At 50.1% G+C, this 142,168-nt stretch overlaps 1 long non-coding RNA gene across 1 annotated transcript, besides 14 other annotated features; it reads left to right on the forward strand.

Moving 5' to 3' along the window:
• Nucleotides 11,274–11,801: an enhancer, noted in NCBI's record as "H3K4me1 hESC enhancer chr22:49232881-49233408 (GRCh37/hg19 assembly coordinates)". NCBI's record gives its function as "activates a minimal SCP1, AML or CMV promoter by ChIP-STARR-seq in naive H9 embryonic stem cells {active_cell/tissue: H9 hESC(naive)}" and the evidence as "EXISTENCE:reporter gene assay evidence [ECO:0000049][PMID:30033119]".
• Nucleotides 30,592–31,091: an enhancer, noted in NCBI's record as "H3K4me1 hESC enhancer chr22:49252199-49252698 (GRCh37/hg19 assembly coordinates)". NCBI's record gives its function as "activates a minimal SCP1, AML or CMV promoter by ChIP-STARR-seq in naive H9 embryonic stem cells {active_cell/tissue: H9 hESC(naive)}" and the evidence as "EXISTENCE:reporter gene assay evidence [ECO:0000049][PMID:30033119]".
• Nucleotides 40,975–72,591, forward strand: LINC01310 (long intergenic non-protein coding RNA 1310). The gene is made up of 7 exons (NR_038944.1): nucleotides 40,975–41,052; nucleotides 59,258–59,317; nucleotides 61,218–61,417; nucleotides 66,871–67,337; nucleotides 68,609–68,820; nucleotides 68,940–70,348; nucleotides 71,003–72,591. It is a non-coding gene; the product is annotated as a long intergenic non-protein coding RNA 1310 (long non-coding RNA).
• Nucleotides 42,996–43,497: an enhancer, noted in NCBI's record as "H3K4me1 hESC enhancer chr22:49264603-49265104 (GRCh37/hg19 assembly coordinates)". NCBI's record gives its function as "activates a minimal SCP1, AML or CMV promoter by ChIP-STARR-seq in naive H9 embryonic stem cells {active_cell/tissue: H9 hESC(naive)}" and the evidence as "EXISTENCE:reporter gene assay evidence [ECO:0000049][PMID:30033119]".
• Nucleotides 43,498–43,997: an enhancer, noted in NCBI's record as "H3K4me1 hESC enhancer chr22:49265105-49265604 (GRCh37/hg19 assembly coordinates)". NCBI's record gives its function as "activates a minimal SCP1, AML or CMV promoter by ChIP-STARR-seq in naive H9 embryonic stem cells {active_cell/tissue: H9 hESC(naive)}" and the evidence as "EXISTENCE:reporter gene assay evidence [ECO:0000049][PMID:30033119]".
• Nucleotides 46,188–46,688: an enhancer, noted in NCBI's record as "H3K4me1 hESC enhancer chr22:49267795-49268295 (GRCh37/hg19 assembly coordinates)". NCBI's record gives its function as "activates a minimal SCP1, AML or CMV promoter by ChIP-STARR-seq in naive H9 embryonic stem cells {active_cell/tissue: H9 hESC(naive)}" and the evidence as "EXISTENCE:reporter gene assay evidence [ECO:0000049][PMID:30033119]".
• Nucleotides 56,871–57,040: an enhancer, noted in NCBI's record as "experimental_63550 CRE fragment used in MPRA reporter constructs". NCBI's record gives its function as "activates a minimal promoter by MPRAs in K562 erythroleukemia cells, with activity observed for both the introgressed and non-introgressed 22:49278563 or rs28604929 variant alleles {active_cell/tissue: K562}" and the evidence as "EXISTENCE:reporter gene assay evidence [ECO:0000049][PMID:34662402]".
• Nucleotide 56,956: a transcriptional cis regulatory region, noted in NCBI's record as "Neanderthal adaptively introgressed variant 22:49278563 (GRCh37/hg19 assembly coordinates) or rs28604929 in the experimental_63550 CRE". NCBI's record gives its function as "modulates activity of the experimental_63550 enhancer by MPRAs in K562 erythroleukemia cells {active_cell/tissue: K562}" and the evidence as "EXISTENCE:reporter gene assay evidence [ECO:0000049][PMID:34662402]".
• Nucleotides 76,661–77,161: an enhancer, noted in NCBI's record as "H3K4me1 hESC enhancer chr22:49298268-49298768 (GRCh37/hg19 assembly coordinates)". NCBI's record gives its function as "activates a minimal SCP1, AML or CMV promoter by ChIP-STARR-seq in naive H9 embryonic stem cells {active_cell/tissue: H9 hESC(naive)}" and the evidence as "EXISTENCE:reporter gene assay evidence [ECO:0000049][PMID:30033119]".
• Nucleotides 93,540–94,060: an enhancer, noted in NCBI's record as "H3K4me1 hESC enhancer chr22:49315147-49315667 (GRCh37/hg19 assembly coordinates)". NCBI's record gives its function as "activates a minimal SCP1, AML or CMV promoter by ChIP-STARR-seq in naive H9 embryonic stem cells {active_cell/tissue: H9 hESC(naive)}" and the evidence as "EXISTENCE:reporter gene assay evidence [ECO:0000049][PMID:30033119]".
• Nucleotides 114,954–115,123: an enhancer, noted in NCBI's record as "experimental_63573 CRE fragment used in MPRA reporter constructs". NCBI's record gives its function as "activates a minimal promoter by MPRAs in K562 erythroleukemia cells, with activity observed for the introgressed 22:49336646 variant allele {active_cell/tissue: K562}" and the evidence as "EXISTENCE:reporter gene assay evidence [ECO:0000049][PMID:34662402]".
• Nucleotides 116,228–116,428: a silencer, noted in NCBI's record as "peak4515 fragment used in MPRA reporter construct". NCBI's record gives its function as "represses an SCP1 promoter by STARR-seq MPRAs in K562 erythroleukemia cells {active_cell/tissue: K562}" and the evidence as "EXISTENCE:reporter gene assay evidence [ECO:0000049][PMID:32103011]".
• Nucleotides 119,982–120,276: an enhancer, noted in NCBI's record as "tiled region #10948; HepG2 Activating DNase matched - State 8:EnhW". NCBI's record gives its function as "activates a minimal TATA promoter and a strong SV40 promoter by Sharpr-MPRA in HepG2 cells {active_cell/tissue: HepG2}" and the evidence as "EXISTENCE:reporter gene assay evidence [ECO:0000049][PMID:27701403]".
• Nucleotides 119,982–120,276: a silencer, noted in NCBI's record as "tiled region #10948; K562 Repressive non-DNase unmatched - State 23:Low". NCBI's record gives its function as "represses a minimal TATA promoter and a strong SV40 promoter by Sharpr-MPRA in K562 cells {active_cell/tissue: K562}" and the evidence as "EXISTENCE:reporter gene assay evidence [ECO:0000049][PMID:27701403]".
• Nucleotides 134,162–135,007: an enhancer, noted in NCBI's record as "H3K27ac-H3K4me1 hESC enhancer chr22:49355769-49356614 (GRCh37/hg19 assembly coordinates)". NCBI's record gives its function as "activates a minimal SCP1, AML or CMV promoter by ChIP-STARR-seq in primed H9 embryonic stem cells {active_cell/tissue: H9 hESC(primed)}" and the evidence as "EXISTENCE:reporter gene assay evidence [ECO:0000049][PMID:30033119]".

Below are 142,168 nucleotides of genomic sequence, written 5' to 3' on the forward strand. Positions count from 1 at the left end.
TCCTCCCAGTTTCTGTGCAGAAAATTCAGAGACCGATGCAGAAAATGGGCACTAGACAGCAGCCAGGAGGACAGCACTTTGAGAAGCGCTGGATTCCAGGCATGTCTGGAAGTTTGGTCAAGTGGGCAGCTTTTCCGTAGGCTGGCGACAGGTCGCAGGAGAGAGGGAACTCCATGGTGCCGCCACACTGGGTCCAGCTGCTGGGCATGCAAAGGCGCCTGACGTGAGATGGGAAAGCTGGCCAGGGCAGCACCAGCGGGAAGATCACGCGCAGGTGAGTTGAGATCCAGCTGCCTTTAGGTGTCCAGGTGGAGCTGATGGGGTTGAATCCCCCAGCCTCTCCCGGCTCTGGTGGTCTTTCGGCCGTTGCTTTTGCTTTTGGATTCCAGGGCCCTCATGATTCATCAGAGATGTTTCCACCTAACCGAGCTGTGCAACATCAGGTCTGCAGAGCTCAGCCCCCACCAGGCTAAGGCCAGAGTCCTGTGACCTAGGCCTGTCCCTGCCATGCCCTTGCTGTCCCTCCGGGCTCCCTGCGTCCTCCCCGTCTCCTCTGCTTGCTCCTCCCCCCGGGGGACGCCAGGCTTCGCTGTCGGGGCTCTCCTCTCCAAGCTCTGGCGCTGATGACCCCACACTCCTGCCTCCAGACCTGACCTTCCCGGAAGTCCCAGGAGCCTCCCACCAACAGCTCGTGCTGTCCTTCCCTTCTCTCCATCACAGGCCTCCTTCCATGCTGAGGTCCTGACTCACTGTCCTAGGCCCCTTGTCTCCCTGGCCCTTGCAGAAGGTGCTCTCTGTCCCCATAGCCTATGCAGTGTGCGCTCTCCAGGACAAGGGCAGCGGCTCCTCCCAGGAGGCCGCCTGGCTCCTGAGCGACCGAGACCAACCAGGGCCTGGGTCTGGCTGCGCCATGACTGTCCCATTGATCAGGTGCCCCTGCAGGCAGCAGCTCTGCCCACCTGGCTTCCCAGCACCTGGCACAGCCAGTGTTCAGCGAGCTTTTGTTGCAGGAAGGACAGAGTCTGGGTTTGGAACTGCAGAACCTGCCATCAGGCTGACCCACATCCTGAGATGGGAGGTTGGACCCGAAAGCTGGGTCCCAGGCTGGCTGGGACACCTGTTCCTCACCCACTAAGGAGGAGCCCCGGCTAGGTGCAGTGGCTCACACCTATAATCCCAGCACTTTGAGAGGCCGAGGTGAGCAGATTGCCTGAGCTCAGGAGTTCAAGACCAGCTTGGGCAACACAGTGAAACCCCGTCTGTACTAAAATACAAAAAATTAGCCAGGCGTGGTGGTGCCCGCCTGTAATCCCAGCTACTCGGGAGGCCGAGGCAGGAGAGTTGCTTGAACCCGGGAGGCAGAGGTTGCAGTGAGCTGAGATTGCGCCACAGCACTCCAGCCTGGACGACAGAGTGAGACTCTGTCTCAAAAAAAAAAAAAAGGAAGCCCAGCTCTAGGACCACCAAGACCCCTTGAACTCAAAATTCTATGTGCTTAGGAGTCTGTTAGTGAATCACGGCGTAATTCATGATTATTTTAAAGCTGACCGCCCTTGCAATCCCTGGGTTTCCGGCTTCTCCGCCTGCACCTGCGGTTTCTACCCAGCGAGAACCAGGCTGGCTCTGAGCCCAAACTCCCAGTGATTAATGGATAAACAATCATATTCCCTAGAATTGGGTCTTGAAGTTAAACAAAGGGATGGGGATGGGGTCGCTGGGGAAAGGTTTGTGCAGGCAGGTTTATTAACCCCTTGATGACCTCAGAAATTTCTTCTTCTGAATGGCTGCCCCTGCGAGCCTGCAGGCCATGGAAACTGGCAGTGTTTATGGAGACGGTGGAGGCAGGGGATCCTGAGAAGGAACAAAGGGTCTCTGGCCCGCTTGCCTTCGCCGCGGTGATTTCACTCGTTCTTTTTTGGTGGTTGGAAGAACATTGACTGTTGTTTTTCGGAGTCTGAGTGAATTATTTACTGCGGAGTGAAAAACTGCCCTCTGAGTGCCTCTAAGAACACGAAGGAATTAGAAGGGTAGATTTGTTTTCCTTAATAGCTGTCTTTGTTTTTCCTGGAGGTGTCCTGGGAGAGCCAGATCTTGGCACCATGCAGCTTCAGGTGGAGGCGGGTGTGGGGTTTGCCTTCTCCTTCACCTGCTCTCTGCTCCGTCAAAAGCCCCCGCCCGTGGGAGGTGGCTTAACCTGTGCGGCCTTGCTCAGCCCGAGGGGTTGTCTGACCCTGCACTGACCTCAGGCCTCCCTTCTGGGGACCTCAGCCCTCGTCCCATCAGCCCACCACCCGTCACGGCCTGTCACCGCCGGTCTTGGCTGCTTTCCTCTTCCCTCTGGACTCGCCAGCAGACATCGGAGTTGGGAGGAGGTCCCTGGCAGGCGGGGTGGCGGCTCCTTCTGTCCTTTGCAGCCTCTCCCTGCCCCTGCACTGGCTGTGGCCTGGCCCTGACACTCAGACACCCCTGGGGTTGGGGTCTCTGCCCTGGGGAGAGCACTGGGGACTCGGCTCCAAGAGGGAACGGGTCTCACCAGCTGAGTTCAGCCAAGGGGGGCACCTCATAGAAGGGTATGAGGTGAGCTGTTGGCTGGAGTCCAAGCCCCGTTGCATCCCAGCCTCCATGAAGTGAGGATCCCCAGGACATAGGTGGCCTGGATAAGGTGCCTGGCACCCCATTGGGCACACAGGGTAAGGAATGAGAGCTTTGGGAGTTGAGGACAGAATCCTGAGGTCAGGGGGCATTGCCAGAGGATGATGTCATCATCTCAAATGAAAGGCCCTGGAGGGAAGTGGTCCCCACTGGAACCCACCTGGAAACCTAATGCCCTCCTCTGTGGGTGATTGCGGCTCCGAGCATGCATTCTGGAAGGGTCAGGGTGCCCATGGCCCAGCCAGGCCTCGGGGATCCATACCAGGCCCCAGACAGGTTTCCTTATATACTCACCTCATCCCCAGGCCCCAGGCCCCTCAGAGCAATGCGCCATACTTCTGAAATGCAACCTGCTTGTCTTCAGCTGGACTCTGTGGGGGTGCGTGAAAGCACCAGGTTACCTGGTGGAACTGAAGAGTGGCCCAGCCCCAGGCCCCGGGTGGGGAGGCAGCTGTGGGGATGGGGCCCACTCTGGGCTCTTGTGGTGTCTGTGATGGTGCCCATGTGGAGTGATGGGGCCTCATGCCACACTGTATCAGGACCCCACGCTGGAGGCATGAGGGAGGTCAGAGTTGGGATGTCAGGGATGAAGGTCACTCAGTCCCAAGACATCCTTGCTTTAAAAGTCACCACTGGACTTGCCAAACTCAGTGACTCATTCATCAAATTATGAAACCCTGGCTTTATGGAGGGTACTGAGTTGGGTGCTAAAAATACAGACATGAATAAAATACAGTCTCACACACTGGGGATGTGAATTCCAGTGTCTCATACAGTAGACAGACCCAGAAACAAGCAGTTGAAGACCATGGGATGAATGTTTGAACTGGGAAGCAATGATAGGCATTATGGAAGGACTCACTGCCGTTGAACACAGAACATGCTTTGTTTATTCACACTCTTGGCTTCTCAGTTCTTTGTTGTCATTATGGCATCCAGTAGGTGCTCAGCAGCTGTGTCTCCTTCAGATGATAGAACTCCATGTGGGTGATTCACTCCCCCGTCCACACCCTCCTCTCCAGGGACTATCCTGGTAATGGAACCTCTGCTGGGAGGAAGCGTGGCCAGCCGTGGGCTCGAAGGGATCATGGGAAGCTTCCATTCATGGCAATGGAATTAGATATACTATCCATCAAAAACACTTAGAAAAGATGAAGACATTAAATATTTTGTAAAATGCACAGCTTACCTCCAAGTGAAGTAAAAGAAATCCCCAAGAACCAAATGAAGAGGAACCTGGAAGCAGAAGTTCTGGGGCTTCCATGGGAGCTGGGATGGCTTGAGAGCTGCCTGCCAGTCTCAGTCACCAAGGGGCCTGGTTTTCAAATACTTCAAGGAAACAGGAGGAAAGGGTTAGTGCATGGCATGGTGGGGTAGGGGGTTAGTGTGTGGCATGGTTGGGGTAGGGGGTTAGTGCATGGCATGGTGGGGTAGGGGGTTATTGTGTGGCATGGTTGAGGTAGGGGGTTAGTGTGTGGCATGGTGGGGTAGGGGGTTAGTGTGTGGCATGGTTGGGGTAGGTGTCCCTTTATACAGACTCCTGCATAAATAAATAAGGTGTGTTGTCAGGGGGCCCCCACCCCTGGGAGTGTCTGAGTGTCGAGGCCATGGCCAAAGCCAGTGCAAGGGCCAGAAGAGGCTTCAAGGGACAGATGGAGCTGTCACCTCCGCTTGCCCGGGGGCCTGTTCCCAACTCTGAAGTCAGCAGGCAAGTCCAGAGGGAACAGGAAAGAAGCCAAGATGGGTGATGGGCTGATGGGATGAGGGCTGAGGTCCTGGGAAGGGAGGCCCGAGGGCAGTACAGGGTCAGACAACACCTTGGGCTGAGCAAGGCGGTCAAGTTAAGCCACCTACCGGGGGCCATCCCAATGGAGGAGAAGACAAACTCGGCACCCACCTCTGCCTTAAGCTGCATGGAGCCGAGATCTGTCTCTCCCAGGACACCTCCAGGTGCCCCTCAAAGGGGCATTGCATGAGTGAGAGACTCAAAGGGAAAAACATCACCCAAGGGCAGAGGGAAATGATGGCCACAGGCACGTACCATCATCTTCTGAGCTTTAAATGCACACTACTTGCAGATTTTGTGAAACCAAAATGACAAGGAATTAGGTTAAAGTGCTTCAGATTCTTAAGGCTCTGGGCCACCCCACAGAAACAAAGACAAGAGCCCCCAGCAGGACAGAGCCTCATCCCAGGGCCGGTGGATTCTCACAGCCCAATCCCCGCTGAACATGAGCTCACAATCTCAAATCACAAAACTCACAAGGACACATGCCATCCTGAGCACCAGGAGGAAGAACAGACAGCAGAAGCTGACCACCAAGACGCTGAACACATGAAGTGTGAAAGGCTGAATATAAAATGTTTTCAATATTTAGTAAAATAAAAGAGGATATGGAAACATAACCACATATCAATAAAAAATTTTTTTAAAATCCCACAAGAATGTCTGAAAAATAAAGACATGAAATCTTAAGAAGTGGAAAAATAATCATACATTTTTTTTTTCTTTTTGGAACAGAATCTCAGTGTCACCTAGGCTGGAGTGTATTGGCCCAATCTTGACTCACTGCAGCCTCCGCCTTTTGGGCTCAAACAATCCTCCCACCTCAGCTTCCCAGTTAGCTGACACTACAGGTGCACACCACTACACCTGTCTAACTTTTTGTGTTTTTTGTAGAGAGGGTGTCTTGCTATGTTGTCCAGGCTTGTCTCAAGCTCCTGGGCTCAAGTGATCCTCCTGCTTCAGCCTCCCAAAGTGCTGGGATTACAAGTTCAAGCCACCTTACCTGGCCCTATTTATTTCTAAAGAAAGAGAATTGTCAAAAATGGAAGCTAGAGCAGAGTAAATTTCCTGGTAGAAGCAGGAGAAAACATGAAGAACAAATCCAACAGTGCACCACAGTTCAATTGTAGTTTCAGAACAAGAGATGGGAGAAGATTGGGCACAGGCAATGGCCATGAGATAAGTGCTAGAAATGTTCTAAAATTGGTGAAAGACACAAATCCTCATATTCAGAAAGTGTTATAAGTACCAGGGTATAAGAGCTCCATACTGAGATACATAATAGAAAACCAATCTGAAGGACACCAAAGTCAAACAAAAGAACTTTAAAAGTAGCCAGAGAAAAAAGACATATTGCCTGCAAAGGAAGGCCAAGTATTTTGATTACAGAATCCTTAGCAGAAGAATAGACAACAGAACCACAGCTCCGAAGGACTGAAGAAAGAAATTGGTCACCTCATGATTTTATAGCTAGTAATCAAAATATAAGGAAGAATACAAATATTTTCAGTCAAAAGCAGCACATTTATTATTAAAATTTCTGGTAAATGATTTTCTGAAGCAGAGATTAACAAACTTTTTCTATAAAAAACGGAGTAAACACCTTTAGGCTTTGCAGGCCACATACAGTCTTTGTCACCAATGACTTGTTGTTATTGATACACCCTTTTAAAAATGAAAAAGCTGAACAACAGAGATGTAAAATTCATTTTTTGCCCAGAGACCATAAAAAATAATGCTGTAGCCTGGGCGCAGTGGCTCATGCCTGTAATCCCAGCACTTTGGGAGGCTGAGGCAGGTGGATCACTTGAGGTCAGGAGTTCGAGATCAGCCTGGCCAACATGTTGAAACCCTTTCTCTATTGTCTACGAAAAATACTAAAATTAGCTGGGCATGATGGCAGCTACTTGGGAGTCCCAGCTACTTGGGAGGCTGAGACAGGAGAATAACTTGAACCCAGGAGGCGGAGGTTGCAGTGAGCTGAGATCGCACCACTGTATTCCAGCCTGGGTGATGGAGCAATGCTCCATCTTAAAAAACAAAAACAACAACAAAAAAAACAACCACACTGCAAATCGGATTTGGCCCATGGGCTGAAGTTTTTTGACCTCTGTCAGAAACAGTGATCTTCAAATAAACAAACAAAAAAATGCAAAATAGTGTTGATTTGCAGGAAGAAAGATAATCGCCAAGGACTGGATAACAACTACTTTTGCAAATTCAGGTGAGTTTCCATTCAACAAAACTCAGTGTCACAAAAACTATTAAAATCTGAAATCACATTAGCAACAATTTATATTTAGTAATTTAATCATAAATCAATTTTAATTTTTAAATCATAGTCATCTAGAAGGATATAATAATGATTCGATAATAAATAAAATCATGATTATTGATCCCTAATGTGTTTTTTGGTATGATCTGGCCATGGACTGTCATGTGACAAAACACCTGAGCACTTGGTGGTTTCAGACACCCACAGTCATTTTGTGATTTCCCGTAGGTGACAGGGCTCAGCTGTGCGGTTGTTACACAGGCTGTGACTCAGATGGGGATGGGGCTGATGTCACCTTGGAGGCTTCCTCATCACACATCTGATGATGGATGTTGGTCACTGGGGCTGTCAGCCACACCCCTCCCTGTGGCTTTCTCTGTGACCTGGGCTTCTGCACAGTGAAGTCACTGGATTCTAGTAACAAGTGCCTCAAAAACAAATGACCCCTACAAACACATACATCGCAGTTACTTTGTGTGGGTTTTTTTGTTTTTGCTTTCTCAATTTTACTGAAAATTTTGTAAATTCAATTGCAGTAAAATACACATAGCCTAAGATTTACCATGTCAGCCATTATGTAAAAGTGTCTAGTTTGGTAGTGTTTGGTATATTCACACTGTTGTGCAATGAATCATAAGGAATGCTTCAGCTTTCCAGAGAGAAACTCTGTTCCCATGAAACCCCCGACCCCCAGCCTCTAACACCCGCCATTCACCATTCCACTTACTGTTTCTATGAATTTGACTACTCCACAGACCTCATGTAAGTGGAGTCATGCAGTATTTGTCCTTCTGTGCCCGGCTTACGTTCTTTAGCATAACATCTGTGTTCATCTGTGTTTAGCATAACATCTGTGTTCATCCGTGTTCAGCATGTGCCAGAATTTCCTTCCTCTTGAAGACTGAATGATATTCCGTCCTATATACAGACCATATTTTGCTTATCCATTCATCTGCCCAGGGACAGTTGGGTGGTTTCTGTGTTTTAGTCATTGTGAATAATGTGCTCTGAACATGGTGTGTAAGTGTCTCTTCAAGACCCTGCATTTAATCCTTTGCAGGATATACACAAAACTGGGATCCCCAGATCATAGGGTAATTGCATGTTCATTTTTTTGAAGAACGTGCCATACTGTTTTCCACACAGCTGTGCTCTTTCACACTCCCGCCAGCAATGCACAAGACTTTTAATTTCTCCACATTCTCAGTAATACTTTTTCTTTCTGTTTATCTTTTTTTAAATATGAGCCATTCAAAAGAATGTGAGATGGAATCTCGCTGTGGTATGTATCACTTTTTGTGTCCTAGCCTTGGAAATCGCGTAGCATCACCTCTGCTGAGGCCACAGCCCTGCCAGGATCCCATCCCAGGGCAGGGAGTGCAGGCTCCATCTGTCAAGGGAATGTCACCATCTCATTGAAGAATCGCACATCGGTGGGGCACTGTGCTCAGCACACACAGTGTGTTCCCTGGCAGAGAACTCATTACAATTTCAACAAACTGATGTATATCTAATTTAGGAGTTCCCTTCACACTCATCTCATTTATATGAACATTTTCTCAGGTTTTTAGATGAAAAAATACAAACTAAAATTAATAACATTTAAGCTGAATGCCATCTCGTTCTAGCAATGACTTGAATGTGAGGAGAAGCCCCATTCATCATATCAGAGGATGCAGTTAAAAAATAACTTCTTATGTTTACAAATTATTTGTCAACATGTACAACACATTCATGTGATTTTAATCTAGTGTTGCTAATAATAATTGTAATAATAACCCAAACTAGAAGAATTGGTTTTAGTATTTAAAGATCAATGGCACCTGGAAATTAACAAAATCAATTTATAGACATATATGTATATTTCTGAATATTGTTATAGGGATTATAATAGGACTATCAATAACAACTTTGAAACATAAAATCTATTAGGGTACAATTTTGTGGAGGACTGGCATAGAAATATGAGTGTAAGGTAATAAAAAGGGCTTTAGTTTCAGTTTCAACCATAAAACAGGAACTTACTCAGTTCTTTAAAACATAGATGACACCTGGTATTGATGGCTGTATATTTAGATTCCATGGCAAATATATCAGAACATCTGCAAAGCTATGTCCGTCCTCCCCAAAGGCCATATCTGCACAGCGGTAAACACTGCCCGGAGAGGAAACTCACACACAGCTCCACGGAGGAGGCATCAACTGCTTCCTCTACCTTTAAGGAGGGCAGTTTCTCAAGCTCTATAAGAAGCCTTTAAATGGGTGTGACGTGACCTAGAAATTTCATTTCTAGGATTTTGTCCTAAAAAATATATAAAGATATATGCAAAGAATTAGCTATAAATATGTCCATCTCTGCCTTATTTGAAATAGTAAAAACTTGCAAGCAAACAACATTTCAAACACTTGACCATCCTTTAAATATATGAAGGGGCTCTCGATAACATAAATCCACTGTAGTCATTGAGGGTCATTTCTGCAATAATGGACACAAGATTGTCAATTAAAAAAAGGGATAATTTCTTCAACGTGGTAATGGTGACAGAAAAGTCACATTTAGAATGGGGAGCGAGGCTAGGTGCAGTGGCTCATGCCTGTAATCCCAGCACTCTGGGAGGCCGTGGCAGGTGCATCACCTGAGGTCAGGAGTTCAAGGCCAACCTGGTCAACATGGTGAAACACTGTCTTTACTAAAAAAATATAAAAATTAGCCAGGCATGGTGGAGGGTGCCTATAGTCCCAGCTACTCAGGAGGCCGAGGCAGGACAATCGCTTGAACCCGGGAGGTGGATGTTGCAGTGAGCCAAGATCGCGCCACTGCACTCCAGCCTGGGCGACAGAGCGAGACTACATCTGAAAGAAAAAATTAAAAATTAAAAATTAGAATGGAGAGAGATGGTGCATTTGCAGGAGAGCCATGTGGTGGAGAATTATGCAGCCACAAAGAGGAATGAAGCCTGACCCAGCTGTGATGTGGTTGAACCTCAAGACACGGTGCGGAGGGGAAGAGGCCAGTACCAAAGGTAGCAAGCTGTGTTGCCCCATTCATACGAAAGATCCAGAACAGATCGATCCACAGGTAGGCACAGATCGGCGGCTGCCTATGCATGGGGTGTTGGCGCTGGATGGAAATGTTTCAGAAACAGAGATAGACGCCAAGGTCATGTGCCGAGAGCTGCTAAACGCTGCACTTTAACATGATTTATTTTAGGTTTGCCTGCAGCACCTGTAATCTGTCTCCTCGTGGATGGTGAGACCCCCGGTGTCGCCCCTGTGAGCTCTGGGAGCTGTGCGGGACCCTGCCCACTAGATGGAGGTTTGCCTGACTGTTAATTGACTTGCTCATGGTCAGCCCCCAGGTCAGGGCCAGGCCAGCACCACCACCCATCCGGCTCCTTCCAGGACTCGCTGGGCGGGCTCTGGCTTAGTTCTCCTACTTGCATTGGTCAAAGCCCCTAGGAGACAGTCGGCCTCTTGCCAGCCCATCCTCTGCCCAGCACAGCGTGTTCTCAAGGTTGGAGCAGGCTGCAGGTGCCACGCCGAGGCATCCCAACGGGGATTCCAGGCTCCTCCAGCCTGCCTGTTGTCCTGATCGCTCCCTGCAGCCGCTGCTGCCTGCCAGCGTGGGGGGACCTGTGGGGCAAGAGTGGGGGGCCCTGCTTATGAAGCCCGATCCCATCCAGCGTCAGCCGCGTTCTCGGTGCCCGTGACGGTCTGAAGCTGACGCCTGATTCTGCTTTCTGTCTTGGAGTGCACAGTGGCATTCACGGTCGTCGCCACAGCCATCAGGTCTGTGGAGCCACGCGCAGGTGCGCGCTCCTGGGAGTGGGCTCCAAACCTCAGGTGGGAGAGCAGAGGCTGCAGGGCAGGTAATGTGCTCCCCTCTGTGACTGGGGCAGAAGCCTGCACACCCACCCTGCCTGCGGGCACTGAGCACTCACCCAGACCCGTGGCCGTGCTCTCCACGTTTGTCATCGAGGCCCAGCTCCCCCTGCCTGTCTAGTCTCAAACCAGAGCCCTAGCCTGGTCCCAGATCGTGGGGTGCTGCCCTGGGGTCCCCCATCAACACAGGGTGATGACACCAGTGCCAAGCACCCCTGAGCAATCTCCCCCGAGCAATCTGCTCTATTGCTCTTTCAATGAATGACTCAGAGCCCTGTTCCAGATGCCCAGGCACCTGCCAGCTTCATTGCTGGAGTGAAAGGAGGGGTGATGGGGCTGCCATAAAAGATGACACTGGGACCATGTTAAGGTCACCTCCCGTTTCTTCTTCAGGTCTCCATGACTGAACTCACAGGGCCGCCCTAGGACCACTGCAGCCGGGAGTGCAGAGTGTGGGGGTGGGAGGTGCCTCTGCTTTGAGGTCTGGGGCGGCAGGTGGGAAGGGCGGGGGAAGGCGCCGTTTTGTCGGAGTCTCCTGCTGGGTTGGGGGTCGGTAATTCCTGGGGTTTTGGGAGGAAATCCTGTTTCTGGAGGAAAATGGCAGCTCCTGTGGGGGAAGCTTGTCTGAGCCTTGGGGCAGCCTGGGACACACGTGTGCGTGCACATATGTACATGCATGTGCACACAGGCACACACTGGCATGCACATGTCCCCACACATGTGGACACACATGCACACTCACAAGTGTCCTCACACGCATCCACATGCACACACGTCATAGCACACATGTACATATATGTCCTCACACACATGCACACACGTGTCCTCTCACACACACACTCACATGTGTCCTTACACGCACCTGCACGCACACACATGTCCTCTCACACATGCACACACGTGTCCTCTCACAAATGCACTCACACGTCCTTACACACACGCACATGCATGCACACACGTGTCCTCACACAAGTACACACGTGTCCTCACACATGCACACACACGTGTCCTCACACATTCACACACGTGTCCTCTCACACACTCACTCACGTGTCCTTACTCACATGTGTCCTCACATACATGCCTACACATACAGAAGTGTCCTCAGACACATGCACACACGTGTCCTCAGACACTCACATGTGTCCTCACACACATGCACACACGTGTCCACACACATGCACACACGTCCTCATGCACACACATGCACACTCCCACGTGTCCTCACACACATGCACACGTGTCCTCCCATGCACACACGTGCGCACACACAGGCTACGAGGTGGGGCTGTCCCCAGGGCTGTGCCTTTTCTTGGCCATCCTGTCCCACCGCGTCCTGGCCACACTCCCAGCAAGGACTTACCTGACTCAGCTGTTTCTGGACTTCCTACCTGTGCCTCCGTCCTGTCTGCCATGACTGTACTCCAGGATCACAGCTGATTAGTCATGGATTACTAATATCTGCTAGAGCTAGCCACTCCCTCCTTCCCCTCATTTCTCCTATTTTTGAATCATTTTTCCATTTGAAGTTAAAATCCCTTGACTAATCCCAGAGAAAGCAACACATTAGTATTTTGATGGCGATTGCATTCAATTTGCAAATTAACTTGGAAGAATAGACATCACTGTCATACTAACTTTTCCTGACCATGTGAATTTCCATTTTTGTTTTTTTCATGAATGTTGTGAAGTTGTCCTCACACAGGTCTCGCCCATTTCTTGTTAAATTTATTCATAGGTATTTTATCTCTTTTGTTGCTGTCGTAAACGGGGCCTTGGCTTCCATTGTGTCTTCTAGCTGGTGGTTGTGCATTATCGCATTTTGTCTCGTAGCCTGCGTTCCTCTGCGTATGCCTCATTCGGGCTTCAAGATTGGATTCCTTTAAAAGACAAAGACTGTAGCTTCTTTCTCTTCAAATCCTCCTAGTGTCTGGCTGAAAGTCTTGCCCTTAGTATGGGAAAATGGCTTTTGGAAGTGGATTAGGAAATGAGAGCACGGATCTCGGACAACGGGCTCAGATCTGCAGGCTCAGTTTCATAATCCGTCAGCTAAGGTTGCAGCACCTGTACCCACAGCACATATGCTGCTCGCAGATTCGGATACACGTGTGGGTGTGCGCTGTGTGGACGGCGGTGGGGTCCATGTACCTCAGGGGCGGTGCTGCCCCTGGAAATCTCGGGGCTGGCAGGGACTGTCACTACGAGCTGAGACCCAGGTGTAGACTGGTTCCCAGGTGTGGTCAGAGTCAGCATCCACCAGACTGGAGCGCCCTGGGGTGAAGGCAAGTCCCCAAAGTCAATGTGATGCCCACGTGCACGTTCTGCCTCTGGAGACAGAAGAGTCTGAGAGGTGGGAGGGGGCCTTGCCAGACCCCTGCCTGGGTCCCTGGCTAACTATGAGGGTTTTGCTTTGGGGAGTGGCTGAGACTCACACACCTCTGAGCTGGGAGAAGGAGGTGGGAATGAGAAAAGGGAAAGAGGGGGCCGGAAGGAGGCGCAAAACGTCCCTGATGCAGCGCCGTCCCAGGATGCCTGCAGCACAGGCACGGGGCTCTTGCAGGCTCCTGCGTCCCCAGGGTGGAGCATATGCAGCCTCCGTCACCTAAGACAGCAAACACCACGAGAGTGGCAGCCTCACAGTCACCTTGTGTCATCTCCTAGCACAGCAGGTGCACTCCTGGTCTCTGGGCAGCCTGAGAGGCAGGTCTTGCTGGGTTTACACTAGAGATGAGGAGACAGGAGAGAAACAAAGGAGTTACCCCATGGTCAGGCTCTGGTGGAGGTGTGTTCCTCCTGGTACTTCCCCTCACGCACCTGCATGACCCCCAGCAGCATCTGTGGCAAGCAGGCCCTGTGCTTGTCCCTGCCAGGCCCCTTCCCCACAGTGTTGGCCCCTCCCGGGCCCTCCGCTGGCCTCAGCTGCCAGCTGCCCCTGAGAATGAGCTCCCTGAGGGCAGGGCTTGGCTCCCTGTACCGTGTACTCCCTTCACCCTAACTGTGGAGGGCACAGAGCAGGCGCTGGGCACATGTGCATTCAGTGAATGAGTGGATGGATGGAAGGGGCTGCCTACCTCCCTGGCTTCTCTTCTCGGACAGGTTGCAAGGACTTGGGCCATAGCACTGGTCCGCATCCAAGATGTGAGGTCCCACTCAACACTGTCTGTCCATCTCTCCCCCTGCCAGTCCCCGCCCTCGGCCACCAAGCTCAGCCACCAAGCTCAGCCACTAAGCTCAGCCCTGCCATTTCTGAAGGGGGTGCTCAGAGCCAGAGCTGTGAGGGGCAGCTGTCCACTCCGTGGGGGCACATGGGAGCTACCTTGTCCAGGGCTTTGTGCTGGAAGATCTGAGCAGAGCTGGGAGAGTAGGCTGGACACGTGAAGAACAGGTCAAGGGTGGCCTTAGGCACTGGGGGAGCTTCGTTGTTCTCTGTCACCAGCATAATCTCTCTGAGGGCTCCCACCTTCCACATAGCGGGGGGCGATTTTAGTCATTCATTGCTGGTATTGCAGTACTTCCTTCCAAGCTATCTCTCTTGGGCGATGCAACTTCTTTTGCATAAATTCCTGGACTTTTAGTTTTTTTTCCCTAATTCCCTGCTCCTCACATGGTGGAGGCCAGGTGCCTGGGGATAACCCACGATGACTGCCCTGTGCAGATGCTGGGGTCTTAGGGTCTCAGGGCCTCAGCCATCACCAGCCTTGGCCTTGGATCAGCTCCAGCAGATGGGCCTCGGCAGGCAGGACCCCTCCTTTTGGCTGTTTGGCAGTGCTCGCATCTGGGGACCGTCACTAACCTGCCCCCACCCATGCTGCTGCCCTGAGTGCCCACCCCCAATCCCAGGTTCTCCAAGGGTTCCCCATGGCCCCTGGTTAGGTTTCCCACAGGGTTCCCCACGGCCCCTCCCATGTACTAGAGGGTGTCTGGGCATCCTGGCCATGCCTGGGCAGAAAGCATTGGCAGTACCCCTCCCACATCTACATCTAGAAACTTCTCCGCTGAAGCAGAGCTGCCCCTCCCACCCATGCACAGAGGACGCAGGACGCCCCTGAGACATGGCAGCCAGGGGCATCCCAGGACCTGAGACGTGGAGCTTCTCATACCCTCTCAGGGGTCTTCCCAGAGCCCATACCCCCACATGGGGCCCAAGAGCTGGGAGAAGAGAGAGTCTGGCCTCCACTCCTCATCTACCTTGGCGCCCTCCTCCCTCTACACCCCACTGGGTAGCATTTCCTCTTTTTCCCCTTCACCATCTAGAAGGGGTTTCCCTGTGAAATAACCTTGGCCTCTGGGCTTCAGCCAGGGACCGGGCCTAGGTGCTGACCGGGCAGTCAGGGACCCGCGGAATCGGCCCATCTCCCTGGAAGAAACAGAGCAGGCTCTGAGCAGGGAAATGGGGCCTGGCTCCCCCAGGCTGGACTGTGTTGAGTGAATGAAGAAATGCAGCCGTGTGGGTGAGTGAGTGAGTCAGTGAGTGAGTGAGTGGCAAGGGGACAAAGCCAGGTCTAGGGGAGTGACACATTTGTCCTCCGGCCCCCAAGACTGAATCTCCATGTGCTCCTCCCGGAGCCCAGTGCTCCCTGCAGAGCTGCAGGGCCTGTGAGTGGAGATGGATGGGACAGATCCCTCCTGCCCTGGCCTCCCCGTGGTCTCCTAGACCCATGAGCCTCGCCTCCCTTTGGCACTTGTATTAGTCCCTTTCATACTGCTATAAAGAACCGCCCAAGACTGAATAATTTATAAAGGAAAGAGGTTTAATGAACCCACAGTTCAGCAAGGCTGGGGAGGCCTCAGGAAACTTCCAATCATGGTGGAAGGCGAGGGGGAAGCAAGCACCTTCTTCACAAGGATGCAGGAAGGAGAAGTGCTAAGTGAAGGGGGAAGAGCCCCTTACGAAACCATCAGATCTCATGAGAACTCACTCACTATCATGAGAACAGCATGGGGGAAACCGTCCCTAGGATTCAGTTCCCTCCACCTGGTCTCTCCCTTGACACGTGGAGATTACGGGGATTGCAGTTCAATATGAGATTTGGGTGAGATAGGAAACCAACCATATCAGAGACTTGGCTGCCCAAGTCTCTGGCTAAAGTCACGGGAACTCCTTGGGCTTCAGGGGTGCATGGATGGGAGGACGACTCCTGCTTTCAGTGAACTCATCTGAGGAAGCGGCTGGCCAGCAGGATCTAGAGTTGCTTGGACAGGAGTGGGAGAGGAAGGGGTATTTTTAAATATGAGGGATGCGTTGAAGGACCACAAACCCACACTCCAGGAACACCAGGGCCCCTCAACTTCCTTCTTAGCAATGCTCGAATTCCAGCCAGGCTGTTCCAAGTCCCAGGACCCCCTGAGTGGCCTCTATCCCTCCCGCTGTATCCTGGGGGCTCTGGTCTTCAGCTTCTTGGGCTGTGCTAGGGGAGGATCTGCAGATGGAGCTGGGGGATGGTTCCAGGGAGGAAAGGGGATCCTCTGGCCTTCCACAGTGAGGGTTTGTCTTATTCCTCAAAGCTCCCTCAAAGGATGGTTCAAGTCACTTGCCTGGCAGACAAGAGGGATTCAGTCCCAGGTGGGGGATAGGGTGTGGCTTTTCCATCTCTCTCTCTCCATGCTGTTCCTGCGCCCGTCTCCACGTGAGACCCCACATCACATTCTCACTCCCGCCACCACACACAGAAGGGGCTGTGTTGCTGGAGCACCTCCCCTAACTTGTACCTGCATCAGAGCTGCCCTGCGGGGGCTGGCATGGGGTGCTCCACGCTGCAGGATGGCACCTTTCATTCCACAGACCTCGCTCCTGGTTCCAGCTCCATCCACTCCTCTGAACAGAACCCAAGCTTCCGCTAATGGTGCCTGTTTAGTGCTTACCAGAGGATTATGCTAAAATACGTTTTTTTTTTCTTAAATAGAAGTAGATAATCTCCAAACCCGTGTTTTCTTGCCTTTCCCTGTCTTGTCTTTGCACAGGAGGGTCTTGAGGAAAATGCCCTGGTGCGGGCTGCGCCCTCTGCTGTCACCTGCGGGCATGGGGGTGGCTTCCAACGGGCTTGGGAGCTGGGCCCAGGTGGCACCGTGTGGGCCTGAGCCACGCGTCCTCCATCCCCGCCAGGCTTTGAAAGCGTGCGCCCCACTGCGTGTGGAGGGCCCCACAGGTTGCCCAATGTAAGCCGCTCTTAATACTTGACAGACAGGACACCTGTAGCTGGGAATGACACAGAAAGTTAGTATTTGCAGGAAGGATAGAAAGGTGGAAATGCTCACGTTGTGGTTTTCCTGTCCGCGCTGCCGTTTCCCCACCTGGCCAGAAGGAAGCTGAGGTTCAGGTGCATCTGGCCGCCACGCCCCCATCTCCCACAGGGGCCCGACACCTGCAGTCCCCAACTGCCCCACCTCTCTGCTCTCAAACACCCCAGCCCAAGGCAAAAGGCCCGTCGCCCCTTCGTTCCACGGGCACGTGCTCCCCCACCTCCCTGGAAGCTCCCGGGCCCTGGCTTCCCAGCCTCGCGTTTCCCTTTTCTTACTCTGATCTCCGTGTGTGACAAGCATGTTCGGCTCTCAGAGTGTCTTGAGTCTCACCTGCAGCCTCAAATGCTGTGGACAGCAAGAGCGCCGGCTACTGAGGTCCACCCCCATTCCAGCTTCCATTTTGCCTTCCTGCAGTCCTGGAATCCTTTATTGGATGCCAACTGTATGCACTTCCATTAAAGAGAAAGTGTGAGCCCACTGGCTGGCTGCATGGTGGGGATTCCTGGACAGTGACGTGGTCCTGCCTTTGAGGAGCCGGAGGAAGGAGGGATAGGCAGGCTGCTGGGGCATTCTAACACAGGAGGTGGGGCTGAGATAAAAGCGAGCCCCAGCCAGGGGATAGGAGATCCTGGAGGCTTCCCCAGAGGGTGGCTCAGGGGCTGAATCCCAGGAGATGAGAGGTATGGGGTTTGGGGGGCAGGGTGTGGGGTGGGGGTTTGGGGTGCAGGATGTGGAGTGCAGGATGTGGAGTGTGGGGTGCAGAATGTGGGGGGCAGGGTGTGCGGTGTGAGGTGTGGGATGTGGGGTGTGAGGTTTGGGGTGCAGAATGTGGGATTTGGGGTTTTGGGTACAGAATGTGGGGTGCAGGGTGTGGGGTGTGGAATGTGGGGTGTGGTGTTGGGGGTACAGAACGTGGGGTTTGGGTTTTGGGTACAGAATGTCGGGGGCAGGGTGTGGGGTGTGGAGTGCGGGATGTGGGGCATGGCGTTTGGGGTACAGAATGTGGGATTTGGGTTTTGGGTACAGAATGCAGGGTGTGGGGTGCAGGGTGTGGGATGTGGGTGTGGAGCGGGTACAGCAGCGGGTCCTCCTGTGGGCTGGTGGCCTTGAGGCCAGGTAGGAGGAAGTGGCCGACACCTGGAGCAGGCACTGCCTCGGCTCCTTCACCATCCAGGCCTGAGCCCTCGGGGCAGCTGCTGGCAGGGGGCACCTTTGTGCAGGGACAGGAATGTGTGCCATGGAGCCGCCTGGGGCCTCACATTGAGGACACACAGCCTCTTCTGAGGGCAGAGGCCCAGCCCACAGCCCTGCACCCCACAGTGCCTCAACACACCCCACCTCCAGGTGAACTGGGCGTGTCAGACAGGACGCACTTGTCAGCGGGTTTGAGTAAAAGTGACATTCCTGAGGAGAATATTTTTAACAGATTATTCATTTGCTGAAAACCAGCAGCTGATAAATATTGAATTGCACTTCTTCACAAATACACCAATTATCTCCCCAAAAGCAGGAATTAGTGCTGCATAGCGTTGCATTAATAAATGTCATTCAGCTAATTGAATTTCTTGATTGACTAAAATATTCCCTGTTCTGAAATTCAGTCAGACAACAGGGAGGTTTCCATGGCGACAGCTCTTCCCGGGTGGCGAGGTGGGGAGCAGTCACCCTCCCTCCTGCCGGGAGAACCCCGAGAGGTTCGAGGGTTCCCCTCCAGTGAGCAGGGTGAAGGCAGGGCAGCCCCGCTGGTGGGTGCTTCATCGGGGTGGACGTTAGCGCTGGGGAGCCCGGACCCCTTGGACACCTGGCCTCACTGTCCTCAGTCTATTGCTTCTGCCTCTTCTCCTTAGAGATATGGAGCGGCCTTCCCCATCCCGTCTTCCTATCCCATCGCCCAGTGTGGAGACCTCCAGGGCTCCCGCGTGCTAGGAGGAGGAGCTCGCACCCTAGGCCTCCATGCCCCTGGCCCTGCTGTCCTGCGGCCTGGGTTCCCTGACCCACCCTTGTCGTTGGAAAGTCCCACTCACTCTTCATACTTGGGGCCTCCAACTCGCCAAAGGCTGAGGGGGGCTGCTGAGGCAGGAGTCACTTCCTTCCCCAGCACCCAGCGCCAAAAACCTTCCTCCCTCCAGCCTCTCTCTTCCTTTCCTCCTTCCCCTCTCCCTCCCTCTCTGTCCTCCTTCTGTCCACAAGTATTTGGGAACCCACTGTACCACGATGTCCTCTTACACACTGGCCACCCACCCACACATGGCTGGGGCTCCGTCTTCTCCTGGCATCCAGCACCTGCCCTTGCATGTGGAATAGGGTGTTAAAACCTGTCCTGCCTGGGGACCACTCTTCTGGATCCTGCACTTGGCAATCTGTCCCTGTCCTATTTTCTGGGATCTCATTTCTCCAGTTTTCCCTCTTCTCTGTCTTCAAACGTTTCCATCTCCTGGTCCACTCTGCCAAGCTGCTAAATGGGTTCACGTGTCCTCCACCTTAAAACCAATCACAAAAGCAAACAGGAGCCTTCTTACTTCTACATCTCTGACCTGCCAGGCCCTCTCTCATCCTTCCTAGCCAACCCCTGTGGGAAAGCCGTCTTCCTGTCCAATGCCCTCTCCATCGGCCACCAGACCACCCAGCCTCAGCCCTAGACCACCCAAGCTGGAATCTGTTCTTGCCAAGGCCACTGCAAGACTCTTCTGATCCTCCAGTGACCGCTACTGAGTCTGGTCTTCAGGCCGAGGAACAGCTGCTTCTCTTCCTGCCTCCCTCGGTGCCCTCGTCGTAGGCAGTGCCTCCTTGTCCAATCTTCCCCACCCCAAGTAGAGAGGCCCTGCGAGGGGCCGGGGTCGGGCCATTAGCTGCTTTTACCCACTAGAAACTGCAGGGCAAAGGCAGACGGAAGTGAGGAGGTCAGAATATCTGTTTGCCACGTGAGACCGTGTGCTCCGTTCCTGAGAATCACGCCCATGTTCACTCTCGGCCGTGTCCAGCCGTCCCTGGAACAGACCGATTTGGCCGCATTCGCGTGTCAGGGGTTTTTGAGCACCTGGGGCGTTCAGTGCTGGGGGTCAGAGACACTGCCTCCCTCCCTCCTGCGAGGACAGACACAGAGGCCCCAGCGTCGGGGACGGGTTGGCAGCCTGCCCCATCCCCATGCTCCTGGGGCTGCGCGCCCACCCTGCCAACAGCCTTTGCAGCCTGGAGTCCGATCCAGGTGAGGAGAATCGTGCAGCGTTGTCATCTGTTTTTATGAAGGGCTGGAGAAGTGCCATGAGCCATTAGCTCCAGGCAGGTGGGGCAGCCACAGGTGAGCTCAATCCTACACTCTGCACACAGGAGGTTCCAAGCACATGCTGATGATTTCCCTGGGGATCCGAACAGGCTGCTCTTCCCCCCTGGCTCTCATAAAACGGGAACTGTCCGTACAATGTTCACAAAGTGCTGAGAGATTTGACCCCGACACTGGAGCCACTAGGCCTTGTCTAGACCACGGCGGGTCCCAGTCCTTGGGAAGGAGGGGGTATGGTGCTCTCCTCTCTGGCCCAGTGCTGGGAAGGAAAGTGAGGGACTGGGACCACACAAGTCCCTCCCTGCACTTTGTGGGGATTTTGAAGCCCCCAAATGTAACAGTGGATCCATCACTCTCTCCCTGGAGTTCTACAGTTTTTGTCTCACAGAATTGGATGCTCTGTTATTGGATGCATCCATGTTATAGTTTGTCATGTCTTCCTCGGTCATTGACTTGTTATGTCTTCCTCGGTCATTGACTTGTTATGTCTTCCTTGGTCATTGACTTGTTATGTCTTCCTGGGTCATTGACCCTTTATCACTAAGTCATGGCCCTCTCCCTCCCTGATGGTGTTCCAGATGATGGTCTTCTGCAGTCTGTCTGAGATAATGTCAGCTGCTCCTGCTTTCTTTCGATTAGTGCTAGCGCGATATGTCTTCACCTCTCTACTTTTCACCTGTGTGTGCCTTTATTTATTTATTTATTTTTGAGATGGAGTCTCACACTGTCACCCAGGCTGGAGTGCAATGGGATGATCTTGGCTTACTGCGACCTCCACCTCCCGGGTTCAATTGATTCTCCTGCTTCCACCTCCCTAGTAGCTGGGACTACAGGCGCATGCCACCACATCTGGCTAACTTTGTTTCTTTTTTTTGTTTGTTTTTTGTTTGTTTTATTTTATTTTTTTTTTGTACTTTTAGTAGAGACTGGGTTTCGCCATGTTGGCCAGGCTGGTCTTGAACTCCTGACCTCAAGTGATCCACTTGGCCTCCCAAAGTGCTGGGATTACAGGTGTGAGCCACCACGCCCGGCCTGTGTGCCTTTATTTTTAAAGTGGGTTCTTGTAGACGCCATGAGCAGCAGCTCCACTTGATCTAAGGTTTTGTTTCCACACTTTCGGGTATTGATGGTTTCACTTATCCGAGGCCAACCATGGTCCAAAAATATTAAATGGAACATTTCAGAAATAAAAACTCATAAATTGAAATGGCGTGCCATTCTGCATAGCACGATGGGATTTTGTACCATCCCACTCCGTCCTGCCCAGGACGTGACTTACCCCTCTGTCCTGGGTTTCCAGTCTCTGCACACTACCCGCCCACTAGTACCTGAGTAGCCATCTCAGCTATCAGATACATAAAAAAAAAAAAAAAAAAAAAAACCACATAATAAGTAAGTCCTCCCTTATTGTAAAATAGAAATTTGTAAAGTCTATGACAATCACACAAATGCATGACGATAAAGATTATAATAGGAAGCGCTCAGCAAGCTGCCTTACCTGTGACGGTTTGTGAGCAACCATGAAGCTCATAAACCTATCAGGTGATAGCTTCTTGGAAACTGTGACTTTAACCCAAACAAAGCAAAGCAAAACCAATTTTATGGCTTGATTTTAAAAAGAGCTAAGTTCCAGTGGTGTATTTCTGGTCACAAAACATCATTAAACTTCTAAATGAAGATCCAGAATACTTCTGGTATTAAACATTAAAATAAATTTAAGCCATATATAGATTTAAGAAAGATTAATGAAAACAAGCAAGATGACTATCTACCTAATTGTTGGGGAGTTGGTGAGTGGCGGTGGTCACGTGCTGGTGGGTTAAACCAAAGAACAAATGTTTGCAAAGGGAAAATTGTAAGAAGCACCTCCTGCCCCCGCACAGCTCAGAAACCAGCACAGAGATGGTGGCTCGCCGAGCGCTTTCCTACCACATCCTTTACTGTCACACATTTGTGTAATTATCGTAGACTTTACAAATTTTTATTTTACAATAATTTGTATTAATTCATTCATTCATTCCTTCATTTTCCAGCATGCTTATTCCAGCTGAGAGCACAGGCAGGAACCAGCCCTGAACAGGACGCCCTCCTCACCAGGCGACCCCCACACACCCTCACTCACTCACACCGGGACCGTGTAGACGCACCAACTCATTGAATGTGCACACCTGTGGGAGGCACACCTGTGGGAGGTGGGAGAAAGCCGGAGCACCTGGAAAAAACCCTCGCAGACAAGAGGAGAACATGCGAGTTCCACACACACACAGAGGAGATGACAGGGAATCAATGTTCTTTTTCTCATCAACATTATAACGAGACAGCGTTGGACAAAATGATGTTGTTTGAGGATCTGCTGTGCATGACATGCTGGAAAAGGCATAACTATGGGGCCAGTACGGAAATCAATAGTTACTAAGGGCTGGTGAGGAGGGAGGGATGAAGAGGGGCAGCTCGGAGGGTCTGGGGGCCCTGGATGAGGCTGCAGTGCTGGATTCAGTCCACGCACCTTGTCAAAGCCCACATCACCGCGACAGTGAGCCCTACTGTGACACTCAGGCAGAGAGTGAGCCCTACTGTGAGCCAGGTGCGTTGGGCCATAATGATGCGTGGATGTTTGCTCATCAGTTCTACCAAATACACCTTCTCATGGGACGTGTCGATAATGGGGGAGTCTATGCATTTGCGGGGCCAGGGGCTGCATGGAATATCTCTGTACCTTTGCTCAGTTTTGCTGTTCTGAACCTAAAACTGTTCTAAAAGGTAGACTTGGCCAGGCACGGTGGCTCATGCCTGTAATTCCAGCACTTTGGGAGGCTGAGATGGGCCAATCACCTGAGGTCAGGAGTTCGAGACCGGCCTGGCCAACACGGTGAAACCCTGTCTCTACTAAAAATACAAAAATTAGCTGGGCATGGTGGTGGGTGCCTGTGATCTCAGCTACTCAGGAGGTGGAGGCAGGAGAATTGCTGGAACCCGGAAGGCGGCGGAGGTTGCAGTGAGCTGAGATCGTGCCATTGCACTCCAGCCTGGGCAACAACAGCGAGACTCCATCTCAAAAAAAAAAAAAAAAAAAAAAAAGGTAGACTTAAAATAAGATAGACTTAAAATAAACAAACAGACAAACACACCAGGGAGCTGACCAGCTAATCCAGTCCATGAGCCTCTAATGAACTCACGGGGGCTGGAGGCAGCGGGGAAGGCCTCTGCATGCTGACTCCGCCCTTGGATGCCACTGCTCACGGCCATCTCTGGGAGGTGGCAGGTCCCTCGCAGGAGCAGGCCTGTGCAGGCATTTCTGTATTTTTTTCCAGGGAGTTTTGTTTCAAGGCTGACATTAGCAGGCTGTGGTATATGCACTGATTCCATTGGTGGCAGACCTGAGTGACCGGTGGGCTCCACTCCCTTCCAGAAATGCATGCCCTTGGCAGAGCTGCTGGCCTCCCTCAGTCCCTGGGAAGTGCTGGCTGTGAAACCTGGGCCTCCAGGCTGTCCGGGGCTGGGCTGAGCAGCTGTCCCCATGAGGCAGATTGATGAGTCTGGATTTTGTGCCCAGAGCAACAGTGCAATGAGGTGACATGCAGTTGCTTTCAGTGAGAATGTGTCTAGGACCTCAGAGTGGTTACGATGACACTCGCGTCTAAAAGTCCTGAGGAGTGTGCAGAGAGAGGGAGCTGGGAGGGCAGATGGGTGTGTGCGAGAGGAGTGGGGACCGGAGAGCGGAGAGTGCTCAGTGGGGTGGGGACAGAGTGAAAGGGAGATGGGGAGAGAGAGGGAGAAAGTTGGGAGAGAGGAAGAAAGGGCAGAGAGAGAAAGAAAGGGACAGAGGGAGACAGAGATGGAGAAAGCAGGTGGAGAGGGAGAAAGGGCAGAGGGAAATGGATACAGGGAGAGAGGGAGAGAGCCAGAGAAAAAGAGGTGGGGACAGAAAGGGAGAAAGGGGAGAGAAGGAGAGAGAGAAATAGAGAGATAAAGGGAGAGAGGAAGACAGTGGGGAGGGAGAGAGAGGATAGAGAAGAGGAAACAGTGGCCTTGGGGTGAGCCTGAGGAGGGACACTGGCTCCTGGTCAGTAGCAGGAGCAGCTGTGGGTGGCAGTGCCATTACTGGGACAGGGAAGATGGATGAAGGGAAAATCAGAGGTGGGAGATGAGAGGAGCTGTAGCCACGGCGACAGCACCTTCAGAGCAGACAGTCCTGCCAGCTGCCTGGGCTCTGGGGAGGGTGTGGACTCCACAGGCACCTCTGGGAGTCAGGGGCATGAGTGGTGCTTAAAGCCACAGGGAAGCTCAAAGCCACTCAGGGAGTCGTGGGCAGGGAAAGGCGCCTCAGAGAGCCCAGCTGTGTGCAAAGGAGGGAGGTGAGGAGGAGCCGCAGAGGAGACTGGCCAGGAGCACCCGAGGAGGAGGGAGGGGAGGAAGGCGGTGGGGAGGAGGGAGGTGAGGAGGAGGGAGGTGAAGAGGAGGGAGGTGAGGAGGAGGGAGGTGAGGAGGAGGGAGGTGAGGAGGAGGGAGGTGAGGAGGAGCTGCAGAGGAGACTCGCGGGGAGCACCCGAGGAGCCAGGGGGCGGGGGCCATCGCAGGCACCATAGGGCCTCCCCTGTCCAGGCAGACCTGCCACACAGGAGCTGTCCCCACAGGGGATCCTCATCTGCCTCCAGAGCTCCACCCTGGGCGAGAGGCACCTGAGAGGCCCACCTGGGAGGGAAGGGGCAGGGGGTCCCAGAGCCCCCTTGGGGTTTCTACATCCATCCCGTTCTTTCTTCTCTTTAGATGGAAAAGGGAGGAGAGAGGGTGTTCTGGGCTCTGTGCACCAGGTGACTGATTGGTCGTTTTTCCTGCTTTCTCTCTAGTCACCCTCCAAACCTCCCAAGAGGGCACCGCCAGGAATCCCCAGCTGCAGACAGAGGGCTGGCGGCTCCCTGGGCTCCAGAGATCTTCGCACATCCCTGCTCTGCCAGGGCTCCCACCTTGCAGACAGGAGAAGGTGGCTGAGGCCCAGCCAGAGCCCCCCACAGCCTCGCAGCGGATAGCTAAAGAGGAAGCCTGGCTCAGCTACGCCTGGAGTCCGCCAAGAAGGGACAGCGCTCAATGGTAGAATGACACATGGGTGCTCTAACAGATTCCCGTTTTGTGAAGATGGACAAGCTCTAAGCAGGAGGACTTACAGGAGGTCAGCGGCTGGTGGCCCTGGCAGGGCTATCATGGACCTGTTCCATGAAGAAAGAGACACAGATCTCTCTGTGGAAAGGTGCAGGCTCTGCTGCAGGAGGAAAATGGCAACAAGAAGCCCAGTTGGTGAGTTGATGGGACTCCGTGCAGCCATCTCGCGTGGCCACCGTGAAGTATGGACCAGCCCAGGTGAGTGTTTAATTGATGGGACTCTGTGCAGCCATCTCGCGTGGCCACCGTGAAGTATGGACCAGCCCAGGTGAGTGTTTAGTTGATGGGACTCTGTGCAGCCATCTCGCGTGGCCACCGTGAAGTATGGACCAGCCCAGGTGAGTGTTTAATTGATGGGACTCTGTGCAGCCATCTCGCGTGGCCACCGTGAAGTATGGACAAGCCCAGGGGAGGGTTTAGTTGATGGGACTCCATGCAGCTCTCATGCGTGGCCACCGTGAAGTATGGACCAGCCCAGGTGAGTGTTTAGTTGATGGGACTCTGTGCAGCCATCTCGCGTAGCCACCGTGAAGTATGGACCAGCCCAGGGGAGGGTTTCAGGTCCGGAGATCTCAGTTGAGAGCATCACTGCTCCAGAAAATGACCACAGTGTCATTCTGAGCTCACCGAGGTATCTGTGGACACCAGGCCCCATGGGCGTGCTAGAAAATGGGTTCTGGAGCCCAGGTGGACACCGTTTCCATCTCAGATCTTTGGTCCTCAGCACCTGTCTGCTCCGACGTGGAGGTATCAGCTCCCTGCATCTTACTGAGACACAGGAGCCAGAAGGGTCCCGAGGTTGTCATCATGGTGCTCTCCCCAAGTGCCTCCCAGCTTTGTGTGAGATTGTGGGGGCACATGGCTTCAGGAGGTGGGAAATGGAACAGACACCTGCAGAGTCTGACGGGGCGCTGAGCTCCTTCCCTGCTCTGCTGAGACAGGCTCGGGCCTCATCTGTTATTGGCCAAGGGAAGCAAGGAACCAGGGCAGGTGTGAGGTGTGCACCAGAGGCACCCCTTGAGTTAGGGACGAAAGTCTGGCAGGGCCTGGAGCTACTGCGTGTTTAATCTCGGTGCATGGGTGTCTGCAGGAGCAGAGGGCCCGTCCCAGCGCCGGATCTGTGGTCTGTCCCTGGCTTTCTCCTGGGCATCCTGGAGACGCACAGCTCCCGGCTGTGGCTGTGGTCTTCTCCCTCTGTCCTTGGGTCCCTCCGCAGCTGCAGACTGGGTTAACCTTGAGAATGGACAGTGGTGGCCTGGCCGCTGAGTGACAGCCAGGAAAGAGCAAATATTGACTCCTCACCTCAGGAAAGGGGCTGACGTTCCTTCCGCAGGCGCACACTGACCTTGCTTCCACGGGAATCGATAGAAACCTCTCGAGTCGATAAATCTTAATGTTCCTTTCAACAGAAATCCATGCACCTCACTATTGTTACTTTTCTGGAATGGCGGGCAGGAGCAGGCCTGGGCCTGCGCCAGTGATCAGAGGGTGGTTTAGCCTCAAAGCTTCATCAGACCCTCCTGACTGAGACGACTAAAGACCCGTCCCCTCAGAGGGTGCTGATAGCCCCCCTGCAACTATTCACAGCCCACTGGGCCCACCCCTAACCCACCTCCTGCCTACAGGAACAGCATGGGGAGAGAGAGATGGAAAAGCCACACCCTGTCCCCTGCCTGGGGCAGAATCCCTCTTGTCTGCCAGGCAGGTGACTTGACGCATCCTTTGAGGGAGCTTTGAGGAATAGGACAAACCCTCACTGTGGAAGGCCAGAGGGTCCCCTCTCCTCCCTGGAACGATCCCCCAGCTCCATCTGCAGATCCTCCCCTAGCACAGCCCAGAAGCTGAGAACTGGAGCCCCCAGGATACAGTGGGAGGGATAGGGGTCCTGGGGCTCAAGAGGTCCTGGGACTCAGAACAGGCTGGCAGGAATTCAAGCATCTCTAAGAAGGAAGTTGAGGAGGCCTGGCGTTCCTGGAATGTGGGTTTGTGGTCCTTAAACGCATCCTTCATATTTAAAAATACCCCTTCCTCTCCCACCCCTGTCCGAGCAGCTCTAGATCCTGCTGGCCAGCCACTTCCTCAGATGAGTTCACTGAAAGCAGGAGTCGTCCTCCCATCCATGCACCTCTGAAGCCCAAGGACTTTCAGTGACTTTAGCCAGAGACTTGGGCAGCCACAACTCCTCTAGTGCTGATATGGTTAGGTTTCCTATCTCACCCAAATCTCATATTGAACTGCAATCCCCGTAATCTCTACGTGTCAAGGGAGAGACCAGGTGGAGGGAACTGAATCCTAGGGACGGTTTCCCCCATGCTCTTCTCATGATAGTGAGGGAGTTCTCATGAGATCTGATGGTTTCGTAAGGGGCTCTTCCCCCTTCACTTAGCACTTCTCCTTCCTGCATCCTTGTGAAGAAGGTGCTTGCTTCCCCTTCGCCTTCCACCATGATTGTAAGTTTCCTGAGGCCTCCCCAGCCTTGCTGAACTGTGGATCCATTAAACCTCTTTCCTTTATAAATTATTCAGTCTTGGGCGGTTCTTTATAGCAGTATGAAAGGGACTAATACAAGGGCCAAAGGGAGGCAAGGCTCATTGGTTTGGGTCTCATCACGCCCCCGTGTTCTCACCCCTGCTGTGTGAGCACGGAGGAGTCTGTCTTCCAGCTTGAGCTGGGCCTGCTGGGGATGGGCATGGGGCCCACATAACCCAGGACCTGGATCTGCTCTGAAAGAAAGGGGACAGGTTGCTCAGAGTGACTCTGCCCAGCTGTTAACTAGCCAGTACAGACATATGACACAGCCCAGTAGCGGGGAACATGGACAGCTGCCCATCGGGACCATAGCCCAGTCACCCCACTGTGCTGGCCTCTCCTCCTCTGATAGCACACGGCCCCTCTGGGCAACAAGAAGACAGAGGTGGCTCAAGCCTGGCCAGCTGGACCCCTTCCTAGAGAGTGAGGCTCCCTGGCCTCTCCCTGGCCAGAGACTGGAAAGCATGAATATGGTCTCATGGAGAAAAGCAGGTGCAGTGGAGAAAAGTGAATCCCCGAACAGAGACACAGACATGAGAGTGCATGGAGGGAGGGACACAGAGGCTGAGCTGAGCTGGCAGGGCTGTGTGGGCTGGCAGTCCCCTTTTTACTCCAACAGAATCATGGACTGCTTTGGGTCTCCCTCACTACCAAAGTGGGGGTAGGATTTTGCCACTTGGGGGTGGGGAGGGTGGTGGAGAGCAGGAGACTGGGGCTGCCCTCTGCCATGGCAGGTTCAGCCACAGCACCTGCAGGAGCAGAGGCAAGAGGAGCTTGAGGTGAGGAGCCACCAAGGAGCAGAAGGGATCAGGGAGCACTTGGCACATCCCTCTATCACTTCCAAGAACTGGTTCTGCTGCCCTGGTCACCAGGAGCCCCTCTTGCCACAGCAAAGGTTGCAAGAGCCATCTCAGGACCAAACGTGTTTGTGCATACCTTTGAGCCTGTGCATGTTAGGTTTCTAAATTGTGCCTTTCCACTCACATTGCTTAATCTGGGAGCTGAAGGATGGATAGGCATCAGGTGAAGAGGAAGGGAAATGCATTCAAGAGGGAGGAACCACCAAGAACCCAGGGACCACCAGCAATGGCAGCAAAGGGGGAGCAGCAGGAGGTGAGATGAGTCAGAAAGGAAGCATCAGCTCATTCAAAGCTTTGAGGCTTTGCATGGAGGGTGAGCTTGGTTGGTTGTGAGTCAGAGCCTGAGAAGTGGTCTGTGGGGGAGTGAAATGAGAAGCAGGTCTTCATGAAAGACCACTCTGGTGAGTGGGAAACTTGGAGATCAAATGTGGAAGGGGGAACAATGTGGGAGTGGACTTGGCTGGGGCAAAGGCCCCATATTCTGCTCCCTACAAGATCCTCCGGGGGAAAGATGCCATAGTTCTCTGCACAAAGGAGAACCAGCTATCCATCCATCCATCCATCCATCTACTCATCCATCTACACATCCATTCACTCATCCATCCATCCATCCACTTATCCGCCCATCCATCCATCCACCCACCCACCCATCCATCCATCCATCTACCCACTCATCCTCTACTCAGCTATTCATCCATCCATGCATTCACCCATCATCCATCCATGCATTCACCCATCCATTCATCCATCTATCCATTATTCATCCACCCATCCATCCATCCATCATCTACCCACCCAACAACCCACCAGTCTACCTATCCATTCATCCATCAACCCATCCTTCCATCCATCCCCTCATCTGTCCATGTACTCAATCATCCATCTGTCCATCCATCCATCCATCCATCCATCCATCCATTTATCCATCCATCCATCATTCATCTACCCATCCATCCAAGCATCCACTTATCCACTCATTTCTTCCTTCCTTCCTCAACTCTGTTCTATGCCACACTCTGGAACCGGTGTTTCAGAGGCTATAGATGCTGCAGGTATCAAAGAAGAAAGGGTCTTGCCCTCTGGGACCTTTATTCTGTTGGAGAAACAAAATAATAAATAAGTAAGCACATTAAAAAACAACAACACTTCCCTATGTGGTTGTTGTATGAAGCTGAAAATGGAGTGGCCTGAGGCCTATTGGCTGGAGGGCCTTGCAGGGTCCACTGTGGGCTGAGGGTGTGAGACACCATGAGAGGTGATGGGCAGGGACCCAGCCTCACAGACATGGCCATGAGCCACCCCATTCACATGTCTCATGACGAGGGCAGGGTTTCCGTGGGATTGGGAGCCTGTCCGCTTTATTTGTAAGAGAAGTCAGGCATGCCCATTCCTCTTCTGTGGCTGGAGTCAGCAGGGACAGTCTGAGGACTTGGGCCATGAGCTGCCACTGCCTGGAAAGGCTTGAGTAGATGAGGGCTTCCTGGCCCATGGCAGATGGGTGGGGATGTCCTATAGACAGGTGATGGCTGGCCCCAGAAGAGCAAAGCTGCTGTCCAACCGAGGGGACTGCTCACAGGGAGCCACCCTGGACCAGGCCTCAGTCACTGTGTGCCGGAACCCTCTCTCCTTGATATTTCATCCAGGGGGCCTTCGTGGGGCCTTTGTGAGCCCCTCGGCGTTCTGACACAGTGCTGAGATTAATGCCATAAACTGGTGACAAGGAGAAGAGAACAGGGCCTGGACTTCACTGCAAAGGGCCCTGTGCCCTAGCGTGTGTGTCTATGTGCAGGGAGTGCATGCATATATTACAAGACACTGCCACACCCCCACCCTGTGTTACCTGTCCATCTGGCACACAGGCACAAGGGCTGAGTGACCCCACAGCTTCCTCTTTAGCTGCTGCCCAGGTGGGAAGAGGCCCGCGCCAGCTGGGACCCTGAGAAGGATGTGGCTCTTCTGGTCTAGCAGGGCAGAACCTCCCCTCTATGGAGCCCTGCTTGCAGCAGACGGACAGTGGCCTCGTGCAGCAGGGACAGCTTGGCCTTGCACACCACGCCTGTGGGAGTGCACACTTACGGGCGCTTGCTGCTCAAGTGGGAAATTCAAGCTGGAGGGTGACGCAGGTGGCCCAGCAGGAGCCCTGGTAGGGAGCCCACCCCACCATAGTCTTGACAGGAGCAGGCGTTTGTCTGGGGGACTCCGGTTGGAGAGATGGCCTCAGGCCCTGGACAGGGCTGCCTGTCCCCTGAGTGCATGAGGAAGAATTTAATATTGGCTGGGACACAAATGATGGCCCCAGTGATTAGGATGCCATCCATCTCAATATAGCAACCATTATATCAGTGATTACCATCATCGTTATAAGTTCATGATTTATGGAGTTTGTGATGATTATTTTTGTAATGTTAAGTTAGAAGAATTTTTGGCAATAGATCAATTTGAAAGAAACTGAAATACAGTTTTTAAGTGAGGAGCTTGGCTGAATTAAACAACAAAGTGTGTGTGAGCGTTTTTGCGAGTATGTGTGTGCCTGGGCATGTCCCTCGTCCTGAGCCTGACCAAGAACCAGCTCCATGAAAGTGGACTTAGAGGCTTAGGGTAGGGCTGGGGTGTCATTTGACTCCCAAACTCTTGGAGAGAATTGACTAACATCAGATTGAGGTTCAGATATTGGGTCCCAAAAATGTCCCCAAGGACTGTGAGGTCCTGGCACTGCCCCACAGGAAATTATGGGCACAGGACAGAACTCTGCTCCTAGGGCTATGGCTGCCTCTAGACCAGGAGCTCTACAGGAGGGACAGTGACAAGGTCCCATGAATGTGGTTTGCAAGATGGCCTCAGGCCTGCTGTGTGAGTGTGTCTGAGAACAGCAGTGACTGAGCATTCCGTCCTTCCTGCCTCTTCCTACAGTGGTGAGTTTTCCTCTCTCCTCCCTCTGGCCAGGCTTTCCATGCCCGCGCTGCCTTCCGCCTCCGCTGCCTGGCCTTTGACACCCAGTGGCCATGTTGGGCTGTCCTCCTCCTCTCTAGCTGTGCCTTCTGTCCTGTGGGCTCATCCTCTGTCTGGCCACAGGGTGATGGGTCTGCTCAAGGACAAGGTGCCCTCTTTCTTTATGCCACCCCCATGCCCCATCTGCGTGGTGCCATTTGTACCTGTGGCCTTTTGGGACCCGTGTAGATAGCTCCGACCTTCCCACCCTGGCTCCTACCCATCCCTGAGCTCCATACTCAGCTCCGACCTTCCCACCCCAGCAACTACCCATCCCTGAGCTCCATGCTCAGCTCCGACCTTCCCACCCCGGCTCCTACCCATCCCTGAGCTCCATGCTCAGCTCCGAGCTTCCCGCCCCAGCTGCTACCCATCCCTGAGCTCCATACTCAGCTCCGACCTTCCCACCCCGGCTCCTACCCATCCCTGAGCTCCATGTTCAGCTCCAAGCTTCCCACCCCAGCTGCTACCCATCCCTGAGCTCCATACTCAGCTCCGACCTTCCCACCCCGGCTCCTACCCATCCCTGAGCTCCACGCTCAGCTCCGAGCTTCCCACCCCAGCTGCTACCCATCCCTGAGCTCCACGCTCAGCTCCGACCTTCCCACCCCGGCTCCTACCCATCCCTGAGCTCCATGCTCAGCTCCGACCTTCCCACCCCGGCTCCTACCCATCCCTGAGCTCCATGCTCAGCTCCGACCTTCCCACCCCGGCTCCTACCCATCCCTGAGCTCCATGCTCTCTCTCTGTCCATCCACCTGTCACAGCACCCGGCCCTGGCTCCACCTCACCCAGCTCAGACCCTCTGCTCTATCTGGGAACGGCACCACCACCATCCTGCAGATGATGCCAGAAACCCCAGGCCATCCCTGGCCCTTCCCAAATCCTTCCCCTCTCCAAAGTCAGTCTAGCACCAAGGTTGACCAGTTCCGTGCCCGGGGCCATCTTTCTGAAGATTGAGTCACCTGCCACCAGCACCTTGCTCTGTCCACTCCAGCCCCCGGGTCCGCATCCAACAGGACTCTGAGGAAACCCGTCCTGAACCACCAATGTTTTCACATCCCCTCTTTGTTCACACAGCCTTCAGCTTTTAAAGTCACCTTGTCACAGAAGCCTTTTCTGGTGTCTCAGATGAGGTCAGGCAGGGGTCATGCAGGTGATAGCTAGGGGTCAAATGCTCAGGTAGGGAGCCTCATACAACCGAGTTTCTCTCCTGAACAAAGCATGCTACAGTTGCAATTTCACACTTGTTCTTATGTATTTGAATAATTCCAGTTTATCCCACCATAGTGTATACTCCGTGAGGTTGGAGATTACATAAGTTTTCAAACATTGCTGTTTTCTCATTGCTTAACATACGGCCTGCCCATAAGTGTCTCTCCATCTATCTGTCCCTCCCATCCTCCATCATCCATCCAACCATCCTTCCCTCCCACCCTCCATCATTCATCCATCTGTCCTTCCTACCCTCCATCATCCATTCATCCATTCATCCCTCCTGCCCTCCATCATCTATCCATCCATCCCTCCCACTTTTCATCAGCCATCCATCCATCTCTCCCACCATCCATCCATCCATCCATCCATCTTTCCTTCCTACCCCCAATCATCCATTCATCCATCCATCTGTACCTCCCGCCCTCTATCATCTATCCGTCCATCCATCCCTCCCACCTTTCATCATCCATTCATCAATCCATCTGTCTCTCCCACCATCCATCCATCCATCCATCCATCCATCCATCCCTCCCTCCCTCCCATCCTCCATCCATCCATCCCTCCCACCTTTCATCATCCATCTATCTGTCTCTCCCAGCATCCATCCATCCAATGTCCCTCCCACCCTCCATCATCCATCCATCCATTCATCCATCCACCCCTTCTACCCTCCATCCATCCACCTGTCCCTCCCACCCTCCATCCATTCATCTATCCATCCATTCACCCGTCCATATACTCACCTGTTGTCCCCTCCCCCATCCATCCACGAATTCACCTATCCTTGCAAAAGTTATTGAGTGCTGCATGCCCTGTATGGTTGTTCTCATAGATTAACTGGGTTGATACTCCCAATAAACTTATGGGGAAGTAATGACTCTTGTTATTAAACACATGTTATAGAAAAAAAACCCCTGAGGCTTATGAAAGGTAAGAACTTGATCAACAAGTGAACATCAGAGCCCCAAATCTGGATGAATCAGCTCCATGCCCACATCTCTACCCATGAAGCCCTCTCTGCACAGAGACACCGGCACCGACTCTTCCACCATCTCCAAATGAAGGTCTATGTTCCCCAAGCCTGTCCTGACAAGAAGCTGTACAGAGGATTCTCTGCAGATGAGAATCTCCATCCTGGCTCTTATCTTAGACCCAGTGGAGGAGCCTGGCTATACAGTGGCATCACTGTCATATTAGAAATGCACGGGCATCATAACCCTCCTGGTATTATCTGAGTGACTTTCTGTGTCTTAGCTGGTGTCTCTGAGCCTTGGTTGCTTGTGGTTGGAATGGGGGCTGGAAGCCTGTACATCCTGTGCAAGGAGGGCCTGGGAGACAGCCTGTGAATGGTGGCTCTAGTGTCCTCTTTGTCTCCTGAAGATCATAGCTTCAGGTGTGGTGCTTGGGGCAAGCCACTGTCCCCTCCATCCTTCAGGGAGTTTAGTGGAATGGAAGCAGATGGATAAACTGGGGGTGGGGGAGTGGGTACTCAAACCTGCCCAGGCAAGGGGGTGGATGGAGAGATGGTGCAAACTCCGTGCATGGAAAACACGTGATCATGATGGGGAAGGGGCAGGACGCCTTCGTAGACTTGGGTAGCATGAGGACAGGATTCTGTACTCTCTTCTCACCTACCCCTGCCGGGTGTTTAAAGACTATTGTGTCATTTATTCCTCCCAAGTGTTCTGCCTGGAAGGTGCTCTGCAGATGAGTAAATTGACCAAGGACACAGCCAGTAATTGCTGGAGTCAGTATCCTGAACCCCAGCCTCCCCACCCTCTGGGCAGCTTCTCCACCCTCTGGGCAGCTTCTCCACACTCTGGGCAGCCTCTCCAACCTCCGGGCAGTCTTTTCACCACATCACACTGCACTGCACAGTGGGATGAACACAATTCCTGGCAACAAAAAAGGGAAAACTTAAATACATTGGCATGGAAGTGCCAGGCACTTACAACTTAATTTTAGGGCTGGAGTGGGAGAAGTGGTTGTTGCTGATTTAAAGGACCTGGATGTCTGGCTAAAGAATTTGAACTTCAGCTTGAAGGCAAGGGGAAGCAGGGAGTGTCTTAGCGGCGGGACGGTGAGCAAAGCTCCTCTGGGGAAGGCGCTCGGATGATGGGACGGAGAGGGGCAGCTGGAGGGAGACGCAGCAGCATTCTGCACCTTCACCTCACTCAGTTCTCACAAAGATTTAGGCATGGATATGAGAGTTTCAAACTGTTTCAAAAATGAAACAGTGAAGTGTTGGGTGTAATTTAAATAGATGTGTATTTTTTAATGTATTAAAAAATCTAGCAACTCCACAAGATAAAAGAGGGCACACAAAGTCATCATATGAACTCGGAAAATCATTGCCGCTCCTGAAAAGAAACACATTCAGATTCCCCAAGGGCTTTTCCATCTTGCTCCACCGAGTGGAAGGGGTTCCAGGAAAAGAAGGAGCATCAGCTCCAGGAAAAGAAGGATATCCTTGGGAAGTATATCCCAAGACTTCCCCACATGTGGAGAGACGTGACCTGGAAGTGAATGGTCAACCAGAGGAAAAGTTAAGACAAAAAATTATTATGAAGAAAAACCCTGGCCCACCACTGTAGGATTGCTGCAGAGGAAGAAGGGATATTGAGGACCTACCCTGTGCCAAGCTTCCAGGCTGAATTAAAGGAAGGCCGGGGCCGGGCGTGGTGGCTCACGCCTGTAATCCCAGCACTTTTGGGAGGCAGAGGCGGGTGGATCATTTGAGATCAGGAGTTCAAGACCAGTCTAGCCAACGTGGTGAAACCCTGTCTCTATTAAAAATACAAAAATTAGCCGGGCGTGGTGGCGGGCACCTGTAATCCCAGCTACTCGGGAGGCTGAAGCAGGAGAATTGCTTGAACCCAGGAGGCAGAGATTGCAGTGAGCTGAGATCACACCACTGCACTCCAGCCTGGGCAACAGAGTGAGACCCTGTCTCAAATAATAATAAAAATAATAATAAATAAAAATAAAGGAAGGTCTGGTTAAAAAGACAGAATAAGTGGTGATTAGGTGGAGGAGTCAGACCTGAATAGGTCACTTAGAAATCTCTTAGCAGGAGTCAGTGCCTAGGTCCCTCACGGAAGCATCTATGACCGCGGAGGCCACCTCTCCATGTGCCACTGCGTTACTGATGTTGAACAAAATGAACATCAAGAGCCACAAACCCACAGGGACTCCCTGCCCTGCCACAGCCCAGAGGGCAGAGAAAATGGGTTTTGGATGACGGAGAGCCCAGGAAAGCCATTCCAGCCTGCATCAGAGCAAACAGGATGGCCAGAGAGACCAGCGCTTGCAGGAAGATCACATGGAGAGAGAAAGGGTCTTGCGGTGGAGCCAACGCTGGCACAGAAGGAAATGGAGGAGAGAGAGAAGGAAAGGGACAGCGGCAAAAAAGAAAGAAAAACAAGTGAACGTTAAACAACAAACTGAAGAAAACATCCCCTATAACAATTGTCAGTGAATTCGTCAAAGGCTTAATTAGAACAGCGAAGTGATGAACAAAGGTCTGGTAAAAATGCCAACTGCATCCATCATGTGCACTAATACACATTTAAATGCCAACTGCATCCATCGTGTGCACTAATACACACCTAAATGCCAACTGCATGCATCGTGTGCACTAATACACACCTAAATGCCAACTGCATGCATCGTGTGCACTAATACACACCTAAATGCCAACTGCATGCATCGTGTGCACTAATACACACCTAAATGCCAACTGCATCCATCGTGTGCACTAATACACACCTAAATGCCAACTGCATCCATCGTGTGCACTAATACACACCTGAATGCCAACTGCATCCATCGTGTGCACTAATACACAACTGAATGCCAACTGCATGGATCGTGTGCACTAATACACACCTGAATGCCAACTGCATCCATCGTGTGCACTAATACACACCTGAATGCCAACTGCATGGATCGTGTGCACTAATACACACCTGAATGCCAACTGCATGCATCGTGTGCACTAATACACACCTAAATGCCAACTGCATCCATCGTGTGCACTAATACACACCTAAATGCCAACTGCATCCATCGTGTGCACTAATACACACCTGAATGCCAACTGCATCCATCATGTGCACTAATACACAACTGAATGCCAACTGCATCCATCGTGTGCACTAATACACACCTGAATGCCAACTGCATGGATCGTGTGCACTAATACACACCTGAATGCCAACTGCATGGATCGTGTGCACTAATACACACCTAAATGCCAACTGCATCCATCGTGTGCACTAATACACACCTAAATGCCAACTGCATCCATCGTGTGCACTAATACACACCTAAATGCCAACTGCATCCATCGTGTGCACTAATACACACCTAAATGCCAACTGCATCCATCGTGTGCACTAATACACACCTAAATGCCAACTGCATGCATCGGGTGCACTGACTAGTACACACCTAAATGTAGAATGAAGATGAAACAACCTTGGCAATGACAGACCTTAAAAAACAGTACAAATAAAAATAATATAACTAACATAATCCGAAAGAAGCACTGACGTGTGAGAGGAAGGGAAAACCGGCTGGTTTCTTCCTCATTCACAGCAAATTCAGTGAATAGACAGCAAATAAAATGTGAACACATGGCCAGGCATGGTGGCTCATGCCTGGAATACGAGCACATTGGGAGGCCGAGGTGGGTAGATCATGTGAGGTCAGGAGTTCGAGACCAGCCTGGCCAACATGGTGAAACCCGTCTCTACTAAAAATACAAAAATTAGGCAGGTGTGGTGGTGTGCACCTGTAATCCCAGCTACTTGGGAGGCTGAGGCAGCAGAATCGCTTGAACCTGGGAGGCAAAGGTTGCAGTGAGCCGAGATTGTGCCACTGCACTCCAGCCTGGGCAACAGAGTGAGACTGTCTCAAAATAAAACAAAAATAAAAATAAAAATAAAAATAAAATAAAATAAAACAAAATAAGAACACAGGCACACTCACACTCACTCATACACCCTCATTATCAAACTCTCAATGTTTCTATTTTTTTCTCTTAAAAAGATCTTTAGAAATGAACATTTCCATGGTAAAGAAATGAAGATCGACCATTCCCTTTGTTTTACTTTATTTTTCATATTAAATATAATTTAAAATAAATCATCTAATTAAAAGCATGAGTAGAAGGACTTCCCACCCTCCCTGCTGTTCCTCCCACTGACCTCCCACCTGGCTGGTGGAGGCCGTCTGGGGTTGTTTCCTTGTATGAAGGCAAGTTCCTGTTGGGGGATGAGATTGGGGTGATAATGTTGCTTTCTGTACTAAAAAAAAATTTCCTAATGCACATGTGTAATTTTCACAAAAAAATAAAATAATTGAAATTACTAAAGAGAACAAGCAGACGGGTTTTCACCATGGCCTGGGCATGAATACCTCTCTTGACCTTGTTCTAAGGCACATGGGGACTGCTGGGTGGAGCATGGATCTGGATAGCAGGCTGAGGTGGAGCCTCCCAGCAATCGGCTTCCAGGAGGGAATGGTGTGCAGGCCAGCACCGCCTCCTCTCCATGGACCACTCAAGGCTGAGGCTCCAGAGCAGATGCCTGTGCTATTCCTGACTATTCCTGAAGAGATTGGCACCTGCGGGGCCTGAGTGTTTCCCTGCACAGAGGAGAGCAGGGACTTTGGCGACCCTGGACGCAGCTGGGGACACTGGGCTCGGTTGAGTGCTGTATGAGAGGCCAGTCCTGGTCACAGTAGAATCTGGGGCACATGAAGCTGGGGATTAAGGCAAAGACAGCACATCCAGCCTGGCCACATTGTGGTTTCTATATAAGTTCCTGATGGGCAGGCCTGTCTCTGATGGGCCAGCAGCTGCCCCCATGCCCCGGCACCCACGCCAGTCATCCAAGGTCTCAGAAGGAAACATCTGAGACACTCCTCCAGCTTTGGAATCATGAACTCAGCTCTTCCTGAAAGTATCGTGTGTGTGTGTGTGTGTGTGTGTGTGTGTGTGTGTACCCATGTACGTGTGCATGCGTGTGTGTGCCTGTGTGTTTAGTGCTTGGGGGGTGTGTGTTTGTGGCTTATTGAAACTATGAATTTTACTGAATCAGTAGAGCCGATCATTCTTTCTGCACAAACCTGGTCCCACCTCGGTCATGCCTCTGTCTGACATCTATCAGTCAATTTATCCATCAATGGTAGAATAAAGTCAATTATCAAAGCTGGCAGTGCGGCCGGCTGCTTTCTTGAAAGTAACAATCAGTCGGGGAGCATGTCTTGCTAATTCCATCCTGAATCTGCCTTCTTCCCTCTTGGGACAGGTGCCTGCGTCCGCACCCCTTTCCTCTGCCAATGGGGAGACCACAGGCTTCCCTCCCTGCTTGCGTGGGCTGGACCCCTCCCCACCTCGGCATGGCTTGTATCAGGGGCAGGAAGGTAGCCAGGAGCATCACGCATGTGAAGCAGTAACTATTTTAGTACATCCAAGGGAGGGAGCTGCTTCCTGCTTTACACACAGGTCCAACAACATGAAGACGGGAATCTCAAGAAAAACAAAGTTATAAATCACAAATCAAGATCATAAAATAAAATCAGTATTGAAATAATGGCAGTAAATGGGTGCTTTTGATGTGGTCTGCGTTGTAAGACACAGGGAGAAAATGCCTCTGTAAAACTCTAATAAATCGCTTTGTTTAATCACTAGAATATAAATGGAATTTAAAGGGTCATCTGAGAGTCATCCTTTAAAATAACACATTAGCTTTTCTTCTATGACAGTTTGGGGGAAAGATGCCATTATTTAGAGCTTGTGTACTTCATTTATTTTTAAATTAATAGTTTTTTAGTTTTCTATCTTCAAAAATTTCCTTAAAGCATTCATCTACTTTCTCTATTTCCTTTTCCCTAATTTCAGAGAAGAGTTTGTGTCTTTATTTTCCTGTCGTGGATGCAGAGAGCTCCTGCGGGTGTTTACAAAAGGTCCCTTGGTGTCATTCTGCTTCTTGGCCCTCCATCACTCATGGAATCACAGCTGATGCCTGGGCTCACAGTTCTCCGAGAAATCACTGGTGCCAGGGAAAAGTGTTCTCTGATTGATATAGCACACTTGCTATGTTTCACAGTTCAGCCCAAGCTCTAGCTGCTATTTCTTAAGCAAATGTGTGCTGTCTTCGTGGAGGTGGCAGTGGAGAAAGGAAAATATCAGCTCTCAGTGATATCACTAACAACACCCAGGGCAACAATTACGCTGGCACGTCCTTTACTCTGGGACCTGCCTGGCCCTGAGGCCGTGTGGGCTTTGCTGGTCGGGTCCTCCCAGCCCTAAGAGGGGCAGGTCTCAGGATCCCATTTTGCAGACCGGGAAGTGGGGTCACCAGACAAGGACTGCACACTGTCCCACAACAAGGAGTTGTTGGATCCCAGTCCCAAACCCAACGTGTGTGACTTCAGAACTGGTGCTCTGAGGAGCTTCTCAGTCACCATCACTGTGCACTCCCTTAGCAGGGATGGATGTGGAAACTCACTCCTGAATTGGACAACTATTGCTGTTTTCCGTGGAGCTGCCAGAGGGATCATTGTAGAGCAACGGTCACCAGAGCACCACTCAGCTGTAAACACTCACTGCAACGAAGCTAAACCCAGACGACAGATCTGGCATGGCCTGGCCTCCGCTGCTCCCCAGCCTGGAGGACTCTGGCCATGCCTCGGGGACATTTCTAGGCTGGAGCATAGACGAGCCAGTGCACGGACCTCCAGTTCTGAGTCCTGCCCTAACACCTGGGAGGAACGTGTGAGTTGTTGATGAGCCGCGATCTGTAGCCATGCTGGAGGAGTTGGCATGAATGGGAAATCCACCTTTCTTGCAAACTCCGACATGCCACTGAGAATTCAGAGTGATAAGCTTAGCCTAAAGCTGCCTCCTCACATAAGTTCAGCCTAAATGGCATGAACCCAGGAGGCGGAGCTTGCAGTGAGCCAAGATCACGCCACTGCACTCCAGCCTGGGTGACAGAGCGAGACTCTTTCTGAAAAAAAAAAAAAAAGTCTTTCTGTACACAGTGAACTGTACCAAACTGGACGTGTAAATAGTCTGTAACCTACTCTTGTGCCAGTCATCGAGTTTTCCCTGATCAAGTAAGACAGACCCTAAGCTGGAGCCAAGTGGCTGCTTCTGGACTGCGCTCTGTCTTCCGTAAGTCACCCTACTTTTTCTGTTCATAAATCTTCTTTGGTCCCACGGCAGTGCCGGAATCTCCCTGAATCTCTTCTGGTTCGGGAGGCTGACTGATTCCCGAACCATTCTTTGCTCAGTTAAACTCTGTTAGATTTAATTTGTGTAAAGTTTTTCTTTTAACGAGAGTTAGCTTCTTCCTCCTCCCTGGCCTCGCCTGTCCTTGCTGATGCGGAAACAGGTTCCAAGAGAGGTGCCTGAGCGCGGTCAGGAAACCTCCAGACGTGGCAGAGCCACGGTGACAAGGAGATCCTGTCTCAGGCTGGGGATGTGGGACCCAGGTGTGCAGGCAAAAGAGCTGGGGAAACTGAGGCCTGCAACGGCACAGGGGGAAGCACGAGCACTGTGATCAAAGGCTCAACCCTGCGGTCCATTCCCTGCCCACTGTGGGGCCCAGAGCTGTGAGCTTGGATGCCGGTGTCATGAAGTTAAAGCACAAAGCTTCTGAGTCCCCGTCTGGAGGACAGCTGCCCCGGCATGCTGCCCAGCTGGCTCTGACAGTGTGAGGATAGACTCTCACTGACCCTGCGCTTGAGCTGGACAAGCCTGTGACTCCCTTCCAGCAACAGAATGTGGCCCCCATGCTGCGTAGTACAGAATCTTCCAGGCCTCTGTCCTGGCACCCCTGCTGCCTGAAGCACCTTCCCCGAGGAAGAAGCCACCGGTTTGGAGCGGAAGAGGCCAGCCAAGGGGCCGGGGCCTGGGAACGGTGGGTGGCTGTGCTGAAAACCATCTGAATCAATTCAAGTTGAACTTGAACTGCATTTTATTCCACTGACATCAGAATTGGATCTCCTCTGGGGTTGTGGGAAGGATTCAATATTTAGAGACATTAATTACTTCAGCACCACATTCTGCCTACTGTACGGTACACATGGGGGACAGGACTCAAATTAAACTGGTCCCTGCTCCTGGGGAAGCCACATTCAAAGAGGAGACAATTGTGAATGAAGCTGCCTGGAACATAATGGGGCCGTCTGCAGGGGAAGGCAGGACTAGCTCAACCCTAGGTAATTAAAGGTCTCTGTGAGATGGGTCTTGAGGGTTGAGTAGGAGCTTAAAAAGCAGTTTGAAGGGATGAGTCTTTCCAGGAAGCAGGAATGACCTGTGCGACCCTGAGGGGGTGCAAAGGACAGAGTGTGCTGGAGAAGGGAAGGAGTGCTTTGTCCTTCGTCCTGCCTGGTGGGGCAGGGCCTCCGGGGTACAGACCCCACCACTCGCGTGCACCAGGGGTGACAGCCAGCTCCATGCAGATGGCCTCCAAAGCGGTCGCTCCTGGGCTTAGCTTCCCTGAAATTAGAAGCAGACGCCTGTGCACGTGTATTATCAGCTTTCGAACATTGAAGGAAACAGCTCTTTTGCAATAACTGGATTCATCATGATACAGATTTTCCCTGTGACCTCTTTATTACTTTTACGCACCACCTTGTATTAAAAAAAAAAAAAAGAAAAAGTCTCAGCCTTCTACTCCCTGCAGCCTGGTTGACTCAGATTTCTTTCACTGTTTCTCCTGTACAAACAGGCAAGGGAATGAACCTCCCCTGCCACGGTTTCCAAGCATATTAAAATATGGTCACCCCTGCAGAACTCCTAATGTTCTTGTTTAATGTGTCAGAAAAGCAAATGGAATTTTATTTTGCTTTGGCACCAGTGGAGAAGAATAATCGTGTCCTCATCAGGAGGGCTGGAAGCAGTGTCCATTTGCAAGTCCTGCAGATGGGGGGTCAGGGAGGCTTTGCCTGAGGCTAAAATGCCCTCAGAATCCTCTGCCAGTTCCTGGCCCGGAGGCCTGGTGTTAGTTAGCTCTACAGCTACAGAGAGAAATCCTGGAAGATGGCTTCAGGCCCGCAGCTTCCCAGGAAAGGAGGTCAGATGACATCTCCAAAGTGGTCCTTCCTGGAAGGTTTCAGAGATGATCAACCCCTAAGCAGGGCCCGTGCCTGGTGACTCTCGGGTCCAGGGATGGCTGGCATATTCCTGGCACCGTCCCTGGGTGGGAGCAAGGGCACCATTTGGTTTTGCCTGGAAATTGGACCTTGGCTCCTTGTTCCAAACCGAATGTGGCTGAGGAGCACTCAAATAGTTTCAGGAAACACCCTTCAAATTCAGTTTGCTGGGTTCAGCAAGTCAAAATACAGGAGGATTAGTTACATTTGAATTATAGATAAACAAGGCACTTATTTTTAGTCTAAGCATGTCCTAGGCAATATTGGGGCTAAACTTATAACAAAATTTATTTGTTGTTGACCTGAAATTCATATGGGACTTAGGTACTGAAATTTACCTGGCAATCTACCTCCAGTGCAGCTGACGTTACAAAGGGACTCTGGGTCGTGGAGCTGCCCGGCGTCCTGGCTGTGGGATGGGTACAGGCCTGTAGGCATGCAATGCACGGGCCCACAAAGGGCCCATGGCAGTGCCCAGGTGATCAGGACCAGACGAGACTGTGGGGCCAAAGGGAGGCTGTCACACCTGCGGGGCCCTGGGGAGGGAGCTGTCAGAATTGGGAGGTGGCTTGGATACGGTTGGGGAGCTGGTTGTCCTGGAAAACCGGTGGGTTGGGACATTATTTCCCAGGTTAGGAGGGAGCGGGGAAGGGAACGGGCTTTGCCAAGACATTCTTTTGTCTAATTATTTGGACTGGCACAGCATTTGGGCCCGATAGCACTCAGTATATCTGTGCGCAAATACCTGGCTTGACTGCCCTGTGTCCACCTTCCACCCTGGCCCCCAGGGCTCCAGGCTGACAGTCAGACCTGACCACTTTACCTTCATGCTCAAAAGCCTGTGCTGCCTGCTCCTAATAAACTTGAAACTGGCTTGTCTTCTAAGCTGGGCCTTTGGTGGCCATGATAATTTGGCCTCCTGACAGTAGCTGCTCCAGCATCATTTTTTCCTTCCTTTTTAGAGAGCCATGATCTTACTCAGGATGGCCACACACTCATCTAGAAGAGGCCATCTCCAGGCCTATTCTGCAGTCAGATCAGTCCAGACCACTAGGTTCTGGCCAAGGCGAGGTCAGCAGAAGTATTGCGGTATTCTGGGAGGGCCCCTTCTTCCAGGATAGCACACGTGATGGTTGGTGCACACGCAGCCATCTTGGACCCTGAGGCAAATTCAGTAAGGATCCAAGCATAGTAAGAGAAGGGGCCTGAGCCCTGGAGGATTCCATTCCCCTTCTCTCTGCCCTGTCCACCCCCCGATTTGTGCAGGAGAGAGAAGTGATCTTTCACATTGGTTAGGCCATTGTTCCTTCTTTTTTTTTCTTTCCTAACTTTTCATTCTCCTCTTTTACTATTTCTTGCCTGTTACTCCTTGAAAAGGCACTGCACCATCTTGCTTTGGTCCTCCCCCTGCCTCCTGCCAGGGAGACTTCTCTCTTTTATTTTTTCTCCACCTTACAAGCATCTGCTCAGTCCCCACCCTCAGCTCTCCCATCATCCTCCCGGGTAGATTCCGCAGTGCGCTCCATCCTGCTTCCCCCAGGCAGCCTTGGTGTGGTCTGTGTGCCCCTGGGGTGGGTGCCTGTCCTCCTCTGCTAAGCTCCCAGGGAACATGAACTACGTCTCCTGCCTGATTTCGCCATCATTCTTGATCCCTCTAAAACACAGCGTTTGCCAGACTCTCATGCTGTCAAATGCTCTTTTGCCCTACGCCCTGCTCATCTCATGGGCCTGAAGCTCTACGGAGGGGCAGACGGTTTAACTTGTCATGGAAATCAAGGCTGCGCTGTGAAGGCACACCTGGCTGTTGCTGAGGATGCAAAAGAGAACCGAACACACCCTGGGCCCCCCTGTGGGGGCCGGGGGAGAAACGTCAGGGCCAAGGGCTGTGCCAGGGGCTGGGACTCTAGGCTGAGGCACCTGAGGCAGGCCCTGAAGGTCGGCTCCTCCTCGCCTGAGCAGCTGGAGCCACCAAGCGGCACATTTTCCTTCAGGGGAAATTTGCCAATGTGTTTTGAATGACCGTCCAAAATGTGCGCCCAGAAGCCAGTTGACATAATGAAAACGCTCTTTTGTTGGAAGTCATTTTTCCATGCAGGTATGCATATAAAATCGAATGTGTACTTGAGATGGAAAAACAGATGGTTTAACTGTCTCTAATATTGTAGAGGGGTCACCTATTACCATCATTTCAGCCAAAATTTCCATCATAATGGCGTGCCCCCGGAATCAGGGGGCCGTGGCACCTCCACATCGCCCGTGTGTCTGCATGATCTTCCTCCAGCAGCAGCGGGAGCACACACCCTGTGCCGGGGGCTTCCTGCTGGTGTGGATTAAACGGCTCTCAAGGGTCCATGCACTGGTGTTGTTTTGTCAAGATGTGGCTTTTATTTTTAAAGATGCAGTCTCACCCTGGGTTCTTAGTGTGAGGGGGCGAGCTGGTGCCCTCCCGGGGCCGAGCCAGTCTGCAGCCCCCAGCTGTCTCTCTAGGGACCTGAGATCCATCTGGGGGTGTCCTATTCTGAGCAGCGTGCGAGCTTCTCCCTGGCAGCACATCCTCTGGCTCTGCAGCTGGGAGCAGGGCTCCAGGGAAGCACGAGGTGCTCAGAAGGGAGGGCCAGGTTGAACACTGGAGTCTGAGGAGTGATGGAGGTGGTGAACTGATGCCCGCCCCGCTGTTCATTTTCTTATTTGGCACACATTTACCAAAACTCTAAGAGGTGGCCATCCCCCTGCCTCCCCATCTGGGCATCCACCCCAACACCCCAGGAAGCAGCTCTGGTCTGGTTCCCCGCTGGGTCTCTACACACCCCCAGCCAGCCTCCCCACTGCGAGTCCTGTCCCTCTTGGGCTCCTGTGAGGCCGAGTCCTCCTGTCCCCCACCCACCACCCTGCTGCCCCTCCCAGCTTCCTCCCTGGATGCTACTGGGAAGGCCAGAGTTCACCCTCCTCTGCCTCTCTGGCCCTACGTGGCTTCCTCACCCCTGTATGTGCACATGCACCTGCTCCCTGGGGGCCTCAGGCTCTTCCTGGTCTGAAGAGCCCTGGAGGTCCCCACAGCAGAAACATAACACACAACAAAGGCTCCAAAGCCACAGCTTCAGCCTCTATAGAGCTCAGGACCTGATAAAGTCCAGGAGGCTAGGCTGGTCCGGCCCCTCCCCTGGCTCCGAGAAGCAGCCGCGGGGCTTCTGTGGTCTCGTCCCTGGCTTTGCCCAGGTCCACCTTGTTCGTCTCACTGAGGAACATGGCTGTTCTTGTAGGGCACTGGGGAAATTAACATGAGCCTCCAGGCATCTGAGACAGTGTGTGCCACCACGGCCATGGGGCACAAGTCAGGCCCCTGTCCCTCCTGCCTCCCCATGACAGGGACACCTGGAGCTCAGTCCCAGGTGCTCTGAGATCTGGAACCTAATGCTCCACCCCCATCACTTCCTCCCTCCTGCCTTCCATGGCAGGGATACCCAGAGCTCAGTCCTGGGTGCTCTGAGATCTGGAACCTGATGCTCCATCCCCATCCCCCCCATCGCTTCCTCCTCCAGCAACGCAGGGTAAACATTCCCTGAGCCCCTTCACTGATGGAGCCCTAGAGACCCTCCCCGCAAAGGGCTCACATCCAGAGCAGGGCAAAAGCCAGGTTCATCCAGCGGGGAGGAAGGGGGAAGGGAAACACCAGGTGGGCAGTAGACAGAGCAGCCTCCAGCCCAGCGGGTTTAGCATGTGCTTCCTACCCAAATATACACGTGATAATTTACTTATTTCTTGTTTGTCTTGCTTGTCTTCTGCTAGAATATTAGCTCAATGAAGGTAGGGATTTCCTTCCTTCCTTCCTTCCTTCCTTCCTTCCTTCCTTCCTTCCTTCCTTCCTTCCTTCCTTCCTTCTATTACATTCCAAGCATCTTGTACAGTGCCTGGCATATGATGTGTTTTCAAGACTTAAGCAAATGAATGAATCGACACACGTGTTGGTCAGTTGCCAAAGGCTTCTTCTCTCTCCGCTGAATCAGGCATCCCACTATCAGTGCGCAGGACCTGCTTCCAAATGTGTGCCTTTTCCGTGAGATTTCCAGACTCATGCTCAGGAACCTCTGGGTGTCCTGCAAAGTGAGGCTGCTACAGCAGGGGCTGACGGCCGGGACACCTTCCCTGGGGCGGCTGCTGGCCATCCTGTCTGATGGGCCAGATGTCTCCACCTGCTTGGATTCAGAAATCCCCCCGACTCCAAAACGAACCTTTAAGTGTGGCGCAACTTTCGGAATGAGCAAGCGTCAAACCCAGCAGCTGCCTCTTCTTGGGGACCACGGCCCGGTGGCTGAGGAGCTGCAAGTGCTGTCCCTGAGACTCTGTCATGCCTGAGGCTGCCCTTGCTCCCACGGACTGCATGGGAATTATCATCGCTGCCACATGTCACAGAAATTTTTCTGTGAAATGCAAATCGCATTAATTTCCCCATTCCCTAATCCAGAACATTGAATTTTATGCTAATAATGCCAGCAGAATCTCATATGAAAACCAGAGAGGAATCACTGGGTCCTTCCCTTCCCCAGGGACTGTCTCAGCTTTGGAAATGTCACATGCACAAAGAGAGGGGCTGTTCCCCAAACAGGCCATTATCACAGCTACATAGTGAAGGGAGTGCTTTTCCTTTTAAAATCATTGTATTGAGACATGATATCAATACAATAAATGCAATTCTTTTCAGTACAGTGTAATGAGTATTGACTATTTTATACCTATGCAACCATCAACCTCCAATTTGTTCTTTTTCAAAATTATTCTCATTATTCTAGATCCTTTGCGTTGTCCTATAAATGTTAGAATCACTTACATATTTCTATTTAGAAAAAAAAATCCTGCTGGGATTTGTATTGGGATGGCATTGATTGTATAAGTCTTGTCGGGCAGAATTGTTGTGCTAAAAATATTGTTTCTTCTACTTCACGAATTTCCTCTATCATTCCATTTATTTAGGGCTTTCGTTTCATATTTTTCTTAGTAGTATTTTATGATTCTAAGTATACAGATCTTACACTATTTCAAAAAATTATCCCTAAGTATTTCATGCTTTTTTCATGCTACTGTAAATATTGATAATTAAATTTCCCATTGGTTCATTGTTAGTATTTAGAAATACAGTTACCTTTGTGGTCTTGCTGAGATCATTCAGATTCCGTAGGATATTCTGCTCATGTCACCTTCACATAAAAATGTTATTCCTTCTTCAATCTGCATTTTCAGGTTTGTTTCTGTCAGTGAATAATGAATATTGTCAGATGCCTGTGTCGAATTTATTGACTTTCTTCTATATTCTGTTAATATAGGGTGTTACATTGATCAATTTTCTAAATCCACCTGACATTCCTGGGAATGAATATACACACGTGCACACACAGATATACACAGACATGTATATATATATATATATATATATATATATATATATATATATATATGTATAGGCATGTGTCTATGTCTTTGTATACATATGTATCTAGATTCAATTTGCTAATAATTTATAAACATTGGCATCTATATTCATGATATTTTTAAAAGTTAACGTTGTGTGATTTTCCCCTCATCATAATCGTGGTGATGCTGGACACATAGAATAAGATGGAAGGTTTTTCTTTTCTGTTTTCTGGAAGAGCTCACTTGGGACTGGTGCTGTTTCTTCCTTAGTGTTTGACAGAATCCATCACTGAATGCATCCAGGTCTGGAGTTTTCTTTGAGGAGAGACTATAAATTATGCATTTAATGACTATTCAGATTTGGTACTCCTTTCTTCAATATTGATAATTTGTGCCTTTCAAGGATGATTTTCATTTTGTCTATGTTGTCCAATTTATTGCATAAATTTACTCATGTTTCTTTTCATCCTTTGAATTTATACTGTGCCTGTAATGAGTCCCTTCCTTCATTCACGATATTGGTATTTATGTCTTATCTCGTTTCTCTCACTTTCTCCTTTTTTTTTTTTTTTTAGAGGCAGGGTCTCACTGTGTCGCCCAGGCTAGAGAGCAGTGGCGACCATAGCTTACTGTAGCCTTGAACTGCCGGGCTGAAGCCATCTTCTCGCCTCAGCCTCCCGAGTAGCTGGGGCCACAGGCAGGCACCATGTCTTTCCTGAACAAACTGAAAGCAACCCTTCTCAGATTTATCAGAGAGTTTAGGACACAAGGTAAGACACTGCCTCCACAGCTGCAGAGAAATGCATGTGGGTCTAGAGAATTACACCTTCCCAGGAACAGACGCCCAGGAGCAGAGGCTGGCAGCCAGACTCAGGACTGGTAGAAGCACCGCGGAGGCTCAGTGTGGACAGGCCTGAATGTCAAACACTCGGGAGGGGACCCCAGTCTTAGGAGGTCCCACACTGCCCGGACCTCACAGTGAATATCAGAGAAAACTCCCCTCTGCTTCTAGCAGGGGTGGGAAAAGCTCTGGAGCTCTGCTCTTAATAGGGGCTGCTCTCAAGAGAAAAAGTGTTACCAGATCTTAACCTCCTGGGGTTTTATCAGTGCCTAATGACCCAGGGAGGAGACACACCCAACTCCAGCCCCTCTAGCTTTCCTGTCTTGTTTAAGGGAGAGGAAATCAAAACAAAGCTGAGCAGCACTTGTGAAGGTCACAGTCCAGGGGACACAGGCTCCCTAAAAACTGAGACTAATCAGGGACCAGAGGATACCCCTTCCACACCTCAGCACCTTATTTAAGAAGGGGAGACCCAGGGACAGTAGGGAAGACCAAAGCAAGAGCCTCAGAGGAGCTTTGAACCTCCAATACCTATAGCTAATTCTCAGCCAGAGAAACTTCAAACTGACAAGAAAGGCTTCTTTGTCTCAATTTCTTTTACCCACTACAATATGTTTACCTCTCAGCAAAAAATGTAGAGCCGGGCGCAGTGGCTCATGCCTGTAATCCTAGCACTTTGGGAGGCCCAGGCAGGTGGATCACCTGAGGCCAGGAGTTCGAGACCAGCCTGACCAACATGGTGAAACCCCGTCTCTACTAAAAATACAAAAAAATTAGCCACGCGTGGTGGTTCAGGCTTGTAATCCCAGGTACTTGTGAGGCTGAAGCAGGAGAATTGCTTGAACCCCAGAGGTGGAGGTTGCAGTGAGCCAAGATAGCACCACTGCACTGCAGCCTGGGTGACAGAGCGACACTCCATCTCAAAGAAAAAAAAATGTTGCAAGGCATATCACAAAACAAAAACATAATTTGAATAGAAAGAGCCAGCATGAATACCAGACTCAGATATGGCAGAATTTTTGGGATTATCAAACCAGAAGTAAAAAATAATTATAATTACTTTATTAAGGGCTATAATGAAAAAAATGGACAACATGCAAGGACAGATGAATAATGTCAGCAGAGAAATGGAAATTCTAAGAAAGAGTCCGGAGGAAAGGCTGGAAATAAAAAACACTGTAACAAAAAGGAAGAATGCCTTCAATGGGCTCATCTGTAGACTGGACGAGGCTGAGAAAGAGTCAGTAGGCTTGGAGACGTCAATAGAAACTTCCAAAACCGATGAAAAAAGAAAAGAACCAGAATATCCAAGAGCTCTGAGACAATTACAAAAGGGGTAACATACTCATCATGGGAAAAGAAAAGGACAATATAAAGAGAAAAGAACACAGTACATATTTGAAGGGATCATAGCTCATAATTTTCCAAAATTAATGATAGACACCAAACCACAGATCCAGGAAATTCAGAGCATCCAACAGGATAAACACCAAAAAATCTACACCTAGGCATATCATGTTCAGACTGCAGAGAATCAAACACAAAGGGACAATGTTGAAAGAACCAGCTTTTGGTTCTATTGATCTTTTCCATTGTTTGAGGTTTTTCAATTTTATTGATTTCTATTCTTATCTTTAATATGCCCTACCTTTTAATTTTAAGTTTCATTTGCTTGATTTTTCTTTTCTTGTTGTGTAATATTAGATCATTAATTTCAAAACACTTTTCATTTTTCATGTGAACCTATAAAACTACAAATTTCATTCTATGCACTGCTTAACTAAAGGCCACTAAATTTTCATTCAGTTTATAATGTTTTATAATTTTTCATGTGATATCCTCTTTGACCCATGGGGTATTTAGAAAAGTAATTTAAAAATTCAAAATATTTAGGGATTTTCCAGACGGGCTTTACTACTTGGTTTATAATTTAATTCCACTTTAGTCAGAGAACATGCTATCTATGCTTTTAGTCCTTTTAAATGTACTGGAACTTAATACATATTAATTTCCTGTCTGGTTCAGATTTTACAACAGTGCAATTTTCCAAATCTGCAACCTGTCTTTAATTTGGGTTAGAGTGTTTTTCACTTTCTCTGTCTCTCCTCTCCTCCCCTTCCTCCTTCCTCTCTCCCTCTCCCTCTCTGGTAGAATATAATGAGTTTTAACACACGCACAGAATCCTACAACCACTGTCACAGAAGGTAGAGAGTCCTTATACCCGCCGCAGAGCTCCCCCATGCTGCCCTCTGTATTGAAACCCCACCACATCCTAACCTCTAGTAATCGTTGAACTTTTCTCCACCAATATAAGTTTGATTCTCAAGAATGTCAGCTTTCGAGAGGCTTATTTTTCCCTTAGCATAATGCCTTAGAGATGCATCCAACTGGTGCACATCAATAGCTTATTTCCCTTTATGACTAAATGAATCCCACCGTATGGATACCTATTATTCTATGCATGCTACCGTTGTAGGACAGGTGCGACGTTTCCAGTTAATGAACAGAATAGATAGAGCTGCTACAAACATCCATATGCAGTTTTGGGTGTAAACACAAGTTTTCATTTCTTTGGGGTAAACACCTACAAATAAAATTCCTGTCATCTGGTAAGTGTGTTTAACTTCATTAAAAACAGCCAATTTTAGAGTGTCTGTATACTTCTTATGTCTGCTAGCCATGACACAAGAGATGTTCAGCTGCTCACCTTTCTCACTAGTACACACTGTTGCCTGTATATGTATATATTCTCCATTCTAGCAGGTGTGCAGTGATCTCTCCTTGTGGTTTTGATTCCTATTTCCTTAATGCCTAATGATGTTGAGCACCCTTTCATCCACTTCTTTGGTAATTTATTTGGTGAAGTGTCTGCTCCAATTATCTTCCCATTTTTAAAATGAGTTTGTTTTTTTTTTACTGATGAATCATGAGAGTTTTACATATGTGCGTATTTCATCAGGTATGTGATTTGTAAATATTTTCTAGCATTCAATAACATTATCAGGTTCTTTCTCAGTGTAAAGCAAACTTAAAGCCTTAATTTATCTTTGTTTAAACGGAATGTGCTTATGGTTTTGTCAGTATTCTTTCCCTAATCAAGGGCCATACATATTCTTCCTATATTTCTTCTAAAATACTACAGCCTGGCTGGGTGCGGTGGCTCACGCCTGTAATCCCAGCACTTTGGGAGGACGAGGTGGGAGGATCACTTAAGGTCAGGAGTTCGAGACCAGCCTGGCCAACATGGTGAAACCCCGTCTCTACTAAAAGTACAAAAGCAGGCCATGGTGGTGCATGTCTGTAATCTCAGCTACTCGGGAGGCTGAGGCAGGAGAATCACTTGAACCCGGGAGGCAGAGGTTGCAGTGAACCGAGATCGTGCCACTGCACTCCAGCCTGGACACAGAGTGAGACTCCATCTCAAATAAATAAATAAATAAATAAATAAATAAATAAATAAATAAATAAATAATATTTACTGCCTTACATTACAGCTATGAGTCATTTTAAGGTAATTTTTATATAAGCTGTGAGGTTTAGGTTGAGTTGCATTTTTCTTTTAGCATATGGATGTTCAATTTAATGAAAATACTATCTTTTTTCCATTGAATTGCCTTTGTAACATGTCAAAAATCATTTGGCCATATTTGTGTGCCTTATTTTGAACTCTTTGTTCTCTTTTATTGACTTAGGTGTTTATCCCTTTACCCATGTCACACTATCTTGACTACTATAGCTTTACAGTCAGTTTTTTGAGACAGAGTCTCGCTCTGTCACCCAGGCTGGAGTGCAGTGGCGTGATCTCGGCTCACTGTAACCTCCGCCTCCTGGGTTCCAGTGATTCTCCTGCCTCAGCCTCCTGAGCAGCTGGGACTACAGGCATTCTTAAAATCAGGAGGTGTAAGTTCTCCAGCTTTGTTTTCTTTCTCGAAATTGTTTTAATTGTTTTAGCCCCTTAGACTTTCCATATACATTTTATGATCCCCTTGTCTGTATCTACAGAAATTTTTGCCAGGATTTTGACAGAAATTATCTAATTAAAGCCCTTCTGAGAGATACAAGGAGGTAACATTTTCAAACTTTTCCTTGTTTTAAGCTTGTCATTTTCAGTTTAAGTATTTTATCTAGATTTTCCAATTCATTAATACTGAACTGTCTGAGGAAACATCCTTTTGTCTCATCTGTGTCTTCTTTGATCACTTTCAGTCTTAAGAATTTCATTGCCATTGTCTCTCTTTCTTGTCTTGACTAAGTTTACTATTTTGCAAGCATTTTCAGACAGTCATCTCTTTTTTGTCATTAATTATCCTGAATTTTACTGCTTAGAAGATTTACAAGACCTTGTTTTTTTCTCGTAAATATATTTTGAACTCATAAATTCCTCATAGTGCTTTACTATGTCTCACCAATGAATATATTTTCATTTTCATTCTACTCTAAGGTATTCATAAGTTTTATGATTTTTCCCAAGGCATATTGAGTTGTCTGTTATTTAGGTTCCTATGAGATTTTTTTTAACAATACTCCTCAGTGAATAGCTCCTAATTTTATTATACATTGGCCTGGAAGATAATCAGTATGATGTTGATTCTTTGGAATTGGGAGAATACTTCTGTAATTTTGCTCATGGTTAATTTCTGAGCACATGTTGTTCGCAGTATGTTTACACAGAACGTGCATTTTCTGATTGTTGGTGTAAGATAATCTATCTTCTACTGTGAGCTCTTTAATTAGGTTATCTAAATTTGCTGATTTTTTCCTACTTGTTCTGTCAATTACTTGTAGCGAAGTGTTAAAATCTTCTGCAGTGTTGCTCGCGTATTCCTACTCTGCAGGTGGCTCGCTGGCTGTTGATGTATTTTGAGGCTGTGTTGTTCTGCTCCTACGTGCTCGTGGTCATTACGTCTCCTCCATCACCTGCTCCCTTGACCAATACATAACTGGCTTCTGTATCCTTCCAGTTTTGCCCTTGAACTCCAGTGTGTCTCACATAATGGTTCATCTTGGCTCTCATATATATATATATATATATATATATATATATATATATATATATACACACACATACACACACACACACATATATACACACACACATATACACATACATATACATATATACATACGTATGTGTATATATACATACGTGCATATATGTGTATACATACGTACGTATATGTGTGTATACATACGTACATATATACACATATATACATATATATGCATATATGTGTGTGTGTATATGCACATATATATATTTTTGCTGGTGTATCATTTTCATCACTCTATTTGTATTTTTTCACATTGAAAACATTTCAGAAAGTGAGAAGTTACAACAGTGCAATGCATAACCCCATGCCCTGTGCCGGATCCGCCATGGCTGCAATGTCATCCTGCCCGTTTTATCTCTGTTGTAACGGCAGTGGTTGTTGTTGATGCGCCATTGGAAGGTAACTTTCAGAATCGTGACTTCCTGCCTCAAACGCATCATCCGTATCTTCTAAGAGCATTCACATACCTCGAGTCTCTTACTAAAATCTCTCACTGACACAACCCTACAGTGCCGTGTGGAGTCCATACCCACATTTCACTCCCTCTTCAAATAATGTCCTTGTTAGCAACTATGATTGTTCTTAGTCAATGGCTCAGGATTCCAGCAGGATCATGCATTGCATTTAGTTGTCACGTGTTCATCTCCCTTATTCTGGGATAATTTCTCATCCTTCTTTCACAACATTGATAATCTTGAGGATCACAGCCTGACTGTTCTGTAGAATGTGCTTTCACTTGTCTTTCTGGAATGTTTCCTCGTGCTCCTCTTTTTGGCGGGAAAACCCATGAAGTGAAGCAGAGTCCTCCTGATGGACAATTTGAGGACTGCCCTGCTGTTGGTGCTGTGGCTGCCATGGCGCGGTGAGGGTGCTGACCACGAGGGCTTCTCCACCGTGGATTCTCCACCTTCTCCCTCACAATCAGTAAATCACCTTTGGGGCCGTCTTTTGGGCTGCATACTCATCTTTTTTTTTGAGACGCGATCTCAGCTCACTGCAAGCTCCACCTCCCGGGTTCACGCCATTCTCCTGCCTCAGCCTCCCGAGTAGCTGGGACTACAGGCGCCCCCCACCATGCCCGGCTAATTTTTTTCTATTTTTTTTTAGTAGAGACGGGGTTTCACCGTGTTAGCCAGGATGGTCTCGATCTCCTGACCTCGTGATCCGCCCGCCTTGGCCTCCCAAAGTGCTGGGATTACAGGCTTGAGCCACCGGGCCCGGCCTGCGCCCTCCTTTTTTAGACCAGAGCTCCGGCCAGGGAATTCGTCCTGAATCCATCATGTCCTGGTGGCTGTGGGTGGTGGCGTTCCTCCGACTCCCAGACCACCCCCGCCGGGATCTGCTGGGAAACGCCCAGAGCCCCACTCCTGCTCGTCCGCTCATCCTGGGCCTCGCCTCTTTTTAGGGTGAGTGTGGCCTCCTGGGGCCGCCTGTGGCTCCGTGTGCCCTTCCGACCAGGCTGCGTGTCTCATGTGCCGCTGCCCAGGCCCAGCTCCTCCTCCTGCCTCACGCACCACACAACCCACATGCAGACACACACACCACACAACCTGGGCACGACCCATAGGCACCACACACATGCACACATATCCACATCACACACCACCACATACACAACACACAACCCATGTGCAAGCACAACCACCACACACACCACATATGAAGGACACACACCACACAAGCTACACACCACACACAAATACACACACCACACACGAGGACACACACCACACACTACACACACACACACCACACACCACACATGCAGGACACACACCGCACACACTACACACCACATACAAATACACACACCACATGCACAGGACACACACCACACACACACACCACACATGCAGGACACACCACACATCCACACACAACCCACATGCACCACACACCACACACACAGGACACACACCAAACACATGCACACATACCCAGATCACACACCACCACGTACACAACACACAACCAATGTGAAAACGTACACACCACACACACAGGACACACACCACACACACTACACACCACACGGAAACACACACCACACACGCAGGATATGCACCACACAACCCACGTGCAGACACACTCCACCCACCACACACGTAGGACACACACCACACAACCCATGCACAAACACACACCACATGCACACACGGTAAACCACGCAATACACCACACACACACCACACGTGGACACACAACACACATACACACAACACATACACATGTGCGCATACCCTAAACCACTCTACCACACACACACGACACGCACCACACAACCCATGTACAAACACATATACACCACACACACCACACAAACACCACACACACATGCACACACACACCACACACACACAACCTACACATATACACATCACACACAGCAGACACCCCACACATATCACACACGTACACAAACCCCAAACCACACACCACTGCACAGACACCACACATACCCCATACCCACAAACACAGGATACACAGCACACACATCACACACAGGTACACATCACCACATGCAGGACACATGACACACATCACACCCTATACTAACACCGTGCACTGCAGACCCAGCCTGGGGGAGGCAGGATGGTGGCCCCGTCATGTCCCAGGGAAGCCGAGCCAGCCATGTCCTCAGCCCCTCCTGGGGCTGACCTGGTAGGCCTCAGCTCTGCCCTGCACCCGGGGTCTCCTCCTTAGCGGGAGGCAGCAGGACTGGAAATACCCCCACTGTTTATCTTCCCTCACACAGCTGGGAGAGCACACAACATCCGTGACTCTGCCCAGCCTGAACGCCCGGCCCACTCCCAGCCCACCGGGGGCAGCCCTGCCCCTCATCCATCCATCCCTTCTGAGCAGGCGGGGGTCTGAGGGACATGCCCGAGGAGAAGGGGCCCTGAGCCTGCCGTCCCCACTCCCGTCCCGGCCAAGCCTGTCCCTGAGGATAGTCAGGCAGGAGGAGATGCTGCCGTGACCCACTGCCCAGCATCAGACCTGGGACACTTAGAGCTGCCTTCCTTGGTTCAAACGTTTCATTTGGAAAGAACTCGGTCTTTAATTATGTCAGATTAAAGGTGCACGCTTTGGAGATTTATGGAGTCATTAGGGATGCTGTAGAAACCATTCTCGGAGCTAAGCCCACACTGGCGTTTTCCACATGGAAATTTATATACAAATAGCCGAGGGCTTCGTTAAACAGCTCAGCTTGAAAATTTAACGGGTGGTCTTCTGTGCTGCTGGCGCTCGGCTGGCGGTGGGAGACAGGAGCCCAACGCTTGCCCGGCTCCAGGCCTCCCAACTTGGCCAGTGTCCACCATGGAGCCTCTCTCTGCTTGGACCCGTGTTCATCCTTCCATGCCTTCATGGATTCCCAGCATCTTGGAGCCCAGGGATTGGGTGAGACTCACCTGCTTCTTCAGGGATGCTTCAAGAGCAAGTCCCAGGGCCTGGGAAGGAGAGGGAGTAGGGGACCCAGGAAGGAGAGGAAGTGGCCATTCTTATCCCATTTCACCCACATCACCGGGCGACATTAGCTCCCAGGAACGTGAGTACACTGAGCTCCTAGCAGGGTGTCTGTGCTCACAGCTCAGCCCCTGGGCCAGTGCTGGTCTAAGCCCAGCTCCGTCACTGGGCAGTGGACAAATCATGGACCAGCTTTGCCTCAGTGCCTTGTTTGCACGTGACAACACACTTAGTCAGCTGGCCAGACCGCAATGCAGGTTCAGTGAGGCAATGGTTGGCATGGGCTTGGGGAGCCCACTGAGGCAGGAGAATAGGGTCTGGAGGCAGGGAACCTAAGGCCGATTCACGCTGACTTCCTAGAACTGAATCAAAAGAAAACCCCCACCTCTCCATGCCCAAGTAACAAACGGGTCAGAGGCTACCCCTTTACAATGCCCCCCCTTTCCACGGCATGGCAGATGAAAAATGGAAAGCACCTCTGACTGGCTGCCTCCCACAACCAATCAGACTAGTTGCAGGCCAAGTTCTCATTTACATAGGGTGTAACCAAGTAACCAATGATAAACCTCTAGAGGGTATTTAAACTCTAGAAAATTCTGTAACCAGAGCTCTAGAGCCGCTTACTCAAGCCTGCTCCCACTCTGTGGAGTATGCTTTCATTTCAATCAATCTATGCTTTTGTTACTTTGTTCCTTATTGCTTTGCCTGTGCATTTTGTCCAATTCTTTGTTCAAAATGCCAAGAACCTGGATGACTCCTAGTTGAAACCCTCCACTGGTAACACGCTGAGTGATGGGTCCATTGTCCCTGGACGGCACGTGTGTCAGGCAGGGCAAAGTGAGGGCTGCACGCAGGCCAGTGTCTGACCAGGACCCAAGCTGGGCCCCCAGTCTCTGCTTCCGTCACAGGGATGGGAATGCATGCGGGAGGGTGTAGTGGAGGTAGGTGCCCGCGTGGAGGTTAGAGGACGTGTGTGGGCAACGCCGGGATGGGATTGGGGTGTTCTGAATTCCTGGGGTGGGGGAAGCCAAGGGATAGGAGACCCAGGGCTTTCTGCAAATGGCTTTTGAAAATACACGTTTTTAGGAATGCTAAATTCTGAAGGTGTCTAGCCAAAGTAAACAAGCACATAGGAAAATTTTAAAAATGCATAAATAAAAACTCACTGTCCTTTAGTGACAATTACTTTACTTCCAAGGGCTTTGATATAAAACCAGCACCAGTGAGGGGCCCCGGCGATGGCGCCTGTGGGAAGAATGGGGTTGAGCCGATCCACCCCGGCCTGGCCTGGCCCAGTCTCCCCACAGGCGAAGCAGTGGTGATGACCCAGCTCCTCCTCCCCTGTGAGTTGGGACCTGGAGCCAGGGCCCCGGTCCCCTGCGCCAGTGGGTCTGGGCTTTCCTCTGAGGCACCACAGTTCCCTGGAGCCTTGGCCGACAAAGCACCTCCCTCCCAAGGTGAGAAACTGCAAGACCCCGAGCCACCGAGAGGGAGACCTAACAGGAGCCCCGAGAAGGGTTTGTCCAGCGCGTGCGGGAAACTCGCCTTTGGATGCAGCTCCCTGCAGACCTGTCCTCACTGGAGTCTGGGGAAACGTGAAAAAAATACCCTCAAATCTCTGCAATCACCTGCCTCTTCCCCGCCCCCCACTAGAGCAATCAATACCTCTCCAGGTTTCTGGGGGGAGTGGGCCCTGAGGGGACGGGATTCTCTCCCCAAACGTCTCCCAACAGACAATTCCCGGTGCCTGCCTCCCTCCTCCCGTCCTCCCACACTCTCCAATGCCCCGCGCCTGCCTCCCTCCTCCCCTCGTCCGGCACTCTCCAACGCCCCGTGCCTGCCTCCCTCCTCCCCTCGTCCCGCCCTCTCCTTTAGTTGCCCCCAGGAGCACTGACTGAGCACCTAGTGGGTGCCCGACACCACGGCTGGGCCTGACCCTGGGGCAACAGGGAGGTGGCCAGGTCCTGCCCAGGGGGACAAGGCCGGGAGTCCCAGCCCCTGGGTCCCAGCCCAGGAGGAAGCTCTGTCCACTATGGCCGCCCTGTGGTGGGGGCCTCTCTCTGCCAGGACAGCAGGTGGGGGTGAGAAGGGAAGGCTGACCTTGGGTCCTGGGCAGGCCTAGGGTCTTGTGAGCATGTCCCTGGTAAAGGGAAGTTCAGGCTGTGGAGCATGGTGCCTACATCAGATTCTGGGGGTTGGCAGCCCAGGACCTGCTGCTCCCTGGAGCTCCACCCACCTGGGGCTCCACCCACCTGACTTGGTGGCACCTTGGAACTGGGCCCTGAGCCCAAGTCAGCCTTGTGTCCGCATCTGCCGTGTCACCTCTGTTCCTGCCCCTCACCCCTCCCTCCTGGTCTTCTGAGCCAGCACCATCTCCAAATAGCCTATTCCTTCCTGCAAATCACACACACATGCGGGCCACACATACCTGCTGCCCTGGAGATGGGGAAGTAGGAGAGATGAATAGAGGCCCATACATTGTACAGAAGGAGGGGCAGGTGCAGATAAAAGCAGCAGACCCAGCGGCAGCTGAGGTGCATGGAGCACGGTCGGGGCCAGCATTGGGCTGAGCACCTGACGGGCCTCATCTCGTGAATCCTCGAGGCAGCGCCACAGCAGAGGAGTTAGTGGCACCTGGGCCGAGCAGAGCAGGAGACTGAGGGTCAGAGTGGAGGCTAAGCTGCCCTGGAACTCCTCAATCTGCCTGCCCCCTAGTATGAAGCCCCCTCCCTGCCCCTACAATTCCTGAACTCCTTTTTTATTGACCAGCATTCCCCAGTGAGCAAAAGGACCTGATATTTATTCACACAATAATGTGGTTAACAAGTGTTTATGGAGCATCTATTATGCGGCTGTTCTGGGCACGAAGGAAGTTATGATGCTCAGAAAATCCAGCCCTTGCTCTCCTGGAGCCTGACTTCAAATTGAGGTCAGGGGAAGACAGATGAGAAACAAATATTAAACGTATGAAGCACACATATGACGCAGCAAGTGAGGAAATGCGGGGCAGGGACATGAAGATTCAGGGGGCAGGGAGGGCAGGGGCGAGGCGAGCTCTACTTACAGGGGGTCGGGAGAAGCCTCAGTCGCCAGGAGCTAGTGCAGCAGGAGCCGGAACAAGGAGCTGGAGTCCCGCAGGCGGGCACTGGGGAAGAGCGTCCCGGGCAGGACACCTGTTCAGCTAGTGGCCACTTCCCAGGTGCTGGGGACACCGAGGTCCAGAGGCGTGCATCCTGTAGCAGGCTAGGTCCCATTCGGGTGACCTCCTCCACACCAGGCTGTGGCCTTCCAACATCAAGGGATCTGTCTCGATCACCGTGAAGCCCTGGAAGAACAGCTGGTCGGGGGTTGGGGAGCTCAGCCCACCTGCCAACCTGCCCACCTATCTATCTGCCCACCTGTTTGTTTCACAAGCAGGCCCCCTGCGTCGCTGGCACCTGCCTGGCACAGAGCCCTTGCTGTCTGTTTGATGAGGATCACTTGTCCTGCAGCCAGAGACAGTGGGGTTTGGGTCCAGCCCTGCCACCTCCTGGCAACCTAATTTGTGAGAGCCGTTGAGGGGGAGAATGTGGAGATTCCTGCGGGATGCTCCCGGCCATGTCTACAGGAAGTGCTTAGTAAGTGTCAATCACTGTATCTCCTCATCCCTCCGCAATCCAGCTTATGGGGCTGAGTCACACTCTGCCTCAGTAAACCATCTTCTTTCTAAGTTCCAACAGGTCAGGGAGGCTGTCTCACAATTCTACGCAGTCTTCAGCACAAAATCTGTCTGTCATGTGTTTTCCATTCCCCATTATTCATCCATCCATCCCCATCTATCCATCCATTCATCCACCATCCATGCATCCACCCACATATGTACTCATCTATCCATCATCTATCCACCTTCTAACCACCCACCTATTCACCAACAAATCCACCCACTCATCCACCATCCATCCATCCACCCACCCATTCATCCATCCATCCCCACCCATCTATCCATTCAACCACCATCCAGGCATCCACCCGCCCACATATGTACTCATCTATCCATCATCTTACCACCCACCTATTCACCAACCAATCCATCCACTAATCCAACATCCACCCACCCATCCACCATCCATCCATTCATCCACACACCATCTATCTATTCACTCATCCATCCATCCATCCACTCATCTACCACCCATCCATCCACCCACCCATTCATCCATTATTAATCCATCCATCCCCACCCATCTATCCATGTATCCACCATCCATTAATCTACTCACATATGTACACATCTATCCGTCATCTATCCATAATCTAACCACCCACCTACTCACCAACCAATCCATCCACCCATCCATCCACTTATCCACCATCCATTATCCATCCATCCATCATTCATCCATCCATCCCCATCCATCCATTCATCCACCATCCATTCATCCACCCACATACGTACTCATCTATCCATCATCTATCCACCATCTAACCATCCACCTACTCACCAACCAATCTATCCATCCACCCACTCATCCACCATCCATCCATTATCCATCCATCCCCCATCCATCCATCCACACACCACATATCTATTCACTCATCCATTCATCCACCATCCATCCCTCCATCCATCCACTCACCCACCCATTCCTCCATTCATGATCCATTGATCTACCCATTTCTCCACCCATCTATCCATCCATCCATCTATCCATCCATCCATCCAAACATTTATCTAAAATTTCATTATCCCTTCTGCCAACTCACCACTTACTTTTTAAACACTTCCTGAGCTGAGGAGATGCTTGACTCTCTGGGTATCCTCCGTGTTCAACAGATAAACTCACTCCGTGTGCAGGGCCTTTGCTTCCATCTTTCAGGCATGAATTCTAATGAAGATGTGAGTCTTCAGTGTCTCTGGTATGACCTTGCCAGACCTCTAGTTAGGATGGTGGTTCTCAGCAGTGGCTGTTCATGAAGCCACTTGGAAGTCATTGGAAGAATGCTGGAACCCAGGCCCCTACGTGACATTTGGATTTCACTGGTTTGGCATGTGGCCTCGACGTTAGAGTTTCTTGAATCCCTCAGGTGATTATCTTGTGGAGTCAGGGCAGAAGCCCTTACTGGATCAGGGATGCCGTCCTGATTGCAGCTGTGGAAACAAAGGCAGCAAGGCTTGGTCTCTGCCTCCTGAATCCCAGAGTCTGTGGGGTGACACAGCACTCAAAAGGTTTCACTTCTTATTCCCAGGCTGCTTGGATTTAAGGTCTGTGTTTGTGTTTGAGAGAGGTGGGTCACTATTTGCTGGGTGAATGTGAGATGAGTGTATTTTCTCCCTGGAGGTGCCCTGCCTAGCTCCCTGGGGTGTGTTGTCCGTGATACAATTAATGGTGTTGTCAATGCCGTAGAAAAGATCGGCGTCGGCCCCACGGGAGCCGGAAAGCTCATCCTGCCACTGAAGTCAGGAGAACCACAACTCCTGGGCCAGGGCTGCTGCCCGGAAAGGTGACCGGAGTCTGCTGCCAAATTGCCAGCCTGGAGGCCTCATTTCCATGCCATAATCCCATAAGCAAATAGCGTGATTGTATTAGTTGAGGGTAATTTTTCACACTTCACAGTAGCTGCTCAGTTTGCCTCCCGATTCTGCTGACTCTACTAGGAATTTGCACAATAAAATAATGGAAAAACTACAATAACCAGTGAAGCCAAACCAAAAATCTCATTCAATCAAACTCTCAGAGCAGAGAGCACTCACCGGCCGCGGTCAACCCTCTCCCCTCCAGTGCCCCCGTCTGCAGGTTTCCTCCCTCATCCAGGCCTGGCAGGGCAACAGTTCAGCTTGCTCTGCGGGCATCTAGGGCACCGCGCTGGGTTTACCTTGCCTTCCTCCTATTTTACTTGATTTCACCGGATTTTCATACCACACACGTTTCTGAGCCACAAAGCCAGGTCCATGCATGGAGTGGGCTCCTGGTGTAGAACAGAGGTGGAGGCCTGGAAGAGACACCTCCTAGAGGCAGGACAAGGTCCTCAGTCCCGGGGCTGGAAATGCTCCCTGGCAGGCATGGCCAACTGGGGGCTTGGGAGTAGGAGAGAAGGCACCGTGGTCTTTGCAGGCTTCTCTCGGGCAAGGGGCAATTTGAGCTGGCAGGAGAGAGAAAGGGGTGAGTGTACTTCTTGCAAACTGAAGGCTGGGGATAGCTCTGCTTGTCAACGCTGACACCTGTTAACTGCAGTGAGCTGGGGCTGCTGGCCCCAGAAGATCTGTCCACGTCCTAACCCCTGAACCTGTGGGTTTGGATTCATTTGGAAAAAGGGCTTTTGCAGATGTGGTTAAGTTAATGATTTCAAGATGAGAAGGTCACCCTGATGGGCCCAGGTGGGCCCCCAAGTCCAATGCCAGGTCTCCTCTTCAGGGAATGGAAAGGGAGATTCGGGACTCAGACACATGGAGGGGACGGAGCCTGGGACTGGAGCCGTGAGGCCGCAGGAATGTGGGAGCCACCAGAGGCTGGAAGGAGCCTAGAGCCTCAGGAGGCAGCACAAAGGCTGGAAGGAGCCTAGAGCCTCAGGAGATGGCACAGGCCCGAAGACACTTTGAGTTTGGATTTCTGGCCCCAGACTGTGAGAGGATGAACACAACTTGCTTTATGCCCCCAAGCTCGTGGTGGCTCCTTCCAGCAGCCCCTGGGGCCTCGCACACGGGGCTCTCTCTCTAGCAGACCTCGCGTCCCATCTCACCCTTTCACAGGCCCTGTGAGCTCAGCCCCAGCCTGTTCCCATGCCCCAGAGCTAAGCAGTGGAGACTTAGAACTGTCCGAGCCAAGCCACACGCTCAGGAAGGGAGTGAGTCGGAGTTGCCTTTCTACAGAATTTTCCTCGTCGAGCTGGCAGGCCGGGTGGGGGCTGTTTTTGTGGACGGGGGTCTGAGAGATTTGCCCAGTGTCGCAGGGCGTCCCAGGCTCTCTCCTTACCTGCAGTCAGCAGGATGGACAAGCAGGGGCTCCACACGAGGCCAGGGGCTGCGAGGTGGCCACGGCAGGCAGAGCATGAGAAGGAGGCAGAAGAGGAGGAGGAGGCCTTGGGGCTCCAGCCTGGGGCAGCAGCTGTGGAGGAGGCAGGCAGGGGAGGGAAGATGGAGGTGGGGCAGCATTCCCAGCCTCTGTTGTCTCTCACGTGGGGGGTGTCTTGGCCTCCTGATGGGATGGTGGGTCACTGGCGGACAGGAGAGGGGTACAGGCTGTGGGCCAGTCACATTCACATTCAAGTTCTTTACCAGGGCAGAACCAGATGGAGGAACAAGGGGCTGCTGACCGTGTGGGGGTCTCAATGAGCATTTTACATGTGTGTCCAACATTTACCCACTGGGTACTAGGAACAACCACTAACCTAATAACAAACGTAGACTTTTTCACTTTTTGTTCAAAGTTGGGGATTTTAAAAAATGTCCACAGCCAAGCGTGCCACCCTGCCCACCGCTCCGCTCCTCTGTGATGTCACCCTATTTCCACGGCCCCCAGCGTGGGTATCATCAGCCCCTCTCTGATGGAGATGTCTATGAGCCTCTGTGGAAACTTGCTTGTATCTAAATGCTGTGTCTTCTTGCCTAGTTTTCCTATCAGCAAATCGTCTCTCACTTTGGTGTAAATTAACTGTCCTCCTTCAGTTTTCTTTTCTGGTTTTCTAGACCAAGCAGCATCTTAGGAGACACATTAATGGTTTTATATTGAAGTAGAGTAGGTCACTTTCTCCCAGTAGAATCATGAGGCCCTACAAAGCTCCCCAAATATCCATGTTTTCCCCACCATCCCCAGTTTCCAGGGAGGGGCACATGGCTGATTTTCCTGAGTGAAAGGTGAGCGAAGCAGTGTGGGGCCCAAGATCACTGTGACCCGGTGCCTCACTCCCTCCTTCTTCCATTCCCGAGCTGGGCTGGAAGTTAAGGGCTGAGATGGGGGAGCTGCAAACGGAAGAGGGTGGGTTCCCCCATCACCACCCAGAGGAACCTGTGCCAGAGAGGCATGTGGCTGCCCTTGGGGCTGGAGTGTTGGTGGTGCCAGTCCCATTTCTTGGGATCTCTGAGGAAGAAGAGCAGTGGGACAAGTGGTTTTGCATTTCCACCTCTGGGTGCTGTCCACATCATACTTATTGTAAAAGGTCAGAGTGGAAGCCTGGGGCAGTTCCCAGCTTGTCTCTGATCAGTCACTGCTCTTATGATGTAGGGCACCATTTAACACAGGGTAACAAAGCCTCCGTTTATCAGTCCAAAGGCAGGGAGTGCTTGGCTGGCAGGGTGACTCTGCTACCTCATTAAATGGCTTCAAACTCTGAGCTCAGGATAGCTGCTCTAGCTCCTGCCATCACATCTGCATCCCAGCTAGCTGGAAGGAAGAATGGGCCAAAGAGAGTGCATGCCCGTTACTTTGAAGAACATTTCCCAGAAATGGGGCCCATTCCTTGTGCCTAGGTCCCATGGGACAGACCTAATCACACAGCCACACCACGCTGCAAGAAAGTCCAGAAAAGCTTGCCTCTATCTGGGCAGAGCCATGTGCTCAGTTGCACTCGAGGGTATCTCAGAGTTTAAGAGGAAGTGAGTGACTGGAGGTTGGCAGAGAGCTGGCAGCCAAGCCTGGGCTTCTCCTCCTGGTGGGTCTGAGGCCAGCTGGCATGAGGTCTGGTCGAGAACTGCCATCCTGACCCAGAAGGCAGGAGGTGAGGCTGAAGACTTGGTGGAATTTACTGGAAAGAGGTGTTTCCAGAGTTCACTGGTCTGTGTTTTTCTCAACATGGGCACTGCTTCCTTCAGCACAGCAGGTAACCTGCTGGGAGGAACTGGAGCCAGGAGCAGCTTGGTCACTTTCTGGTCGTCCATGTCACACTTGTCACGGATAAAGTCTGCAGGTTTCAAAGTGTGTGGTTCCCCTCACTGTATCCCAGGAGAGCTACATGCTGGGGGTGGAGGTCTGCAGCAAACCTCCAACCACACAGACGCTGGTTGCGAGTGTTCTGACCACAGCACGGGCAAGCAGGGGTCACTCGGAACTCATTTTGCTAGATGGTGTTGGATAATTCCTGTTCCCTTTTTTCCCAGCTGTTCAATGGCATGCTTTGTTTTGGATAGAATCGGACTCCCTCCCCAGCAGAGAGCGGGAGGCAGGCATTGTGATCCCTGTGCACTACAGTAGCTGGTGTTCTAAAGATGCCCTGCGTGGCATGGCCTCATATTCTGGAGCCAAACAGACTTCTGGGGGGATGGTGTCTCCGTTTCCCCAACCCCAGGGGCCCAGCTGGGAGGAGACAGCAGGCAAGGGTGTCCCCTGCTGATCTTTCCACAAGACCTGCACTCAGTCCCCACATCAATGGGCACTGCCCACCCAGACAGCACCTACTCCTGTGGGCAGCACCCAGAACCGGTGCTCACGATGGGGAAGTCAGGACTTTGGAGAAGCGGGAAACTGGAGCCCGAGGGCAGGGTGCTCAGGAGAGACCCATCCAGACAGCAATGCTCAAGGCCAAGTGAGACCAACGACCTGGAATCCAGGGAGAAAACAGTGCCAGGTACTGACCACACATGGGACGAGGGTGCTGACCAGAGGGATGAGGGCACTGACCACAAACAGGGACGAGGAAACTGACCACACACAGGGTGAGGGTGCTGACCACACACAGGACGAGGGCACTGAGCATGTACACAGGATCAGGTATCATAGGAGGGAGTGAAGAACTCCCAGCAAAATCCAGGAAGGAGCACGGCAGAGAGACCTGGGTGTGGACGGAGAGACCCGGGTGTGGACAGAGCACTGCAGAGAGACCCAGGTGTGGACAGAGAGACCCGGGTGTGGACAGAGAGACCCGGGTGTGGACAGAGACCTGGGTGTGGACATGTTCTTCTGTCATGGGGAGGAAGAGAAGGGAGAGCAAGAAGGCAGAGGAGAGGAAACAGGAGGGAGCGAGGGAGGGCGAGAGGGAGAACACCCCTCTGTAGTAAGAGATGCATCTCGGGCAAGCTGCGTCCTTCCTCTGCTGGAGGCCCCCATTGCTCTACTGTGCTGGGTGGTGTCGGCAGGGTGGCAGATAGAGGGGTCTCCTGGGCCAGCCCATGTGTCCCAGGAGTGAGGTCCACTCCCGCTGGGCCAGCCCATGTGTCCCAGGAGTGAGGTCCACCCCCGCTGGGCCAGCCCATGTGTCCCAGGAGTGAGGTCCACCCCCGCTGGGCCAGCCCATGTGTCCCAGGAGTGAGGTCCACTCCTGCTGGCGACATGAGCAGTGCTTTCTCTAGAGGGTATGGGGAGGCAGAGGAAGCCCCTGCTCTTCCAAGCAGCAAGGAAGGGTGATAGCCTGCACCCTTCAGGCCTTCACCATGGCTGCACTCTCTTCTGAGTGTAAGAAGCTTCTACTGTAACAGACCCTGGCAAGCAGGAGCTGCGATGGGGCAGCCCAGACCCAAGGCACAGGGAGCTGAGCCCGGGGCAGGCCAGGGCTGGGACCCTGCAGGGGCCGATGTAGGGCTGTAGTCATTACAGGTGCTCGGTGGCCTCCCTACGAGGGCAGAGCCCATCCTCAGGAACGGTCACCACCGGCCTGGCCTCCGCTTCTTCCCTGGGCAGTGTCTCCCTCACACCATCTCTGAGCCTCAGCCCTGTCTGTTCAGTGAGGGGCTGAACCGCTGCTCCCAGAGGCCCCTCTGCCTGGGCAGCGTCCGGCCTCAGGCCCTGACTGCAGGACGTTTGCAGGACGATGCCTCCTGCCTCCCTCCGGGGACAATCTCTCACATCCTCCCTGTTCCTTTCCATGTGGCCTCTGGCCGCCTCGCATCTGAACTGCTGAAGTCCTGTTTCTCTGGGCCTCATCCTCTCCTCCATCAAAATGAGGAACCGTGGACTGCAGGAGCATTGAGGAAGCCACGTGGAGTCCCCGCTCTGTGTTGAGCCCCGTAGGGTGCCCTTCCTGTGGGCGGCCATTCTGGGCGTGGCGCCCCCTGTCTGAAATCAGCAGCACACCAGCTCCCTGTGCTCCGTGTGACAAGCTGCCAGGGACAAAGGTAGCACCCGGACAAGCACCCAGGCTTTTCTTCCTCATTCTAAACCCCATTGGAGCCGCAATCTCCAGGTATAATAGCAGCTTGTTAACAAATCCTGTTTGTGTTGCATTTGCTGACAGAGAGACTCCCCTGGGACCACAGCAGTAGGCACGGCATTCCTGTGACAGAAATCAATGCCACAGATCGAGGGATGGAGCCACCGGCTCCCCAGGCTGAGTCCCCTTCCGGTAACACGGCCACACTCCTTCCTCCCTCCAAGAAGATCCCAGGGAGGGCGATCCCGCCTGGATGCGTTCCTCACTCCCTTTCAGGTGGCCCCAGACGCTGGGCATTGGGAGGTGGCCACATGGGGACATGGACATGAAGGCTGGGTAAGTGTGGGGACCAGGCGAGCTGGCTGCTGGACACCCACCCACCCTGTGAGCTGCACCAGACCCTACTCTCTGTGCTCTGGACCCCAGGAAGCAGTCAGGATTGGGGGGGTCCCACTCACAGGCCCCGGCGCCTTCCACCTGGGCAGCTGCCATGTGCACCCTCAGGCTTCAGACTCCTGGCCACGGGGGCGGTGGTGTGGACCCCAGGCCGTGTGTGCAGATGCAGCAAGGTGACATCAGCCATACATTCACTGCGTCACTCCTCACCCAGCTCCTTCTCAGAGCCTCACTCGGAACAGCACATCTCCCATCTCAGCTGCCCTGGCCACTTCTGTGTAGGAGGCAGGAGGGATACTCCCACCACCCCGACCCTTACAGATAACAGGCTCAGAAAGGCACCTGACCCCACAGCCCTTCAGTTGGGTTTGAACCTGGGTTGCTTGGTTTCAAAGCACAGGGGTTTGTCCTGCCCAGTCACACCCCTCAAAGTGTGGATGTGGGAAACACCGCTGAGGAGCCTGGACATCCAGGAGGGCTCAGGAGACCCTTCCTGACTGCACCCCGGACAGGCCCACGACAGGCAGATGGGACACAGGTCAGGATGTGGCAGGCACACGGCCTGGCTTCTAGACACTTCTCAGACCTGGGAGAGGAGAGAGGGACAGGTGGTGTGGGCGTGCTGGAGGCGGGAAGGGGATAAGAGTGTTGGTTATCACGGGCAATGTGGACACACGGCCAGGACAGGGGTCCACAGTATTTCAGGAACCTCCCACAAGACGAAACTTCTAGACAGACTTCCCTCCCTGTGAGATACCTTAGGCTGTAGTGGAGAGGTCGCTGAAAGAATCGATATTTCTAGAAATTAGCTTTGGGATCAGTTTGCGAAGCTGCATCTATGCTGACAAGTGAATGAAGCCCGTGGGCAGGGAATACACTGAGGCCTTAGGCCTGCAGAAGAGCACAGGTGCACCTGCGCCACATGGGCCAGAATCAACCCAGGTGAATTCCAGCCCATGCCATTGATGCCAACCATGGACGAGGAATCCAGCTGGGGCTGAAGTTCCGCTACGCTGTCAGTTCCACTGGGGATGTGTGTTGCTCCTTCAGCCTCTGCCAGACACACAGGCCCGGTTCCAGCACCCGGGTGTTTGAGGGTGAGTGTGTGGGAGTGAGGCTCAGGAGGAACTGTGGGATCCAAAGTCAGTGAAAACGGTGAGGGTGAGGGAGGAGGGAGGATGGTGGAGGGCAGGGGTGAGTGAAGGGCAGAAAGGGGCGATGGGGTGAAGGGCAGAGAGGGGTGATGGGGTGAAGGGCAGTGGGCAATGGGGTGGAGGGCAGAGTGGGGATGGGGCGGAGGGCAGGGGGTGATGGGTCGAGGACAGAGGGGGGATGGGGTCGAGGGCGGGGGGGATGGGGTGGAGAGCAGAGGGCATGAGGCAGTGGGCAGGGGGTGGAGGGCATGTGGGGACAGGGCAGGGGTGGGAGGTGATGGGGTGGAGGGCAAGGGGGGACATGGCAGGAGCAGAGGGGGTCGGGGCAGAGCGAGGGGGAATGGGACACCATTATTGGAGACAGTGGCAGATATAAGCACTGGAGAAAAGCAGGTAAAGGATGTGCGGGGCAGGGGATTGGAGGGGACGCTTGAGCAGACACTGAAATAATCCGTTATGGGAAGCGTTATGGGAGAATGGGAGCCAGGAACTGAAATTGCAGGGGGTGAGCGTGGTGGGAACTCTGAGGGGCGAAGGGTGAGGCCGGCATCCTGGTGTTCTCACACAGGGCAACCTCTCATTTCATTTCCGTTGTAGCCAGTGTGTGAGTCAGCCAGGGAGCCTCAGCCTTTCCCACTGGCTTCAAAAAGATGTGGAGGCTGATGGGGAGGAGGAAGGTTCCCCAGAGCAGGAGGCCATCTGATGTAATGAACATGCCTTCCTAAGACGCTGCCTGGGCCGCAGCCAAGTGTGGTCGCTCTCTGAGCAATCGATGCTGCCACAAAAGGTCCTGGCAGCAGCGGCACGACCCCTGCACCCCGCCTGCTGCATCCAGGACAGCGCCGGCCTCCCACGGCGGCTCCCGGGAGAAGAGGAGACGCCACTTTGGCTGCTGTCCCGGGGAGAGGGGGGACAGTCCTTCGACTTCATGCAGGGGCTTGTCAACCCCAAAGCTTCCTCCGCCGCCATCTGGGTCTGACGCTCTCCGCTGGAAGGTGTTCAGGAGCTGGCACCCCACGTCCACCAGCGCTGGCTTCAAATCAAACAATAAACAGCATTTAAAAAAAATTAGTCCCACAGGTGAAGCCAGAGTCCCCTGCAGATGCCTGTTCCTTCACACTCCGCGCCTTCCACTGCCTTCCAGTGGTTGCACTCTCAGGCCTGTGGACGCACCTCGGCCAGAGCAAACCTGTAGCCTCTTCCCCAGCACGAAAGGCAGAAGGTGAAAATCACCAGGTCCCTGTACCATCAGGAAGGACCTGAACAGCCTCTGTCACCGTGTATAACAAGTCTCACTGACTCCTTCTCCGGAGCAGGGCTCCCGGGTCTGAGGCAAGGCTTCAGGATGCTTTCCCGGCTCAGCCGTGGCCCTCCATTACCTGCCCTGCCCGGCTTCTGCCCCACAGGGCTGCCTGGGGTCCTGGCCACTTTGGGTGAGGAGAGGATGGCTCCAGCCTCCTGACCTTGGAGGCTCCACAGACAGAAGACGCCGCCCCGGGACATGAGGGCCCTGCCTGGCTTTGACCCTCCTCTGATAACAGGGGACAGCCGATGCCCTGCTGGGCCCACGGGGAACAGAAGCCAGTCTGGGCTGGGCCATCCCCTGCAAGTGGTCCACTCCCCCCACCGGCTGATGGTGGAGTCTAGGCTGGCCTGGTGACATGTGGGCCTCCAGAGGTGACAGAAGGGATATTCAAACTTCCAAGGCCCCAGAGGCCTCCACCCCTGCCCAAGCACAGTTCAAACCTTCAAGCTCTTGGGGGTACTTTTGTGATGGCTGGGTTGGGGCTGGTGCTTCATCTTCTCTTCCAGTCAGTGGAGTGAAACAGCAGGTCCATCTTGCATGTCTGTGTCTGCAGACGGATGGTCCAGGGCCATCCCTACACCCTCCTGTGCTGGGCCCGCAGGGAAGCCAGTTCTACCAGCAGTCTGCAGGTAACAGGGTCCCAGGCCAGGCGCTCCCCTTGACCCCCTGTGGGTTTGTTCCTGCCACCCGCTCTGCCCCTCCCTGGGTGCCCCCCACCCCCAGATCTCCTGCAAGATGGACGTCAGGGTCCTGGGAGAAAACAGTTCTGTGCTGGGGCCGCTTTGACTCCCAAGGACCCCGTGTCCAGAAGAACGGCAGCTTGTAACCCCATCCCTGTAATGAGAATGAAAATTAATTCAATTTGTATCATTTCCTATAATGCACCATCCTCGGCCTGAGATGGAAATTGTGAGATGTTATTTTCTACTGGAGGCGCGTGGTTTTTTACAGGCAGTGTTAGAATTTTAATCCTTCATGTTCTGAAAAGCATTAGAATCAGTTAGCCTTCCACAGTGCACCGTCTCCCCTCGCGATGAAGCCTGTTCCTTCTGAGGGGCTCCCGTTGGAGGACAGCAAAGGGCCCCACAGTGGAAGGGGTCTTGGCTCTCAGAGCAGCACCAGGTGGCCCAGACAGGACCCAGACATCGTCAACGCCTGCACCTCCAGGGGCCAGGCGCCATGTGTGAATGGCCAAGCTCTCAGAAACAGGGATCATCGGATGAGAGTCCCCCCGGGTGCCTAGGGAGCTTCCGGGGTCTCTCCTACTCTGGTAGGCTCTGGGTACAGGGTCCACGATGGCACACAGCTCCAGAGGCTGCACAGCCCTGTGCTGCCCCGAAGCTGGGCTCCTCTGGTTGGGGCTCCCCTGGTTGGGGCTCCCCTGATCTGGGACATGAATTTCTCTCCCAAGTCCTTGCCACTGCCTGGGGACATCCACCCTCCACCTGTGCGGAATCATCAACACACCCAAGCACAGCCTGGCCGCCTTCTCGTCCTGTGGCCCCGCCTACAGCCACCTTGTGAAAGGGGCCCTCAGTGTTGAGCGTGCCCAGAGTGCTTTCCGGGGATGGACCTCACCTCATTGCCTCCCGAAGGAACCCTGTAGCAGCAGCTGGACCACCCTCCGTGCTTGACAAACAAGGAACCTGGGGCTTAGAGAAGCTGGATGACCTGCCCAGGGCCACTGACATCCTGGGTGGGCACCTGCTCCCGGCCACTGTCTGTGGGCTCCTGGGTTATGGGGGGCACCAGTGCTGGAGTTTTACTTTCTGGGAAACGTTCCCATCTTGATACATGGAGATGGTGCAGTGTGGCACTGGGGGACACAGACAGTGACTCTGCACTGGAAGCTTGAATCTTGTCCCCTGTTCCATGCTTGTGTCTCTGTGGGTGAGTGGCTTTATCTTCCCGTGCCTCTGTTTCCCTAACTGTAAAAGAAAAATAATTTCCTCCCTACCCTACAGGGTCATCAGGGTGTCCAGCATTAAATCACCCAGTGGTAGCTCCCGGCATGAGTGAGTGGTGTGTGACGAGGCTGTGGCTGCAGCCTTGAACCTCAGGATAACCCTGTACTCCTCGTACGCTAAGGGGAAACTGAGGTACATGCCCACTTGCTCACGGTCACGGGGCAGAGGCCGACGAACCCATGGCACCTCTCAGGCCCCGGATCTGCGCTGGCTCCCGTCCACTGCCTTGCTGTGGGCATGAGGAATGGAAACGCTTCCAGAGCAGGGCCTGCCTCTCGGGGTCTCCTCCCGGCCAGGTGCCCTGCCCAGGAGTGGCGGCTCCATCCGTCCAGTGTCTTCCACCTGGACATGCACCCCGTCCTGGCCACCTGAGCGATTGTTATTCTGCACACGGAACACCCAGAGGCCTTCTCGAGTGGAGCCGTATTAATAAGTGTGCACAAGGGCCTACCGGGTATGGAAATTCACAGTGAAGTTAATGATGTCATTAATATTGTGCCCGGCTCCGCAGAGGCCTAAGTGGACCACCCATTCCTCGGTGGCCATTTTTCAAGCTGCAATCTCGTGCTGTTCCTGGAAGAGCTGAGTGCCCTGCCACTAACTAGTCCTCCACAGAAGACCTTTACGCCGATAATGCTCTCCTTTCCCGATGAACTCGCCTCTGCTTCCCCGAAAAGTGCTCCTCCATGCTGGCACGAAGCAAGCGTCCAGTTAATAAAGTGCGTCGTAGGGAGACGCGTTCCTCCACCAGTTCTCTCTGCTGGCCCCGCCGAGCCCTCTCTGTGCTATCGAGAGAACCACCCGGCTGCTGCCCACACCGGGGAGGGCACTGGCCCCAGACCAGAGGGGCGTCACCTGCCCTGGAGGACAGCACACTTGCCACCTGTTTTCCTAATTCAGTGGCATAAGTCAAATACTTGCTACCATACAAGCTGAAGGTGTCTGCTGTGGCGAACCCACATCACACAAGGTGTGACCTGAGGCAAACCAGTGGGGATGTTTACTCTTCTGGGTGAAACTGGGCCTGTATTCGAGGCCACCTTCCACTAAGTAGCAGCTGTGGGACCTTGGAGGAGGCACTGCTTTTCCTGATGCAGTTTCTGTCAATGTCTGTGGGGATATTGATACCCACGCCACAGGCCACACAGACCCCATGGGCACCCATGCTACACACCAGGTAGACACAGTGGGGTGGTTGTCTCTACTCACAGGCTCCATTTTAAAAACCAAAAGCAGAACTAACAAACAGAAAAACCCACACAGCCTCCGTGAATTATTTAGTAATGATTAACTTCAATTTTTGTCTACTGAGGAGATGTACCTAGCTCCGAGCCGCACCCTCTGCAGAGTCCGACAAACCTGGTGCAGCAGCGCTGAGCTGATGGAATTCCCCCAAAACACCCAGCCCTGAGCCGATAGAATCCCCCCAAAACACCCAGCCCTGAGCTGATAGAATCCCCCCAAAACACCCAGCTCCGAGCCGACAGAATCCCCCCAAAACACCCAGCCCTGAGCCGATAGAATCCCCCCAAAACACCCAGCCCTGAGCTGATAGAATCCCCCCAAAACACCCAGCTCTGAGCCGACAGAATCCCCCCAAAACACCCAGCCCTGAGCTGACGGAATTCCATGCAAACCACCCAGCGCTGGAGCTGATAGAATCCCCCCAAAACACCCAGCCCTGAGCTGATAGAATCCCCCCAAAACACCCAGCCCTGAGCTGATAGAATCCCCCCAAAACACCCAGCCCTGAGCAATAGAATCCCATGCAAACCGCCCAGCGCTGGTGCCTGTGCCCTCTGCTCGTGGCCAAAGCTTCGGTTTCCAAGTGCTCTTGTAGGTTGTGGGAGGAGACTGTGGAGACCCACGGCCTACTTTCCTGGGCTCCCCAGGATCCCCAATCTCCAGATAAAAAACCACTGATCCAGGTCTCCTTTCCCTCAGGAAGAAGGAGGACCCAGAGGACATTCCTCACCCATTATCCCAGGTGGGGATTCCGTCTGGTAGCCTTGGTGGGCACTGCCCCGGTGCCTTGGGTTGGGGGTGATACGGCTCAGGGCTGCAGGCCAGGCCCTGGAAGCAGGGAGGAGGCTTGGTGGGAGCGTTTAGGAGCGCTGTTATCTCACGTGCTCGGCAGACCTTTGGAGGATGAGAGGCTGTCCCACCGTTGGGGGGAAGGCACTTCGTGGGTGGTCCTTTTCAGTGCGTGGCTCTCCGTGTGGCACCACTCTGCAGACCCTCCAGAAAGCACCTGCCCAGCGGGAGGCTCCGCAGAAGGTGCCTCTGCTGTGAGGAGGCCAGAAACTCCCAGCACCGCGGTAGGGACGTCGTTGAATTGAACCTTTCTAGATGAGGCTGGTCCCTCAGCAAAAAGATCCCATTTCAGCACAATAGGTTTCCTTTTCCCATTTGGAAGCCTGAGATCAGAGGACTTGTGACAGAATAATTCCTGTGATGGAAAGTAGCATCTTCCTGACAGTGGGTCTGCCGGCACGGACGGGGCCCCCAGGACCGGGACTTCTGAAAAGTGAAGGCGGCCGGACAATACGGGCAGTGGCCACAGTGCAAGGACACTGTGCTGCGTGCTTTCAAGACGCTGTGAAGGCCAGTGCGAGAGAGGCCTTGAGCCACGGTGCCGGCGATGGGCGTGGACCCAGGGTGCACCCAGGCAGCAGGCCTGACCCGCAGCTCCGTGTCACACCTGGAAACGCCGTGAAGGGGCCAGAGGAGCCTGCCCGTGGCCCAAGCCCATGTGGATGGAGTGCAGAATACACGGGAGGAAGAGGCCCAGCTCCTGTTTGGGCTTGGTGGGCGGAGGTGCCCTGGGACTGCCAGGAGGAGGTCTCAGGGCTGGTTGGGGAACGTTGCTGGGGAGTGGCAGGCTGTGTGGACAGGAACATTGCTGGGGAGTGGCAGGGGAGCCTTTTGACTGATCCCACTGATGGGCCATGAGGAGCAGGACCTGTGTCACTTTCTGGCTGGAGTATACAAGGCAAGAGCGGATTTTGTGTGTCCTGCTGTGGAGAGCTGGGGTGAATGCCAGGGTCTCGGGAGGGGAGGAGGTGGAAATGGAGGGAAACTGAGAGCCCACAAGGGCTTGGGCCACAGACAGCCTCCTCTGGCCCCTTCACGGCGTTTCCAGGTGTGACACGGAGCTGCGGGTCAGGCCTGCTGCCTGGGTGCACCCTGGGTCCATGCCCATCGCTGGCACCGTGGCTCAGGGCCTCTCTCGCACTGCACTTCACTGCGTCTTGAAAGCACGCAGCACAGTGTCCGTGCACTGTGGCCACTGCCCGTATTGTCCGGCCGCCTTCACTTTTCAGAAGTCCCGGTCCTGGGGGCCCCGTCCGTGCCGGCAGACCCACTGTCAGGAAGATGCTACTTTCCATCACAGGAATTATTCTGTCACAAGTCCTCTGATCTCAGGCTTCCAAATGGGAAAAGGAAACCTACTGTGCTGAAATGGGACCTTTTTGCTGAGGGACCAGCCTCATCTAGAAAGGTTCAATTCAACGACGTCCCTACCGCGGTGCTGGGAGTTTCTGGCCTCCTCACAGCAGAGGCACCTTCTGCGGAGCCTCCCGCTGGGCAGGTGCTTTCTGGAGGGTCTGCAGAGTGGCGCCACACGGAGAGCCACGCACTGAAAAGGACCACCCACGAAGTGCCTTCCCCCCAACGATGGGACAGCCTCTCATCCTCCAAAAGTCTGCCGAGCACGTGAGATAACAGCGCTCCTAAACGCTCCCACCAAGCCTCCTCCCTGCTTCCGGGGCCTGGCCTGCAGCCCTGAGCCGTGTCACCCCCAAATTTCTGTGGTGCTGAAATCCTAACCTCCAGTGTAAACGGGATTAGCGCCCTCAGCAAAGGGACTCCAGAAAGAACTCTTGCTCATTTTCACAATGCAACAACCAAAGGTGAAATCAGCTGTGTGCAACCAAAAGAGGACTTTCACCTGAACCCACGCGCTGGCTTTGATGGCTGAAAATCATCTGCGTGCAACCAAAAGAGGACTTTCACCTGAACCCACGTGCTGGTTGTGATGATCACTTTTGTGTGTCAACCTGGCTTAGCCACGGGGTGCCCAGACAGCTGGTAAGACATTATTTCTGGGTGTATCTGTGAGGCTGTTTCTGGAAACGATTAGCAGTTAAATCCATAGACTGGGTGAAGACCCACCTTCCCCCGTGTAGGCAGGTACCCTCCAAGGCTCTGAGGGCCCCAGTAGAACACAAAGGTAGAGGCAGGGAGAATCCTCCTCTCTGTCTTCTGCTCAGCATTGGCGCTCCTGGCCCACGCCTTTTCTGATTCTCCAACTTGCAGAGGTCAGACTCTGCATAATTGTGTGAGCCAATTCCTTATGATAAATCTCCTTCTATACATCTCTATACACGCCCCACTGGCCCTGGTTCTCTGAAGAACTGTGATACGCTGGCACCCTGATCTTGGACTTCTGAGGCTCCAGAACGGTAAGAAATAAATGTTTATCACTTAAGTTCCCCAGCCCGGGATATGTTGTTATAATCGCCCGAACCGACTGAGACAGGCATGAATCCCACGCGTGGGGGACCCACCCTCACGACCTGTCACCTCCCAAAGGCCCAGCTCCCTATACCATGTCCTCGGTGGGTAGGGTTTCAACATTTAAATGTGGGGGACACTCAGTCCATAACAGACCCAGCTCCCTATTCCATGCCTTGGTGGATAGGGTTTCAACATGTGAATTTGGGGGACGCACTCAGTCCATAATAGAAGCAGAGAGGTAGCCTCCTCAGGCTTCGACACCCATCCCCTGGGTACAACCGAGGGACCCTGGGGGAAGACGTTACCTTGTGTTTGTTGTTTTAAATACATTTTGCTTTTGTAATATAAAGTGAGTATAGAAAATACTATATATATTTAAGTCTATGGAACAGTTTATGAATACATTGTACTGCTAGAAATGCAGGTCACATTCCGTTACTAATAAACAAGATGATTCTGCTGACCTCCTGCCTTTAGTCGTGGGAGGCCAAGGCCGCATCCATCCCTGCAGGTCATGAAGCCTTCCACTGCATTTTCGCCGTTCTCTGATCTGGGGTTTTTCAGCCTATAGAACTGCCTCTCCCAGACAAGAGTGAAGATGGCGAAGGGGTGTTTTAGTTTGTTTTTCTCTCTCTGCTCTCTGTTGCCTCACTCCCATCATGATGGAAAACTCGTAAGTGAATCATAAGTGAATACCACCCACCCTGTGAGACAAAGCCCCTCCCGTGGCCCCGCACACCCCCTTTAGCTCCAGGTTCTCTGTCCCCACTCACAGCGGCGCTCCAAGCCCCACTGTCTTCACTGTCTTTGCTTTCTTTCCTTACATTCCGTGTTTTAAATAAACTTTTGATTTGGGACAATTTAGTGGGAAAAGCTGCACACAGAGTCCCCGCATCCTCCTCACCCTCTCAGTTCCTCTGATGTGGGCACCTCCCATGGTGTGGCACGTGAGACCTGCACCCCTCTCACCCTCTCCGTTCCCCTGATGTGGGCACCTCCCATGGCATGGCACATGAGACCCGCATCCCTCTCACCCTCTCCGTTCCCCTGATGTGGGCACCTCCCATGGCATGGCACATGAGACCCGCATCCCTCTCACCCTCTCGGTTCCCCTGATGTGGGCATCTCCCATGGTGTGGCACATGAGACCCGCATCCCTCTCACCCTCTCGGTTCCCCTGATGTGGGCATCTCCCATGGTGTGGCACATGAGACCTGCATCCCTCCCACTTTCTCGGTTCCCCTGATGTGGGCACCTCCCATGGCGTGGCACCTGGTGGGGCACAGGAGAAGCCCACCCTGGTGCATGCCCGCCGTGCACTCGCTCCAGCTGGGTCTGGCCAGGGTATCTGGCCGGTAGCCAAGAGAGGTGGGTGATGAGGGTGAATCCAGGCAGTGCCAGGCCCTGTCTAAGCAGCCCCACTCTGCCCCTTGAGTAGGTGGTCCTGGCCAGGAGACACTGCAGGGTGGACACTGTCCCCACCCCGTTCAGGTGTCCCTCCCACTCCTGGTCCCAGTCATCCACACAAACCTGATGCTGACTTGTGTCTCCTCCCTCGGGGGCCCCCAAGGATGAGTGTCCCATGGTGTCCACGCCTGTGAGGACCACAGCCAGGCATCCTGACGTGAGCCTGGGAGAAGCATCACTCTTATTTCTTTTGGATGACAAAAGGCGTTGCTTGCACCTTTTCCCCCGCAGTGGTCTTTCCTCAAACAGTGGTCTCCTGGCCAGCCTGCTCCTGGCCTCCTGGGCGGGTCTGCAACAGGCAGGACCACACGCTGGTGGGCTCCTGTGGCTGGAACCAGCCTCCTCTCTCCGAGGCAGCCACTGGTGGATGCGCAGGGTCCTGGGCCCAGTATCTCTTTCCCATCACCCCATTAAGGTGTTCTAAAGACAATCATGCCTCCTCTGCTGACCCTGAGGCCCTGCAGAATAAGCAAAGAGCCGCCCCCAGAGCTGCTGCCCATCCCTGAGACTGGCAATTTCCATGGGTGAGGGGGAAGCTGATGGGGACAATGATGTCAAAGAAAATAGAAAATAGCATTTCTGGGGAGTCATCCACCTGCAGGGGAAGGGCCCACGCTTCTCCCATCCCTTGTCACTTGCCTGACGTGCCCTCCCAACTCCAGTTGACTTCTGGCTGATAGGAATATATTGCCATTAAAAGTAACGGCACAACCCAGCAAAGCTAGGGTGGTCCTGCTGGCTCCTCCGATTAGCAGGAAATAAGGTTGGGAGAAGGACACAAGTTCATATGGAAATGAAATCAAACCCAGCACCACGTGGCGGCAGAGGGATCTCTTTCTTAACCCCGTCCCCGGCGCTGTTTCAATATTACATTTTTTCCTTGGGTTCTGGAAAATGAAACACCTTCTGCCCATTATGCTCTGAAATCGAGCACATTTGGGGACAGCAGGCTGCGGGGATGAGAGCAGGCATGGCAGCTGTGCGGTGTTGCTTCCCCCAGCCTTCCCCGCAAGGCCAGTGCCCCTAATTTTCAGTGCAGGAGGAAGCAGAGCCTATCTTCACATTTACCTTCCCTCTGAAAGTGCGTTTGTGTCAGTGCCCTGATTACAGGGCCTCTGATGTGTGAGGACACTGGGTTCGGAGGTGTCCCTGGGCCTGGGGGGACATGAGCGCATAAAGCCGTCGGTGGGATGCTGACTGTGTGGGAGGTGCTCGCATGAACATAGATTATCTCTAAACCTCACAGGAGGCTTAGACATCATCTATGCTTCCAGAAGCTCCAGTTGACAGAGGCCGGAGTGTGGGAGTTCGCAACATGCATAATCACATCAGCCAGTTCTCAGGATAAATACTCTGTTTTCTCTGTGTCTATTTATCTCTTTATCTACCTCCCCATACCTCTATCTCTATGTCGCTGTCTCTTTCTATCCTTATTCCTGTCCTTTTCTCTAGCTCCATCATTGTCTCCCTCCCATTCCTATCCTTACCTCCATCTCTATCCCTAACCCTATTCCTAGTGCTATCCCTGTCTGTCTAATGCCCACTTCCCTGGCCTGGGTGATGGCGCAGGTGGTATCCACCGTGGTGACAGCAGCTACACCTAAGCCAAGAGGTGTAGGCAGAGTCACTGCCCTGTTTTTAAGGGTTGGTAGGAATCGAGTTTTAGCATTAATGCATAATTTTTCAGTTAGTTGTATTAGTTACGTAACTGAGGGCTCGTTTCTCATAGTGACGAGCACAGTTCTTAAAAGTCCAATCCAGTGAGTTTTGACACAACTGAACCTCAGTAGCACACGTCACAACCAAAATCAGGAAGATGTCACCTCCCTGAAAGCTTCCTTGTGCCACCTCCTGCGGTACCCATTGCCCTGCTGCCCATCTCCATTGACTGGCCTCGCCTGTCCAGAAACTTTATAGAAATGGAACAGGGTTAGGGTGTGTGCTTGATTTCAGTAGCTGCTTTTACTCGGTGTAATGCTTCTGAGACGCCTCTGTGTGATCAGGTCTAAGTGGCTGGATTTGTATTGCTGAGTGATATTCCCGTGGATGAAGAGTCCACAGTTTGTTTATAAAACAAAGTCACCTGTTGAGTGTTTAAATTGTTTCCAGTCTGAGACTCTTATGAAAAAGCTGCTATGAATATTTTTATGCCGATGTTTCTGTGAACCTGCTTTCATTTTATCCAAATACATACCTAGGTGTAGGGTCCAGCCCTACGGGGCTTAGTGGGTGTTCTCCCCGTGTGCGGAGACGAGAGACTGTAATAAAGACACAAGACAAAGAGATAAAGAGAAAACAGCTGGGCCCCGGGGGACCACTACCATCAAGACGCGGAGACTGGTAGTGGCCCCAAAGGGCTGGGCGCGTTGATATTTATTGCATACAAGACAAGGGGGCAGGGTAAGAAGGGTGAATCTTCTGAGTGATTGACAAGGTGAAGCAAGTCACGTGATTACAGGATAGGGGGCCCTTCCTTTTTAGGTAGCCGAAGCAGAGAGAGAAGGCAGCATACGTCAGCGTTTTCTTCTATGCACTTATAAGAAAGATCAAAGACTTTAAGACTTTCACTATTTCTTCTACTGCTATCTACTACGAACTTCAAAGAGGAACCAGGAGTACGGGAGGAGCATGAAAGTGGACAAGGAGCGTGACCATTGAAGCACCACGGGGAGGGGGTTAGGCCTCCGGATGACTGCGGGCAGGCCTGGATAATATCCAGCCTTCCACAAGAAGCTGGTGGAGCAGAGTGTTCCCTGACTCCTTCAAAGAAAGGAGACTGCCTTTCGCAGTCTGCTAAGTAAAGGGTGGCTTCCCAGGCACTGAGTTACTGCTTGACCAAGGAGCCCTCAAGCGGCCCTTATGCGGGCGTGACAGAAGGCTCACCTCTTGCCTTCTAGGTCACTTCTCACAATGTCCCTTCAGCACCTGACCCTATACCCGCCGGTTATTCCTAGGTTATATTAGTGATGCAACAAAGAGTAATATTAAAAGCTAATGATTAATAATGTTTATAATGATTGATAATTCTTCATGGTCATCTCTATATCTAATTTGTATTATGACTATTCTTATTCTAATTATTTTCTTTATTATACTGAAACAGTTTGTGCCTCAGTCTCTTGCCTTGGCACCTAGGTAATCCTCCGCCCACACCTAGGAGTAGAATTTGAGAATCATGAAGTAGAGACGTGTGTTACACTGTGAGAAACAACAAAACATCTTCCAAAGTGATTGCGCCAGGAACCACGCAGGGGTGCCTGTTCCAGCTCCTCGGTAATTTTGCCCACGCTGCACGCTGCCAGTCTTTTCAATTTCAACCATCCTAGTGGGAAACACCTGGCATGTGTGTGTCCCCCCGTGATTAATGACGCCAGCAACTTGGCATGTGCCTTTTGGCTATTTGTGTATTTTCTTTTGTGAAGTGTTTCTATACATTTTTGTCAATTTGTTTGGACTGTTTTCTTCTTCTGGAATTGTAGGAGCTATTTTTTTCCTATCTATTTTGGATCTGTGTCCTTTGTCAGATATGTGCACTGTGAATATTTTCTTCCCATGTCTTGCTTTTTCATTTTCTTAGAGGTGTCTTTTGTCGAGCAGATGCTTTAATTATGATAAAGACCAATTTTATCAGTTTTCTGTGGTTAGGCTTTCTGCGTCTCATCTAAGAAACATATGCCTATCTCAAGATGATGAATTATTCTTCTATGTTCTCTTCTAGAAGTTTAATGGTTTTGCTGCTTATGCATAAGTCTGTGATGAATCTTGAATTACTTTTTGTGTATAGTGTGAGGCAGGCATAAGATATTTCTAATGATAACTCACCTGCTCCAGCACCATCTCCCTTCCCCACTGAATTTCACCAGGATCTTTGTTTCACATCTATTGACCAAGAAGTTCTGTATCCATTTCTGGACATCTTATTCTGCCCGTTGGCTTTTCTTTCTGCACACTGACACTGCGCTGTCTCGATTCCTGGTGATTTATAGTAAGCCTGGACTAAGGTACTGAAGTCCTGCAACTTCTGTCTTTCTTTGAAAGTTTGCTTTGGCTGTTCTAAGTCATTTCCATTTTTTTATGAATCTGCTTGTAAATTCCTCCAAAGAGATTCTGCTTGGACTTCTGTTGAGATTGATTTTAAGCTATAAATCTATTTGGGGGGAACTAACATCTTATAAACATCGAGTCTTCCAATATGAACATGATGTATTTTCCTTTTATTTGTGTCTTCTTTCACTGTTAATAATGTTGTCATTTTGATTGTAGAGGTCTTGCATATCTCTCTTTAAATGTATTCTGAAGCATGTTACGTTTTCAAATGTAAATAATATTTTTAAATTTTCATTTATTCTTTTTCCTAATGTATAGAAGTACGATTGAATGTGTTTATAAATGTAACTCGTAAGGCTGCTAAATTTGCTTACAGTTGTGATTGTGTTGATTGATTTTTAAGTTCTTAGTTATGACGTATTATTCTTATAAATATTGGAATATCTAATTTGCTAGTATTTTTGTTAAGCATTTTCTAATCTATGTTCATTAGGGATGCTGCTCCAACTTCATTTCCTTATAATATCTTCACCAGGTTTAGGTACCAGGATTGTGCTGGCCTTATAGATTAAGTGTGTAATCTTAAATCTATGAGGAAGTGTGTAATTGTTCATTCTTTGAAAAGATTTCTTTTTTCTTTTTTCTTTTTTTTTTTAGAGGAAGTCTCACTCTGTCGCCCAGGCTGGAGTCCAGTGGCACGATCTTGGCTCACTCCAGCCTCCGCCTTCCGGGTTCAAGCGATTCTCCTGCCTCGGCCTCCTGAGTAGCTGGGATTGCAGGGATGTGCCACCATGCCTGGCTAATTTTTGTATTTTTTTTTAGTAGAGATGGGGTTTCACCATGTTGGTCAGGCCGGTCTTCAACTCCTGACCTCGTGATCCGCCCGTCTCAGCCTCCCAAATTGCTGGGATTATGATTGGTATTTTTTTCCTTAAATCTGTGACCAAATTCCCAAAAAAGTATAACTTTCTGAAATCTTTCATTGTGGTTGAAGTCTCCCCCCGCTACCCAGGTTCTGAAATCTTTCATTGTGATTGAAGTCTCCCCCTTCACCCGCCCCAGATTCTGAAATCTTCCATTGTGGTTGAAGTTTCCCCCCAGATTCTGAAATCTTTCACTGTGGTTGAAGTCTCTCCCTGAGATTCTGAAATCTTTCATTGTGGTTGAAGTCTCCCCCTGAGATTCTGAAATCTTTCATTGTGTTTGAAGTCTCCCCCTGAGATTCTGAAATCTTTCATTGTGGTTGAAGTCTCCCCCCAGATTCTGAAATCTTTCATTGTGGTTGAAGTCTCCCCTCCCGACCCAGATTCTGAAATCTTTCATTGTGGTTGAAGTCTCCCCCCCCCACACCCAGGTTCTGAAATTTTTCATTGTGGTTGAAGTCTCCCCCCAGATTCTGAAATCTTTCACTGTGATTGAAGTCTCCCCATGAGATTCTGAAATCTTTCATTGTGGTTGAAGTCTCCCCCTGAGATTCTGAAATCTTTCATTGTGGTTGAAGTCTCCCCCTGAGATTCTGAAATCTTTCATTGTGGTTGAAGTCTCCCCCCACCACACCGAGGTTCTGAAATCTTTCATTGTGGTTGAAGACTCCCCCCGCTACCCAGGTTCTGAAATCTTTCATTGTGGTTGAAGTCTCCCACCCAAGATTCTGAAATCTTTCATTCTGGTTGAAGTCTCCCCCCGCTACCCAGGTTCTGAAATCTTTCAAGGTGGTTGAAGTCTCCCCGCCCACACCCAGGTTCTGAAATCTTTCATTGTGGTTGAAGTCTCCCCCTGAGATTCTGAAATCTTTCATTGTGGTTGAAGTCTCCCCACTCCCCCGCCCAGATTCTGAAATCTTTCATTGTGGTTGAAGTCTCCCATGCAAGATTCTGAAATCTTTCATTGTGGTTGAAGTCTCCCCCCCCACACCCAGGTTCTGAAATTTTTCATTGTGGTTGAAGTCTCCCCCCAGATTCTGAAATCTTTCACTGTGATTGAAGTCTCCCCCTGAGATTCTGAAATCTTTCATTGTGGTTGAAGTCTCCCCCTGAGATTCTGAAATCTTTCATTGTGGTTGAAGTCTCCCCCTGAGATTCTGAAATCTTTCATTGTGGTTGAAGTCTCCCCCCACCACACCGAGGTTCTGAAATCTTTCATTGTGGTTGAAGACTCCCCCCGCTACCCAGGTTCTGAAATCTTTCATTGTGGTTGAAGTCTCCCACCCAAGATTCTGAAATCTTTCATTCTGGTTGAAGTCTCCCCCCGCTACCCAGGTTCTGAAATCTTTCATGGTGGTTGAAGTCTCCCCGCCCACACCCAGGTTCTGAAATCTTTCATTGTGGTTGAAGTTTCCCCCTGAGATTCTGAAATCTTTCATTGTGGTTGAAGTCTCCCCACTCCCCCGCCCAGATTCTGAAATCTTTCATTGTGGTTGAAGTCTCCCATGCAAGATTCTGAAATCTTTCATTGTGGTTGAAGTCTCCCCCCGCTACCCAGGTTCTGAAATCTTTCATTGTGGTTGAAGTCTCCCCCCAGATTCTGAAATCTTTCATTGTGGCTGAAGTCTCCCCCTCAAGATTCTGAAATCTTTCTTTGTGATTGAAGTCTCCCCCCAGATTCTGAAATCTTTCATTGTGGTTGAAGTCTCCCCCTGAGATTCTGAAATCTTTCATTGTGGTTGAAGTCTCCCCCCGCCACCCAGGTTCTGAAATCTTTCATTGTGGTTGAAGTCTCCCCCCAGATTCGGAAATCTTTCATTGTGGTTGAAGTCTCCCCCTGAGATTCTGAAGTCTTTCATTGTGATTGAAGTCTCCCCCCCTCACACCCAGGTTCTGAAATCTTTCATTGTGATTAAAGTCTCCCCCCGCTACCCAGGTTCTGAAATCTTTCATTGTGGTTGAAGTCTCCCCCTGAGATTCTGAAATCTTTCACTGTGGTTGAAGTCTCCCCCCCCCACACCCAGGTTCTGAAATCTTTCATTGTCTTTGAAGTCTCCCCCTGCTACCCAGGTTCTGAAATCTTTCATTCTGGTTGAAGTCTCCCCCCATATTCTGAAATCTTTCATTGAGGTTGAAGTCTCCCCCCAGATTCTGAAATCTTTCACTGTGGTTGAAGTCTCCCCCCTCCCCCGCCCTTGATTCTGAAATGTTTCATTGTGGTTGAAGTCTCCCCCCTCCCCCCAGATTCTGAAATCTTTAATTGTGGTTGAAGTCTCCCCCCAGATTCTGAAATCTTTCACTGTGGTTGAAGTCTCCCCCTGAGATTCTGAAATCTTTCATTGTGGTTGAAATCTCCCCCCCCCGCCACACCGAGGTTCTGAAATCTTTCTTTGTGGTTGAAGTCTCCCCCCGCTACCCAGGTTCTCAAATCTTTCATTGTGGTTGAAGTCTCCCCACCCAGATTCTGAAATCTTTCATTGTGGTTGAAGTCTCCCCACCCAGATTCTGAAATCTTTCACTGTGGTTGAAGTCTCCCCCCTCCCCCGCCCCAGATTCTGAAATCTTTCATTGTGGTTGAAGTCTCCCCCCAGGTTCTGAAATCTTTCACTGTGGTTGAAGTCTCCCCCGAGATTCTGAAATCTTTCATTGTGGTTGAAGTCTTCCCCCCAGATTTTTCATTTCTTCTTTTGTGAATTTTGCTAAGTTAGGCTTTTTATGTATTTTTCCACTTTAGCTAAGTTGTGAGATTATTGATATGAAGTTGTTTCTATTATTTGTTATCCTTTTAATGTATGGCTGAGTCCCTTTGTTCCTGATAATTTGTTTTTTCTTTGTTTGTTATCTATTGATCTAGTTAGAAGTTTATCACATGTAATAATCTTTTCAAATAATCACCTTCTGAATATTTATATTCTTCTATTTTCTCTTTTATCTATTTCTCCTGAAATCTTTATTCTTTTCTTTTTAATTCAGTAATTCATTTGTTCATTAGTAAACAATGCTTTTGCACATCTAGGTCCACGTTGACAGTAGTCAAATGTGGGGATGTTTTACAGAATATATAATCGCAGCCTTTACATTCTGCTATTGCAAAGATTGACCTTATTGGGTCCAGCAATATTCCCCAACCATTGGGCTAAAAACTGATTAGCTTACCTACTAGTTACCTACCAGATTATTTTTGATGCCTTTGATAGGAGTTCTGTATGCAGTTTTAATACATTTTGCTTTATTTTTATTTTCATTTTTATTTTCATTTTTTTCTACTTCCCCTGGTTTAATTCGCTTTACCACATAACTCCTTAAGGCAGAATTATATATGACTGAAATCATGAATCTCTTATTTTTTAAACTTAAAATATAAATCTATAAATTTCCTTCTAAGCTACTGTTATCTGTATCTTCTACAATTTTATATGTCTGGTATTCATTATCATTTTTTTTTCCTAATAATCCTTGTGGTTCCCCTCTCTAACCCATGAATTACATAGAAGTGAGTTATTTAATTTTCAAATATATGAGTGTTTTATGTAACAATTTTTTTATTGATTTCTATTTCAATTCCCTTGTGATTAGAAAATATAATTTGTACAATTTCAGTCTTTTGAACTTCACTGAGACATGTTTCAAGGCTCAGCTTATGGTGAATTTGGAAGTTTATCCTGTGAGCGCTTAAAATCGTGCGTATCCCACAGTTTGGGTTTGCAGTGTTCCACAAGTGCCAATTAGTCGAAGTGGGTTGACAGAGCTAGTCACATCTTCTTTACCTCACTCATTTTTCTACTGTTATTTTCATATTTTTGATCTATTAATTTCCAAGAGAGGACTATTAAAACCTCCCTCTGTAATTGTGGATCTATTTTCTTTCTTAATTCTGTTGTTTTTTTGCTTCGGGTATTTAAAGCACTTTTTCTCTCTCTCTGCGTGCACTTTAAAAACTACTGTTTTTGAATGAATTTATTTTTCATTTTAAAATGTTCCTCCTTTTATCTGATACTACTTCTTGTCTTAAAGTCCGCTTTGAATGCAGCCACTCGTGTTTTCATTGTGCATCTTCGACTCGTTTTTACTTTTTATTAATTTATCTGGCTCTTTGTATTTAAATTGTATGTCTTATAAACAGAATACAATTACGTCTTTCTTTTCATCCATCCTGTCGCCGACTTAATTAGAGCACTTAGACCATTTATACATAAAGTTATACTTGATTTGATTTGCCTACTATCTTTTTGTTTTCAATGTATCCCATATGTTCTTGGTTCTATCTTTGTCGCTTTATTCTTGATTGATTATATTTTACTGCTCTTTTCCTTCTTCCACTGACTTATTTTTGTTGTTTGATTCCATTGGTTGCCCAATTTCACTGGCAAACCAAAAATAACCATTTATTTTAGTTTCATTACATTACAATATGTTTAATATGCAATAAATGCATCATTTCAAGGTATATAAATCTATAAATTTTGTTACCATCACAATCAGGACATGTGACATTTGTAACAGCTCCAAAAGTTACTCTTGCCTTCCAGTAACTTCACACCCCCTCCACAGCACCCATCACGCAGTTCTCCTTTTGCTCTCTAGCTTTGACCCTTCTAGAATTCTTTCATTTGGTATTGGTTTTGTGTCTGACTTCCTTCACTTAACATAATGATACAGAGATTTATCCATGCTGTAGTGTGGCATTGGTAAATATTGTTACTCTGTTTTATTGCAGACTAGTATTCCTTAGTACAGATATACCACAACGTGTGTATGTATGCATCAGTTGAAGAGCATTTTTTACAGCTATTTTGAATAAAGCTGCATGAATATTCATGTGCAAGCCTTTATGTGGGTGTACGTTTTCACTTTTCTTAGATAAATACCGAAGATGGAAATTATTAAGTCATGTGACAACGTGTCCTGAGCTTTACAAAAAACTGCTGAACCCTTTTCCAAATTGCCTGTCTCACTTTGCATTTCTGCTAGCAACGTATGAAAATTCTAATTTCTTCACATCCTTAGTAATACTTGGTATCTTCAGTCTTTTAAATTTCAACCATTCTAATGGGCATGAAGTGGTATCTCATTGTAGTTTTAATTTGCATTCTTCTAAAGTTGAATGAAGTTGAGCATCTTTTCATATGCTTATTAACCCCATGTTTACCTTCTTCAGTATAGCATCTGTTCACATGTTTTGCCCATTTCTTAAATGTTTTGTTTGACATCTTATTACTGAGTGTGAGAGTTCTGCAAATATTCTGGATACAAGGCTTTTATATTTGCTTTTTCAACTATTTTGTGAAAAACCAGTCTGTGGTTTGCCTTTTCAGTTTCTTGGGTGGTTTGAAGAGCAAACATTTTAATTTTGATGAAATCTCACTTATTGTTTTTTAAAAATTCTGTAGTTCAAGTTTCTAATAGCTTATTAATAAATACTTGCTTAAAATGCTTCTATATTCAAAATATTGGTGGTTTTAACGTTTGGTTCTATTATCTATTTCAAGTTAATTTGTGCATATTGTGTGAAGTCAGGGTTGTAGTTCACCATGTTGCATACGAATATACATTATTTGCAGCACTATTTGTTCAAAATATTGTGCTTTCCTATTAAATTATCGACACCTTTGTCAAAAATCAATTGACCATATTTCTTAGGGTCAGTTTCTGGACTTCTATTGGAAGTCCTTTAGCCTTATCTCAACTGGCTGGAACAAGTTGGAGCCATCTTGGAATATGCACATTCAAACCTTTGACCAGGGGATGATACGCTTTTTATGGATTTAGGAAATTTGGAAGAACTTCTCTATTCCCCACACCCTGCGTACCTAGATCCACTGCGTACCTAGATCCCTGCGTACTTAGAGCCCTGCGTACCTAGATCCCTGTGAACCTAGATCCACTGTGTATCTAGATCCCTGCGTGCCTAGATCCCTGCGTACCTAGATCCCTGCGTACCTAGATCCCTGCGTACCTAGATCCCTGCATACTTAGAGCCCTGCATACCTAGATCCCTGTGAACCTAGACCCACTGTGTATCTAGATCCCTGCATACCTAGATCCACTGCATACCTAGATCCCTATATACCTAGGTTCACTGTGTACCTAGATCCCTGTGTGCCTAGATCCCTGCATACCTAGATCCCTGAGTACCTAGATCCCTGCGTACTTAGAGCCCTGCGTACCTAGATCCCTGTGAACCTAGATCCACTGTGTATCTAGATCCCTGTGTACCTAGATCCCTGCATACCTAGATCCCTGCGTACCTAGATCCCTGCATACTTAGATCCCTGCGTACCTAGATCCCTGTGAACCTAGACCCACTGTGTATCTAGATCCCTGCGTACCTAGATCCCTGCGTACCTAGATCCCTGCGTACCTAGATCCCTGCATACTTAGAGCCCTGCGTACCTAGATCCCTGTGAACCTAGATCCACTGTGTATCTAGATCCCTGTGTACCTAGATCCCTGCGTACCTAGATCCCTGCATACCTAGATCCCTGCGTACCTAGATCCCTGCATACTTAGAGCCCTGTGTACCTAGATCCCTGTGAACCTAGACCCACTGTGTATCTAGATCCCTGCGTACCTATATCCACTGCATACCTAGATCCCTACATACCTAGGTTCACTGCGTACCTAGATCCCCGTGTACCTAGATCCACTGCGTACCTAGATCCCTACATACCTAGATCCACTGCGTACCTAGATCCCTACGTACCTAGATCCGCTGCATTGGAATGATGCCCTGTCTACAGACAAACGTCCTGTCTTCCCCCTTGGTGTTGAATTGCGTGTTGATCTGCTTGTGTTTGAAGAGCATTTCTGGAGCCAGTGCCCTGGCCTCACCACTGGATATTCTATCTTGGGCAGCTGTTGCCTCTTTAAACACCAGTTTCCTCACTTCTAAAATAGGGTAAAATGATAATACCTACTTTGTTATGCCACTGGAAAGATTAAAGGAGAGAATGTATGTGTCATTTACATAAGATAAATACTCAGTAGACACCCACTCATTCACTTAGTAAATGTTTATTGCAGGTCATCATGTGCCGAGCGCTGGAAGTACTCTGAAAAACGTGTCCTTACTCATGTGACACTTTCCTTTTAATTGGGACGAAAGCCAGGAAACATGTGAGTCTTTTAATGATGAGATGTGAAAAAAAAAAATAAAGCCTCATATCTGGAAAGGTGGCACTGGCAATAGCAGCATAGTTTTAGCATTTTCCCCACATCCTACACAAAATTAGAGTAATTAGATTTTTTTTTTTAATGGAAGGAGGCTTCGAATATTGAAGAAGGCACATCTGGGAGCAGAGACCCAGGGACAGCCTGGCCCGGGCCTGGGCACCCCACCAGCACTGAATTCTTAAAGAGAACTTGGAAAACTCTAAGGTAGGCACACCCCAAAGCCAGCCTTGCCTGCCGAGATCTGAGGGTTGAACAGGCCTAGAACCTCCTGACAGCCCAGAGAGTGAGGAAGCCATCAAAGACTCAGGAGCCAACTCGAAGGGACCCCACTGGCCGATGATGATGTGATTTATGCCCCAACCAGGATGAGGACTGCAGTTGATTGAAACCCATCATGTCTGCTTGAATCATTCAAATCATGGCATTAGAACAAAATGCACAGAGCACCTGGTGGATACAGAAAAAGATTCATTATCTTAAAAATTAGATACCTCAAGTGAATCATCCAGCACTGATCTGCAGAGAACCAACTCTGTGGCCTGTATCACAGAATAACTGCATGTGGCTGCAAGGAAGAGTCTCCTTATAAAACTTTTTCGGGCCGGACATGGTGGCTTATGCCTGTAATGCTAGCACTTTGGGAGGCCAAGGTAGGTGAGTTGCTTGAGCCCATGAGGTTGAGACCAGAGTGGGCAACATGGCAAAACCCTGTCTCTATCAAAAATAAAAAAAATTAGGGCCGGGCACGGTGGCTCACGCCTGTAATCCCAGCACTCTGAGGCTGAGGTGGGCAGATCACGAGATCAGGAGATCGAGACCATCCTGGCTAACTCGGTGAAATCCCGTCTCTACTGGGGAAAAAAAAAAAAAAAAAAAAAAAAAATTAGCCGGGCGTGTTGGCAGGCGCCTGTAATCCAGCCTGGGCAACAAAGTGAGACTCTGTCTCAAAAACAAAAATGTATTGAGCTGTTAAAGGAAAATAAAACAGTAGTATTAGGATACTTTCCAGTGAATTGTAACATCTCGGTGTGGAACGTCCATAACTGCTAGAATGAAAACAGCACCTCTTCGTGGGAGAGACACCCAGGGTTGTGCCCAAGAGGTGGACTCTGAGCCAGGGGAAGCCTCCAGGTCTGGCTGCTGATGGCCCATCCTCCACCATGAGCAACATCCAGGCGGTGGCAAACCCTCCAGCTCAAACAACCTGGTGTTTACAAAAGATAAACCTGGTGTTTACAAAAGGAAAAGAAGAGGCTCTGAGGGTAAGCTGCTGATTGAAAGAGGCTTAAGGGGTCTATCAAGCAAAACAACAAAACTGGTTAAGACTAAGCTATTGTGTCTTGGAATAAGCACTTGGCTAATAAATCCATAAAGAAATTTGAGGCAGTGGTGGCTCTACGAGTCAGGACAGCTGGGGGAGCTGTGCTGGTGCCCAGATGGGAAATGCTGGGAAGGACATTTAGGGGTAAAATGAGCCTGTGGCTTTGAGTATGACATTGAGGGGTCTGGATACTGACATGAGGATGCTGGGCTCAGCCTGATTCTGAGGAAACTGTGAGGCAGAAACTTCCTGGGGGCCGCGGCCAGGCTTTTGAGGACTTGCATCCCTCGGAGGTGCATGTGTGTGTGTGTGTGTGTGTGTGTGTGTGTGACTCCCAGGCATCTCCCGGCTGCCAGCTCCCACTGCGGAAGAGTGATCCTCCTGACGAGGGTGCAGCGGGGAGCCCCTCGCAGCTGGGGGTAAGAAGCCAGCCTTGGGCGGGCTGCCATTCAGAGCACGGTGGGGCCCGCGACAGGAGCCTCCACCACAGATGCAAGGACAATGGCCTGGGTTTCCATGGCTTCAGGACCAGCTGCCCTCGTCCGACCAAGGCGGCAGGAATCTCCCAGCTGCAGGTCAGCGGCTTCCCTGGTCCAAAGACTCATCTCTAAAGCGGCGGTTCACGCGAGCTGCAGAGTGGCTGGGGCATGTAGAGGCCTGTTCATCCCTTCATGAGCCTGGCAGCTGCTTTTTTTTTTTTTTTGAGATGGAGTCTCACTCTGTTGCCAGGCTGGAGTGCAGTGGCATGATCTCGGCTCACTGCAACCTCCGACTCCCTGGTTCAAGTGATTCTCCTGCCTCAGCCTCCCAGGTGGCTGCGATTACAGGCACGCACCACCCCGGCCAGCTAATTTTTGAGAAATACGTTATCTTAACACAGTGGAATTTAAGTCACCATAAACCTCCTTTTCAAGATGGATCAGGTTTCAGAAGTGTCCTGCGTCCTGGAGCCAGGTCCTGCCCCCTGACCCTGCTCATGCGAGGTCCTGACAGACCCTGGACATCGAGTGCCCCTGGCTCACAGATTCGGGGGACACACAAGTGGTTTCACTCCAGGCAGCGATATGGGTCCTCACACTTGAGGTCGGTGAGTTTCTGTAATGAAGCCCCTTTGGATGCAGGGCAGGCTGGACATCGAGGCCCTCCAGGCTCGGGCACCTTCCCACAGAGGAAGCACCTCTCTGGCCACGGGGCACTGGGGCCACACGATTGCCCTCTATTGCCGTTCATAGGGCCTGCCCTCTCTCACCCCTAGGAAATGTGCTCCTCCTGGTTAGGAACGGCTCTGGTAGCTCTCCACCCCCCCGGGGCAAGCCACCTCCTGGCTTGGTTACACTCCTGCTTGCTTCTGGTCCCCTCGGAGGGGCAGGGACCCAGGGTCTCTGGTGCTGTGCTGGCACAGTGACAGCCAGGCACACAGCAGGCACTCACTCTGTGAACAGGTGGTCAGGGGGTCACAGGGACACGCACAGCCTGAGGTTCTGGGGCAGGGTCTGCGCTCAGCTCCGGAGCTCCTCATCCAAGGAGGGGCAAGGGCAGGCTGGGTGCCTGGGCCCAGGGGCACTTGGGACCCATCTCAGTGGAGAGGCACTGAGGTTGAGGAGTTTCCTAAGAGAGAACTGGGTTGTGTATTTGTGTGTGTGTCCAGGAGAAAGAGAGAGAGACAGAGAGGGTTCCACTAAAACTCTCTGCTCTGAAGGGCTGCCCTGTGGAAGGAAGAGTGCAGGGGAAGGGGGAGTCCAGAGGAAAACTTGAGAGTGGACTTTTCAAGGAAAAAGATGTCCCGGAAAGAAAGACTTTGCTCTCAGCTCTGCCTGCACATACAACAGTTCTCCGGGAGTGGGAAGTGGGGAGGGTCCCTTCACTGTGGGTAGAAGAGGCAGCAAATCTGAAGCCAGTGCCAGGAGGGGGCATGGGCTGGGGGCCTTCTGAGTACTCCTGGTGGCTACAGTCATGGCGCTGCAGCTGGCCCAGAGCCCTGGGGTGCACGTGGGTGATGACATGGGGCCGGCAGGAAGGAGACATTTATTGACCCACCTGCTGCTTACTGGACATTAAACAAGCGGCTGAAATGTGTCTCATCCCAGATTGGCTGGCTTTACGGCCGTTCTGACACAGAGCAGATGGGGGCGTGTAGACGAGGCCTGCCAGATCCTGGAGGGCTCTGCACTCAGTTTCTTCTCCAAGCCATGCTGCTGGCCGGGGCCTGCTGGTCACCCACCCGTGGGAATGAAGGGGGACCACGGAGCCCCAGCTCGGGACAGGTAGGCTCTTCCAGTGGGCCTGCGAGCCCTCCTACAATCAGTGCCAGAACAAATTCAGGATGAGGACCAGTCTCCTGAACGCAGTGTGGAAGCCACCTCCTATGACTCTCTTTGTGGATTGGCTCGCATTTTATTTTGTAACAAATTCACCATCACTTTGCTCTCCCAAGGTTCTGGGTCACACAGAAATAAAAGAATAAAAGCCCATTTAACATTGTTCATAACAGCCTTTGTGATTAGGAAAATGACAGGCATTCATTCCTGCTCAATCCGCAGCTCCTAAGTCAAATTTCACAAAGGCGTTGTTGATGAATTCTGTGAATGGGGGGCTGGTGTGCCGGCTTTGCTTTCCCCATGATAAATATTCATGTGGAGACCAGAGACAAAGACATTGAGGTTCAAATCCAGGGCACGCTTGTATGCAGCCCTGAACACGCTGGATTCTGCAGAAATGCCCCGTGTGTCATAAGACATGTGAGAGCCACCGCCTCCCCTGGACTCAGTGACGAGGGCTGTGCATCAGGCACCTTGCAGGCAATACTCAGACCTGACTGCCCGCAGCCGTGGGCCTTATTGGAGGCTACAGGTGAGCTTTGAGAAGCTGGGAGAAGAAAAGACCTCTCGGTTGCTATGTGGCAGTCGCTGGGTTGTGGAGAAGGGACGCTGGTCTACAGGATGCTGGGCTCATTGCAGAAGCCCCAAACTTGAAGAATGTCAGATGCACCAGAGTCGACTACAGTCCCCTCCTCACGGGAGCCCCGAAGGAGGAGTTCCAGGTTTAGCTTTGCCATGTAAATAGTTCAGAAGTCATCACTTCCATCCTGCCAACACGAAAAAGGCTGAACAAACTGAAAATCAATGACTTTCCTTGCACCGTCTGAGAATTAAGGAGGCAGGACAAACTGCCTCCCTGCAATCTGGAAAGACAGATGGATGTGCAGAATCACAGCTGAGGCCCGATCACCTGGGCGGAAGCCACTGCAGCCTCACACGAGCGGGAACGCACACACGCTCGTTTTGATGACTTGTGAAGGCCAAGCGTGGATTGGCTGGAGAGAGAGAAACTCCTGGGGACTACAGGTTAAGGGGGACTCCACACTTGTGTGGGATCTACCTCCAGGAACCCCACCAGGTTCCTGTAGTGAAGAGCACAGGAAGCCTTTCTAATGTCTGGGCAGGAGGAGGGCCACAGAGCCTTTCTGAAACCTGCCCAGTGTTCTCCATAACAGATGCCTACTTAGCAGTCAGGAAGGAAAGCACCGAAGCCTGTGCACTTGGGGGCAGGGTGCGGGCTCACTCCAGCTCCCCCTGGGTTCTTGTCTCACTGAAGAGGGGAAGAAAGGTAGGAAACGCTTGTAGAGGACAAGCCAAAGACACAGACCCACTAAGGAAGTGAAACTTAATCATAGGATTATCAAAAGCTTCACCTCCCCGCAATTCACTGCTCCGCTGATGGGGCTTCCAGACATTGGTAGAGGATTACAGCAGAAAAGATGCAAGCTACACCCTCTCACTCTGGAGGTGAAGCCCAGGCAACTGGTAGTGAGAGGACAGACCAAAGCAAAGAATGTTCCCGGAGCCTGCAGCCCCAGCACTCACTGAACATATCTACTAGCCAGATTAGCACAAAACCTCATGCTAAAGACCGACTTACTCCAGTCCCTATTAACAGGTACATCACATATGGCTTTTTTGTTGTTGTTGCTTGTTTTTTTGAGATGGAGTCTCGCTCTGTCACCCAGGCTGGAGTGCAGTGGCGCAATCTCGGCTCACTGCAAGCTCCGCCTCCCGGGTTCACGCCATTCTCCTGCCTCAGCCTCCCGAGTAGCTGGGATTACAGGTGCCCGCCACCACGCCTGGCTAATTTTTTGTATTTTTAGTAGAGATGGGGTTTCACCGTGTTAGCCAGGATGGTCTCGATCTCCTGACCTCGTGATCCGCCCGCCTTGGCCTCCCAAAGTGCTGGGATTACAGGTGTGAGCCACCGCGCCTGGCCACATCTGGCTTTTTTAAAAGTACCAGTTTTATTAGCTAGGGTTCTCCAGCGGAAACAATTATATATACATATATTCCTTTATCCGCAGAAAGGAGTTGGCTCACACAACTCCAAAGCCTGGGAAGTCCTGGCATCGGCCGTCTGAGGCTAGACGCCCAGCAAAGCTGGTGCTGTGGCTCCAAGACCTGGGAACCAGGAGCCCCAATGTCCAAGGGGAGGAGAAGGTGGACGCCCCGGCTCACACAGGCAGACAGAGCAAACACAACCTTCCCCCACTGCTGCGTTCTCATCAGGCTGACAGTGGCTTAGTTGATGCCCACTGTGATGGTTAATTTTATATCAACTTGACTGGGCTAAGAGATGCCCAGGCAGCTGGTAAAATGTGATTTCTGGGTGTGTCTGGGACGGTGTTTCTGGAAGACATTGGCACTTGAATCAGTGAACGGAGTCAAGCAGATGGCCTCCCCAGTCTGGTTGGACCTCATCCAATCCATTGAGGGCTTGAGTAGAATGGAAAGGTGGAGGGAGGGAGTTTGCCCTTTCTCTGCGTAAGCTGGGCCTTTCATCTCCTGCCCTGGGACTTCAGTGTCGCTGGGTCTCAGGCCTCTGGGCTTGGAGTGAAATGACACCTCCAGTTTTCCTGGGCCTCCAGCTTGCACACAGCAGATTGTGGGATATGTCAGCCCTCATAATGGTGTGAGCAAATCTCTCATAATAAATCTCTTTCTATGTATCTATAAATAGACCCTGTTTATTCTGTTTCTCTGGAGAAACATAACTAATACGGATTTGGGTACCAAGAGTGGTTTTAGAGGGTCAGAACGCTGAGGACGGATTTTCTGATTTGGGCTGGGGTTTCTGGAATGGGCTGTCTAATCTGATCAGATGTCAAGACACCGCTGACTCCTGATGCAGTAACAAAGAGAACACTGGCAGAGCGTGGCATGAACAATTTACAGAGACATGCAAAGCATCTGCAGCAGATGCTTACAGAAGTAAGAAGCCAAGGGACTCTGTGCATGATACTTTCAAACACTTGTGGAAAATTAAGATATATAGTCACACTGGCTGGTAGCCCCTACTATTGCTGGCCAACGTCCCCGGAGTGTGAAGCTGGGAAGCCCGCTCAGTCCTTGCTCGGTCTGTGTAAGCAACTGGGGGCCGGGCAAAGTGGACTAAAGCCTAACCTCAATTGGGAAACAGATTCCCAGCTCCTCAGTCACATCTGTCCCAGACTAGAGCCAGTTACAGACCCAGCACTCCTGAAGGAGTGGGAGGCTGGGTCACTGCAAGGAAGGATTCCAGCACACTCCCAAAAATGTGTATATTTGCATTAGAAGTGGTGGACTGAGCGAAGCAGGTGCAGGTGGCCCTCCCCAGGGTGGGTGGGTCTGTTAGTACTAGTCAGGGTTTTCCAGAGAAAGAGAATGCTATGGTTAGGCTTTGTGTCCCCACCCACACCTCATCTTTAATTGTAATCCCCATAATTCCCTGTGTCAAGGGAGAGACCAGGTGGAGGTGATTGGATCGTGGGGGCAGTTCCCCCATGCTGTTCTCATGATAATGAGTGAGTTCTCATGAGATCTGATGGTTTTATAAGGGGCTCTTCCCCCTCTTTGCTTGGAACTTCTCCTTCCTGCTGCCTTGTGAAGAAGGTGCCTTACTTCCCCTTCACCTTCTCACATGGTTGTAAGTTTCCTAAGGCCTCCTTAGCCATGCTGAACTATGATTCAATTAAATGTATTTTCTTTATAAAGTACCCAGTCTTGGGCCGTTCTTTATAGCAGTATGAAAACGGACTAATACAGAGGGCCAAGGGGAGATATAAATATATATATGTATGTATGTATACACACACACACACACACACATATATATGTATGTATGTATACACACACACACATATATATGTATGTATGTATACACACACATGTATATGTATGTATGTATACACACACACACATTATATATATATATTCACATATATATATGATTGTACTGGAGGTTCAGCCTGCTACCTGGCCACTTTGAACTCCTCATGTGTACCAGTCCATTCTCACGCTGCTATAAAGAACTGCTTGAGACTGGGTAAATTATAATGAAAAGAGGTTTAATTGACGCACAGTCCCACAGGGATGGGGAGGCCTCAGGAAACTTAGAGTCATGGCAGAAGCAGAAGCAAACATGTCCTTCTTCACATGGTGCAGGAAGAGAGAGAGAGAGAGAGAGAGAGAGAGAGGAGAGAGAGAGGAGAGAGAAGGTAGGTGTTGGCTCAATAAATATTGAGGTTGAGAAGTCCCGGGATCTGCTGTCTGCAAGCTGGAGGCCCAGGAGCACTAGTGGTCTAATTCTCATCTTCATTTCTGTGACTGTCCCCGTGGTTCTCCTGTTGATGGACATAGTCGTGGCCTCCATCACTTGCTGTAACTAGTGATGCTGTGTGATAGTCCTGTGCATGTCACCATGAGTGCATAGTGAGCGTTGCCCTGGCATGGGCATTCGGAGGATGAGTGGCCAGGACATGCATCACAGGTGATTCAAACTTTGCTAATTATTGTGCAGTCTTGGGGAGAAAGGTACAGCTGTGCCAATTTCCCCTCCCATTGGGAATGTGTGGTTTCTTATCTTTTCTTTACTCCTTACTCAGGTTTGGTATTGCCTTTTCAATTTTTATAAATCTGATTGATGTGTGATAAAAATGTGATAATAAGGTTATCTTATTATTTTAAGTATAAATGAGATTAAATTCTTCTTATGTGTTTTTGGGCATTTAAGTTTCCAGGTTTTTGAATTGCATATTGATATCTCTTATGTAGTGTCTTTTTCCTTTTCTTACTGATTTGCAGAAATTGTATATTCTACATGAAAGTCATTATTGGTTTTATCAGATAAAATAGCTTCCACTTTATTATTTATGGTGGCTTTGCTATATAGAATTTTAAATTTTGAGGTAATGAAATATATCATTCATTTCCTTTAGGTTTTGTGCTTGAGTGTTTTATTTAAGAAGTGAGAATAAGAATGTCAAAAGACATTTTCCTCTAAGATTTTAAAGTTTGTCTTCTTAAAGAACATTGAGCTCTTGCTGCCATCTGGAATTCATTTTTGTGTGTGGTTTGTGAAAGGGATAAAGTTTTATCTTCCCATATGGCTATCCAGTTGTCCCTGCGTCGCTGATGGAATAGCCCACCCTCCTCCACTTGTTGGTAATGACACCTGCATCTGTGCCAAGCCGTGTTTGGAAATGTTCATGGACCCTCTCTCCTATCCCATGGTGGATTCATTTGCTCCTGCACCAACACCATGAAAAGATATATAATACTTCATGCTGTGCCTATATCTTTATGTGGGCAGGTATAAGCTGGCCACAAGCATGTCTTTGTTTTGCCTGCCTGCCTGCCTTCCTCCCTCCCCTCCCCTCCCCTCCCCTCCCCTCCCCACCTACCTCCCTCCCTCCCTCCCTTCCTTCCTTCCTTCCTTCCTTCCTTCCTTCCTCCTATGAACAGAAGACTCTCCTAACTCCCGAGGCTGGGTCACATGCTCCCAGGTAGTTCAGCCACAGAAGCATTTTCACAGATTCCCTCATCAGTGTCCAGCACTGGGTTCTATATTCTGGACGGGCGGGATCCCTGACTGTCCTGCCTGTCCCTGTCTAGCTAGGGTGTGGCCGGATGTGCGACGTGTCAGACCCGTGTAACAGTTATTTATCAAATGCGTGTCACCTGGTGGGATGATGAGGCCGTTCCCATCTTCCTACAGTGTACCAGACACTCTGCTGTGGAGCTGGAATAAGGGGATAGGTGCTTCGTGGAGCTTCCTCTCTAGGGGAAGATCAGACCTGGACCCGGCAAATGTTAATAACAAGAACAAAAATAATGTGAAAACAGCTGCCCCTGAACTATGACTACAAGCCAGACACTGTCCCGAGCATCTGAAATGTATTAACTTGATCCTTGCACAATCTTAGGAGGCCAGGTGCTTTTTAATTTTCTCATTTTCGAGATGAGAACACTCAAGCACAGAGGGATAAGCAACCTACGTCAGAGGGCACAGCTGGGGTCTGAACCCAGGGGCTGGAGTTGGCACTTCTAACCCCCAATCCCCACTCCCAGTAACACCGTCATGTGTATGTGTGTGTCGACGTACATATGTGTGCATGTATGTGTGTAATATTTCTCTGCGTGTTTCTATATGTAAATTACCCTTTAAAAGGCACTCGCAGTAGCATTATATACACCGTGTTTAGCATTTTGCTTTTCTCATTTAGCAATATATTTTGGAGATATAATTCTAATCCATTGTTTTTCTTGATAGCTCCATGATGTTCCATAAATTATTTACTCATTCCCATAATGAGAGATACTTAGATTGGTTCTAGGCACTTGTAATTATAACAAAATGGAAATCTTTATAATACACATTTGCTCTTAGGAGGCATGTATTTGTGCAGAGTCAGATTTTACATGTAGAGTGCTGAGACAAACAGTAAGGACATTTTAAAACGTGACAGATGCTCTCAAATCGCACTCCAAAGAGGTTACAGAGAGTCTCACGGTCAGTAAAGGTGCGTAAGGTGCTCGCTCCTGCTCCTCCTCACCAGCCCAGCGCGCCGTGGGTCGGCCGCACGGAGGCAGAGAGAATCATCGGCCTGGTAACGTGCATTTATTTAACTTCATGTGGTTTGAACACTTTGTATTCTATTTATTGGGACTTGTGTTTCCTTTGCTGAGAACCACCTTCTTCATTGATTTTTCCACAAGGGTCAGTTGTTGGTGTTTTGGATATTTTTATACAGTTTTATCAAGAATGTATTTTAAATCATTAAAAATTGCTGTTTTCACACTTACAGGTATAATTTGTTAATTACATTCCAAATATTGAATCATTTCTGGTTCCTTGAAAGAACCACACTTAGCATAGTGTATTTTTTCATGAACTTTTGAGCCTATTTGTTAATATATTCTGTAGAATTTTTGCACCTGTATTCAAAAATGAGATACATTTTTATGTGTGTGTATGTAATATTTTGCTTACACTTGGTGAAAACTTGAAAGAGAAAAATTTCTGAAAGTTTAAATAACTTCCATATTATTTATTTTTTGAAGCTTTGCTAGAATTCAGTAAAGAATTTGCCATTTGTATGGCAATAGTGACTTAGAAGTAACCAATGGGCAACTTTCTCAGTTCTGTATATGGCAATTGGTTGACTTAGATTTTCAATCGCATCCAAATAAAATTTGGGTCTCCTTCTGGATCTGTACATATATGTGTGTAGGCATATATATACACACACACATCTACACATATACGTTTATATTCTTACATAATCAGCTATTTCTTCTAGCTTTTCAGAGCATTTATATAGTGCTGAGAAAAATATATTTAATCTGTCTGTATTTTTTATTTCCTTCTCTTAATTCCTCATTTTGTGTTTGTATATTTCTCCTATGTGTCTGCCTCGTGTAATTAACTTTGATACTGTATATTTCATAGGATTTTTGTAAAGAAGCATCTCTGGAAATTATTAACTAACATGACTTTTTAATCTTTTACATGTCATTAGTTTATACTTTCCCTCCTTCTGCTTTCCACATCTTTATTTTGTTTTCATTTTTCTGCTTTTTAATTTCATAATTAATTTACTTACTGACTATTTTTGTTGAGAATTTGTGACACTGATGGTGGATAATTTTGCTCTGAGCCTTGTGCTGATAGTATGCTGTGGCTAGAAGAGCGCCACACTTTTGCTTCTGTTCTCTTTCCTCCGGGACTTCTGCAGTCTCAGGTGACCTCCTGAGAACACCTTGAGCTGTGTTTTGTGTCTAAGCCCACGGTCATTTTCTGTAGGTAATTCACAGGGTGCGAGAAGAAGCTGTGTTTCTTGTTTTCAGGGTGGAGTTGGGCTATGCAGCTGCACATCCTCCTGAGAACGTGTCACTCTGTCCTCCACAGGCTCACATGCTTCTGCTCACTTGGCCTCCTGGGTGAGAAGAGACAGGGAGATTCCCCTTTAAAGCAGGTGTCTCCGGGTGCCTGCAGCCACACTCCTGCCTCTGCCCTCCTGCCTGAGGCGTTCTCCAAAACCCTGGCAAGCAGGAGTGGGGAGCAACCCTCCAGCCCTGGAAAATGGGGTTGGACGCCAATGCTGCAGCCTCCCACCTCAAAGGCACAACTTCAGTGCTGGAGAGGCTGAGCAGCGATGCCACACAGGTGGCCCACTCAACAGCTCACTGCAGGTGGCCACTTACCCCTCCCGTTCCCTGCCTCCCAGGCTCTCCTGTCCCACACCTTGCTCCTGGCCCTGCTGCAGGGGAGTCCAGTTTAGACTCAGGTGCATGGGTCTAGTTGCTGCATTATTTCCTTAGGTTTTGGACATGGGGAAGTCTCCATTTTTGGTGCTTAAGTGGCAGAGCTTTGCCTGGGCTCAGATCCTGTCTCCTCCTTACGTGGCTCCTCGTCGTCTTCGGGGCTTCTTCGTCTGGGTCACAGCCTCTCCAACACTCACGTTGCCATCCCAGCTCCCTCTTGCTTGCCTTTGTCTGGATGGCTTTGCCACATGTTCCTGGATTAGTTGATTATACATTTCCGAATGTCCTGTAAATATCACCTGATCATACATGTGCGCTTTAGTTGTTTTACTCTTACTCTGAGAATCTTGTTTTAACTGGTGGATGTTTCTTACCTGCACTTGCTGCTGTGATCCACGTCTGACCCTAGTCCCTTGACGTCCTCCTGTGTCATATCACCACTTCCAAACTCCCATTGCTTTCGGCCTTCTGCTCCTTGGTCTGCTTTTTCTTTGGGAATGGTTTTCCTTTGGGAAATTTGGAAAGTTAATTCTTCTGCTTATTTTTTGTGGTTGCCATCTTTATAGCTTTTAGTAACATTTTCAGAGTCTATTTCCACATTTATCAACTCTTAACAATTAACCCCTGCTATGTAGAAGGAGAAAATCAATTCATTTCAGTGTTTCCCAAATATTGTCACCATTTTCTGATTTTTCAGGTCATTTGTTTGCACAGAACTTATAACGGTTACCTTTATACCTGTGAAAATCTAAAATGTGGCCTTCTATACTTAAGCACTATTGAAAGTCTCCTAGCTGTAAGTTAAATGTGTCAGGGCAGTTACATTTGTTTCTACCTCTTGCCCTCTGTGATATGTATATGTATGTAACTTTGTGAAAGTTTTCATATGCGTCGTCTATTATATTCATCAGTATATCTAAATATAACATTGACACTGCTTAGGGCTGGGTTTGCACTGGCCTGGCCTTAAGATTCATGTTAGTGGCCTCCTCGCTCACAGCCAGGCCTTCCTCTCTCCCTGTGCTTCCTGGTTCCAAAGCCCTCGGTTCTGCTGCATCTGCACCAGGGTGTGCCAGCTACCTCGCCAGGGCCTTCTGCCCTAGTCTCCTTTCAAAGCAGCCCCTCCATTAAAAAAAAAAAATAACTTTATTGAGATGTGATTCACGTGCTGTACACTTTACCCTTTTCAGGTATACAATTCGGGGGCTTGTAGTATATTCATGGAGCTTTGCAAAGATCACAACTATCTAATTTGAGAACATTGTCATCATCTGGAAGGAAATCCCATGTCCATTTGCAGTCACTCCCTGTGGTCCCCTCCCGCTGGAACCCACTGATCTGCATTCGGTCTCTGAATGTGTCTGCTCTGGGTGTGATGGAGTCATGTGATACAGGTACCTTTGTGACTGGCGGCCCTCACTTAGCATCCATTTTTCTTTCTTTCTTTTCTTTCTTTCTTTCTTTCTTTCTCTTTCTTTCTTTCTTTCTTTCTTTCCTTCCTTCCTTCCTTCCTTCCTTCCTTTCTTTCTTTCTTTCTCTTTCTTCTTTCTTTCTTCCTTTCTTTCTTCCTTTCTCCTTCCTTCCTTTCTTTCTTTTCTTTCTTTTTCTTCTTCTTTTTCTTTTTTTTTTGGACAGAGTCTCTCTCTGTCACCCAGGCTGCAGTGCAATGGCACAGTCTCAGCTCACTGGTTCAAGCAATTATCCTGCCTCAGCCTCCTGAGTAGCTGGGATTACAGCTGCGTGCCACCACATCCAGCTAATTTTTTTGTATTTTTTAGTAGAGATGGGGTTTCACCATGTTGGCCAGGCTGGTCTCGAACTCCTGAACTCAAGTGATCCACCCACCTTGGCCTGTGCTGAGATTGCAGGCATGAGCCACTGCTCCTGGCCAGCATCACATTTTTGAGTTCATCCATAGCAGAGCCTGTCAGTACTTTTGTGAGTCAAGGTTGTCCAGAGAAGCAGAACAAATAGGAAAAGTGTGTTTGTTTGTTTGTGTGTGACTTATCATGAAGTAGTAACTCATGCAATTGTGAAAGCTGAGAAGTCCCACCATCTGCTGCTTCCAAGCTGTAGACCCAGGAGAGCACCACAGGGCCATTTGGAGGTGGCTGGAAAGCTGATGGCGCAGATTCCACTCCAAGTCTGAGGACCAAAGAACCAGCAGTGCCGAGGGCAGAAGATCAATGCCTCAGCTCAGGGGGTCAGGCAGAGCTACCTCAACCGCCCCTCCCTGTTTTGCTCTGACAGACCCTCGACAGATTGGATGGCACCCACACGGAGGGGATCCATCTGCCTTACCCAGTGCACCAGTTCAAACGCTAATCTCTCCTGCAAATGCCCTCACAGACATGCTTAGAAATACTGTTTATTTATCTATTTTTTTAACTTTTTTTCTTTTGAGAGTCTCATTTTGTCTCCAGGCTGGAGTCCAGTGGCGCGATCTCGGTTCACTGCAACCTCTGTCTCTCAGGTTCAAGCAATCCTCCTGCCTCAGCCTCCTGAGTAGCTGGGACTATAGGCGCATGCCACCATGCCCAGCTAATTTTTGTATTTTTAGTAGAGACAGGGTTTTGCCATGTTGGCCATGGCTGTCTTGAACACTTGACCTCGTGATCGACCCACCTCAGCCTCCCAAAGTGCTGGGATTACAGGCGTGAGCCACTGCACCCGGCCTATCTTTTTAACTTTTAAGTTCAGAAGGACAAGTCCAGGTTTGTTACGTAGGTAAACTTGTGTCATGGGGGTTTGTTGTACAGATTATTTCATCACTCCAGCACTAAGCCTAGTACCCATTAGTGACTTTTCCTGATCCTCTCCCTCCTCCTACCCTCCCCCCTCCAACAGGCCCCAATATCTGTTGTTCCCTCTGTGTGTCCATGTGTTCTCATCATTCAGCTCCCACTTGTAAGTGAGAACAGAAACATGGCTTAACCTGACACCTGGGCATCCCTCGGCCCACTCAGCTTGAAACACAGAATTGGCCACCACCGTACTGTATTCATTTTTTATTGCCGAATACTATTCCATCGTGGGGATAGGCCTCACTATTTTCACGTGATGGGTATCCGGGTTGTCTCTGCTTTTTGGCTACTATGAATAAAGCTGCTAGAAACATTCACGAACAAAGGTTTGTGTAGACGTAGGTTTTCATTTCTCTTGAGCATCTCCCGAGGAGAGGAACCACCAGGCTATGGTAACTCTGTGTTAGAAAACTGCCAAACTGTATTCCAGAAGGTCAGTACCATTTTATATTCCAAACAATAACACATTCAAGTTCCAGTTCCTTCATGTTTGTATCAACACTCATTATTGTCTCTGTTTTTATTTTAACCATCCTATCGGGTCTGAAATAATACCTTATTACGTTTCGACTTGTCGTCCTCTAATTATTAAGATTTTCAGTAGCTTTTCATGTGCTTATTTACCATTTTTATATCTTCTTTGGATAAATTAATTGAAATCCCTGCTTATTTGTGTTATCTGTCTTATTGTGTTGAGTTATAAGAATTCTTTATTCCGAATGTAAGTCTTTTATCACACATATGAATTTCAAATATTTTCTCTGATGCTGTGGATTATCTCCACATTTTTTATACTGTTCTTGGAAGCACAAAAGTTGTTAATTTTAATGATGTCCAATTTATCTATTGGTTTTTTTCTCTTTGGAGGCTTGGGTGAGGTTTCTATGAACCAACTGTGCAACCCAAAGTCACAAAGCCTTACTTCTATATTTTCTTCTAAGAGTTCTACAATGTAAGTTTTAGTACTTAAGTTTAGGTCTATAATTTATTTATTTATTTTTTACTTTTTATTTTTTTTTAGATGGAGTCTCACTCTGTTGCCCAGGCTGGAGTGCAGTGGCCTGATCTCAGCTCACTGCAACCTCCACCTTCTGGGTTCAGTTGATTCTTATGCCTCAGCCTCCTGAGTAGCTGGTACTATAGGTGCACACTACCATGCCTAGCTAATTTTTTTTATTTTTAGTAGAGTCAGGGTTTCACCATGTTGGCCAGGCTGGTCTTGAACTCCTGACCTCTTGTGATCCACCTGCCTTGGTCTCCCAAAGTGCTGGGATTACAGGCATGAGTCACCACGCCCGACCATAGGTCTAGAATTTATTTTGAGTTAATGTTTGTATATGGTGTGTGAGGTAGGGATTCAGCTTCATTCTTTTGCATGTGGATATCCAGTTGACCCAGAAAAATTTGTTGAAAAGATTAATCATTTCACATTGACTATCCTTGGCAACTTTGTTGAAAATCAATTGACCAAAAATGTAAGAATTTATTTTTATACTGTCAAGTTTATTTAATTTATCTACAGACAACGTCCTCATGCCAGCACCTCACTGTCTTGATTACTGTAGCTTTATAGTAAGTTTTAAAATTGGAGAAGTTATGCTCTATTCTCAAAAATGTTTTGGCTATCTTGGGTCACACACATGTCAATATAAAATTTACAATCAGCTTCTCACATAAAATTCCCTTCAATAATTTCTTCCAATAATGTTTTCTGGTTTTAGTGTTGAAGTCTTATAGTTCTTTTGTAAGCTTTACTTATTTTTGATGCTTTTATAAATGTAATTGCTTTCTTCACTTTATTTTTGGTTTGTTTATTGCTAATATTTAAACATATAATTGTTTTGTATATTAATCTTATATCCTGCAACTTGCTGAACTCCCTTATAAATTGTAATAGGTGTTTAGTAGATTATTTATAATTTTTACATAAAAAATTACACCATCTTCAAACAGAGATATGTTTACCTCTCTTTTCAAATTTGGATATCATTTATTTCTTATTCTTGCCTAGTTTCTCTGGATAGATCTTCCAGTACAACACTGAACACATGCAAAGAGAGTGGACGTCTTTGTTGTTCTGTTGCTTATCATATAAAGAAAACATCCACTCATTCACCATTAAGTATGATGTTAACTGTGGTTTTCTCATAGAAGCCTTTTATCTAAGGTTGAGGGAACTTCCTTCCAGTCCTTGCTTGTGGAGCCTTTATTTCTCCTTCATTTCTGAAGAATAGCTTTGCTCAATATAGAATCCTTGATTGACAGTCTTTTTCTTTCAGCCTTATGAATATGTTGTGTCACTGCCTCTGGCCTCCATTGCTTCTGATGAGAAGTCAGCTGTACATCTTAGACGGCTTCCTCAAACACAATGACTCATTCTTCTCTTGCTGCTTTCAAAGTTCTCTTTTTGTCTCTTTCAACCATTTGACTATGATGTGTCTAGCTGTGGATTTCTTTGAGTTTATCCTACTTAGAGTTCATTGAGCTTTTGAATGCATAGACAAATCTTTTTCAAATTTGGGGAGTTTTGGCAGCTATTATTTTAAACATTTTTCTGTTCTACTCTCTGCTCCTTTGCTACGAAGCTTATCATGCATACACCAGTATGTCTGATGTTGTTGCATAGGTGTCTGAGGCTCTGTTCATTTTTGTCCACTCCCATTTTTTCCTGTTTCTCAGGTTAAGTAATAAAAACGACCTATCTGTAAGTTCACTTACTCTTTTTTCTGTTAACTCAAACCCACAGTTAAGCCCCTCTAGTAAATGTTTTCTCTGAGTTATTGTACTTTCAATTACAAATTCTTATCTCTCTTTTATAAATTATTTCCCTTTATTGATATTATCTATTGAGTGAAACATTGTCCTCATAATTTACTTCTTTAGACACAGTTTTGTTTAGTTCATCGAAGATATTTGAATTGTCTTATTTAAAGTCATTGCCTAATAAATTCAACATCTGGATTCCTCAGGGACAGTTTCTAGTTAATGCTTTTATTATTGCAGAGAAGCATCTTTTTCTGTTTCTTTGCATATCTCAAGTTATTGTTGAAAGATGGGCATTTTAAAAAATATTATTTGGCATGTCTGGAAATCAGATTCCAACTCTTTCCTAGAGTTTGTTATTATTATTTGTTGTTATTTTCAGTGGTGCTCCTTGTTGAGTAATTTTCTGGACTAATTTTGAAAACTCTGTATTCTCTGTTGTTTGTAGCCACTTAAGTTTCTGTTCAATTCATTTAGAATTCAGTTACTGAGGCCAGCACAGTGGCTCACACCTGTAATCCCAGCACTTTGGGAGGCCAAGGTGGGCAGATCATTTGAGGTCAGGAGTTCAAAACCAGCCTGGCCAATATGGTGAAACCCCGTTTCTACTAAAAATGCAACAATTAACCGGGTGTGGTGGTGGGTGCCTGTAATCCCAGCTACTTGGGCGGCTGAGGCAGGAGAATTGCTAGAGCCTGGGAGATGGAGGTTGCAGTGAGCAGAGACGGCACCATTGCACTCCAGCCTGGCAGACAAAGCAAGACTCCGTCTCAGAAAAAAAAAAAAAAAATCAGTTACTGAGTGGACAGTCTAACCTTAAAAATCTTAACCCTTTTCCCATTTAGAAAACAAATGTGCAGCTCTCTGCCAGTGCTCATTTAATTTTACATAAACACGCTCTTTGAGGCTGAAGTAAATCTGACTGATTTGCAATGTGAAAATAAAATATAAAAACCGTTCTTGGAGTTATTTCTAAACAGAACTACCATCAGAATTATCTGAGTCATCAGAATCCTCTATTTTGAAAAAAAAATCAGATGCATCAAATGACTCTTCTGTGAACAACTGTTTGAGAACGATACTAATGTCACACATAGGAATACTACATTTTCTAGGATTTGACATTTTCAGTGATCGAGAATTACTACATTTTGTAAATGAAAATACCACTACTAAAAACAGAATGATATACATAGAATGATGTCTTTTGTTTCCAAAGTCGATATACTACAGCAATGCAGAAACAATCATGAAAGCAACATTATTTTGTGGCAAAGTTGTCTTAAGGTAAACACTGCAGCCACAAGCACCACTGGTGAGTATTCTCAGTGCAGACAGGAAAGAGTTAAAGCAATAGGTCTTCCAGGCTTTGCTGAGCAGCTCTCTGTGGAATGGGATATGACTTCAATACCTGTTCAGGCAGTTACAACTCTGCCTTAGCCTTCGCTTCTTGCTTTTGGCCTGAATCTCTCTCCTTTGTGACTCTGCTCAGCTGTGACAAAGGGATGTGGCCACTGCACACCCCACTGTGACCCACCTGCACAGGTGCATGTCTGTGCCGTTTGCCTGGGTGGCCTTCACTCTGATCCAGAGCAGCATGCAAGGACATTGTCCTGGCCAAGAGGTCATGGGCGAGACTTCTCTGAGCTCTTGGAGAGTTTGGTCTCTTTGCTGAGATCCATAACATTTTGCAGGTATTTCTCACCGCCTTTCACACTTTGCCCAGATACCATTGTGTTGGACACTTTTCATCACAATCCAAGGTTTATGGTTACGGTTGTCTCTGGTCTCATTGGATGTGCTTTTTTTCCTCTTTATGTTTTATTCCTTTTGTTGTTTGTATTTGGCTTTACTTGGAAATGGAATAGAAATCTCTCTGATCCATTGTGTTACAGCAGAAATGTACTCTGATCACTATTTTAAAAGAAGAAGAATTTTCCAATGATAACCATGGCTGGCTTGGGGTGGAGAAGAACAGGATACAGAAGAAAAAGAGTTAGTCTGAAGTCAGGAAAATGGGTTCCACGTTTTTGTTCTGTGCTGACTTAGCCAAGTACTGTGTGGACAGCATACTTAGCATCTTTATACTTGAGTTTCAACTCCAAGAAAGTAAGGATAAAAAAAGTATCAGGTTTCAATGAGAAAACACAAGCCACTAGTACAATGCTTGTCATGCTGGGGCCCCTGGGTAAACTATGTCCCTTATGTTTAGCAACAATAAAAGACATACATCACCAACAAAGCACACAGAAAGCACCACTCACTGGAGGACCGAGGGAGAGACACGCAACACCCACGGGCTCCAGGCAGTCCTAGAATCCTGCCGGGTGGACTGCCACAGCTCCCGACCTGGGTGAGCAGCTCTGAGAGGAGCCCCGTCCTGCTGTGTGACCGGAGCCGCCCTGTGGGTGATTGCTGCACCCTGCTTCACTCCTGGGAATTTCCTCTTCTTACCTTGTCCTCTCATACACACTCAGAGTCCCGGGACTGGAAAGTCTTCACACACTCCTCAGTGCAAGGTTGGAAGCCAAGGGTTGCTGATGTTTAACGAATGCCTCTAAGACACACCTGCAGGCCCGTATGCATCGCTGTGCTATTAAAAATAATACACGTGGAAACAGCCTAAGTGTCTGCTGACAGGTGGACTTAAAAACTGTGTTATAGATGCACAGTGGAGTACTTTTCAGTCTTAAAAATAGAAGGAAAGGCCAGGCACAGTGGCTCACGCAAGTAATCCCAGCACTTTGGAAGGCTGAGATGGGTGGATCACCTGAGGTCAGGAGTTGAAGATCAGCCTGACCAACATGGTGAAACCCTGTCTCTACTAAAAATACAAAAATTAGCCAAGCGCAGTGGCTCACGCCTGTAATCCCAGCACTTTGAGAGGCTGAAGCAGGCGGATCACCTGAGGTCAGGAGTTTGAGACCAGCCTGGACAACATGGTGAAACCCCGTCTCTACTAAAAATACAAAAATGAGCTGGGTGTGGTGGCAGGTGCCTGTAATCCCAACTACTCAGGAGGCTGAGGCAGGAGAATCACTTGAACCTCGGAGGCGGAGGTTGAAGTAAGCTGAGATCATGCCACTGCATTCCAGCCTGGGTGACAAAGTAAAACGCTATAAAAAAAAAAAAAAGAGGAAAGAAAGAGAAAAAAAGAGAAAAGAAGGAAAATCTGCTATTTGCAACAACATAAATGAACCTGGGGGACATTATGCTGAGTGAAATAAGCAGATGCAGAAAGACAAACACTGCACAGACTCTCTTTAGGTGGAATCTCAAATGCATAGATGGAGGCAGAGATGCAGGCGATGCGGCCAGGAGCCCAGGAATGGTAGCAGGCACAGAGACTGTGAGATGTGAGGCACAGATCCTCCTGGAGGCTCCGGAAGGAGCCAGCACTGCCGATGCCTGGATTTCAGCCCCATAGGACTAATTTTGGGTTTCTCTCTTCCAGAACTGTAAGAGAATACATTTTCTGAGGTTTTAAGCCACCACATCTGGAGTAATTTGTTGTAACAGCCAGAAACTGACCTCCAGGGCATCAGGGCGCTGTCTGGCCTCTCCTTCCTCCTTCCCTCACTTCTCCTGCCAAAGTCAATGCCGTATGTATTTGTTTTGTTGTTGCTTTTCTGTTTTTCTTTATTTGCACAGCAGCCCTGAACTTCAAGGTCATAATCTCTATAATCAGAGTAAGCACCCGGATCCATCAGCCAGCCCCAGATTTCAAGAGCTTTAACAAAGCACAGGCTTCTGACCATGTTGGATCACTGCAGGGGCAGTGTCGTCCACCCCTGGTTGGTCATCCCGAGGGCCAACCTCCTTCCCATGCAGCCCGGGCTCCTCGCCATCCCTGGAGTTCTCGGGGCTCAGCCAGCAGATGGAAAGAGACGGAGCTGAAAGCTCCTGGTGAGACTTAGGGGTCAGGGTTGGGGATGGCACTGACTCCTTGTTCGCATTCACCAGCCAAGTAAGATCTGCAAAGCAAGCTGGAAAAAGTCAGTCCACTAAGGCCCAGGAGGAAAAAGGAAGGGCCAGTGGCTGAGGCCACCAAAAGGTTTGAGCAGGCTGAGTGACCAGGGCCTGGGCTTTGACCCCCAGCTCACAGCTCTGTGAACTCATCTATTTCTGTTATTATCATGTATATTCATAACTAATACTTTAGTTCTGCACCTAATTTACAAAGGTCTTCCTTCGGTATCTCATATATTAATACAACTAATAAAAATTAAATGTCGGTAAGGGCTTTGCAGGTTACAGAGCAACTGCACCTCCGGGATCTCCTCTAAGTGTTCCTTTATCTATCTGGCCTTATTAATTCCAGCCTTTATGAACTGGGGGACTTTGGAGAGTCACTTTCCGCCTCTGAGCTGTGTTTTCTATTAGCAAATGGGGATCGATACCTGCCAGCCTCTCCCAGGGCGGTGATGAGTTTCCCGCTGCCTGGGATGGGATACCTGAGAGAATTCAGACAACAGCGTGCCCTCCTCGGAGCTCCCCTCCGCTCCAGGGATGGCAGAGGTACCCCATGCGGCAGGGGCCCAGCGGAAGGCAGGGACCAGCCTGGCCCCAGCAGGAGTAGCTCAGCCCCCACAGGCCGGGCCTCCAGAGGCCCAGCCAGCGGGACACCCTGCCCTGGGAGGCTCAGATGCCTTGGCGGGAGTAGGCCTGGCCTGTGAGCTCTCACCGTGTGTGTCTCAGCCTAGTGGGCGCCCCCGCCCCCCGAGGCCGGGTTTTCCCTGCCTGGCCACAGGTGCGGGGGAGACTGAGCAGCCACGGGCAGCTCTCATTCAGACTCAGGGGGAGGCGGCCGGAGAGTGAAACATTTCCCCAAAATGTAAATTGTATTAAAAAAAATCCATACCTCTAGAAGGACTTTGTAATAAGAAGGCAATAAATCAAGTTGGGAAGCAGCACTCTGAGTGGGAGCGAACGTCTTATTTACTGGGGAGGGAAGGAATGCGGCGCAGTGTTCGGGGTGGGGCAGCCTCTCCCAGCCCCCGCCCTGGCCCTGGAGGTCCCTGTCCAGAAGGCGCCCGCAAGGCACCGTCCCCAGGGCTCAGCGTGCCTCTCTAGAGGCCGTCCCACTCATCCCCCTGCTCATTCATTCACTCCCAGGTTACCTAGAGCTTATTACCAACTGTGCACAGCACTCACTGCTGAGCATACAGTGACCAGCAAATAAGGGTTCACCTGTCAAAAGTTCACGGAAGGGAGGCACGCAGTGAGTGAGGGTTCGGTCCAGGACAAAGCATTGAGCTGCGCAGGAGAAGACGGCCTCTGTGTGCTGCTCTAAGGGAGCCACTGTCTGGTGGGGGAGGCAGGCAGAAGCCAGGCAGTGACATCCAGGAAGCCCCGAGGCCCAGGAAGCACAGCCTGAGGCAGGGTGGTCAGGGAAGCCTGCCTGGAGGAGGTGGCAGCCTAGCTGAGGATGAGTCCCTCCAGGGAAGAACTGGGGGAAGCAGACACACAGAGGGGGCCCTGCCATGAGAAGGGCTCCCTGCCACAACTCTCCTGGTGCTCAGGCACATGGTTGGAGTCCTTCAGAGGGTCCAGCTCACCAGAGGACGCCCAGAGTCCCAGAGTAGGTCAGGCCTCTTACCGCCAGTAGCGCCTCCGCTGTGCCATGCTGGTCTAAGTAATTTCGGGCTTACTGTGTAGGTGGCACTAAGATTGGATCCCAAGTCAGAGATCCCCATGGTGCAGTTTTTCAGGGAAGATGAGAAAACTAGAGCACCATGCGCGTGTCATGAGACTTCCTCACTCTGGCTGGCACACTCTGGTTTGCAAGACCCTCGTCTATCTGTGGACTCCCAGTCCCGTGGCGTGTCCCTGTTACGTGTTTGACGGGTGGGGGAAGGGAAATGTACGGGGCAGAAATGGCCCACCTGGTCTGCCAGAGCCAGCTGTGCAACTCGGGTCAGGTACTCAGCCCTCTGGGCACCAGCTTCAGGCTCACACTCTGCAGACCGAGGCCTGAGTCAGGGCTCACAGTAGGAGCCAGGGAGAAAACCGTGCTGGGCCCAGGCTCCGATGCCAGCCACACTGGAGGGGTGCTCTGGGTGTCCTGCGGTATGGGCATGACCCTGTCACCCTTCCCAGGACCTGGACTCACTGCATGGTGCTCCCAGGTAGAAGTGGCACAGGGTCCTGCCTGCCTCATATCCCACAGGTATCTCTACATCTTGAAAGAGGGGCTCAGGTCCTGCAGCCGTGCCCTGGATCTTGGTCTCTCTTCTTTGCTCCTGGGGGCAGTGGGTGGGGGGCGGGGGGTTTGTAGGAATGACGGGGCTTTCTGGGCGTGTACTCACCCACCCGGGAGCCTCAGATGTGGGAGAGGCCTGGGGAATCCATGCGGATCCATGCAGCGGCACTAATTCCTGGGATCTGGGGTTGAACAGGTGGCTGGCCCTTCTTTAAAGCAGGTGCAGCATTCCTGCCACCGCCCACCACAGGCAACGGCCTCGCGGGGGACTTGCTGTCCTTTGGGGCTGGGATCTTATTTTTCTCCGAACTATCATCAGGAGGGTTGGTCATCCTGCACCGATGCTTTCCAATTTGGGAAGAGGGAGAAGGAAGTGCTCGGTGAGGCCTTTAAAAGTTGGGTTGGGAGGTTCCTCAGATGGATTTTCTCCTCCCTGGAACACCACTGGCTCATCCTGGGCACTGCAGGCTGGGCTGACTACTGGGGTCAGGATCCTGTCCTGACTGTGGGGTGAGGGCCATCGTGCAGGTGGCTTTGGGGGGCTGTTTGCGGCCATTCCGAGGGGCGCCTTACGCCCTCCCAGGTCCCCATCCCTGTAAATCAGCAGCTTCTAGGGAAGTTCCCTTTACGGGGACAGGACCCAGGAGGGTGTACAGTGCCTCTCAGGATGGCCTCTCTCTGCCTCCAGAGCTGATATCAGCGGTGAGAGGCATCAGTTCTCCAAGGCCTCCCGGGAAAGTCAGTTTGGAGCCGGAGTTCTCTGTTTCTAGCCGGAGAGCACCAGCCTGGGGCGGCAGGGTGAAAGGCCACAGGAGACAGAAAGAGGCTCCCAGAGGAGCAGGTGGGAGGAACAGGTGCTGGGCTTGGAGTTTTACGGGAGACAGCTGGACTGCAGTGGGCAATGTGGGGCCGACGCCGACATCAGGCACCACAGAGCTGACCTGGGCAGCCTCAGAGAGACCCTGTCATGGCCCGGCCCACCCCAACTCAGACCCCACCCTCAGGACACTGCAGCACTCCCCAGGCCACACCTCCTCCCACAAGGCCCAGCTTCCAGACTCTGCAGATCCCAGGGGGTTTGGCAGGGCCCTGCTCTGCCTTCTCTGAATTGCTGGGCAAGCCAGGCCTGGCTGCAGACAGGAGGCCCCAGACCTAACATGAAAAGCCACTGGAAGTGGAGGGCCTGGGCCTGGGGCCTGGATCACTGCTGTGGGTGCACTTTGCCCTCTACATGCACACAGCTCTACGTCTGAGATTTCAGAAAGAGGGGGCTCTCGTCTACATCCAAAGCAGGGGCAGCTGTCCCCCCAATCTGATCTCAGGGCTCACTCACTAGAAAGTGAAACTCCATCCAGCCTCCAGCCCTGCCTGTTGGGGCTAGATCATCACCCTCGCCACAGAGATTTCTGAAGAGAGTGCAGGAGAGTCAGCATCCTGTTGAATAGGTGCTGCCTATAAACACAGGGGGCCGTCCTGCAGGCTTGGAGGGCCTCCCCTCCATCCCTCCTGGTCCTCATCACCAGGTCCCTCCCCTTAGCTTAGTCCAATTCCTGCCTCTTCCATCCTCCTGGTTCAGTAATTAATTGCTAGAATGCCGGGTGGTGCACAGTGATGAGGAGAGCTGGGCGCAGAGTCAGCACCCAGGACAGCAGTTGCTTGCCCACGTTTATGGTCACAGGGCACTGGGCTCTGGACACGAAGACACACATGCCGATGTCGGCCTTCGAAGAGCAGAGACTGGGGCCCCTGGAAATGGGTCTGGGGCCCGGGAGGTGTGTTCTGGAATGTTCTGTGAGGATCCAGCCCTGCCTATGCCATGTGTGAAAGTGATTGCTTCCTCCTTCAGGCCTTGCTCAGGGCTCCAGCGTGGGCGGCCTTCTGTTCCCGTCCAGCTGAGCTCTCACACAGCCTGCCTGGCTCTGCCCCACCCTCGGACTCGAAGCTGTGAGTCAAGGCCCTTTCTCTTGGGGCCATGGGCACCGTGATGGAGGCGCTTCACCAGCCTGGCACCACAGCATCCCCCATGCACAGCCTGGTGCTAACACAGAGTAAGCCCTCGTCGATATTTGTGATTGGACACAAGGATGACTGAGTGACTATCTGTGATTGGACACAAGGATGAATGAGTGAGTATCTGTGATTGGACACAAGGATGAATGTAAATGAGTGAATAACAAGAGATGGTCGAGGTGATGCCCGATAACGCTCCCAGCTTAGAAACTCAGTGGCTCCTAATCTTGCCAACTTGTGTCCAGGCATCTAAAGCCCAGCCTGGTTTTCCTCACAGGTCAGAGAGATGATTTGAGAGGCTGTAGCAGAGCCACACACTCCAGAATGTGTCCCTTGTATGTGAACTGCTGCACCTGAAATCACACCATTACTCACACAGCTCACCCTAAAAATGCACCGATCTCTGGAAGCAGCATTACTTAGAGCTGAGAGCAGTGTGCATTCTGGGACAAGCAGAGTTTTCTGGGATCAAAACTGAGCGTGGAATGAAGCCAGTTCAAGGTCCAGCCAGACAAAGCTCTCAGTAAACGTCCGTCACAGGGGCCAGACAAAGCTCTCGGCAAACATCCGTCATGGGGTAACCAGCACAGGGAAGTGAGGGGAGTGGACCAGTCCGTTACGGCACAGAGGGTGCTGGCACCTGCGTTTTCACTGGTCATCCTCTGGGCAGGGAGAGAAGCATCCGCTGCTTCCCTACACACTGTCCAGCAGGCGGGGCCCGTGAGCCTCCCCGGCTCAGCTGAGCAGCCTGGGGCTCCCCTCCACCAGGCCAGGAAACCCTCCTTCCACAGGCTGTGGCCTGGTGGGAGGGCCCTGTTGGAGACTGAACTGTGTTGCTGAAGTTCTCATCCCTGGAACCTCAGGCTGAGCTTATTTGGAAATAAGGTCTTCGTAGGTGAAGTAGTTAAGATGCAGTCACACTGGAATCCAGTGGGCCCTAAGCGTGAAACGCCTGGTGTCCTCAGAAGAGGAGAGAGACAGAGGCAGATGCCCTGGGAGGGCCACACTGCAACCACGATGGAGGCAGAGACGAGGGACCCCAAGGATGGCGGCCTCCAGGGGTGGACGGCAGCCTGGATGGACTCTCCCGCAGAGCCCTCCGGAGGAACCCACCCTGCCGACACCTTTTCCCCGAGTTCCAGCCTCCAGAACTGTAAGACAACACCTTTCTGCTGTTTTAAGCCACTGAGTTTGTGTTAACTTTCCCAGCAGCCACGGGAGGCTGACCCCGGGCTGTTTCCTCCCCCGGAATCCCACGGCTCTTCCTAAAGTGTACATTTTTGGCACTGCAGCCACCCAGATGCCTGTGGGAAGTTTCTCCAAGGGCCCTAATTGCACCCTGGGTGTGCCCTGTCCCCTTTGCCATCAGCCTGGGATGCTGCAGACGCCCTTGCTAGAGGCCAGCTGGGCCCTGGCTGGAGGGACCCACTCAGAAGGAAACCCCATTCTCTGCTTTCAGAGCTGGGTCCCTCCCAAGCATCTGGCCCAATCCGTCTTCCCACTTCCCTCCTCCAGTCCCGTTTTAAATAGAATCCATCAGCAATCAGAGCGTGAGGCCATCAGCCCAGCTCAGAAGCACAGCCCGGCTCCACGGACGCCAACGGAGGGTGTCTCCCGCCGGAGTGAACGGCTGCCCGGCTGCTCCAAACAGCTCGGCTCCCCCTATACTGTCCCCCTTCTTAATGGCCATGGGTGTCCCCAGAGCCGAGAAACTGGGGCAAGGAGTTGTCGTGCAGCAGAAAGATGGGTTGCCAGGCTCTGAGGGGCAGAATACGCTTCCCGCGTCTTGAGCAGGTTCTACTGGAGGGCCAGAGCAGGAGGCACGGCAGGAGCTGAGAGGGAGGGTTCGTGTCCAGCGGGCACCACTGCAGCTCAGGCAGGCAGGACCCAGCTGGCGGCTGGGAGGCCTCACACACGCGCCTCCATGCACCCATCTGTGCCTGCCTCGTGCGGACATTGTGAGGATCACAGGGAGCAGGGGTGGAAGGACCCAGGACAGCACCAGGTACATCAGCCCAGGCGGCTTTGTCTTCAAGGGTGCCATTGCGGCTCAGACAGGTGGGACCCAGCTGGCGGCTGACCACGGAGCCCCAGCAGACTGAGGCAGCGGCCCAGGGCTCCGTCTGGAGGGGGCAGGTCTGAGCAGGTGGAGCAGGGACAGGAGGCCGAGGGCTGCATCAGAATCTCCGGGAGCGTGGGGGCTTCCACTGCTCTTTCCGGTCCTGGGGGCTTGGATGGGGCCCAGAGCTGGGTCCTTCTCTGACTTCCCCGGTGACGCTGCCTCATAACCAGTGCCGCTGCCAGAGGCTCCTGACCTGTGTCTGGATGCTCCTTCTGCCCTGTCTGCCCCGTATGAGGGATGGTTGTCCCTAAGATCCTCCTGACAGCCCTCGGGCCGTGAGTGTGCGTGATGTACCTGGTGCTGGCCTAAGTCCTTCCATCCACGCTCCCTGTGATCCTCACAACATCTGCACGAGGCAGGCACAGATGGGCACGTGGAGGTGTGTGTGTGAGGCCTCCCAGCGGTGGGGATGGTGCTGGTCCTGGCCCGGACAGGCTGACCCCAAGCCCATGTGCCCAGCACTGAGCATCTCTGCCTCTGAACCTTGCCCCACACTGAGGCCGGCCCAGGATAGCTGGCCCTGCCCAAACAGACCTGTCTGGCTCTGAACTTTGGGCTGTGCTGCCCCAGTGCTGGAGGAGGCGTGGTCTCCAGGTATTCCCTGTGGGAGTCTCTGGGCACCCTTGGTGTGGCAGCTCCGAGTCTCTGGGTGGGCTCAGGCAAGATTCTATAGCCCAGGTTCTGTGTATCCTGAGCTTCACCCCCAGACCAGACCTGGCTGCCATGAGGTGGGGTGGGGTTCTTGCAGCAGGGCATACGGAGGGAGGGAGGCTTGAGCATAAGGATCAATGATATCACAGGAGAGAACAGGACAGGAGACAAGACGGACCCACAGAGCTTGGGGCCTGGGGAGAGGACATCACTGTTTCAGGGAAAAGTGGATGTCCGGTCCCTCTTCAGGCTCTCTTGGAAGTGTGGGCACCAGGATGTGCAGAGGCCCCACCAACTCCTTGCCCTCGTGGTGCAAACCTCCGCTGTGGGGGCTTGGGCTGGCGGCACAGGCGTGGAATCTGTCCAATCCTCAGAAGCCCCCGCGCTTGGTCTGAGGCTCGCTGTCCTTGACCTGCAATTCGGTTTTTTTGAGACAGAGTCTCGCTCTGTCACCCAGGCTGGAGTGCAATGGCATGATCTCAGCTCACTGCAACCTCCACCTCCTGGGTTCAAGCAATTCTCCTGCCTCAGCCTCCTGAGTAGCTGGGATTACAGGTGCCCGCCACCACGCCCAGCTAATTTTTGTATTTTTAGTAGAGACAGGGTTTTGCCTGACCTCAGGTGATCCACCCGCCTTGGCCTCCCAAAGTGCTGGGATTACAGGCATGAGCCACTGTGCCCAGCCTGTCCTGCAATTCTTAATAATTAACAATATTGAGGTCCAATGGGACAAAGGAGTGAGCAGAGGAGATCCATGAAATACACACGCCCAGGCCCCTCAGTGCTTCATTTGCAGACAGAATTTGTGATGCCTCAGGAGCGCAGACGTCTCATAGGCCCACAATGGGTGGGTGTTCCGTGAGGCTGCACATCAATGGAACACCAACTCATTAGGGCCATTGAAGGCCACGCTTTACAATCAAACCAGAAGCCACTTCGAACTCAGAACAGAAAGAAGCCCGTGTTCCAACAAGCATAAATGGCACAGGGACCCGATTGCACCTGTTTTTTACTCCTGATATTGTGTTCATGATACTAAGTGAAATAAAAATAGTTGTTTGTTTTGTGCGAGGTCTCCAGTGCTTTGCTGAGAGCAAAACGCACACACATGCACGTGCCACGAAACATGAATTGTAGAACTGCAGTGATTCCGCCCAAGAATGAAGTGGTCTTACCTCTGCGAGTGCAACTGGTGTGTGTGCTGGGGGAACGATGGTCAAATTCACACTATTAAAGGTTTTTGGCTGGGCCCAGTGGCTCAAGCCTGTAATCCCAGCACTTTGGGAGGCAGGCGGATCACCTGAGGTCAGGAGTTCAAGACCAGCCTGGCCAACATGGGGAAAAACTCCGTCTCTACTAAAAATAATAAAATAGCCAGGCTTGGTGGTGGGCACTTGTAATCCCAGCTACTTGGGAGGCTGAGGCAGGAGAATCGCTTGAACCCGGGAGGCAGAGGTTGCAGTGAGCTGAGATCGTGCCATTGCACTCCAGCATGGGCAACAATAGCGAAACTCTATCTTAAAAAAATATATATATATTATATATATATATATATGTATATTCCAACAGAATTCCTAACAGGTGAAGAGGAAGAGCTGAGAGGAGGACAAAGGACTTGCCCAGGAGCATATTTCAGCTGAACTGTGGAGAGTTCTGACCCCTGCACTTCTCTCCTAGGAGTCAGCACCCCCATCCTAAGGGAGAAACCAAAGCCACTCATCCTGTTCCTTGTGTAGCCCCCTCACCAGGCTCCCCACCATGGCCATCTCCCTCAAAGGGGAAAAGTCTGGAGGTGGGTAGACCAGATGAACAAGTGTTGGCAAAGGCCTGGGAAGAGATGGTGTCCCCAGATTATGACCAGAACCTCCAGGGTGAGGACGGAGATATTGTGCCCCTCTGAATGAGGGGCACGCTCATTCAGAGAGTTTAGAAACTGTCCTCTGCTCCGCTCTGTCACCCGGAGAGGACGCTGGGTTACATTAACACTTTATTGCTGAAGACTTTGCTTTCAGCAGATGTATAAAAAGGAAGAGAAAGGTCTTTAGCAGCCATGGAAGGTGTGATTGGCCAATGCAGGAAAATATCAATATCCCAACAATATTGAGCTCCTGTTTCTCAAACTGTAAGTGACATAATGGGCAGAAATGAGGAGCATTATCGGGCATCTCCAGTGGGCACGCTGGTGCACACAGCATCAATCCACAATGCCCATGGATGTCCCCTGGCAGGGAGATTACATAATGCTGAGTGACAGCTGACACACTTATTGCCTGGAGGGAGCCCACCTTCCAAAGGCAGGAATTTAAAGTCTCCAGCTGGGGGATGAGCCGATTCGTAGCCCATTGCTCAGGGCTTTGACACACAACTTTGCACCTGCTATTCTGCTGAGGGATGGCACTCAAATCCTGAGAGCATGTCTCCCCAGAGAGAACCTTACATGTCTTGGCAAAATTAAGATGACTTTGATAGGGACACATAGCAAATGCTTAATGACTTTTTAACCTTTTATGACTTTAGTGGGTGGAACTGCCAGACAATTGATCATTGCACTGACCTGCAGAGATGAGGAGGAGGGGAGAGCTGCTGGGTACAAGTTGATCTCCTTCGCCCCTCAACAGCTCCAAATAATACCTGGAGCCTCAGCACAGATCCCAAGCCTGGGCCTCATGATGCCGGTGTTAGATACCCAGGTCCCTGTTGCCACTTGTGGAACCCGCCACAAAGAGTGGACCCTGAATCACAATGAATGCAAGGGGCAACGGCACCTGACGCTGCACCCAGCTAGGATGTTTGTCCCCCACTCCAGCCTCACTCCCTCCTCCAGCCTCACCTCCCTCTCCAGCCTCCCCCCACTCCAGCCTCACTCCCACTCCAGCCTCCCCTCCAGACTCACTCCCTCCTCCAGCCTCACCTCCCCACTCCAACCTCACTCCCACTCCAGCCTTCCCCCTACTCGACTCACTCCCACTCCAGCCTCCCCTCCACTCCAGACTCACTCCCTCCTCCAGCCTCACCTCCCTCTCCAGCCTCACTTCCCTCTCCAGCCTCACTCCCACTCCAGCCTCCCCCTACTCCAGCCTCCCCCCCCATTCCAGCCTCACTCCCTCCTCCAGCCTCAACTCCCACTCCAGCATCCCCCCCTCCTCCAGCCTCACTCCCTCCTCCAACCTCACTACCTCCTCCAGCCTCACCCATCCTTCAACCTCATCCCCTCCTCCAGCCTCACTCCCTCCTCCAGCCTCACTCCCTCCTCCAGCCTCACTCCCTCCTCCAACCTCACCCTCTCTTCCAGCCTCACTCCTCCTCCAGCCTCACCCCTCCTCTACCCTCACACCTTCCTCCAGCCTCACCCCCTCCTCCAGCCTCACCTCTTTTCCAACCTCCAGGCTATTGAGAGCGAGACATGGGCGTGAGTGACCTGGGGCTGCCATAACAAAACCGCACCGTCCAGGCAGCTTAAACAGCGGAAATTTTTTCTCTTGGTTCTGGAGGCTGGAAATCCAAGATCACAGCGTGGGCCGGGCTGCTTCCTTATAGGCTGTGAGTGACAATCTGTTCTCTGCACCTTTTCAGCCTCTGGTGGCCTTGGGTGCTCCTTGGCTTGTAGATGGTTGTCTTCTCCCTGTGTCTCTTCTCATCACTGTTCCTCCATGCACGTCTGTCTGTTTTGCCAAAGTTTTAATGAGGATAACAGTAACTGGCTTAGGACCCACCTGCTGACCTCGTCCAAACCTGATCATCTGCAGAGACGCTCCTCCCAAATGAGGTCACACTCACAGGCCCTGGGGTTCTGCCTTTAGCATCTTTGGGGAGACACAATGAAAACCACAACACAGGAGGTTTTCTCCATGGGGCCTCCCCCAGGGACCTCTTCCTCTTGAGGTTTTTTGGCATCTTGGTCATGAAAGCCGTCCCCAGCACTGGAAAGAAGCTTCCAGATTGCATTCCTCTATGTGTTGGCACCAAACTCACCACTTTGAGGGAATTGTAGGTTTTGTTCCCGACACCCAGCATTTACAGACTGTAGATGCAACAGACCTCAGAAACGCAGACGCCCACGTCGTACTAAAGTGATGGTAGAGGACCCCGCTCCTGCTTCGACTAATTAGTCAACTCTAGGGTGGGGGGTGGGAGCAGAGGCACCTCCTGGGGGCACATAGGACAGTGGAGAGCTGAGTCATGATTTCCGTTCCCTGGCCTGGGGCTGAAATAGGTCCCCCAAGGCCTCGTGCAGTTCTGGGCACTGAGCTCCCCTGACCACGGCTCCCTTGAGACTCAAAAGACAGGCTGTGCAGTGATGCAGCACTGTGGTCAAAGCTCCGCCTCCCGAGTCTGCGCTGACCTCCCGTCCGTGGGTCCCATCGTCACTGCTCTGCCCGGCTCCACACTGCAGAGTCCCTGGGAGGGGCCTCTCCAGGCAGATGCCCTACCGGGAGCCTTGGCCTGTCCCCGGGAGACACTGTCAGGCCAGTGTTGCAAGAGCAGAGACTGTGGGGTGAAGTGTCGCCTGTAAAGAAGTCTCAACCAGGACCCCAGCAATTCTTATACCCATAACCTTTGCTGAGGAGGTGGGCAATTGCCAGCCTAAGCCTCTCCCCTGAGCCCAGAGCAGGGGTGATGCCCGTGAGGAGCAGATGTGAAGGCTGCGGGTGTCAATGAGCTGCCTCCGGGACGGGCATCGTCTGCGGCCTCTGCGACCTGTGCTGGCTCCTCCGCGACCATCCGCGGAGAGTCTTGCCCTCCCCTGCAGGTGCCTTTCTGGCCATTTGTCAGTGTGGCCATCAGTGACCATCTGCAATGCGAGAGTTAAATCACCACTGATGGCCACAGTGGCCGTTGCAGAGGCATTTAGACTACACTTACGGGCTTGTTTTAGGAAATGGTTCATTGGAAAAATATTTTCTGCTCAGCTGAAAGTTTTACTGCAGGGAACACAGCACATGAATTTGAAACACAAATTCAGGGTATTCGTGTGTAAAGTCTGACCTTTCCTTGAAATGCATTTCACAGAACATCCTGTAACTGGTCCTCCCAGGGAGCGTCAAGAGCAGGTTCTCAGGGAGACACTGCTAATGTTGGGGCCATTCCTCCATGCCGGCTGCCTATGCCCATGACCGTTGCCTGAAAATTTGCTGGAAAATTTCCTGGAAAATTTGCTGGAATTCTGCATTGCAGTGGGTGGAATAATGTCCCCCCAAATTCACGCACACCTGGAACCTGTGAATGGGACCCCAGCTGGAAATACTGCCTTTGCCAATGTCTCTGAAGGACCTTGAGATCATTCTGAACTTAGGATAGGCCCTAAATGCAATGACAGGTGTCCTTATGAGACAGAAGGAGGCCAGGTACAGTGGCTCATGCCTGTCATCCCAGCATTTTGGGAGGCTGAGGCTGGAGGATCACTTGAGCCCAGGGCTTCAAGACCAGCCTGGGCAACATAGAGAGACCCGGTCTCTACAAAAAAATTACAAAAAAAAAAAAACAAATGTAGCCAGGCACAGTGATGCATGCCTCTGGTCCCAGCTACTCGGGAGGCTGAGGTGGGAGGTTCAACCACTAGGGCCCAAAAGGTTGAGGCTTTAGTGAGCCATGATTGCACCACTGCACTCTAGCCGCAGCAACAGGGCAAGACCTTGTCAAAAAAAAAAAAAAAAAAAGAAAGGAAGGAAGAATGAAAGAAGAAAAGGAGAGACACAGAAAAGGTCACACCAAGACAAAGGCAGAGATTGGAGTTGGAGGGATGGGGCCACAAGCCAACCAATACCGGGCATCACCAGAAGCTGGAAGAGGCAGGAAGGATCCTCCCTTAGAGACACTGTAGGAGAGCTGCTCCGGTGGGCTGATGGCAGGTGGCTCGTGCAGTGAGGTGTCCTCTGGAAGGACTGGCAAAGGGACACCTGTGAAAAGATCAGCTGTCCAGCAGCAACTGAAGGCTCCTGCTGGGTGCTGGGCTCTGCCTTGGTGGCAGGGCACGGCCTCCCCGAGCTGGCTTGTTCCTGCATTTCTGGTACCCCTTCTCTATCTGAGGGCTGAGTCTGCAGATGAGCTATACGGGGCTCCTCTTGGGGCTGAGGCTTTGAGGAGCTATATGGAATCGACCTTATGGGATGTAGAGGTCATGTGGAACAGGGGAGGGAGAGACATGGTATGGGTCCTGGGGTGGGGTGAGCTGCCCCTCAGAGCAGCTCTTGACTTCTGTGCCATGAGCAGCAGCTATGAGGAGCCCAGCCTTCTGCTGCCTGCCCAGTACATGGGATGCACTTAATACCAGACTTCAGGGAGCTGCAAGGGCCTAGGAGGACAGCCCGGTGCTAACCCCAGCTTCACTTCATCTTGAAGACGAAGCTGTGCCCAATGGCATGGTCTGGTACAGCCCGGGATGAGGCCACACTGGCCGAGAGGTGCACAGGATGAGATGAGAGGGCACCTGGCCCAGCCCCCACTCGGGAAGCAGGCAGAAGAGCACCTGCCAGCCGCTCCCGATGGCCTGCAGGATAGGAGGCACAGGGAGACAGAGGCATCATGACCCAGGCACTCGGCTTGGGTGGGGGCTCTGAAGCTCAGGTTCAAATACCCAGGGGCAGCCTCTGCTCATGCCAGTGGGAAGTGTGTCACTCCAAGCCGGGTTTCCTCTTCTGCAGAGGAGCCCATGGAAAGGGTGGACCTCCCTCTCCCACGAGGAACGGCATCTCACGGATGGTGGATCGGAAGCACTTCTCATGATACAGATGGAATTTGTGGGGCAGAGTGGAGCTTTAAGCAGCCAAACTGAGTGAAACACCAGCCAACAGACACAGAAGCAAGCACCACGTCAGACCCCACAACCAGGCTCAGAATACCAAGGGCCACCTGCTGTAGCTAACGGAGGGGCCTTGCAGGGCCAAGGCTTCCCCAGCCCTGGACCCCCTTGCACTGGACACACGGCTGCCGTGACCCACAGCAGCTCCTAGGGCTGCTGCAGATCAAGTCTCAAGGACAGAAAGGTTATGCTGGGGAGCCGGGACCCCTTCTCCTCCCCTTCTGCTCAGGCGTTGCCCCCAACCTCTCAAGGGGCCTCCAGGGCCATTTAGTGTGGTGGCCGTGAAGCCACGTGGCTGCGTTGTTTAATGTGGGGTGGAGGGTTCTGCTCCTGCGTGGCAGAGCACTTGGGCCAGGGCCCCGAAGGTTGGGTGTTGAGTTCCTTGCTCTGCCATCTGTAAATAAACTTGGACAGAATTTTCATTGATCTCATCTGCGAAATGGGCATGATAAATAACAGCAGCACCCTCTCCACCTCCGTCAAAAGACAAAAGGGGAACTTTGTAAACTCTCAATTTGTGGACAGATGATGGTCAGCATTCCTTCCTCCTCCCTTTCTTGGCCCAGCCTGTTCCACAGAGGAGCACTTCCGCCCCATAATAATGCAGTGAGGGGCACATGTCCATGAGAACATCCAGCAGCAGCCCAGGCTGAGCTCAGCGGCAGCGTCACACCCAGGCTTCAGCAGTTTGTACTCACAACCTCTTATGATCAGCGCAAGAATCTTAGAACAGAGCTAGCATTTCCCCCATGTTACAGAGGAGGAAACTGAGGCCCAGAGAGTTTCAGCAACTCCTGTAAGATGGGACACTGTCATTCCCAAGCCTAAATCTGTGACCCCTCCATGGGCAGCAGCTCCACAGGGAGAGGGAGCCAACATCCTCATCCCTGGGCGCAACATGCTTTCCTTCCATTATGTTCAAAATTTCACAGCGAATAGATGAGATTTTCTAAGCAGTACGATGCCCCTGAGAAGACCATTTTGTTGTCTATGATAAGAAATCATTTTGGATAAAAAGTGACTGCTTCAGATCTACAAGCCACAAATCGAATTAGACGTTTTGCTTTTGGGTCTGAACCTCTGCAAATAAGACACGTCATCTGAAGACAGAGGGGCGCTGGGGTCATCAGCCATCCAGATAGGAATAAGCCAGGTTTCCTCCAGGGGTGCCCAGCGGAGCAGGTACCAGTCAACAGGGCTCTGTGCCGCCAGCGAGGTCCCAGCACGCAAGCGGACACATTTCCGAACGGAGCTTCTCAGAATCCTGTTTGGGTTACTTTACTCTATTTTTGCTTCTAAGTGATTAGATAAACAGATGGACCCCCCCCCCCCATGCCCAGAGCATTTCCAGAGAGGATCAGCTTCATATTTCCAATCAATTAAAAAAAAAAAAAAAAAAGACGAAGGCTGCTGTCGTGGAAAGATTACTAGCTGTGTTTTAAGAAAAGATAGCTCCGGCTGGGGGCGGAGCTCACACTTGTAATGTCAGCACTTTGGGAGGCCGAGGCGGGCGGATCACGAGGTCAGGAGATCAAGACCATCCTGGCTAACACGGTGAAACCCCGTCTCTACTAAAAATAGAAAAAAATTAGCTGGGCATGGTGGCAGGTGCCTGTAGTCCCAGCTACTCAGGAGGCTGAGGCAGGAGAATGGCGTGAACTCGGGAGGTGGAGCTTGCAGTGAGCGGAGATTGCACCACTGCACCCCAGCCTGGGCGACAAGAGCAAGACTGTCTCAAAAATAATAAAAATAAAAAATAAAAAAAAGAAAAGATAGCGTTGGAGCTATCTCTGCCCCCACGTTCCCTAAGGAACTTCTGTGACGCTATGGCTTCCAGAGTGTGAGGTGCTTTCTCATCCTTCCATGAACATGCGGCGGGAAGGTGACACCTTCGTTAGGGAGCCCCCTTTGGGCTACACTGGCACGTCTTTCTCCTTGTGCACACGTGGCTCAGAGGGGCCGCCGTCCAGACACGCAGCCAGCCCTGGAGGCTGGGGCTTCCCCTAACTCCTCACAGCCATCTGCTTCCCTCCCACCATGCTGGCCCCATCAGGTCCCCCTGCCCCTGGGGCCTCCTGTCCTCATCCCCCAAGCTGGGCCCTGGCCAGAGCAGCTTGAGGAAGATGGAATTTTGACTCACAAGGTCTGTTCTTTGCTGCTTGGCAAAATGGAAGAATAAAGTACCTGTGAGAACCGCGTGGTGGCCTCCGGGGGGCCAGGGCTCCCTGTTTCCTTAACAATCCCAGAGACCTGGAGACTGGCCAAGCCCACATGTGGACAAACCCAAGCAGGACTTTCCCGTCTTCTTCGGCTCCTCTCGGCTGACTTTTAAGCCGGCCCCGTGGGGTGTGGCGTTCCTTGTCACAAGCCGCAGAATTCAGGGTTTCCCCACTGCTGCCACAGCCTAATACTTGTCTTGTTATTTTCTTGGGCTAAGGGTTCTGACCAGCACGCATCTTTGAAACGAGTGAGAATGATGTTCCAATTTAATCTCGCAGCATCGGGAGGGCTCCAGGCTCCAGGTGGGTCTCCTGGGACCATTTAAAACGATTATATATGAGCACAGTGCTGAGAGAAGAGCCCCAGAAACACTTACTCATCAAGACACACAGCCACCAGGGCTCGGGAAATGACCTGGCTTCATAAAAGCAGCCACACTCATTCATTCACGCGCTCACGGAGGAGGCCGCGGCGCCGAGCCCTCCCAGGAGTTTCTTTCACTCTGTCGCTTTAGGTTTTGAACACAGTGCACTGCACCTACGGTTTTAAGATCTGCGAAAATGGAGGCTTCTCCTCCGTCCTCACGCAGGGAAGCAGCACTGGAAGCATGTGCGGGCCGTGTGTGTGAGCATCTGCCGATGTCTCGGGCTGGAGGCTGGGACACTCATCCCGGCTGGAGCTGAGCAAAGGCTGCTCATGGACAAGGAGACAGGACTGTGTGACCACCTGCCCCGCTGTGCCCCACGACGGCACCTCTCAGTGGGATGCCTGGGGCCTTTAGCGCCAGGAGTGTGCAGGCCAAGGCCGGCGGGCCTATGGTCACATTCCTGGTGACTTGGTACTTCTCACCTTGGTGAGACTGCAGAGTCAGTGCTGCCCAGGGACACGCAGAAGGAAACCCACAGGTGAGGCTCCGGGCCACCTGCAGAGATTCCTGGGAGCATCCTTGTGGCCTTCCCTTGAGGTGCCCTCACTGCTCACCTGCCCGCAGAGGCCAAGCTGAGGTTCGGGGGGCCAGCTCCTGCTTCCATTCCTACGATGATGCCTTCCTAACTCCAGTACAGCTGTCCCCGCGGCTCGCCCCTCACCTGTGTGCAGCTCTGCACCTGTGGACACAGCCCAGCCCCAGGCCCTGATGAGAACGAAAAGGGGAGAGACAGGCAGCTGTGCACCACCCACGATCCTGGGAGCCAGGCGTCCACCCCAGAGGCTCCTCCCAGACAGGGTCAGCCTAACCCAGCTCCCAGAAGGCCCAGATGTTGCAGGGGCCCGACCACACACACATGCACACCACACACACACATCCCACACCATAATCATACACACACATCACACACATACACACACATCACACACATACACACCACACCACAACCATACACACCACACCACAACCATACACACACCACAACCATACACACCACACACACACATCCACCACACACATCACATACACTTACCACACACACAAAGTCACATCGCAACCACACACACACATACACACATCACATACACAACACAACCACACACAGCATACACAGACACACACTACACCATAAACATACACACACGCCACAACCACATTCACACCACACCCACACACAACAACCACCACATACCACACACACACAGCATACACAGACACAAACTACAGCATAAACATACACACACACCACAACCACATTCACACCACACCCACACACAACAACCACCACATACCACACACAGCACACACCTCTCACAACACACCACAAACCACGCACCACACACCACACACACCACCAACCAAAACCACACAACCCCCCCACACACACACCACACACACACACCACACAACCCATCCCAACACCACATACCCCCACACACATCACACACACATGCACACACCCTACAACCACACACAAACCACACACCACACACATACACCAAACACCCTACAGCCACATACCACATACACACACACACCACAACCATGTACCATAAACCACACACATACCATACCACACACCACTCACTACACCCACCCACACTCAGGCATGTAGCTCACCACACACAGGCACCACACTCACACACAGGCACACACACACTCACACACACACCGACACACACAGGCATCAAAACATACACACTCACATACACACAGGCACACACAGCCATCACAACACACACACAGCACCCCCCAACACACTCCTTCCTTTGACTGCTGTCTACACAGCCTCCAACACGAGTGCAGGCCAACCTGGGCGTCCCGAGGACACACATCCTTCAGTGTTGGGCCCCAGGCCACTGTGAGGGTCAGTGTGGAGGGAGTGCCTTGCCCCGCCGCCAGACCCTTGGCAGAGAAGGCCTTGGTGGAAGGCCCTGCTCCTGGCTCTTGAGTGACGGCATCCGAGGCTCACCTCCAGCCAGCCCCGTGCGAGGAGCATCCCCCACGGTGCCTGGCCGCCTCCTGAACCTCAGGAGTTCCCAACACAAGGTCCGCAAGAAGCAGCCGTGCCATGAGATCCAGAAAGCGGGAGCCGCAGGGACAGGCCTGGGCAGAGACCCCTGACTCCAGGCAGAGGCCATCTGTCCTCCTCCCACTCCCGGGACCTGGCTGAGGTGCTCCAGCCCTCCTGGGCCCACAGCAGCCTTCAGACCCGACTCAGCTGTGTACTCTCCTTGCACCACGGTGACTGTGTCTCGGTCTCTCCTCCATGATCCCCGACACACACCCAGCACTGCAGCCACCACATTCACCCCATGTGCACACCTGGGGCCCAAAAAGACTGCAGGTTTCTCAAAGATGCCTTGCAGAAGTCATCGGGGAACCTCCAGCTCTGACAGGGCCTGGCCCAGACTGGGTTCTAGAGAGGCACCGCTGAGCTGGCTCCTGCCCTGCATGCATTCTGCCACGTAAGATGACATTGGGGCCTGTGCTTTACATCCTCTGCCAGAAAGAAAAAACATTCAGGGCCAGAACTTGGCCCTCCAAGTCCAAGGCTGGCCTTAGCACCGGGAGGGATGGGGCAGATGGCCCTGGGGAACCACAGCCTGACCCTCCCTGTTGGGACCCCACAGAACTCGAGGTCATTCCCACTGCTCTCCACTCCCACCACCACCCCCAACGATCTCTTTCCACCCCACAGTTGAGCACTTTTAGACACTAGCTGCAAAGGGAGAGATGATTGATTCATTATTAATCTCTTCCAACCTTTGTCTATGGCGGGAACGTGCTACCTGTGACCTTTGGGGAGTGAGAAGCCTTGCTGTTTGTGTGCCGGGTGTCCTTGTTAGACCGAGAGGGACCTGTGCAATGAGACATGGGTTTCAGTTTTGGGCACACAAGCGTCAGTAATCCACAATTGAATGATGCTGCCATTCACAAAGATGAACTAAGGTCATTATCTACCCTATTAAGGTATTTACAACACGTGCCTTCCAAGGAGAATGTGGCTCCTCCCACTGTCCCATTGTCCAGGCCAGGGTGATCTGAGTGTTGGAATCCCAGGGTTGAGGGGAGTCCAGGACTGGCCTCCCTCCTCTGGCTGCTGGGCAGGCTGATGGATCCAGGCTGATTCGCAGAAGATTTGGAAAAGATGAGAGCTCTTAGCTGCTTTCTGGTCTTTGCAGCAAAAACCTGACCTGCAGGCTTTCTTCAGGCTTCTCCAGACCGACCAGGAGGAGGTCATGCATGGTCAAGGTCATGTCTCAGAAGAAGCCTCTTAAAAGAAAGTTGGAAGGGTGGGTTTTCATAAATATCTTTTGGTGAAGGCAGATGCTACAAGTCTCTTTGAAAATGAAGACTTCTTTTCCTGAGAATTATAAGAAAAGATATGAAAGATATTAGTAGATTAACTTACAATATAGAAGCCCGGAAAAGCCATTGAAATCCACGGGTACAGGCACAAGGAAGTATAGGACAATGAGGTGAAATGAGCTGAGATGATATAACAACTATAAGAGGGAGAAAAGAAAATCCCAGCCTGCTATCAGCGCTGCTATTACTAGTTTTGACAAGAGAAATATGCTTTCATGATGGGATATTGTGTTTTCAGTGAGTCTAGTAATGAAATTTTTAAAAACCCAGTGACGATCCAAATTTTAGCTAGGAAGCCTATTATTAAAATTGATAACACCAGCCTAATGTATTCTAAGTTATGGGTACAGGAGATGATAAATATTGAGCATTTGCATTGTATAAAAATGTTTTAGTAGATGGTTTTGTAGTCAGGAAGATTAGCTGACTCTTTGATTGGCTGCTACAGAGCAGGAGAATAAAGATAAATGCTGTAAAACGCGTATGTACCTCAAGGGAAGTGTTTGAAATGATAAACGGCTTCCTTGTACTCCTCAAAAGCATTTACTTCTAATCATTGCATCCCATTTCTTATTTGGACCTGAAGTACCTGCAGGAGAGCAGAAGGCAGGCCCAGGAGCGCAGCCATGGGCACGTCTCTCTCACCATCTCCTCTGGCCACAGGAGACAGGGTTGAGGGTGAGGGCCGGTGGAGTGTTTCCATCCCGGGATAATTTCATAGTCCATACTTGGGATGTTCATGTCCCTGAGCCCACTCACCTGTCTCTTATTGAACCTCCTGTCCCTGGGGCCTGGAGTCCAGAGCCCCTCCCTGCAGACCTGATTTGGGATGTTCACGTCCTTAAGCCCACTCACCTCTCTCTTCTCGGACCTGGTGTCCCTGGAGCCTGGGGCCTGGAGTCGGGAGCCTCTCCCTGCAGGCCTGATTTGGGATGTTCATGTCCCCGAGCCCACTCACCTGTCTCTTCTCAGACCTCCTGTCCCTGCGGTCTGGAGTCTGGAGCCCCTCCCTGCAGACCTGATTTGGGATGTTCACGTCCCCAAGCCCACTCACCTGTCTCATCTTGGACCTCCTGTCCCTGGGGCCTGGAGTCCGGAGCCCCTCCCTGCAGACCTGATTTGGGATGTTCACGTCCCCGAGCCCACTCACCTGTCTCTTCTCGGAACTCCTGTCCCTGGGGCCAGGAGTCCGCAGCCCCTCCCTGCAGACCTGATTTGGGATGTTCACGTCCCCGAGCCCACTCACCTGTCTCTTCTCGGACCTCCTGTCCCTGGGGCCTGGAGTCCGGAGCCCCTCCCTGCAGACCTGATTTGGGATGTTCACGTCCTTGAGCCCACGCACGTGTCTCTGCTCGGACCTCCTGTCCCTGGGGTCTGGAGTCCGGAGCCCCTCCCTGCAGACCTGATTTGGGATGTTCACGTCCTTAAGCCCACTCACCTGTCCCATCTCAGACCTCCTGTCCCTGTGGTCTGGAGTCCGGAGCCCCTGACTGCAGACCTGATTTGGGATGTTCACATCCCCGAGCCCACTCACCTGTCTCTTCTCGGACCTCCTGTCCCTGGGGCCTGGAGTCCGGAGCCCCTCCCTGCAGACCTGATTTCGGATGTTCACGACCTTGAGCCCACTCACCTGTCTCTTCTTAGACCTCCTGTCCCTGCGCCAGGAGTCCAGAGCCCCTCCCTGCAGACCTGATTTGGGTTGTTCACGTCCCCGAGCCCACTCACCTGTGTCTTCTCGGACCTACTGTCCCTGGAGCCTGGAGTCCGGAGCCCCTCCCTGCAGACCTGATTTGGGATGTTCACGTCCTTGAGCCCACTCAGCTGTCTCATCTTGGACCTCCTGTCCCTGCGCCTGGAGTCCGGAGCCCCTCCCTGCAGACCTGATTTGGGATGTTCACGTCCCCGAGCTCACTCACCTGTCTCTTCTCGGACCTCCTGTCCCTGGGGCCTGGAGTCCGGAGCCCCTCCCTGCAGACCTGATTGCTGTGCGTGCCATTCTGCTGGCTATGATGTAAGTGAAAAGCCCGGTAGTCCCCACTTCCTTAAGTGGTTACAGTTTCTCCCCCTCAACAGACTTTGTTTTCATTGTCGTCCTTGTTGTTTCCTCCAGTCATTGTCACTGGGCCATAAATGTGGATGACATGGCACTCAATGACTATTGTCTGAAACGTGAAGATGAAAGCCTGGGGTGAGAAGGGAGTCTCCGTTTGTCCAGGTCACAGGCAGTGCTGGGCATAGAGGTAAGGGAGGCACCTAGAGGCAAAGCTGTAAGGGTATCCTCACTCTCAGTTTACACCCTGGAGGATGGGCACCTGCATGCACTCTGCCCCTTGGGCACCTCCCCCGCCTCCCTTTAGCCTTGGCAAAGGATTGCAGGGGATCCCTGTCTTGCTGGCGTCAGCCGGGCTGGGAGGCACTCATTTCCTATCCTGGCAGCCAGTGCTCACACACTTCTGGGGTTCACCTTTTACAATCTCATTTAATTATGCAGTGTTCAGTGGAAAGTTGTTCAATCTCTCTTTCCCAGCCCCCAACTCAGTCGTGAATTCCTAGTAGCACAGTATCTTTTCTTATGCTGTGACCTCAGCACGCAGCTCAGAGGCTGAGCTCAGCGAGTTGGGAGTGACTAAGAAGTGAGGCATTTCTTTCTCAGTGTGAAAAAAATATTCTGGAATTAATGATAATGGTCACACAATACTGTGAATATACTGAAAACTGTTGAATTGTATATTTTTAAATGTGAATTTTATGCTATGTACATTATATCTCAACTTCAATAAAAGAACGTTGTATTAGTTTGTTCTCACACTGCTAAAGATATACCTGAGACTAGGTAATTTATAAAGAAAAGAGGTTTAATTGGCTCATAGGTGTGTGGGCCATACAGCCTTCTGCTTCTGGGGAGGCCTCAGGAAACTTACAATCATCACAGAAAGCGAAGGGGAAGTAGGCATATATTCACATGGCCAGCAGGAGAGAGAGAGAGGGAAGGGGGAAACGCTACATACTTTCAAACAACCAGATCTCATGAGATCTCTATCAGGAGACCAGCATGGGGGAGGTCCACTCCCATGATTCAATTACCTCCCACCAGGCCCCTCCTCCAACACTGGGAATTACAATTCAACATGAGATTTGGGTGGGGACACAGAGCCAAGCCATATCATCTGTGGAGACATCTGCTCCAGACCAGATGGGATAGCCCCAATTCTCCCTGCTCTTTCTTCTTTGCTAAGCATAGCTATAAATTCCAGAAATCACGCAAGAGACAAATAAGACAACCCTGGAAGATGGTAAGAAGAGGCAAGCTGGTTTGGCGCTCCAAGGCTGAAGGAACAGCACAGCATCAGGGTCTCTCATGTTCCCCCTAACCAAGAGAAGGAAACCAAGACCCAGAGATTCCATAACCCTCACTTAGCAACACAGGGTGGCCAACCTAGGCCCTTTCCTCCTTTGGACTCTGCAGAAGTACCTCTGACAACACCAGGCAAGGCTGACACCACCTGTAAGGGGATTGATTTTGGTCCCTGAAGGAAACAAGCAGCAGGGTGGATGGGGGAGGCCCTTCCTTTCCTTGCTGGGCCTGAGATCCCTTATTCCACTGAAAGACAGAGATTAATCAGCAAAGCTGGCAGAGGAGACCCAGCTGCAAGGAAAGCCCTAGCCTGGGAAGTTTCTTTCTTCCCACATTCCCAAGACTCCCCTCCCCACACTGAGACTAAGGCAAGAGCAGTACCAGTGGGGGTGCCTCACCATAACTTTCCCACAGGTAGACACCCAGGGGCCAAGGGAAACTCCTTCTTGCCTCTAAGGTGACAGCAGCAAGAACCAATGTGAGCCTCAATGGAACCAGATAAACCAAGAACACCAAAACAACACGGCAGGTACTCTGGACAGTTCACCTGCGATTGGAATCACAGCACAAGGAAGTCTGCCAGGGTCTGCACAGGAAACATAAACAGATGACTGCCTGCTAACGTAAACGATTTAAGTGGAACCCAGAGTGTCCTCTCATTACAGACAAAATGTCAGGAATACAATGGAAAATCACCCATCCTACTAATCACCAACACAATCTCAATTTGAATGAGAGAAGACAGTCAACTGATAGCAATTCCAAGATAAATCAGATGTTGGAGTTGTCTGACAAGGACTTTAAAGCAGGCATAAAAAAAATGCTTCAACCTTCTATCACAAATGCTCTTGAAAGAATAAAGAAAAATATCAGCAAAGAAATAGAAGTTTAAGAAAGAAACAAGAAATATTAAACTGAAAATACAGAAAACAAAAATACGTGCTGGATGGGCTTAATAATAGAGTAATAGAATAGAGATAACAGAGAACAAAACCAACGATCTGGAGGACATAACAATAGAATTCCCCTAATCTGAACAAGAGAGAAAATAGACTGAAAACAGAAGTGGACACAGCCTCTGTGATCTGTGGTAAAGTAAGCAACAGAGCCAGGTTGATATCATCACAATCCCAGAGAAAAGGAGAAAAAGAGTGGGGCTAGAAGAGCATTTGAAGAAATTATGGTTGAGAGCTTCCAAAATTTGGCAAAAGATACAAACATATAGATCCAAGAATGTGAGTCAAAGCAGAAACAGACTAAACCAAAATAAATTCATACCAAGAGACATCATAAGTAAGATTCTGAAAACTAAAGAAAAAAATTTAAATCAGCCAGTGAGAAGTGACACATCACCATAGGAGAACACCAATTTGAATGACAATTTGCTCATCTGTCACCATGGAGACCAGAAGAAAATGGCACAACACTTTTCAATTGCTGAAATAATTGTTAAACTGTGAATTCTGTATCTGGCAAAACTATCCTTCAGGAACGAAGTACAAATGGAAATGTTATCAAATAAAGAAAAGCTAAAAGAATCTGTCACTAACTAGATCTACCCTCAAAGCTTGGCCAAGTAAGTACTTCAGACAGAAAGGAAAAGATAAATGAAGGAAACGTAGGCATCAGGAAGGACTAAGGAACAAGGGAAAGAGCAAAAATATGGGTAGAGGCATTTTCCTGATTAATTTCACAAACCACATTTGATGATTAAAACAAAAATAATACCCTCTACTACCCAAGATAATGATATTTTAAAATGAGGAAGACAAAAGGAACTAAATAGAAGAAAGCTTTTCACACTTTACTTGACATGGTAAAATGCTGAAACCAGTAGACTGTTACTAGTCACTGATATATATTAGAATACCCAGAGCAACTACTACTAAAACAATACCAAAGGATATACTAAAAGCACTATATGTAAGTCAAGACAAAATCCTCAAATATGATAAAGTAACTCAGAGGAAGGAAAGAAAAGGGAAATAAAAATCTGACAAAAAGAAATAAATAGAAAACAAGATGGAAGGCAAGTACCAACCTATCAATAATCAACTGAAATGTAGATGGTTTAAATACATAAATGCAACAAGCAATCACACAGGGATTTGCAGAGTGAATGTGGACACACACACACACACACACACAATCCAATTATATGCTGCTTACAAGAAACTCATTTTATAATCAATCGTATAATCAACTGAAAATAAAAGGATAGAAAAAGATATGCCATACACTATACAGTCATTAATACAAAATTAAAAAGTAATGGCTATGTTAATATCTGATAAAATACACTCAATGCCAAGAGAATTACTAGAGACAGTGAGAGACCTTATATAATGATAAAGGATCAATCTCTTATAAGACATGCTAATCCTAAATGTGTGCACAACCAACAATAAAGCCTCAAAATACATAAAACAAAAACTGATGGAGCTTAAAAGAGAAAAGATCAATTCATAAATATAGTTGGGGGGCTTTACTATTGTCCTCTCAGCAACTGAGAGAGCTGTATGAAAATCAACAAGGTTATAGAAAAGCTGAAATATATAATCAAAATGCAGGATCTAATTAACATACACAGAACACTATACAATGACTACAGAACATGCATTATTTTTCAAGTACTCAAGGAACATGCACCAAGATAGGGCATATCTTGGGTCATAAACCTCAAAAAATTTAGAAGTATTAATATCATACAGACTGTGTTCTCTGACCATGAAGGTGTCAAACTAGAAATAACAAAAATACCTAGAAATAAAAAAAATAATAAAAACACTGTAAACACATGGAAATTAAACAACATATTTTTAAATAGATCATAGGTTAAAGAGGAAGTTTCAAATGTTTTATATACATATACATACATATACACATATACGTATATGTATATACGTATACATATCTGTGTATATGTATATATACATATATACATGTGTATACACAGATATACAGATATGTATATATACATGTGTATATACAGATATACAGATATGTATATATACATGTATATACATATATATTTATATATACACATATATAAATATCTATGTGTATACGTGTATATATATATATAGAGAGAGAGAGAGAGAGAGAGAGTTTGTTTTGTATCATTTCAAAACAAAATACAATACCAAAATTTGTGGGATGCTATTGAATTAGTGCTGAGAATGATATTTATAATACTAAATGCTTACATAAGAAATGATAAAAGCTCTCAAATCAGTAATCTAAGTTTTCACCTCAAGGACCTAGGGAAAATAAAGAGCAAAATAAACCCAAAACAAGCAGAAGGAAAGAAATAATCAAGTAAAGAGCAAACATCCATTAAATTGAAAATGGAAAAACATCAGACAAAATCTATAAAACAAAAAGTTGTTTCTTTTAAAAAGTCAATCAATTGATAATGTTCTACTAGAATTGACAAAAAAGGAGTGAAGAAAATATTACTAATATCATAAGTGCAATGAGCATATCACCACAGATCCTGTAGCTTTTAAAAATGTAATTCAGAAATACTACAAACAATTTAATTCTCATACAATGGACAATGTAGAAGACTAAGTTTTAAAAACTTTAAACTACCAGAATTCAATCAGATGAAATAGTCAAACTAGTCCTATAATAATTAAATAAATTGAATTTGTAATAGAAAATCTTCAAAAACAAAATATTCAGGCTTAAACAGTTTCACAGGAGAATTTTACCAAGGACTTGAAAAATTAATGCTAATTTTACACAATATCTTCCAGAAAATAGCCAAAAAGGGTATACTTCCCAAAACAACATGAGGTCAGGATTACCTTCTTACCTTCCCCCTCCAAAAAAGAAAAAAAGAAAAAGAAAACCATGGGGCAACATATCTTATAAACATAGATGTAAAATACTCAACAAAACAGCAAATTGAATTTAAAAACATATAAATATAGTTTTACATTATGACCAAGTATAATTTATTCCGGGTATGAGACATCTGAAAATCAATTGATATAATCCAACATATTAACAAGCTATTGAAAAAGATCACATGATTAAATCAATTGATGCAGTTAAAGCATTTGGCAAAATACAATACCCATTTATAAGAAAAACTCAGCAAGTTAGGAATAGTGAGAGAGATTACTTCTTGATAAAGAGCATGTACAAAAAGCTGATAGCTAGTATTGTATTCAATGACGAAAGATGGGATCTGTTTTCTCTAAGATGGAGAACAAAGCAAAGATGCCCACTCTCACTACTTTTTCTTTTTGAGGTGGAGTCTTGCTCTATTGCCCAGGCTGGAGTGCAGTGGCCCAATCTTGGCTCACTGCAACCTCTGCCTCCCAGGTTTAAGCAACTCTTCTGCCTCAGCCTCCCAAGTATCTGGCACTCTCACCACTTCTATTCAACATAGTATTGAAAGTTCTAACCACTGAAATAAGGCAAGAAAAAAGAAAGAAAACAAATACAGATTGGAAATAAAAGTATATCTACTTACAGATGACACGATTGCCTCTAAATAGAAAATCCCAAGAAATTCTCACATAAATTCCTAGAACTAATGAGTTTGTCAAAGTGGTAGGATACAAGATCAACACAAAAAGTATCTGCAAATCTATATACTAACAAAGAGCATGAGCAAACTGAAATCTAAAAACCACAATGCCATTTGTAATCACTCAAAAGAAAATGAAATATTACACTTTGATATACACCAAACAGGATCTATATGCTGAAAATTCTATAAAGTGCTGATGAAAGTATTCAAAGAAGGCCTAAATAAATGAAGAGATATACTATATGCATGAATTGGAATACTTCCTCTAGTAAATATGTTAATTCCCATGAGCCCCCAATTGATCTTTAGGTTTAATTCAATTTCTATCAAAATTCCATAAAGTGTCTTTTGTACATAGACATTTTCATATAAATTGAAATTCTTCAATTTATATGGAAAGGCTCAGGCCCTAGAATAGCTAAGACAATATTGACAAAGACTAATAGAAGCAATATTGTGGCTTACTATATAGCTTCAGTAAATAAAACTATATCATATTAGCAACATACAGATCAACAGAATAAAAAAGGAGCGAAGAAAGAGACCCATACGAGTATGCTGGGATGATTTTTGACCAAGGCGCAAGAGAAATTCAGTTGAGGTAGGACAGCGTTTCCACCAACGGTTCTTGAGCAAATGCACATCATATGCAAAAATAACAAATCTCCACTTAAAACTCAAACCTTCCAAAATTAACTCAAAATGGATTAGAGGTTTAAGTGTAAATGATCAAAGTATAACTCTTCTAGAAAATTTGAAAAAAAAAAAAAGGTAGAAAATCTTCAGGATCTATATCTAGGCAATTCCTCAGACTCGACATTAAAACGCACTATCTACAAAGAAACAATTGGTAAATTGGACCTCATGAGAATTAAAGTTTTTCCTCCTTGAGAATCTATGTGAAGGAGATGAAAAGATGAGCTATGAACTACAAGCTACATGCAGAAAATATTTGCGAGCTACCTATGTGAAAAAACCCTAGTATCTACAATATATAAGGAACTCTCAAAATCTAACATAAGCAACAGATGATTCCATTAGAAAATGGGCACAAGACATGAACAAAAGTTTCACTGAAAAGCACTTACAAATGGCAAATAAGCATTGATGAAAAGATGTTCAATATCATTAGCCATGAAGGAAATACAAATTACAACCACAGTGAGATATCACTTGACGCCTACCAGAATAGCTCAATT

This window comes from Homo sapiens, chromosome 22 (assembly GCF_000001405.40).
Source record: "Homo sapiens chromosome 22, GRCh38.p14 Primary Assembly".
Taxonomy (NCBI): Eukaryota; Metazoa; Chordata; class Mammalia; order Primates; family Hominidae; genus Homo; species Homo sapiens.